Source organism: Buteo buteo, chromosome 6, assembly GCF_964188355.1.
Source record: "Buteo buteo chromosome 6, bButBut1.hap1.1, whole genome shotgun sequence".
NCBI lineage: Eukaryota > Metazoa > Chordata > Aves > Accipitriformes > Accipitridae > Buteo > Buteo buteo.
Window position 1 is genome coordinate 49,622,760 of NC_134176.1, and position 144,179 is coordinate 49,766,938.

At 38.6% G+C, this 144,179-nt stretch overlaps 2 protein-coding genes and 1 long non-coding RNA gene across 5 annotated transcripts; 2 read left to right on the forward strand and 1 right to left on the reverse strand.

Moving 5' to 3' along the window:
• Window positions 1-11,529: 11,529 nt before the first annotated feature.
• On the reverse strand, window positions 11,530-28,266 carry APIP (APAF1 interacting protein). 2 transcript variants are annotated; one of them, XM_075030901.1, is made up of 8 exons: window positions 28,117-28,266; window positions 22,497-22,597; window positions 19,507-19,555; window positions 18,080-18,197; window positions 16,824-16,959; window positions 14,155-14,322; window positions 13,480-13,599; window positions 11,530-12,247 (listed from the first exon to the last, which is right to left on the reverse strand). In XM_075030901.1, exons 1-7 carry the CDS (start codon window positions 28,144-28,146, stop codon window positions 13,500-13,502), a joined length of 702 nt encoding a protein of 233 aa, XP_074887002.1. In that variant the 5' UTR covers window positions 28,147-28,266; the 3' UTR covers window positions 11,530-12,247; window positions 13,480-13,499. The 2 variants fall into 2 exon arrangements, with proteins under 2 accessions (XP_074887002.1, XP_074887003.1); XM_075030902.1 differs by lacking the exon at window positions 28,117-28,266 and adding an exon at window positions 27,521-27,663.
• On the forward strand, window positions 28,197-95,221 carry PDHX (pyruvate dehydrogenase complex component X). 2 transcript variants are annotated; one of them, XM_075030899.1, is made up of 12 exons: window positions 28,197-28,335; window positions 28,597-28,784; window positions 41,716-41,799; window positions 47,185-47,285; window positions 58,018-58,223; window positions 60,337-60,435; window positions 65,567-65,750; window positions 67,343-67,490; window positions 75,076-75,134; window positions 77,614-77,772; window positions 82,531-82,595; window positions 88,380-95,221. In XM_075030899.1, exons 2-12 carry the CDS (start codon window positions 28,643-28,645, stop codon window positions 88,642-88,644), a joined length of 1,512 nt encoding a protein of 503 aa, XP_074887000.1. In that variant the 5' UTR covers window positions 28,197-28,335; window positions 28,597-28,642; the 3' UTR covers window positions 88,645-95,221. The 2 variants fall into 2 exon arrangements, with proteins under 2 accessions (XP_074887000.1, XP_074887001.1); XM_075030900.1 differs by having other exon boundaries at window positions 28,330-28,456; window positions 28,601-28,784.
• A 24,762-nt stretch (window positions 95,222-119,983) lies between these two features.
• LOC142032468 (uncharacterized) lies at window positions 119,984-127,078 on the forward strand. Its single transcript, XR_012650838.1, has 3 exons — window positions 119,984-120,075; window positions 120,334-120,529; window positions 126,978-127,078. It is a non-coding gene; the product is annotated as an uncharacterized LOC142032468 (long non-coding RNA).
• The last annotated feature ends 17,101 nt before the right edge of the window (window positions 127,079-144,179 follow it).

The window sequence follows — 144,179 nt, forward strand, 5'->3', positions numbered from 1 at the left end:
TATAAGGAAGAAATTCTTCAGTATGAGGGTAGTGAGGCACTGGAAGAGGTTGCCCAGAGAGGCTGTGGCTGCCCCATCCCTGGCAGCGTTCAAGGCCAGGTTGGATGGGGCTTGGAGCAACCTGGTCTAGTGGAAGGTGTCCCTGCCCATGGCAGGGGGATTGGAACTGGATGATCTTTATGGTCCCTTCCAACCCAAACCATTCTGATTCTATGATTGTCTTAAAATCACATTTACTCATTTGTACACAGGTCAGCATTTGAATCAGGCCTGTTATCATTTTTCCTGGGTGTCTGGAGGATTGGGATGCAGTGTCTTGAGTGCTAATGTAATACAGGGATCTTGCAGAAATAGTTATCTACTAGAAGTTCACAGAAGCTGTTGTTCTGTCTGTATTTTGTTAAGGTACTTCATTACTAATGGAAATTCTAAGGGTGTTGTTATCCCATATTAAGGCATAACAAGAGATTTCGATCTATTATTGAGTCATAATAGCTACTGGCATGGTGCTTTTTTCAGTAGTAACTGGTTGGCGAACATTTGGACATGTTCCTGCAGCAACACCCACTCTTCTAGGGAAAAGGATTATCAATGCAAATTATAAGGATGTGTTTATTAAAGGTTACTAATTTGAAAATGAAAAATTTGCCGAGATGAATGATTGGTAAAAGCATCTATTGTGCATTTCAGGACGAAAAGAAGATTGTAAGAATCATGGGAATCAAAAGAGGTTTTTGTTAAAATGGAGGCCTGGAAGCTATAATTGCTCATTTCTTTAGATTTGTTCTAAAGTGCCTATTCAAACCTCCATTTCAAGCATCAAGGACTATTCTCAAGCATCTTAAGTATTTCTATTAGAGGTATCTAAACCATAGGTTTTTCCAGTGTCATCTGAATTTCTCCTAGAATTGTGTACAGTCACCAAAAGCCTCAAGTAACCAAGCACCTACATCAAACCTAAACCCTTTCAGGAACCAGAGTCTTAATATATCTTTGGAGGGTGTAAGCACCTCTGGGTCAGGATCTGAATAAAATATTTCTCACAACTAAGTGACACAGAGAAGTAGCTTTTTATATTCCATGTTATATAAATGACACTCATTCAGAAATCTCCAATACACTTTAATTCCTTCTTCTGCTGGAGGGTCTTCATATCTGCATTTCCCATGACAAAAGCTTTGCTGAGTGACAGTACTTTAACTTCCTTCTGCTGACTCAGCTTTGTCTAGTTCAAGCTAAAAAAAAGTGGGACACAGATTCAAGTATCTATCTATAAATTAAACACAGAATTCAAGACTCCCCTTCCCCATGTAAATGATCTATTGGTTGCTTGAGGATTCACAGGTGCCCACTGCTATCTTTTTCTGAGCCAGTGAATAGTTTCACAGCATCTTCAGCAAGAAGGAATGAGAGTACTCCCTCCAAATTTAGAGTAACTGAAGTTTTAGCTCTCTTCATGGAGATGGGAGAAACTTGGTTGCACTTCCTTGTTACGAAAAGGTATGTGATACCAGGTTTTCATCACTCTGAATGAGACCACTAAGTGCCTGGGTACAATTTGAAGGAGCCGGTACTTCCTTCTCCTCAGGAATAAATTAATAATCCCTGGTTACCTTTTTGTCAAAGACAGTGCTTAGGCATCCATCCTTAGGAACGGATACTAGGCTGAGATTTCTCAAATAGGAGGAGGCTGCTCTCTGCTGTGTTCAGTCTAACACCCAGGTATGGCTTAAGATGTTGTTTGCTACTGGTTACTTATTCTACTTCACATACAGCTTGTATTTTAAAAACGTAAATCTTTTATTTGAATGCAAAAGTTTTTACGAGGAAGTCCATTATAAGTATCTGAAACCAACCTCCTTTTTTTGGATAGCACTTTCAAGCTATAAGTGCTTGAAAGATGCATAAGGAAGAACAAAACCTTTATAGAGGTTACATGGATCATAGATGAGTCAAAGACCTGATATTACTTCTCTGAACAGGTATTAATTTTCACCCAACTGCAAAATCCCACCTTTATCCTCCAAGAACTCAAGCATGGAAGTCATAGTTTGGGGGAGGATGTTGTGATTTTATACTGCTGTTGTGCTCACGTGAAGCTGAAGTGACCAAATAGGATATTTTAGATAGTCCCAAGAGACTGTTTGGGTTATAGAAGCTGATTCCCAAGGACATCTACAAATCCTTAGGAAGTGTTATGCCCTCTGCTCCTGAAATCACTGCCTTATGCTCAGCCCAGAGTTCTGTAAGGAAGGCTTCAGTTGCTTACATTATTCTCCACCCTGGTGAAATTACGTCCGGCCTGATCTTAGCCTTTTTGACATTTCAGTCTTTCTACCCCATGTAAAGAGCATAGAAGACAGTGAGAATTTCCTCTGTAGACATTGATAATATTAAAAAGGACAATTTCAGTGCACAGCTGACAAGGTATGAAAAGAGAAGTCATGAAACTATCCTGACTTTAACCTCTCCTGGCTAACAGCATTTCAGTGATCCCTGCTGCAGTTCAGCTGTCCGTCTTTTGTTTATTTCTTCGAAAACAAGTTTCTTCTCTTATTTGCAGAATTTGAGCTCTGTCATTTCCACTGGACTGATACTTCAGGATGAAGTAGGATGAAAACATTCTCTAAAAAAAAAAATACAGAAAAATAAAAACTAATCTTAGTCAACTGTAATTCAAAATAGTAGCTTAAGGATTTTAACAAAATATGCAAATAAGAAATATCCTGAATCAATTATTAGTACCTTTTTTTAAAGGAGAGGATAATTACAACTGTAACTAAGCCGATATTTGTGGGATTTAGTATAAAGTTCTTGATCTCTCTATTAGCTTCTGAGCACATTAAATTTGCATCTACGTCTTGCAGCTTACAGTATGATAAACTTAATCCTGTAATGGGAAATCTTCTTTTGACCTAGCTGACACTTGTAGCACAAGGCTAAGTCTGGCCACTTAGCGGTTTAACTTTGTGAACTTCCTGACACTTCTGAGTTCTTCATGGCTGGTTTTCTCTAACATGTTTTCTCTTTTTTTTCCACAGGCAAGATTATTTTTATGTTACATTCCCTGGTGTGTCACTTTGAATTCCTGGGATTTTAATGCTGTGGTGGTTTAACCCCAGCCAGCAACTAAGCGCCACGCAGCCGCTCACTCACTCCCTCCCATCCAGTGGGGTGGGGGAGAAAATCGGGAACAAGAAGTAAAACTCGTGGGTTGAGATAAGAACGGTTTAATAGAACAGAAAAGAAGAAACTAATAATGATAATGATAACACTAATAAAATGACAGCAGTAATAATAAAAGGATTGGAATGTACAAATGATGCGCAGTGCAATTGCTCACCACCCGCTGATCGACACCCAGCCAGTCCCCGAGCAGCGATTCCCCCCACCCCCACTCCCCCCAGTTTATATACTGGACATGACGTCACCTGGTCTGGAATACCCCGTTGGCCAGTTTGGGTCAGCTGCCCTGGCTGTGTCCCCTCCCAACTTCTTGTGCCCCTCCAGCTTTCTCGCTGGCTGGGCATCAGAAGCTGAAAAATCCTTGACTTTAGACTAAACGTTACTCAGCAACAACTGCAAACATCAGTGTTATCAACATTCTTCTCATACCAAACTCAAAAACATGGCACTGTACCGGCTACTAGGAAGACAGTTAACTCTATCCCAGCTGAAACCAGGACAAACACCCATTCCATATGGTTTTTAGCTTTCTCCTTCCTGTTCATCTGCACCATATTCCTCTGTGCAGGAATCCTGTGCTCATTCTTTGTGCTCATGATGGAAACTTTTTACTGCATGTAAATATTCTCATTCCTTCTTTCATCCTGAAGCAGTTCTCAGGTGTGGACACTTCTTCAATGGAGAAGTCTTTGTAAAACTATTCCCTGTGTTGTTAGGATCAATTTTGAATATGGTATGAGGAAAAGAAATCAAGGACCTGTAAAGATAGGTAAGGCAGATAGGAATGTTGCAGAGACTTACAGAGCTTTGGAGCATTTCTGGAAGTGAAGCTGTGAATGGCGTATCATTAATAATAAAGGAAGTAAGCAAAGTCGTTTTGGGAAATATGGTTTTTTTCCAGAGGTTAAGCCTTCTGATAAATTTCTTCATATAGATTTCTGCATAGATTTCCACATACACAAAAACACAATTAGGGAAAGCTTATGACTTGCGTAATGCTATTATATGGCATAACGCCACAACTTCGGTCTTAGTGTTGCAGCCTGGGAACCTTTATCAAGTTTAGAGTTAAACATAGACTATATATTATGGAGAGACGTTAAACTTATATATAGCTGGGATGACTGTCTCCCATCCTTTGTCTCCCTATGGGAACAGGTTGCAATGTATTGTCATTTCATTATATTTGGTAATTAATTTTGTGCAATGTGAGTTTTGGGTTACGATAAATTATTGAGTATTGTCTACTTGATCAGCCATTGTTCTCTTCTGGACTAATTAGAATTATTTCCTCATATTCAGTATGTAATAGTTTTGTTTTTAACATTTCCAAAATTTAGGAGGAATCTGTGTTGTAGTAACTACTTAAAATACCTAGACCTTCTCTTTCAAATATAGCAGTCTTTCTTACTGAGGACTAGAAGTTTCAAACAGGACAATACATCTTGATGTGGGTTAGTATATGACTTTTTTATTAATATTGGACTAACTATTCAGGCTAATAGGATTGTGCTGGTTTAATCATAGTTAGAGTATAGTAAAACATGGTACTATTTTCCAGTACAGTGAAAGTGTTTCATTAGTGCTTCAATTGCAGTAGACAGTGGTCATCGTCCTATTCATTTAATTGTGCTTATCTACTAATACTGCTACCATTGCTACTAAATGCTTTCTTATTTTGGTGTCTGAGCGCTCAATTATATTCTCTCTTCTTGCCTTTGCTATAGTTAAATTTGGTATCATAATGTTTGCCCTTCCCTCACTTGAAACATTAGTCCCCCTTTATGCTATGGTTTGAGGTTGGATAGACTGAGCTGCCGCTGAGATGCTATTGAATGGGTTCTCCTCCCTCTATTGCTTTTCAGAAACAGCAGCTGCCCTCTTCCTACTCCTACACATCTCTTTGTATCCCCATTTGTTTTAACCATGGCAAGCAAGCATGACAGTAGCCTTGGGTTTTCATTTGGTTTTTCTTTTCTTTTTTTTTCTGGCAACTGGACTTTCAGGTTCAAGTAACATACTCATCCAAGTTGAGTAAAAAATAAATAACCTTTCAGACACCTCTACAGCACCCCAGCCATAAACCTTCAAGCATGTTTACATGGAGGAAGTATCAGGTGACAAGTGTGACAAATTCTTTACTTTGGCAATGGGATTCTCCAAATAAAAATTTAAAGCATGCAACAGGATTTAAAATGGAAGTCAGGGACCTCCAGCCCTGAATAAGTATTAATCTGTTCAGAAACATTTAATTGCCTTGATTTTTAATTGCTAATGTACTTACACTTGAGGCCCTTCTGCTAAACTCCTATGTGGACACTCCTTTATTTATATACAAGTTGAAAAAACTACCTGCATTATGAAATCTCATTGGAGTTGGCTGTGTTTTTCATAGGTGTAGTCCTGAACCCTTGTTTTTGTGGCATATGCAATATTTCAGAAGTTATCATAACCTGAAGGCAAGGGCACTAAATAAAATGATGACCCAAGAAGATGCAGTAGCTTGATTTTGAACGTGACACAAGTCATAAAAGGAATAATTTTTTTATTGTATGAATTAAGTTGCAGGGACTGTTAAGTTAAACTTAAAATAACCCTTTTAAAAGTTGTTGAGGATAATGAATTAGCCAGGAGGAGTTAGAGCCTGCTGCTGCTAACTAAAGTGCTTGGGGACTTGAGATAGAAGTGAACGATAAGAAGCAGCTTTCATGCATTCAAATAAATTACATGTTGGGCTTGACTTAATCCTGGCATCAGAATGATCTGTGGGGTTTTCCCTACATTATCTTAGTCTATGATTATGCAAATATCCTTTTAATGTAGCAACTCCTTAACAGGAAATTAGTCTCATACTTGCTCATATGTTCTTGCAACCAACAGACATTTGCTTGCAAAATCCTAGTGTGTCTGAGGTACAAAAGGCACATTAACCCTTTAAGTACCAAAATTTTGCAAACATGCAAATAACAGGACATGCTCGGATATGTCGGGGATGTAGCAGATGAATCAGGAAATAGATAAGTTTCCTAACACAAAAATATTCCTGGGTTTGAAAGTTCAACCAGAATGCAAAGAGTATTAATTTTACATTTGGTTTCAAAGATAATAAGGATAACAGGGGAGGGAGAAAAATCCTACAGAAAAGCAGGATTAAAACTGAATAAAATATGGAAATGAGACAAAGCAAAAAGACAGAAGAAATGTAATCATTAGTGTTAAATGCACAGCAACCTTCTGAGCCCAGGTAGTCTGCTATCATCATTGATGCATATAGACATACTTAAATGTATTGGAGTGATGTTGTTTTCAGAAACTGCACCAAAATGGGGACTGTGAGTGTAACCTGCTTTGTCTAGAGAACAGGAACTTAAGAATTAGAATCAGGTATTTCATCTGCAAAGACAGACAGCTGGTATATTTTGGGAGGGATGGAACTGAAGTCACAAAAATTGCGTTGTGTTACTTGCGGTAGTATTAAGGTACATCTCTGAGTAAGCAGAAAAGCTCAGTTCTTGATTTCTTGTTTTTGTAAACCTCTGCTAGGTGAAATTATCTTAGGTAACCTCTTTCTTAAACTAAGGGTTTCTAGTATAAGAGGTCATCTTTCTTTTTATGCAAAAAAAATACCAGTTAAGCATTTGACGTCAATCTGGGATACACTAGTGGTAAGTTGGCAGCTAGTACTCGAGGTGCCCCCCTTTTCTTTTTTACCCTCAATTGAAACACAGACAGCTAAATCCTTGGAGTTACAGGAGAGCCTAATGAAATTAAGCACCTCACTTTCCAATGGGATTTAGGGTAGTATCTGATTCATTCAAGCTCTTTTGAAACTCCCATCAAAGTGAACTGTTCAAGGCATGACCTTAAGGTAACACTTGAATCAGCCACAAAATCTAGACTTCCAGCTCTTTCCTTTAAATGTAAGACCTATTCTTTCTTCTATATCCAGTGTATTCTGTTTGTAATTACCAGAAATTACCATTAGAGAAATTGGAGCTAATCTAGGGCTCATTAAGGAGCGAGAATTTATGCCTTACTATTTAAATAAATTCTTGTTGATCTGGTTTCTGGAGATTAAACTCTGTAATTTTATGTGTCACAGATGGGAGAAACTTGCTAGTACAATAGCACAGTATCTTCGAGTAAAAAAACCCAACACATATACGTAAGTACAGAGAGAGTGAATGTTTGCAAATGGTATTCAGGCAATACAAATTTCCATGATTCCCATTAAATCCCATCTAGTCAAACACGCTCAGTCCATTTTTGGTATTGAGCACTAGCCAGTCACTAGTTTTTTCTGACTGCTCTACCAAAATCTAGCAGGTGCTAGATTAAGTCTGAAGACATACAGAAAAAACAAAAAATGTACTATCTGGAATTGATTTTGTTTTCAATAGATTAAAATCCTAACAAATAGCCAACTGTTGTGGTTCCATTAGAGATTTCACCTCCAAAACAATTTTGCAGTGGTGCACTCAATATGCTGAACAACTAGCATTCAAATTTAGCAGAAACGGGTCTCTGTGCTAATGATGTCAACCAAAAAAATAGTGAGATTTTATTTACCATCTGATTTATGTAGTGAACCCTTGGGTAGTACCACGATAAATGCCTGAGAGCTTTTTCAGACTCAGGGACTTAGAAATTCGCTTTTTTAAAAAATCATGTCAGGTAGCATTCTTCTGGAGTAACATTAAGCTTTTAACAATAAGATGACTTAAAATTAAACCAAACACACAGATTCACTGACTTCTGTGGAAGCTTTGATGAGCTGGTAGCAAAACATAGTCACAGGCATCTCTATATTCTCTGTTACAAAATTCTACCTCAGCTCAGAGGATTGTCCTTGGACACAACCTGGGTCTGTAAGGCATAACTTTTATTTCACCTTACACATAGAGAGAGAAAACAAAAACACAGCCTGCAATGGTTCACCTCCTCTTGTAACAAAAAGGAAGAACAAGTCCAAAGTGGCTTCAAAAATGAAGCATTCTCCTAATTTCTTTATTGTTTATGAATCTGTTGAGTACATGACTGATAACTCCCTTCAGTGGGGATACCTTAACTTATGTCAGCTCAGAGGTTTTTTAACAATTTTAAAATTAAGAAGTATTAATATCAAACTATATACCTTCTTCTGTTCCTTGATACAGAAGTAAGGCATTGAAAGTGCGCCAGGGTTTTTTTGCCAGTTTGCCATCTTCTGTAAAATGGCAAAAAATTGTTACAGGCCTATTTGCCAAAAAGTGTGGCAAAAAAAGAATTTAGAGAAAGGCTACTGCTCTATTTCAGTGGGCTTTTTTAGATGTTAATTTTTAAATCACGATTTCAGAGTTGGAGGAAATAGGATGCCAGTAGTTTAGGCATTACAGCATTCACTAGAGGACCCTATATTGGCATCATAGGTGCTTACTGTAAGTTAGAGCTCTATCTCTTAATGTTTCAAGATGCTGTATTCTGCAGGGTTTTTTCCTTCTTGGAAAGCAAGTAGGATGTTTGCTAGGAAATTACTTTTATTGGGAAATACTGGAACTTAATTAGTTTTTTGGATGACCCACTTGAAACAGGAATTATGTCATTTTTACATAAGCCTATCTGGTGATACTAAACCTAGATAATCAGCTTTGATGGAGATCAAGTCTTTGCTGCAAATGTATAAAAAAATCTAGCTGGATTATTAACCTACAATTCACATCAGAAAATGATGGAGACTTAAAAATGATGGGAGTTTAGAAGCTTTAAATCATATGATAAATTTTCATAGTTTTGGTCTACATATTTGGTCCAGAACTGTAAGAGCTTTCTGAACACTTTGGGAAGCAGTAATAATTTCACAAGTTTATGAAGCCACCAAAGCTGTGAAGTCATTGATTTCTTTGTTGAGAGTTCACACACAAACAGATGTGAGAAGAGTGTATTTAGCTCTTTTCCATACCACTGAATGGGACTCTGAGCATCTCAGAATCCTATGTGAAAGAACTTCACTATGATAGAAATTCGATATTTCACACAGATTTTAGAAAGGCTACAGAGTGGCAAATTGTAGCTGGATGAGGACGTGAATATTTGTAATTAACATGACCCCAGAGGAATGTATTTGGCAAAAAATACCTTTCTTTGTGAGCATTCTTTTGTAGTTTGTCATTACACATGCAGAACAAAACACCAAGTGTAAAATCATCTTTATCCTTACAAAACATCAGAATTATGAAATGATACAATCATGTTCTATTCTGACAGCATCATCAGAACACCACTCTTTGCAGAAATCTAGCAGTTTAAATAAAGAATTAAAAATCACAATCAATAGATGACAACTAGATTTCAAGACTAAATAGACTGTCACATCAAGAAGTATTTTCATTTGCATGCCCATAGGAAAGAAAAGCTAAGGGGAATACAATCTGCTTTCCCTTCATGTCAGTTGCACCTCTGAAGTCTTAGAAATACTTAGAGATGTGCTTAAGTGGAGCAAAGGAGTAGGCAGCCTGTCTAAAGTCACTCTCTGATCTAAAAAATAATTTTTCACAAAAGTTCTTATTGCAATCCACATACACTCACAAGATATGGAGTCACTGCAAAATATTTGCCACTGACAGAAAAGTGTCTAATAATGAAAAAATGTATCAATAAAGATATAGTCAAAAACCTGCAGTAACTTAGCGATAACCACTATTTCACAATAATTAAGGTCACCCTCCCCCTAAGGCTTAAAGGTTGCACACTGCAGGTACAGCACTACGTACAGTAGGGAAGGACAAATATGCCTAAGTCACAAGACACCACTCTTAATGAAACCTGCCAGTCTGTCAGCATAGCACCACTACTCTTTACGAATTTTAAGAATCGGGTAGAACAAGCATTTGGGAAGGGAGTTCAGAAATAAAGTCAGTAGCATAAACCACAAAACAGTCAATACTATTCTTGTGTTCTTAAAATGTATACGGAAGTCCAGAAAAGAATTAAATATGGCTATTCCTTTAATGTAAAAATAGAACGGCAAAGATTTTATTCAATTAAATTCACTGTAATCAACGCTTGCAGTTGAGTCTTGCAGTGCAAGCATCAGGGGGGGAAAAAGAGGCCTACCTGAACTATATGGCAATTCATTTAACAACTCTTTAGTTGATATTGGACTGACAGGGACAGGAAAATCTGAGAGCAAAGCTTAGGTATTCCCTGTTGAGAAAATCTGAAGCATCCCAGGGAGGTGAGGGTATGTTATCTTGGTAGATAAGTACTCAGAAAGTTTCTGATGGCAGATCATTCTATAATGAATCATTCCTGTGGAGTGGTAACTTCATCAGTTGATGTCTTGATGTCATCTTTGACAGCTGCTGTTGGTCTGGTAGCAGCAGATGCTGAACATGCTCTCTTGTGCAGCACAGAAAGACAGGCTGGAGCTGCTACAAGGGTGTGGAGATAAGAGGGATCTGGTGACAAACTGGCAGCATAGCAGCAACAACTTTAGAGGCTACACCAGGCTGTCATGGCACAGGTGACATCTTACTGCTTAGAAACAGCTGGTACCCAGCAGGTTGGATCAGGTCAGCGGGCACTTGGCTTATACCATGATGCCACACTGCAAGTGAGTTTTGTCGGAGCCCAGTGACAGACTGTTACGTGGGGACATGAATACCCACCAAGACAAAGCAGGATGGTTTTTGTGCAAGTTCAGCACAACACAATTAACAGTAAATGGAGAGACCAATGGCACATGTTGTGCTATAACCAGTAGTCTGACATTGAAAACTAAAGAAAAGTCAGTGCTCATTAATGGGTGAAAAATATAAGAAGTTTCCTCCCAACTTCCTGGTTTAGCAGAGTACTTTCCACAGATTTCAGTTCTTTCTGAACTCTTCAGAACATCCACAGTGACTGCCTGTCCACAAGTAGCTGAATAAGACTGAATAGTCATCCCTGTGAAATGGGGGAAGTGTTTTCTGCCATCTCTGGCTTCAGCCATCTCATCTTTTGCCCCAGCTCTGGTGCTCTTTGGACCCACCTCTGAGTTGATTCAATGTTATACCAGTGGCTTATCAGGAAACAATATAATAATTTTCTTCCCCCCACTCCCACAGTAGTTTTCTCTTAGGCTGAAGAGTTAATTCTCCTTGTGCAAGCTCAAAAAAGTGCCAGAGATGATGCAAGGGGAAGCAGTGGGAATGCATGGCCCCTAGCAGAAAACAAGGTCAATTGGTGCTTACCCTGTCTCAATTCACCCTTGGGACTAGAGTCTCAATAATCAATCCGAAAATTGGTCAATCAAAGCTTAGACTGATGCCACTGGGGGGCCATCCCAGGAGATTTTGAAAGAAGACACTAAGATACATACATAAATATGTGAGACTATATTTTAATGAGCAGTTTGATTAAATCTACCTTACGCTGGCTAATCATAGGTCATAAAAAGCTGTTTTAAAGCTGTAATAAAATCTTATTGAAAGTGAATGAATTTAAAGAGGTAAAAACCAGACAAGACCCAGAGCAGTCTCTCAGTAACAACTTCCAATTGTACGCTATAAAATTATGAGTTTCCTACTCATTATAGTGACAATTAGGAAAATTTAAAAATACACAGGCTACAGGCTTAATTAAAAAAAAAAAACTATTAACACAGCATGAAAGAATCTAGTTAAGGGGTCATCCTCACTTTTTTTCCCCAAGAATAAAGGCTACTGTAACTTTTGGAAATGGAGATCTAGAACAAATTAATGATGTAGCAGTAGAGCAGGATCAACAAATGCACGTTGTTGAAATATGAATCTTTAAAGCATACAAACAAAATGTCACATTAGTTCTCCATAGCTTTTCTCAAAATCTTTTTTTTGCACTGAATTTTCATTCCTCCTACTGTAGCTTTTGACAGGATTCATAAGTAGCAATGACTGTTCAGCGTTTTATTTGTTTGTTTGTTTTAACTCTCCTTTTCTTCTTAGACGTGTTTAACAGTCAAAACTGACTGCTAACATCTCTCAACCAGCTGAGTATAACAGCACCCCCTTCTGGTTTTAGCAGTTTAAGGTGGAATCCGGAACTCCCATTATCATGTAAAAACCTGTATAGGAGAAACAAGGCAAAAGTGAAAATATTCTAAAACTAGGTATTTAGTCATAAGAAATAGGCAAACGAATATTAATGCCACTACGTTAGCCCAACCTATTCAATTGCAGGGGCTGAGGAATAATTTTAAGAATGGTTCTCGTGGGCCATGAGGTAGCTCTGTGCAGGTGTGGTAGCCAGCACATCTTCATCACTGTATGTGGTGGCAGCACTCCAAAAACCTGTTCACGCAGGGACTCACTTGACAGCGAGCCTCCTGTCCCACTGCTACCTTCTCTAGTGTGGGCATCAAGGCTCGTGATCCAAGTACCTGTCTGTTCTGGGCTCATGCTGCCTGAGCAGCCACTTGTCATCTCTTCTGAGGCAAACATAGTGGGTGGAGAGGGCTATCTCATGGGCCAACTCTGTGCAACAAGTTAGCCTACCCTGTTTAATTAGACCACCACTTTGGCCTAGCAACAACTTTATAATCTCAGTACTGGTATCTTTAAAATTGCTTAGATTTTCAGGCAGAAGTGTCCTTGACTCTGAAACATTATGCTACCACTGTGTTTTGCCACACTGAGCTGTACATTTCTTATGTGAGGATTGTTTCAGGGATCCTTCATGTAAAGTACTGCCTGATCATATTATCTATGTGCTTTTTACTTTAAAATATTTTGTTACGAAAACTTTCAAAACATTGATCATTGCTGCATTAGAAAACAGAAAGTCATGGTAATTTGCTTTATGAGGTAAACAGGTGACACTAATCAATGAAACTTAATCAAATTGTAACCAGCTGTTTCTGCTGAAGGAAAAAAAAAAACCCAACGCACCATATAAGTAATACCACCGAGATGGACTGAAATCAAACCTGATCCTGCAAGCTGAAGAACAAAAGTGGGTGTACAGGCATCTCTGTATAGATTAGCTTACTAGGCTGGGGTCTTTTTTCTCCATTGGCTTTTTCTGCTAATGCTTGATACGATTTAGTTTTAAAAAGCAATTGCACTCCATGCTGTACGTTGGTGCTAAAATATGCACATACTTAACTATTAATACATATCTTTTTGTTGCATTTTGTGGTTAAGGAGCATTATTTCAGGCATAGATACAACTGCAGTGGTAACGGAGTGGGGGAGATGTCCAATACTTAAGTTTCCCAGTGGGAAAGCAGAACTGAAGTGATGGTGTCATCTGTAGTCTCTCCCTCCAAACAGATCATCTCTACAGATAAATTCATACCTGAATATGAATGTTGTCATTTACAAGATCCCGTTTTCTCCTCCTGGATGTTCTGAAGGATCTAGCCCGTGTTGCTTCATCTGCACTGCGATATCGAACAAGTAATCGTAACACTCACACCTAAAATTAAAAAAGTGAAATGTAAAGTAAGGCTCAAGTATTACCTCTCACCATGTTTTATGGAAATTAATAGTTTTCCTCCCTGAGATTTATGTCACCAATGCAATGGTCTGACTGGACATCTCTATTATAATTTATTTCCATTACTGTGGTATGGAAAGTGCCCAGCATTTTTGCTACATGATCCTAATTTCCTGCATTTCCCTCAGCAAATGAAGAAGTAAATTGCAAAAATGGGACTAGGGAAGACTACAGAAACAGTATTGGCAGGTGTCATATAAAAGCAGAGATTGCCTGCAGGTTTCACGTGAGGAGGAACTTGTCCATATGAAAGGAAAACATTGGCAACCTTATCAGCCAGCATTGATATGAAAGGAAAACCAAGCAGTGGGAATTATGGATGAACCCACTCCCGAAAGCTCCCTATACTTTCAGCAAGGCCGGAACTTAATTTTCTGAATCACTGTCCATGGGTTGGAAATACACATGACATTAAGGTCATTATGATTTTGAGGTATAATGGCAAAAGTTACCATATTCCTAAATTGTACTCACATCGTTTTGGCTTTTTCCCATGTTTCTCCCCATACATAAACTCCATGACGTCTGACCAACACAGCACAAGTGTCTGGGTATTTTTCCAGTGCACGTGCCATTCTTTCCTTGAGATCCTTCTCTTCTGGTGTATTCTCAATAATGGGAACCACTAGTGTATCATCATATCTAAAAGAAAAATGAATGTATTTAAAAAACCACTGTGTTTGGATGTATTAAGCTTTTCCCTAAGAAAGAGACTGTGTAAAGTGGTTAACAAATTCTCAACACTAGTGATTTTATGCCCTTCTCTTGTGAGTCACACTATAACATAAGAACTGTCAGAACATCTCTCACTCCCAAACATATGCTATGCTGGCAATATCTGAGCTACACTTGAGGCACAAAAAGAAAATAACACTTTAATGTGTTAGGTGTAGCTGTTTGTTCACGTATCACTTTGTAGTTGGGTCCCTTTACAACTTTTTCAGACTCTCTTCATCCTGTATTGGCATCACCTACAAGCTTTATCTCAGATTAAATTATTTAAAAGAATCACATCATGAAGAAGGAAATGAAGCTGTTTGCTGGAGAGCAGAAAAAAATTAATTTAGGTAGTCCAAAAAGCCCCTGGAAATAAGATTGTCCTGCTAAGGCATATAAATAGAAAGTAGAGTCAACACATGAAAAATAAATTCTCTGTGATGGAGTCATTGGTGGGCTACATGCGATCTTAAGAGAGCCTGAGAACCCCAGTTCCAAAGACAAGATGATGCATGTTACTCAGTGGAACTTGCCTAAGAGTTTCTTCTGAAGGAGGACTGGGATATTTGGCATTGTTTGAACCTTAATTAACACTGGCAGAAACTTGTTTAAATAGTTTTAATAAGTCCCCAGTTCAGGTTCAGATTTATCATTGAGATCACAAAGACATTTCATGACTGGATGCTAGTAGTATTTACTTTTATAAAACACAGACAGAAAGCAATCGTAAAAATAATACAGCTTGTACTTCAAATCAGATATTCAGAAAATTAAAAAAGTCTCACCTCTTACAGTTTTCAATACTGATGCCTTCCCCAGGAAGTCCATAAAAATAGCGAATGAGGAAAATTAAGTGGGTTTTGTAGGTTTACTTTGACTCTTACATGTTCTGATTGTTAAAATTAGATTTGGAGTGTTCACTACTAGTGAGGCCAAATGAGCTAAGGGATTGGTTTCCTAGGTTCTGCTTTCTACTTGCATGTGAGTTTGGAAGCAGGTATAAATACCGTAACTGTTTCCTAATCATAACCATAAGCTTTTTATCAAGAACTAATATCTATAACACCCCAAGAAGACTCTAAATGAATTAAATACTTGATATCTCTTTTGTTTTACTGAAATATAAGCAGCCTACATTTAGCCAAACCTTCATATAAAATATCTTGGGACAGTCTGAGACTTTCAAAGCTATTTACCACAGATGTAGTTCTCTCTTTCCTGGATAGCTTCCAAAAAAGCTTTATGTCATTAGAAACAATATATCGTCAATACCTTTATTGAAAGATCCCATTCTGTACTATCGATTTTCTTTTGAATTCAATGGGGAGCTTTGTGTGAGGCAACACAGTGGAATCAGTCTAGCATGGATGAATATGTACTTAGGAACCATGTAATCTGGAGCTTTGATTTCTTCAGTTTTTCTGGTAAATTAACAGGATGACACGGGACAATTCAGAGATATGGAACCCATGTCTCCTGACTAACATTTAGGAATGTTTGAGAATTCAAAATGCATAACCAAAAAAGAAAATTGTTGTGGATTTTTTTAAACCCAGTGTTGTTAGACAATTCAATATAAGGGGTATCTTTTGCCACATTAAAAATACAAATGCTAATACTGACAAGAAGGTAAAGCTGGCAAGTCAACCAAAATGAATAAAATATGCCCAGGCGTAAAATCACATGCCAGACATATGGCTTGCTCCCTTGCCAAAGGGCAATAGTTAGTTACAAAAATTAACATCAAAAAGTGGAAAGAATTTCACATTTCAATTTTTCATCTAATTGTCACATATTATATAAATGTTGTTTGTGGATCCCAATTCAACACTCCGTGGGTGGAGTCCTCAAAACAAGCCTTCACACATAATTTGGAATAACTCAGCACTTACCTCAGAGCTTATCCTTGAAAAGTAGTAACATTATCTTTAATGAGCTGTTTATTCTGTATTTTCTTTCAAAGTCTTTCAAGTAAAATCTGAAATCCTCTACTCTCTTAACATGCCCTAAACTAGCACAGGCAGTGATATGTGAAGTCCACCCAAATGTAGATTGTATGTTATCAATCCAACCTAATGTTGGTTGGCTCCAGTTTCAGTTTAACATTGTGTAGATGTGTTAACATCTCTGTTCTTGAGATATTTGTCAGGACATAGCTCTTTATTTGGTTTATTTCTGTAGCTCAACAAACCATAGTAGCCTTGACGTTACAAGATTTTATCTCGGATCTCTTCCATAAGCTTGACACTTTCTTACAGAAAGCCAATGACTGATTTATTCCAGATGTCTTTTTACTTCTTATTCCTAATACTTTATATTGCACACTTTAACACACATAACTCAAATAACTTTTCATCTATTTATATTGCTGAAAACAAATGATCAAATAGCATGCCTTTTTTCTTTATATAAATATAGAGAAGTACCGGTAAGAGCCTCCTGAAGTACACTTCTGGATTCCTTTTATCATCTCCTGATGGGTAATGCTGAACTCACTCCCTGGGTAAAGAAGGGTAGCCATAACAGCAGCCTTGGAATGAGTATGGATCACTGCGCCTGCCCCTAAGAACAGAAAGAGTAAAAAAAACACCAGTATTTTCAGAATTAATTTTAAAATGTGTCTATTAAGAAAATTGTATTCACATACTTGATTCATTTCCTTTGGCTAGGCATCTAGGCAAATGGTCATCTACTGTATTAGAGGAAAAAATACGCAGCAACCTAAATAAAGGTATGAGATAATTACTCATCTATGAAGGATAATTATGGATTGTCTTAGGACACTAGTGTTAACTTTTAGTTAGTGACAAATTCCAGGAGAGAAACTACTTGCACAAATTCAAGGAGAAACACTACTTGTACATTGCTTCACATGCTGCAATGACTGAAACAATCTATTAATTTTATCAGAGTTCTGAGATTCTAAAGAATTCCCAGACTTACTTGTGAGATGAAAGTTTAAAGACTTTTACTTTCTTTTTATGCTAGTACTATTCTTCAATTACCCACTGATTCTCTGAAAAAATATTTATCGTTATTGTTTCATGATGGAAAGATAGACAATAATTAGGTAATTATTGGTAGACAATAATTATAATTTACTTATAAAGTTGCAATGTAAACAAAAATATGAAATTAGTTTTCCTCATGTACACATGTAAGTTTCTTGTGCAGGAAGATCAGAAGAGACTCCCTAAATTCTTTCTAAAGTAACAGATGTAAATACTACAAAACAGCAAAAGCTCTCTATTACTGTCCACCTACAAAAGAAAAGTTTCATACTTTTTTCACCTATCCGTAACTTAGAACCTTTGATCAAAGCCAATGGTTGTAAAAGGATCTAAAACATAGTTGCTGAATAGGCAAAACTACTGGCATAAAACTGCTATAAATCCCCCAGCTCCTTCTGCAACCTACTAACATACCGCACTAAAAATTAGTGCCGAGAAGATGATCACAGGTATAGCTACATGAGAAGATTAAAATGTGAATGAGGCTCACAGGATATTACCATGGATTACCACCATTGTATGTATTCCTTTGCAAATCAATTTATTTTATAGTTTCGTATTTATTTCACTGTAACTTCCATGTATAAAGAATATAGTACTGAATATCAATTTTGTGGATGTATATATACAGTGCTTCAGTCATCACTGAGCTAAAAACATTTGCTACGCACCTCTCATAGTGTAGGCATTCATAAAAAGAGGTGTACACTGGCTTTTCTTTAGTTTCTTCTGTGGTGGAGGACCACTGATGTCCTGTTCATTCATGTCACAAACAAACATATCTTCTGGCTGTAAGAAAGAAGAAAGTATTTTGACCTCTGATGATCACAATAGTTTTGTTTTCCTTCTTGGGAGAAATATATACACCATATATTTAATACTGAATGTGATTTTAACTTCATAAAAGTGCTGTAACGTACCATGTTTATTCTAGCTTCTAACACTATTAACTCACATTGTGTAATGTGAATTAATGTTAGGTAGTCTTTTTATTCAGACTGCTGCCAATCAGATATTTGTAAAACTAAAATTTTCTCAGAAAGCAGACAGCCTGCATCTAAATAACAGACAATAGATCACAAAGAAAAGTAGTAACTGATTCAAAAAAAAGAAACGTAGATGTACTTTTCCTTCTCCCCTTAAAGAACCAACAAAGGACATGAATTAAACCTACATATAATATATTTAACTTGTAGAACTATTTTTTAAACATTGCTTTTAGTAGATTTACATGACTGTTACCTTTGCATCAATCAGCTACTCGTAATAGTACAAAGAATTGTTCAGGGCAGCAATAAAACTTTCTTCTTTAATGTTATTTTAAAAATCAGCACAAAATACAGTTGAGATTTCTTTACTCACTGCGCCCAAACCACTGCTACTACTAGCAAAGAACAGACCATCACCATCTTGTCATGTTATGCCTTTGCCTGCCTTACTTGCTAACACCCCCAGCGAGCACTGCTGCAAAACCCCAAGTTTCTATCAGTGAAGAGAATCCTTTCACTCGTCATTGTATTTACCCTCAGATCTATAAGACAACAAATCCTTTCCACATATTCTATTCTGGGGGAGTTCCTGCTGTCATAAAATAGTTCTCATTTACCATTCTCCCCTCCACTTACTTTTTCGGGTTTTTTTTTTTTGGAAAGGAGACAGGCAGACAAGGTCACCTTTTTATGGGGAGAGCCCATCTATTTACTGAGAATATCAAGACAAAGATCTGTAATAAGTAGAGATGAGGTATTAATGCTTAATTACAGATGTGCCAGAGTAACTTGAAACTGTAGCCAAACACCTATAAAGCCATTCAAGCTTGACAAAGGATAAAACTGGACTTGAGTAATGTTTGAATCTCACAGTCTTCTGTGTTAATTTAAAGCAAAGAGATCATCAAGACTAACCTACACTGGCCACTGAAACACATGTTGGCTTGCTGTGCTAGTGGAGTACTGGGTAAAACCCTCAGTTGTTTTAATAAGGCAGTCAGTAAGTATAACAAGTTTCTAACTTTACATAAAGAAAAACGAAACTCTAAGCAAAGGTACTTTCATCCATCTCAAGATGAGCTCTGAGGTAAAAATACAGTTCAACGTACCTGTATTCTTTCCTTTTGGACTCCTGATGGAGCGATGTAGATCTCATTCCTATGAAAAGTTACAGACAAGGAAAATCAATAAACACAGGGTTGTTCAACTGCACGGGCATTAGAGTTCTTGATCCACTGAAAATGCAGTAGCAAATCTAGCCCCTCATAATTTAATAGGTTGACATGTAGATGGTTTTCAAAATAGAACTGAACCATAGCAGGGCATATGAAATCTTTTAACTTGCAGGGGTACAAAACCATGCTTTCAACTTGACAAGAGATCTGAAGCACACGTAGGAAGTGCAGCCTTATTTTTCCTACAAAGAAAAACACACAGCCTCCCCCTGCAATAATTCCAAACTCAAATCCCCAGAATTCAGAATAAAAATGGAACGACAGAAATTGCAAGCAGATACTGATCTATAACAAAACAGGTGACAAAACTATTACTTAAAAATCCACAGACTACCTATAAACAGTATTATCTGAAGTATTCTACAATGCAAATACTTTTGGGTTTTGTTATAACTGTGTAGTTTAGGTTTTTAATACATTTATATATTTATTTGTATCGATAAAAAGATAACACTAATGCAATGCAATTAAATGACTGAAATTCAAGTAGAAGTGCATCACTTCTTGCAAGGTTGACATGAACAATGACTATAAAAAATTTAACATTAAAATTATTTTAAGGTGGTATCTGAAATATTTTCAATAATAGCAAAAAACCCACCAGATTATCTCTCTCAATTGTAATCACGACTCGGTTTCGACAGTAACATACTAAATTCAGGAGCACAGAGACATCTAGTGAATAATTAGTCAAGTTACAGACGCATTTCCTAAGGACCACAAGATATTTTTTATTTCTGGACAAGAGCACTCAGAAGAGCAATGAAGCTGGTGAAGAGTCCAGAGCACAAGTCTTATGAGAAGCGGCTGAGGGAACTGGAGTTGTTTAGTCTGGAGAAAAGGAGACTGAGGGGAGACCTTATCGCTCTCTACAACTACCTGAAAGGAGGTTGTGGTGAGGTGGGTACTGGTCTCTTCTGTCAGGTGGCTGGAGATAGGACGAGAGGAAATGGCCTCAAGTTGCACCAGGGGAGGTTTAGATTGGATATTAGGGAATATTTCTTTACTGAAAGGGTTCTCAGTCATTGGAACAGGTTGCCCAGGGAAGTGGTGGTATCACCATGTACTAGATGATCCTAAGGGTCTTTTCCAACCTAAATGATTCTATGATTCTAATTCTTCCAAAAATACAACTCTTAAGATGACGTACTCTTCATAGTGGTAAAACAGCTGTGAAACACATCAAAATGTGGCTTTATCATATTTGTAATTTTTAACATTCATGAATTAAGACTGCCAACATTGCATTAATTTAGTCTTAACCCCTTTGCATGAGCAAGATTGAGAGCGCGACATATAAAGAAATCGAACGGTAATTCAGTTGCTAATGAAGATGTGCATTTTTTCTTCTTTTTAAAAAATTCATTACAAAGGGAAAATCTGATTATGAAATACAGCCTTTGAAATACAGGACACCTGGCAAAGAATTCTAGATCCATTTTTAATATGCTATCCCACGTCCAAATTGGCATTTCTATTCCGAGTAGTTGATATGAATTGCACAGTGAGTAATACTGATTAGGATTAGCTGGTAAAACCAGTTGTTAGAATTTCAGTCAAATTTCAATTGTTCTTTCACTATTTCCTATGTAACAATTCTATGCTAGTCTCACCTCTGCCTCATAGCTATTCATTTTGAAACATACCTACTGTTATGGTAGGTATGAAACTACAGCCATGTAGATTACTGTTCCTAGACCATGTAAGATATTGGTACCAACTCAAGTTTGTATTTTGGTGCAGTCTGAGCAACCAAGTTATAGAACTGCTGAGGAAAACGGTACTACTATGTTAGTGTATTCTCTGTTGACATGATTTGTCTTGCCACAACCAACATGAATTGCACTGAAATGACAGAGAAAATAGGCTACATTTAGCTACTGATGAGAAATCAGTGCTAGAAAGATCTTTCCATAGATGAAAAACTTTAAAACCAAGAATTAACTCTCTTATCATTCCTCTCATTATTATTACTGCTACTGCTTTGCCTGCAAAATCAAGAAGGGAAGTGGAATGATCTGCACAAAGCCACAAATATTAGCATTTAGAGCCTTTACTTCATATATGTATATATATCTCATATATTTGAATAGCAATGGCTCTTCTTGTCTGCGTGGAAGTGTATTTCAGAAAAATGGGAGGTCAGACACTTTCAAGTTAAGAGTGTCACAACACCCTGTGACTGGGGACAGAATTGCAGGCACTGTGGAAATTATTTTGCAGAATGACTTCTCTTTTTTCAGTGGCCACCGGGAGGAGCTCTGTCTCCATTAAAAGCTTGGAAAGTATGCATCGGGGTAGACGAGCAAATTAAAAAGCAATGTGGTGCTCCTGAGTAGTGGATACACATCAAAAATTGTTTTGCTGTTACCTGTCCTGCTTTAATTATATGTTAAGAATACCTCCTTAGAATTATATCAGTAGAACAGTAATTTCCTTCTTAAAAGGAAATGTATTGCCTGCAAAATGTCTAGGGTGGGATTTATCTCACCTAACCACAGGCATTTGAAAGCTGTGTGCCTGGTATAACCCACTCTAAATTCCATGGTCAATGAAATAAAAAGGGGGAATGCCTTGCTCCTTAAAGACAATTCATCTACCTCAAACAAAGATAGGAAAAGGACAGAAAAAAGTCACTCTGAAGTTGGCTCCCTCCATGGAAGGGACTGCAATGATTAATTCAGACTAGCCAACTCCCTTCTATATAGTTAAATTTGGTGTACTGTTCATTTCTCCCTCTACTTCTTGCTCACTCTTGACTTTCAAAGATTTTTCATAGAACTGAAATGCCCTTACCAACTCCTAAATACAGCCACCCCTTCTCCCTCTAAGCGTCCCATTCTTTCTCTTCCATCTTTACTTACCCATGTTTCAAGCTGATTCCTCCACCAGTTCCTGTTACCCAGCCTAAACCATAAAACAGTCTACAAAGCTCTGGTATAAGATTTCTTGGATGCAACTTCTCCTAAAAATAAATTGAAGAAATAAATTAAAAAACATCCAAAACATCACAAACCTAAGAATTTAAATTCTGAAATTTAAAGTTTAAAGGGGTAGTAATTTCATACTGTAATATGACAGTCTAATTTATGCTTATGAACTGCAGCTGCAAAATGACTGCATGTTTGCACAATGCCCTTTACACTTTGCAGGAGCCATTCACACCTTGAAAAGAACAAACCCCCCCAAATAAAATGCGTGTCTGATTATCCTTCACAGGAAAGGTCTCATGTCAAATTTACTCGAGTGCAGTGGCCCACAGGTATTACATCAGCAAGATTAAGTCCTATGCTATTGCCATAAAAAAAGAAAAGAAAAATAAATGCATCTAACATCCATTTTGAAAAGCTCAACTAATAACTTTTCCCATTGAATCAGTTTTCTGATTTAGGTTTATTTTGTTTGATTTACAAATTTCAGTAGAACAGACTTGATACTATATATTTTATATATATAGTATTTATATTGTATTTCTACGTAGCAGTCAAAAATACCATAGAAAACATAGGCAAATTATTTGATGAATTTCACATTCCTACCTTTTTACAATGTGAGGTTACCTCACATGCAGTTTAGCCAGAAGGCAAACTTTAAGAAGAAAAAAGAGTTCTTAAATTTTTCCATATTCCATTGTTCATTACATCAATAAATATATCTGTATCTGTCTATTAACCAAAAGTATCTGTAGTGTCAGAGATTCATTCATAGGTAACCTAAACCAGAATGGCTTTACAGAACAAGTCAAAACTATTTACTGGCCATCTTAAACATTACTCCACACTGAACATATGAAACTAAGAAAGCTGTACCTAACAGGTAGTGCTCTTTGATAAGTGAGTACTACTACTTTGGAAAACTAAAAATTTTGAATGTTGGAATCATTTACATGAGAAATATAACTGGTGTACACAGAGAAAACTGTGAGATTCAACTTTAATTCATACTGTGTGCTTGAATTTATGCATTTGCATGTTGTCTTGAGTATTTCTTTGAGCTTATCTGAGAGAACAAAAAGCCAAAGTCTTCCCCATTTACCAGTGTAAAAATAAAAACCGTAGGTGCTTTCACAAAGATCCTGATACAACTGAACCAATCAAGGAAGGAATTAAACAGTAGAGAAACAAAGCAGTGATTTTATTTATGGCAATTTATCTCCCTGGGATGGGGTGAGATTTCTACCTACACCACCACAGTAATATAGCTGGTTTTGTTTCTTTATATGGGTGTGTGACAAAAATCAGCAATTAAGCACAACAGACGTGCTCTTTGCATTGTTTTCAACAGAAAAATGTATTCGTTTTAGGAAGGCTAAACCCTTAGGTCACCAAATACAGTCCCCTGCTACTGCATTAAACTCTCATGTAATTCTTTTTATGTATGCATTAAGCCTGATCAGTACTTCAAACTTCAACTTCATTCTAGTGGAGCACCATATCCTTCAATGGCACTTGTTTCTGAAGCAATTCTCTTTAAAGAACTGGGATTCAGTACAGATGCTATTCCTGCCAGCTCTGATTTTGTTTCTATTATTTACAGTCTCTTTTAATAAATTAAAAAATCGCCTGTTTATTCATTTCAAGTGATAGAAACAAGACTCTGACCAGCACTCCTAGAAACTTATGTAAGAAGTTAAGATTTTTAAAGCACCATAAACGTTCATCAGTTCACATTACCTGAAACAAATAGAACAGCATATACAAGAGTACATGAGGAAAAAGACCCCAGGCCAAATAAGCAAACTCCTACATTTACAGTGCAAATAATCTGAAATCTTCCCCATTGACACAGCTGAAAATGAAACCACTCCTTTCCAGCTCTTTGCCACTGAAAATAGTAATATACATCAAGTATACTCTAACTAAACATTCCTCAAACACTAGTGACTCTGAAATGTACTGTGAATCTGAAAATATTAATGCATGTGTCATATGTTTACAAATGCAAAACAAGCGCATAGTATGTGTAAATTATGGGTCTCTGTTTTGTTGTTCTGATTTATTTATACAGAATTAATGGCTGTATATAATTTTTATCTATTCAACTGTCATAAAACTGAGTCCCACAGTATCTTGTTTTGACCCTTATTCAAAATGACATCACTGCCTATTTCTAACCTATGTACTACACTGGTATTTTTCATTTCAAAGAAAAATTATGGCCCTTCTACTTTTGAGGGAATAAGCTTATATTAAACAGGTTTATACGGCTACTATTTATTGAATGTACACAGCCATAAAAACCCCCTAGATTATAACACTCCTACAGTTGTTTCATATTTTCCTTGTTTGATTAATCTAGACATTTACTGAAAAACTCATTCATGGGAGAACATGAGTGCTTTTCACCACTTTAAATCATAAAAAGAATTAAAAATTCAAATTCAGAAGCTACCTTCATCAAGTACATATGAAAATAAATACAATAAAGGAATTTAGACTATTTTTTTTAAGAATTCCAGGATTATAAATCAATCCTCAGAGTTTAACAGTATTTTTCCAGGATCAGTGGATACTGATTATAAGCACAAAATATCTAAACAAAAATATTACTGTATTTCAGGTTTAAAATTACTGATAATAAAAATGACAGTTCTTTCCATAACTAAAAAAGGGTACTTGCTGTAGTAAGCCCGTGAGTGAACATGCGTAAAACCAGTAGGCAACTCAACAGGATTACTCTTTGTCAAATCTCAGTTAGCACTACTTTTAAATTTGATTTTTAAGTTGACGTACAGATGCCATTGGCTATCTCTTCCTTCATATCTCCAACTCAGGACCTGGCCCACTAGTTTTCTGATACAGCTAACATGAACAATTTAGCTTCTTTGCTGCTGTGTTGCTACCAACTTAGCCTGTTTCTATGTGCTGTTAGGTATGAAGGAAAACTCCACAAATTTCCATGAACTAAAAGAAGTGACTAATTTTTCAATGCATTAAATTATTCTTTTGAAAACAAATTTGCTGGTAAATTTCTAAACAGAAACTGACTGAAAGTATTCACCAAAAATTTAGAATATTTCCAGCAATCAAATCTTTTTAAAAAAATTATTATTGTATTCTGCAAGATTGTGGATGCTTAATGAAAATTAGCTTTTTCCTGTTTTATTCAAATTACTGTACCTAATATGATTTAAAAACCAAACCAAAACAAACCCACTCTCCTAACCCCCCCCAAAAAAGAAAACAACGTGGATCTAATATAATGGAAACCAAGGTGGACACAGGCTACTTGTGGAACAAACACATTTGTAAAGGTTTTGCAGATAATTTTCAAAAGGTATAAAACTGAACTACAGTGTGGATATTTTAAGATATTATAGTAAATAAACAGTGTCTGAAATATGTATCTCTTTCACACATTGCTTAGATATCATGTATCTTCCTCAGAAACAAGCACACACTGCATAGATGAAATCACACCATTGATATTTCATACTGACAGGTAGTAAATCATGATGAGGTTTCTCTGAATAGCCATGTAGTGATAAGTTTGATGTGGTAAACCAGATTTGTCCTACACTGTACACATAAAGTGAGAAAGGTACCATTAATAAGCTGGTAGATTTTGGTTTAAAATCTGTCTTTAGCATAGAAATGGATCAAATAAACCAAAATAGCAAAAATAATGTCATGATCCTTTAAAAAAGTTTACTTTCTACACCACCTTCAGCACCATACAAGGATTCTACAATGCAAAAGGGAGTTGTTTTAGGTGAGAAAGGAAGAGATAGGAAAGCAACGCGGTGAGGATTCCTATTCTGCTTAAGAGCCTCAGACTGTCAATTTTTACAGCAAGTACAGACCTCCAACTGAAATTGATCATTTATGGTGTGCCTTTTTTATGTTTTTAATTTTCTTTTATTGCAGCAATTAGAAGCTTTAGTAGTTTTTTAAAAATTACAAGTGATTAGCTGCTTTACTGCTCAGCTTAGTCATTTATGCCCATGAAAGGAAATTTCCAAAAGAAATGTTTGTTCAGCAGCAGGAACCCACATTAGGGGAGGTATTCTGTTAACACCCACAGAATAAAGAGGACAAAAGCAAAAAATAAGTAGCACATACCAAAACTGGTAGGCAGGTAGTTACTTAGTAGCAATACCTTTGCTGAAACATTAAGAAAAAAGTGTTGTTGTCACTGTTCTCATCCCCCACCCCATGACTCTCAAGTTGAGGATCCTCAATGGTCTAAAGTAAGACCATAAGACTTAAGCAAAGGGCAACTGAGCCCCCTAAGATTGTCTCCTGGCCCTTAGAATCACAGCAAGCAAAGGCTTTGTTTAACGCAGCCCCTCTGAACAGAGACCACTTGCATCTTGTTGCAGTTGCTACAGGGGCCTGTCCATCACAGGAAAATGCTTCCAGTTAGTGCTGGACTTGCAGAACCAGGCGTGGGGAGGCAGTGGTGGCAGCATCAGAGAAGCAGGCATGGATGCCAGACAGCGGCAGTGGTTCTGAGGCAGGAGACAGAGAAGGTGAACTGATGGGAGACGGCAGCCTGGGGCAAGACTGACAAGGTTTGGAAGCTCCTACTTTAACCTCATCTTTAAAACCTCTAATGGCAGTGAGTCACAAACTCCTTAGGCAACAGTCCCAAGTTAGAAATATTTTCCTAATTCCTAACCTAACCTTGCCTGCTGAAACTTAAGCTTGCTATCTCCTATCAAACAGTCATGGACATAAAGAAGACGTTCTTCCCTTTCACCTCTGTGACAACATTCTACATACTAAGACAACTCCATTTGCTCTTCTTTTTTTTTTTTGACTAAGCAGATTCTTTCCCTTTTTCCGGACAGGCCACATTATCTGGCCTGCTGATGATTCTCATCTCCCTGTTGTCAATCCACGCTGTTCTCAATGCTCAGGCTGGTCTCTTGACCAGTTCCACATACCAACAGGACAGGTATTCCAAGCCTCATCCAGGTGATACTCCCATACGCTCTAGCACAACGTTTTTGCTTCGTTTGATGAAGTGCAGCAGTGCCGGCTCATGCTGACGTTGTGATGGCTTACAATAATGAAGTTGTCAAACTACACCCCCCCCCCCCCCAAACAATCAAACACAGAAAAAAAACCCAAAAGAAACCTGCCTCCCCGAGTTAACCATAAATAAATAAATAAATTAAAAGCGCCACAAGTCCTGTAAGTGCAGCCAGGCTGTCAGCTGGCAACATTTTGGGAAGCGCAGTGAATTTCCTAACACCTCCATACTCCCTGCTAACTCGTCAGTACGAAGGCTACTAGCTAATTACTCAGGTGTGGAGAATCGCCTCAGAACCCTGCGCTTGCCAACCGCCGTCCTGCAGCACCCGCTGCCCCAAGGGGCCCGCAGCAGCGAACGGGGGAACGGCCCTGCCGGCGTGCCCGGGCCCTGCCGACGGCAGGGCCGTTCCCCCGTTCGCTGTCACATCGCGGGCTTCCTTTAAGGGGACGCTGCCGGGAGGACGGCCCTGCCCCGGGAGCAGGCGCCGCGCAGCCGCTCCGTTACCTGCGCGGCGTCGCGGTCGTTGGCCGCCATTAGCGCCGGGGTCCTTCCTCCCTTCTTCCTTCCTTCCTTCCTTCCCGCCCGCCTCCGCTCCTGGCGGCGGGGCGCCGGCCCGTAGCGGTTGCCCCGGGGCGGGATGGAGAGACCGGCCTCCCCCTCAGGAGCGGGAGCGGCCGGAGAGGAGATGCGGGCGCACCCCGGGGGCGGGCAGGGTTGAGAGAGGTGCGGGTGCCGTCTGTGGTAGGCGTTTGCTCGTACCTGGGGCGATGGAGGCAGGCAGGCCCGAGCAGGCGAGAGGCTGAGCGCCCGCGGCTAGGCTTGCCGCCGTGCCAGGCGCAGGCAGGTGGCCAGCGGCAGGGCGGGGGGGTGGTGGTGAAGCCGTTCTTCCGCGCTGAGGCGGCCTGGGCGCGGGGTGGGGGGGAGCGTCGGGTTTTTTTGGTTTGCTTTGGGGTTTTTTTGGTAATATTTTTTTTTCCTGGTCAGGCAGTGAGAGAGACAGCCCCGGCGCTGGGGAGGGCAGGGAAGCAAGATGGCGGCTTCCCTGTGGCTGAGCTGCGGCGGCAAGGGGGTGGCGAGGCTGCTGCTGCGGGGGCGGCCGGCTCCGGGCGTCGGTGTGTTTTTCCCCGGTGGAGGAGGCTGGAGGTGTCTGCGCGGGACCCCGCAGCTGCTGGGTGAGTGACGGGCGGGATCCTGGGCCCTTCGTTGTTCGTCGGGTGCCCTGTGCCGCTGGCCTGCCGCAGGTGCGTGCGGAGGAGCTGCGACCCGAAGTGAGGGATGAGGGCGGGTGGTGCTGGGGGAGAAATGGAGGCGGTGCGAGGTGGTGGGGAGGTGTGAGCGCCTGGTGGGACCAGGAAGGTGTGTGGGGTGGCAAGGCCGAGCCGGGCGGGTGGTGCACCGAGCAGGAGAAACTCGGCAGCGATGACCGATTGGGAATTGGATGGGTAGCTGTGGAGATGGGTTAGTTTGGCGGGGGGCTGCTTGGTTGGGTCTCTGGAGGGACGTTAGGAAGGGTATGGGCTGATGGGAGTGGATTTGGAGAGAGGCAGGGAAGGTCTAGAAAGTGTGATCACTGAGAAGAAACTGAAGGAATTGCATCTAGAGAGGAGGCTACATTGGTGGGAGATTAGGCCTTCAAATATGTAAATACTCTGTTGTGGATAGAGAAAAAGAAGTGCTTACGATTGGAAATAGTTGAGTGGGTTTTAGGTGTAAGTACAGGTAATTACTGAAAGAGAAAGATTTGGGGTTGGGCTTTTTCCAATGTTTGGAGAGTCCACCACTTTTCTGTCATCTTATGATTCTACAAGTAATGTTTCAAGTAGCTGGAGAAGGGCCTGGAAGCTATATTTTATGTCTTTTTTTTTTTTTTAAATGGAGAAATGGAGTTTGAATTTATTAATTGTGTGTCCAGCATACATTGCCACATAGAAGTAAACCTGTGAGGTTTTGGCAACAGCCTTTCAAGATACTTTTTCTCTTCTCAGGAGTTTGTTGTGACAGAATTACCAGGCAGATCTTCTTCTTACCTTATATGTTTTCTCTGTCTCTAAGAGATGTGGGAAGAGTTTTGGATGCTGTCATGGTTTAACCCCAGCTGGCAACTAAGCACCGTGCAGCAACTTGTTCGCCTCCTTCACAGTGGTATGGGGGAGAGAATCAGAAGGGTAAAAGTGAGAAAACTCGTGGGCTGAGATAAAGACAATTTAATAGGGAAAGCAAAAGCTGCGCACGCAAGCAAAGCAAACCAAGGAATTCATTCCCCACTTCCCATGGGCAGGCAGGTGTTCAGCCATCTCCAGGAAAGCAGGGCTTCATCATGCCTAATGGTTACTTGGGAAGACAAATGCTATCACTCTGAACGCGCCCCCGTTCCTCCTTCTTCCCCAGCTTTACATGCCGAGCATGATGTCCTATGGTCTGGAATATCTGTTTGGTCAGTTGGGGTCATCTGTCCCAGCTGTGTCCCCTCCCAACTTCTTGTGCCCCCCTCCCAGCCTCCTCGCTGTTGGGGTGGTGTGAGACGCAGAAAAGACCTTGGCTCTGTGTAAGCACTGCTCAGCAGTAAGGAAAACATCCCTGTGTTATCAACACTGCTTCCAGCACAAATCCAAAACACAGCCCCATACTAGCTACTGTGAGGAAAATTAACTCTATCCCAGCCCAGACCAGCACAGATGCCCAAATAAAATGTGATCTTTCCTCTCCCTACTTGATCCATTAGTTACAACTTGTGAAACATTTAAACAATAATCAGATGCGTTGTTATTAGGTACTGGTGTGATACTGAGCATAAAATATGTGAACACTTTGGTTTTTAAGTGCACTTATAAAGAAGTGAGCTCTTGTTAACCTTGTATAATAAAACTACGTGCATTTTACAGTAAAACTCAGTAGTAGTTTAGAGACTTGTTAATCATCGTGGTTTAGATTTCAGTATACCCTTCTTTCCAGCACTGGTTGTCTTTGCTGCTTTGCAGTATGAAAATCTTTTCCTTTTGCAAAACCTGCTGTGTATGATGTAGGGAAGGCTATCCCTGTTCTTGAAACAAATGTTACTTATTTTCAGATTTTATTAGAAAAAAATTGTTTCCTTCATCAAATATGTTTGTCTTTTTGTCCAGTGTAGGATTAGCTACTTCTAGATTAGCCTTACTATCTAATTCCTTAAAGACTTTTTGCCTATAGTCCTCCCAGGCAATCTATTGGAGTACTTTATACTTTATGGTGAGAATGTGTAGCTGGAGTTAGATTGCTTAATTTTGGATATGGGTGAAATTTTTTTTTTCTTCCATACAGTAAGCTTTTATGTATTAAGGTGGATATATCACTCCTTTAACTTGTTCAGGCTTTCCTCATTAACTTGTTTGTTTGAACCCTCTTGGTATTCCTTACTGCTCTTCAAGGTGGTGCATATCTCAGTGACACCATTTTTCTTAAATGTTTATTGTAGCCTCTAAAATGAAAACTAAGAAAAAAGTCGTAACTTCTCTGGTAAAATACAGCTCTTCTGGACATAAAACTCGCTCATGGTTCCTAGTATGAGAATTTAAAGTTAAGTCAGTTTTATTTTAGCATTAGTTTTATTTTTCCACTTTTCTGTTTCTGAAAATGCCACCATTTGAAGTATTGGTTCATGTGGATCTAGTTTTGTTGTGTCACTTTAGTTTTTGCTTCTCTGTGTGTTTCTGTCCCTCTCTGTGGTGATGGTAGAGGAGGGAGAAAGTTGTTTTGCATAGTCAACATGATTAATTCAGGATTGAATTCCCAGTTTGTTGCTTACAAGGAAGGAAGGAAGAAAATGAATGAACTTTTATGTTAGAGGTCTGTCAATTTTGCTTTGTTTTTAATGTTTCTTACTCTTATCATTGATGTCAGGTTGGAGTAGGTCTTTCAATTCTCTGGTGACTACAGAGTGTGGCGTAGGAAGTTATGAAGTATCTCTCCGGTGGGGCACATTAAGGCGTTTGTCTTCAGTTCATTGCAGTTTTTTTGGTCTGACAATGCTGTAGCTGTTTCCATAGGGAAGGAGGTGAAAAAGAGGCAATGAACCTGTGTTAATGCTGAGTAAGTTCAAGTACAAAATTCACTGTCAATGGGATTCTCAGTTTGTAGTTAATAGGATATTATAGAGGTCTACGAGTCCGCTCTTCTTGTAAAACCCTGCTCTTCAGTCTGTTTGATACACAGCCTAGATATGCATTGTATGTCTTAATGGAGAAGGAAAGAAGCAGAAGCTTTGTGCCCAGACTCAACTTGATTCTTAAAATGTATCACCAAGAACAAATTCTCTTGGATACGCAGAGGGTTTTCTTTAAAATAGCAGCTACTGTTTATGTGAATTTTTTTTAAGTCTTCCTCCTTTTTTATTCAGATAACTGATAAGTAATAACACAGTTACTGTTGATAGTAAAATTGATGGATGGTGACTGGGCGTTCAGAATTTTCATATGCTCATGGCTCTAAATTCTATTATGCCCATGAGCTCTGCCTTTGAGATTCTGTGTGAATTGCTAGAACTTTTTGCTTACCCATAATGAAAAAGCAACAATATTTACTTCTCAGAGTGCTTATAAGGACTGCCTGTACAGTGCAGCTAACCTACATGAATGCAATGACTCCTTTTATTAGTATATTTTTCTCATTTAATGAGGGATAATATTATTTGGTGAAGGGAACTTTTGAACATGATTGCTTTTTTTTTTCAGAAACATATTTAAGCCTGTCTTTTGGATATCTGTGGTCATTAACTGAGAAGTGACTGAAATAGCTTTGAAAGACCATTGTTGTAGCTAGTGTTCTTGTGTATCTGTTGCTGAACAAGGCCCTTAATTTGCAACGCTACTGAACTTCTCTGAACACAGGCATCTCTATGCATGAGCATTAAATGAATGCACAAGGAATGGATAGGTTGGTGAGCTTGGAGGATGGGAAAAGAGTAGAGAAAATGGAGTTGAAGTGCATAAGCACCTGGATTGTAGTTCCACAGTTGCTTTAACTCAAATTCTATGCAAGTTCCCACTGCCCGTTTTGGGTATTGGTTTTGGTCATACTGCTGTGTGATGAGCCATATCAGGAAGCTAACTTGACTGTATTTGATTTTGTTATCAGCTTAACTTGTAGCAAAATCCATTCCCCAATCTGGGTAACTGGGCAACAGCATGAGTATTAGTACTAGTGGTAGTATGAATAAAGGTGTGAAAGTGAACAGCTGGGGCAGAACTGATCAGCTCCTTTTGGTTGTATCATGGATTGATATTAAGTTGATGTGGAGCAAGAGGCAATTGCATATGGCTTAAAACTTTTTCCTGAATTGGCCCTATTCAAAATGCAATCATTGTGCTGCCTTGAAAAATTCTGTTTGTGATACATTGTAGAGAGAAGAAATGCTTTTCTTGTTTAAAAAGTGCTTTGATTTTGTAGCTGTGAAATTACTTTAAAGCATCCAAGCAATGTTAAAAAATGTGTTCTCTGGGAAGTTCTTCAATGAAGTTGTTGACCACATCCAACCTCCAGGCAACTGAAAGTACTTAGAAATTGAGTTTTTAAAATCAGTGCCACAGCATTGCCAAGTCTGTTGCTGAAATCTTTTCTTGTGCATTACTGTAATGGATGCTGTAAGTATTACCATTTTGTTGTATAATTCTTCATAGTTCAGATCAGGTTGCATATAAGTGAGGAGGAAAAGGAAGTTCCATGCAAAGTAATAGAAGTAAAGCAATTTTTTTGTATATTTTGTGCACTTTTTTTGCTGCCATGGCTGTCCATGTTATCAACATTATTTCTACAGATAAAGTTCTTACCTAGATAGCCCAATTTAAAAGATGACTTGAGATAATTTATAACTTCTTTCAGTGTTGTGTTCTCTGAAGTCTTCTGTCCCCAAAATTTTCTCAAAGTGTCAGGAATATTTTTCTTTCTTTGATATGCCAGCAAAAGCAGCCTAGAAATAAACCTTAAGTTTTGCAGGTGAGTATAGGAGTTGGGAGAGGGGGGAAAAAAACCCCAACAACCCTGCATGCAGTTTTCCAGTGTGGGGACAAAATCTTCTCTGCTCGTTTTCACCTGTGTTTTTTCTGAACAACTTGCTTGCTGCAAGTGACTAGAAGTTTGCAATGATTTGCGAAATAATTCCTGTTAGCTTTATGCTTGGTTGCTATTTAACAATCAACATTCAGCTGTAACTACCAGAAACAATAAAATAGATTTAAAATTCTCCCCATGTGGGAGAATACAGCAGAATTTCAAATGCTAACACTTAGCAACTATAAGTAAACTGATATTTTCTTTTTAGATTAAGAGCTCTGATGTATCTGTTAAATTCTTTTTTTGTTTGAATCCATTTAGGAGACAAAATGTTTCCTTCTGTATGCAAATTATTTTTGTAATTTTAGCAGCATGTTGAACTTCCAGTGAACAGTTTTAAAGGAAAAGATCAATGACATAAGTGGTCATCTTGCAATATGTTTTAAGTCTGCAGGGACAACTCACAGAATTTTACAGTCAGATATTTCTTTTTCTGAATGAAATCACCACATAGAATATATATTTATATGTAATTATGTTTTGAAGTAAAGTGTTAGCAGCATTCCAGGTAGCGGTAAACTTTGTTACCCACAACTTGCAAGGTCTTGTATTTAGCATCTTCAAAGAAAGTGGAGCATAGGGCTAGTTTTCAAACTTTATTTTTCTTACAGCTCCTAAATAGACTTGCAGATTTGTGAGGATAGAATTACACTGATGTGTTTTTGTAGGTCGAGAAGGGGAAGAAGGCTATTTGAGTTATAGTACTCTGTTTACAGCATAAAGCATGGGACTAGAAGTGGAAAGATGGGTGTTTACTTTTGTTTTGCTTTGTGATGCAGAGTGAACTATTCTGCTAGCACTGGGATTTACATCAGTGGTATGCAGATAACGTTATTCGATTAAGAGGGTTTATATTCTCTTGCCTGCTGAAGCTGTTGAGCAGCCCTCAGCTCCCCATGTCTTCTTAGATAGGAGTAGCAGAACACTAGGTTTTCTTCCAAAACAGAATTTTCCTTTGACTGATACGATACATTGGTCTTTCTCAGGTAGCAGAAAAGTTCCTCTATGTAATAATAAAAAGCCTTTATTAGTTGTCTGGGCCTTACAAGTCAAATATTCTGTGTACCTGGTGGAAAGCTGAGAAAGGCTGAAGGAAAGAATTTTTTTTAATTTACTGTTATGAGTACTTGTCTGATCTCCCACTTAATAGAGGTTTTGCAAAGTTTTTATTTAGCATGACTGTTAGTAATAGGTCGTTAAGTGCCTGAGAAGACTGTTGGCCTACTGTATTGGCTGTTAAAGGCATAGTCATATACCTTCTAAGGTCAGTTTGAGTACTGCTTCTCAGTTACAGGTACCATTCTTGCAGTGAGGAACAATAGTATAGAAAATGGCAGTTCTTCATTTTCAGATTTGACATGTGCTTTGATTTTTTTTTTTGATTCTTCCTTCTGCTTTGTACCCTGTTTATTTTATTTAAATATTTTTTGCACAATTCATGTGTACTTGCTGCTGGATCTTCTCTCCCAACTTGATCAAAGGACCAGAATGGACTGTGTATTTTGTGGTATTTGCTCATAACATGAAAGCGAAAATGTTAGTGGCACAAATTTGTTGCTCAATTTTGTATTTATGTCAAAGTATGGAGCATATTCTGGGAAATGGATGAAGTGACTCTCTACTGAAGTGAAACATGTGAAGCACCATGTTTAAAAATTAATTTTTTTCTTATTAGAATTGTGGAATGCTTTGACTTTTTTTCATTGGAATATGTCCACTAGTTCTAGATAGTCCTAGACATTTGTGGGATATAGCTTCAAAATCGTATTTTGATTGTCAAAGTTGACTTGTCAAGTTAGACAAATGAAACAGAGAACACTTCTTTACCCTGTAATGTATTATTTTCTACTCATGTATTTTTTTTTAAGTGAACATATGTAGTATAAAGAAGATTGTGAAGTCATGCTTTAATTTGTAGTATTTGAAAAGTGATCATAGACAAAACATGATTTGGTAAATGAACACAGATAGGCATTCACAGAATAATACACATTCTTAGCATAGTTCATTTTTGTGTGTATTGGTCCAAGATGAGAGGTTACAAGAAGCAGCTTTTTAAAGAAAATACTTGGAGGTAATTCGGATGGGAATTGCCAGTGTTATGAGGAACACTGTATACATTTCTAAGCATTACAGTAATGAGTAATATTAAACTGACAACCATTTAATGTATATTTGCTCATGCAGTCTTCTGGGAACATTAACCATGCATACACTGGGCTCATTTCCACAGTTCAAGTGTTTTGGGGACCACAATCCTGATTGTGTTTCTCTCATAGGGACTTTGGGGAGTAAATAACTAACTCAGTCTCTGCTCTTTGTACATTGTCAAGATCGTTGATGGCTGCTGAGGTTATTAGTGGTTTGCTAAAATCTTTCCATTTCACATTTTAAAAAAAGTCATACAATCATTGAATAGTTTGGGTCAGAAGGGACCTTTAAAGGTCATCTAGTCCAACCCCCCTGCAACAAGCAGGGACATCTTCAACTAGATCAGGTTGCTCAGAGCCCCGTCCAGCCTGATGAATGTTTCCAGGGATGGGGCATCTACCACCTCTCTGGGCAACCTGTGCCAGTGTTTCACCACCCCCATTGTAAAAAATGTTGTCTTATGTCTAGTCTAAATCTGCCCTCTTTCAGTTTAAAACCGTTACCCCTTGTCCTATCACAACAGGCCCTCCAAAAAAGTTTGTCCCTGTTTAGGTACTGAAAGGCTGCAATAAGGTCTCCCCAGAGCCTTTTCTTCTCCAGGCTGAACAACCCCAACTCTCTCAGCCTTTCTTCACAGGAGAGGTGTTCCATCCCTCTGATCATTTTTGTGGCCCTCCTCTGGACCTGCTCGAACAGGTCCATGACCTCCTTATGTTGAGGACCCCAGAGCTGGACACAGTACTGCAGGTGGGGTCTTACCGGAGTAGAGAAGAGGAGCAGAATTACTTCCCTTGACCTGCTGGCCACGATTCTTTTGATGCAGCCCAGGATATGGTTGGCTTTCTGGGCTGTAAGTGCACATTGCCAGGTCATGTCCAGTTTTTCTTCCACCAGTACCTCCAAGTCCTTCTCTGCAGGGCTGCTCTCAGTCCCTTCATCCCCCAGCCTGTATTGATACCAGGGATTGCCCCAACACAGGTGCATGACCTTGTTCTTGGCCTTGTTGAACCTCATGAGATTCACATGGCCCCACCTCTCAAGCTTGTCCAGGTCCCTCTGAATGGAATGGCATCCCATCCCTCAGGCGTGACAGCCACACCACTCAGCTTGGTGTCATCTGCAAATTTGCTAAGGGTGCACTCAATCCCACTGTCTTATGTCATTGATGAAGATATTAAACAGTACTGGTCCCAATATGGACTCCTGAGGGATACCACTTATCAGTGACCTCCATCTGGACACTTGAGCTGTTGACTGCTACCCTGTGGATGTGACCATCCAGGCAATTCCTTATTCACTGAATAGTCCATCTATCCATTTTAGAGAGAAGTATGTTATGTGGGACTGTATGAAAGGCCTTACAGAAGTCCAGATAGATGACATCCATGGCTCTTCCCTTGTCCACTGATGTAATCACTCCATCTGTTTTGGGTTTGTGTGGTGGGGTTTTGGCAGCAGGGGAGGGGCTGCAGGGGTGTGTCCTGTGAGAAGCTGCTAGAAGCTTCCCTGTCTCCAAGTTGGACCCGCTGCTGGCCAAGGCGGAGCTCATCAGCAACGGTGGTAGTGCCTCTGGGGAGGAAACCTGCAGCAGAGGAGGGCAGTGGGATGTGAGAGAAACCCCTGTGCAGATACTGAGGTCAGCGAAGGAGGAGGGGAACGAGGTGTGCCGGAGGAGGGGATGCCCCTGCAGCCCGTGGTAAGACGGCAGGCTGTCCATCCCCCAGCCCGTGGAGATGAGTCGGGGAGCAGATGCCCACCTGCAGCCCATGGAGGAGCCCACGCCAAAGCAGGGGGATGCCCCCAAAGATGGCTGTGACTCCATGGGAAAGCCTGCGCTGGAGCAGTCTGTGCCTGAAGGACGGCAGCCCATGGAGAGGACCCATGCTGAAGTATCTTGTGAAGGACTGCAGCCAGTGGGAAGGACCCACACTGGAGAAGTTCATGAAGGACTGTCTCCCATGCGAGGGACACTATAGTGGAGCAGGGGGAGAATGAGGAGTCCTGCTCCTGAGGAGGAAGGAGTGGCAGAGACAACATGTGGCGAGCTGACCCCAACGCCCATTCCCTGTCCCCCTGTGCTGCTGGGGGGAGGAGGTGGAGAGAACTGGGAGTGGAGTTGAGCTGGGAAGGATGGAGGGGTGGGGGGAAGGTGTTTTAAGGTTTGGTTTTACTTTTCACTATCCTTGTTTTGATTTGATTGGTAACAAATTGATTTTGTTTCTTCCCGAAGTTGAGCCTGTCTTTTGCCCATGACTATAAGTGGGGAGTGATCCCTCCCTGTCCTTGTCTTGATCCATGAGCTTTCCTTTATATTTTCTCCTCCGCATGCCACCCGGGGCCTGGGGATGAGGAGTGAGCGAGCGGCTTTGTGGTTCTTTGTTGCTGACTGGGCTTAAACCACGACATCATCATAGAAGGCCACTAGGTTGGCCAGCCAGGACTTGCCCTTGGTGAAGCCATGCTGGCTGTCTCCAGTCACCTCCCTGTCCTCCATGTGCCTTAGCATAGCTTCTAGGAGGGTCTGTTCCATGATTTTCCATGCACAGAGGTGAGGCTGACAGGTTGGTAGTTCCCAGGGTCCTCCTTTCTACACTTCTTAAAAATGGGTGCAGTGTTTCCCTTTTTCCAGTCACCAGGGACTTCACCTGACTGCCGTGCCTTTTCAAATATCATGGAGAGTGGCTTGGCAACTACATCAGCCAGTTCCCTCAGGACTCTGGGATGTATCTCGTTAGTCCCATAGATTCATATATGTTCAAGTTCCTCAGGTGGTCTCGAACCTGATCTTCTCTTACAGTGGGAGGGACTTTGCTCCCCCCATGGTGCCTTGAGGTCCATCCACTTGAGAGGTGTGGGAAGAGTGATTGAATAATAATGGCAATAGAAATAATGGAAAAACTATGTAATGTCTTTAACTCTACCAAACCTGTGAAATACTTACGGTTGAATACCTGCTTTCTTTTACAAGTGTAATGATTAGTTCTTTCGTAATCCTGTAGCAATGAGAAAGACAATGTCAGATTTATTCAATGTATTAACTTTAATGAATTACATAACATGGGTGGATGCTTTTAATTCCCTTAAATTATTGTGTATTAATTGAAGTTTCACTTCTTTCTTTGTCTTCTCTGACATCTTAACCATGGTAATTCTTAGGACTTGGAAGTAAGGATGAGAAGTAGTCTTACTCTAGTTGACACGTGCTTTTCAGCTCAAAATTCTTCTAGTTTTTTTCCTTGCCCTTTTTCCTCTGGATAATGAGGGGGAGGACATGATTAATTTCCAAGTTTTTAAAACTGTTCCTGCTTACTCTAAGCAATACAGCAACTGGGAGAAATGTGGTGATGTTTCCTATTGAATGATAATAAGCCTTAATGCTGGCTATAGACAAAAGGGAATATGAAGCAGAATTGATTCTTGCCATTGTATACAATGTACTTTCTATGTGTCTATTTCTATTCTCTAACTGAATACAGATTCAGATATAACACTTCAAGAAAGAGCCTCAAAAATCAGTCAGGTGCTAGAAAACTACTCTTACAAAACAGTATCTAAAAAGATATATTTATTTGGCCTCATAACTATCCTTAAAAGTTCAGAAAGATAGTATCTCTTGTATTACAAGCTGTATGTCAGAACACTACTTTGGTATACTGGATCAAATGACAAGAGATGTAGTGTGCTACGAAGCTGAGGAATGTGCTGTATCATGAGCCTTGTCCTCATAAGAATCCCACTTACATGGCATGCTGCTTTCTGCTGTGCAGTGCTACTTCTCTCTGTGTATGGGTTTACTAAGCAGATTCACTCAGTTGGCAGGCTGAAGTGATCTGTTAGCTAGCTGTGTTTAGTACATGGTGTTGTGGGGCCAGAGGGGTGGTGGTGTTGTGTTGCTTAAATACACTGGACTTTTGAGATCTTTTTATTTGGCTTGTCAAAGGAAAGAAAAGGCTAAAAATTTACATGGTCTTTACATATAGACACCCAGGAGAAGCATCTCTGTAATGAGAAATCTTTCAAGCTTTTTAGCAGAGACATGAAATCCAATCACTGAAACTTGAAATTAGGCAATTTCAGTCTGCAAAGTAGATATAGTTTCGTAACAGAAAGGATAAATAAACATTGGAAAAGTTTATCAGTGAAAGGGGTGTATCATCAGTGTCTGGAGTACTAGGATCAGGAGGGCTTTATTAATTTAGAAGACATGCTTTAATCTGTCATCCGGAAAAAGATTCCACAGCTTGTGGCAAAGAGGAAAAAGAGAGGAGAAAGGAGGATGTAGTGTTTGTGGTGGATTTTGCCAAGACCAAGAGAACTTCTGGTCTAGGAATTCAGGACTTTGAATTCCCATTTTTTTTTTTAAGGTTTGAACTTTGGGGAATGGGATTACATGTTTGTGTTGGCCTGGTCTTAGTATTGCAGCTCAGCATTAAGACAGAGGTCATAACCAAAGGCTAGATACTTACATCTTGATTGAGAGATGGAAAGGATTCTAACAATTTGCTAGATATGTTCTGCACATTTACACCCTGCTCTGTCCTCACACTTGCATGCCCATGACTAGAAGCTTGAGGATGGATAAGTACACTGAGACAGAAGAGAAGATGCCTGCCTGGCTGGTTCTCTGGTCATAGATTCATAACCATACTGCTGACATACTGCATAACTAGGAAGAAAAACTATGGTAAATACCACTGAGGAATTTGTGGGTGGAGTTACACTATCCTTTGTAGCACATGATGGTTCATCAACAGGGAGCATATCAATACCTCTCACCCAATTTCTCATGGTTGCAGCAGTTTTGGCCTCTCTTGAGGACTGAGATACGTGTGCGTGCGTCTGTGTGTGTGTACTCTCTTCTGGGCTTGCTTATATCTGACTGAGTCTTAACGTTCAGACTTCTTTTCTTGCCAAGCAAGCAGGAAATGGGAGGACAAGTCTTTGACACTCATCTCATTCACTTGTGTCCTGGAGTAAATGAGAGGGTGTGGCATGGTGTTTTAACCAAGGTTTTATCTCAAAGAGACCCCGACAAAGGCAGAACTAAGCATATGCAGGGCCATGTGTGGAAAGCCCCCCAAAATGGAAATGTGCTTTGGTTTAGTAGATATGTCTCTGAAACACGAAGAGGCAGGTGGTGTTAGCTTGCTCAGTGTTGAAATTTTATGGCATTTCAGGTGTAAGGAGGGGGGGAATAAAAAAAATAATAAATTAAAATCACAGCTTCATGCTAGCTGGTGATTTTTTTTTCTAATGTATGTTTGTATTTTATAACTGCTTTTTCATTCTACATGCAATAGCTTGTGTGTAGTTGGAGCTCTAACCAAGTTGTGGATTTTTTCTGTTTACATTTTTGTTGGACTAAAGTTATATAACTCTGTTTCACTTGCAGCCAGTGTAGGATTGTTCAGTAGGTCAGGCTGATCTGAGGGGTACTTGAAATGCCAGTTTGTATGTTTTTAGTAATGCACTAAGACTTGGTCATGGAGAAAGTTTCCATTAAAAATTAAGAATCAAAGCTGAAGCAGCGTGAGTATCTAAAGTAGTCTTAATCAGATCCCAAGTTTCTATATCATATTTTTACTTAATACAGAGTTTAATTTGCTTAATACATTGCCTTATTTATGACTTCATCCTCAAGTTGGCCCTTGTTCTCTGTAACATATAGGTTCTATACTTAGTGCCTTGTTTTCCTTGGGAGTGCGTGCTTGTATGTAAGCTTAAAAAAAAGAGCATCGTAGTGAATCTTTTGTTCAATTGTCTTTCAGATTCATGCACTTTTAGTTTCATTTGTGTTAAGCAGTTAACTGAGAAAACAATTGTACTGAAAAGGTATTTAGTCTAGATAATCATGTGCTTGTGTTACAGGTACGCCTGGTATTAAAGTTCTCATGCCTGCACTTTCTCCTACAATGGAAGAAGGAAACATTGTGAAATGGTTAAAAAAGGAAGGTAAGATAGCATTCTTCAGCTATATAAATCTCTTCTGTAAGAATAAGATCATTCTTTCTGGTTGTATCTTTAGTATTTTGAAGCAAAATGTTTGGTTTATGGATGCTGTCTTCTTAAACAGTACCTAGTTTGAAATTGCTGGTTCTTGAAACATTTTTCCTTTAGTTGTCTTCCAAAAGGTTGCGTTGATCATGTTTTTGAAAAATTTCCATTAGGCTGTTCCAGGGTGTGAGTGTGTGTGTTGTTTAATTCCTGGTGTTGTCATGCTGATCAGTAACTTTGGAAGTCTGAGAGCCTTTGACTTTGGGGAGGGTCTCTGTTTCATTATTCCGCTGTGTTATGAAATAACATGAAAGATATGGTATTTTTGTAGTTGCTGTTCACGGCTTACTTTTTTTTTTAATATCTAAATTCTAGTCTACTATTAAAGCTGATAGAAAAATTTAAATTACTTTCATAACCCAAATTCCAAATGGGGAAATCTCTTTCAAAAAAAACTAGCCCCTGAACAAAAACCAAACTACTCCTTAAAAAAAGCCATAACAATCTTGGTTATCTTAGGTTCTCTATGCTCTGACAACTGAAAAGTAATATACTGCTGTTAAAATATTGGAGCAGCTATATAAATAGTATGAATGTATGTTTTGTCTTCACATAGGTTGTATGTAAATGAAAAATGATCTGCAGAAGAATTGGCAGTCCCTGTTGTCAGGAGACCTTTCTTCCCTCTCCTCCTACCCTTTCCCTTTTCCAACTTAATATTAAACTGGATTTTGACTGTAGTTTTGGCTTCCAGGTAGCAGTTGTCCGTTGGTATAGGATGCATTGCAGAGTTTTAGATGACTGTAGGAATATATCTTGTTCTCAGGCATTTTTAGATTTGCTAAAGAGATGAACACATTTGGAGAAAAGAAAATCTCTCAAAGTGTATTATCTTTGACAGACACGCTTTGATGAGCTAAATGTGTGTTTTGACTATTCTGCCCAGATAAGCCATTTCCTTTGGTTTGCCCTCTAAGTGTTGATACAGCCTCCATCATTGTGTTACTGGAGTACTTTGCTTTTATATGTTTTGAGAGATGACCAGAAGGCAACTTGTTCTTCTAGTAGTGGACATGAACTTTTGCTTGTAAAACTTCTAGTAATATTTTCTTCAGAATTTACTAGGAACAATATGGCAGTCTATGTCTGTAAAAAGTAATTGCAGCAATGTTCTTGAAACTTGAAGCTTCAGTTTTTCAAGTATCAAGTCCAAGATTATGCAGAGAGAGAGGAACAATCCTAAGTCCTTTTTTCTGTTCATTAGCTGTCAATAACTGTAAGATTGAAAAACAGACTACTGTTGATTTTTAATAAATATAGCATTCAGAATTGCAAGAGAAAGCAAAGAAAAGAGCACGATAGGAGTTGGAGTAGATTCCAGTTTGCTCCACAACGCAAATTAACCTGTTTTCATCGTAAAAAGGTCTTAGGAGGCAAAAGCTGTACAATGGTTTTTCTCAGTCTTTCCACTACACTTCCACCCCAACACAAAAGCAAAAGGAAGTTCCACAGCTATTTTAATGAAATTAAAATAAAATCTTAATTGATGGTTGGACTTTGAGAGAAAACTATTTTAGGATTTTTATTGCTCTACGTTCTATTTAGAAACAAGACCAAAACTGAATGTAGTATATTGTCTTATTTGGCACATCTGTGACCATAGTAAGTTCCTATAGTTATTTTTTCATCTGACAGTCTGGAAAATAAACGTAATGACAACATTAAAAAAAGTGAAGATAAATTTTGAAGAAAAAAGCAAAGTGATTTAATGTTTATACTCCTGTCTGCAAGGGGTGCTCATAACCACATAATCGTCCAGTGAGTTGGCCATCTAAATATAGTGGCACTACTGAATATAAATGTTTTTGATAATCTCTATGCAAGAAAATAAATATTTTAAAGCAATTGACAGAAGAAAGCTCATGATTGCATATGAAATGTTCTTTCCACTGTATAACCAGCAGGGGTCAGTGGAATACTGTTTTGATAATTTTTCTGCTCTTTGTGTAAATATCAAATTTTTCATTTTACAGTTTCACAGGGTGGACAGATGATTTCAGTACTATAGAAGGAAATATGCTGAATTTAATTGACAGCTTTACTATTTCCTTCTCATTGTTAATGCAGTTTTATATTGATTCCTGTGGGTAATAAAGTCGTTCTCATAAAAATAAAACTGTGTTTCTAAAAATTTGTATTTGTTATGTATGAATTTAAAGTTGATGAAAGAGGACAGATTGACAGCCCAGGAGACCAAAAGCCTCTTGTTACTGTGGGCAGGAAACAGAATAGGCAACAGTGCCTGCAGTTTCCTCATGCAGTGTAACTCTGCCGCCTTCTGAGATATCACCTCCAGGGACTTCGGTCTCTATGCTCAGTCAACTTTGATTTGATTGCAAAGAGTACATCAAGGAATGCAGTTTATATCTTGTGATTTGGATACTTGTCTGTCAGTAATTGAACAGAGCACGTAGGCTATTGAATGCCAATTGGATGTGATCTCCTAGAGAGAAACGCAGCTTCAGTAGAAATCCTAATCATTCAGCCTAGCTATAAGAATTTAATCATTAAAAAAAGCCCAAACAAACCCTACCCAAGATTTTTCAAGAGCATTATATATAATCTCAGAGAGCTGCCATTCAGACAACTTCTGTTGCAAATACTGTTCTCTCATTACAAAGTGTAAGAGCAGAGATGCTCTGCAGAAGTGTTCTTTCCAATCCTATCTATTGGGAAAGCTTATTTGTAATGACATCAAAGTGTGCATTAATAAGAAGCTATCACAAATTTTGCAATCTCTAATGAAAATAACTATGATCCTTTCTGTTGTGCTTGGGTACTGAAACACACATGAGATTTTTGAATGCTGTTGTGAAGTATTCTTAAAATTACATTTAATCAATTGCCTTCCAAATTTATGACCACTTCTTGGCTGCAGCAGTGAAAGGAAAACAAAAAAAGTAGTGGAAAACCGGTTTGCCCAGTTGTCTGAAGACTTTTCCTCTTGCCTTCCCTCTGCAAGATAATCCTTAGCTTCCTGTGAACAGTCTCACATACCCAATTTAAGAGATGTGTCATGTGTGACAAACACTTGAATGAAGGTACTTGCTTTGGCTGCCTTGCACTGTTGGAGTTACTGTTGCAGGTTGCTTAGCACAGAGATTTCTTTTTAATGGTGCAGAACCCTTAGAGTCTGATTGCAGGTTGGGAGAAGAGAATAATTAAGGTACAGAGTTAAGCTCCTTTCTGATTGCCTATCTTAGCTCTGTAGGTTACAAAATTTGCCCAACGATTTGATTTCTTAACATCTATGAAGTACTTATCTAATGACCTGATATATGGGCTACTTTAATGATGAAATGGAATTAAAACACTGGTATAGAGCCTGCAGTTTTGGCTTCCCGTTATAAACTGTTTATGCTGTAGTTATTGCAAAGTGCAGCGTGGCAATTAGTACTACTCTGTGTACTGCCCTGCCAAGTTCCGTAATGGGAACACTTATGACTTATAAAATTATGTAAGTGACTGAGCTTTGACTGTTTCCATTGTTTACCACTGCAGAGATCACAAGGATCATACAACACTTCATTTCCCCCTTCTAATTCAGGTAATCTTGAAAAAGGAAATCATTATTTAAAAAAAAAAAAAAGTGTTTATCTCTTACCTAAATACAGGTGGTAACCTGCACTAGGTTTATTCTGATGCTTAAGTACAACAGTGAGTGATATCAGGAAATAAATTAAATGCTTAGACAGATAATACTGTTGCAGCATTTCTGGCACTGGGGAAATACTATAGTTTTACTTCATATAAAAATTGTAGTCATGTGTTAGACTTGTATGTCTTGTCGCTATTTTTCAGTGCTCTGTAAGGAAAAGGTTATCAATATTTTGGAGGCCAAAACATTCAACTACCTCAAAGTTTTTCAATGTAATTTCAATTTTAATGTTGGCCGTCTAGTCAGTATTGATCTGTTGAAAGAATCCAAATCCATAATATCTTTATCATGCGCTAGCGGATACAGATATTCTTCAAAAGCAGAGGAAGAGTATACCTCAAAATTAATCATAGATTTGTGTAATGTAGCAAAAGCAATTTCTAAGACTTGTGCATATTTTTATTTCACGAAGTAAGTATGCCTCTAAAAGACCTTTTTTAACTATTGACAAGAAGCTCAGCATGACCCGGCAATGTACGTTTGCAGCCCTGAAAGCCAACCGTATCCTGGCCTGCATCAAAAGAAGCATGACCAGCAGGTCTGCTCTCATTAGACCCCACCTGCAGTACTGCGTTCAGCTCGGTAGCCTCCAACACAGGGAGGACATGGACCTGTTGGAGCGAGTCCGGAGGAGGGTCACGAAGATGGTCAGAGGGATGGAGCACCTCTCCTGTGAGGACAGGCTGAGAGAGTTGGGCTTACTTAGCCTAGAGAGGAGAAGGCTCCAGGGACACCATATAGCAGCCTTCCAGTACCTAAAAGGGGCCTACAAGAAAGCCAAAGAGGGACTTCTTACAAGGCCATGTAGTGATAAAACAAGGGGTAGTGGTTTTAAACTGAAAGAGGGTAGATTGAGATGATATGTAAGGAAGATGTTCTTCACTGTGAGGGTGGTGAGGCACTGGAAGAGGTTGCCCAGAGAGGCTGTGGCTGCCCCATCCCTGGCAGTGTTCAAGGCCAGGTTGGATGGGGCTTGGAGCAACCTGGTCTAGTGGAAGGTGTCCCTGCCCATGGCAGGGGGGTTGGAACTAGGTGATCTTTAAGGTCCCTTCCAAGCCAAATTGTTCTGTGATTCTGTGACCTGTATAGAAGATTAAGGAAACAAGCTTGCAGACATGCTTTCCAAACAGATTGAAGTTCCTGATGTTTTTATTTGAATATCTTTAATAGTTTAAATATAAACTAGAGAACTATGATACTTAAAATATGTTGTTGCCTGTGACCATTGTCTTGAAAAACTATAGTTTTAAATAGCTTGCTTTGACTTAGGGCTATCAATGAATATGGAAGGCTCGGGATTTTATTCATGGCAGTGTTACTGAGTGATGGTGTTCTGGAAATAAATTTCATTGTGTGTACTTCCTCTTGGAAAACCTGCTGTAAACATCAGTATTTGGAATATGTTAATGTTCTGCTGCAGCAATTTGTGTTTCTGAATCTTAGTGGTTTTATTTGGAAATTAAAGGTACAATATGATAAACAATGATGGGTGTTCAACTAGCTATGGAATATGTTAAAGAATGTAAAATGGTGGTATTACGTGGATAAATATCTATCTTCCATGGTTAAATAGATCTTAAAGGAAATTTAGGATAAGTATTCTTAAGTTCTGTTATATTTTGCAGGTGAAACAGTGAATGCTGGAGATGCATTGTGTGAAATTGAAACAGACAAAGCGGTGATTACCATGGAATCAAGTGATGATGGCATATTGGCTAAAATACTGGTAGGGATTCTGCCTTTCTGAGTAAGATGATATAACTTCAGACTGTTGTTTAGCACATTGCCTCAAAAACTAGTTAGATAGCTAAATTTCCTTCTGCTCAGCTTTCAGAATAATGTACGTACTTCATTCCTACTGAGAAATAATTGCTCTATTTCATACATGTACCAGAGTACTGGTACATGATTCTGTACATGTTTTCATACGGATTTTCAGTTAGCCTGATTGAATTATGTTGGTTTGTATGTTTTGTACCTTATGAATTATGTCCACAAAATATTGCAGTTTATGACATCTCTTACTCTGAGTTATAGAAAAACAAGGTACATTCAGTTAGTTGGAATATGGAATTTTGGATGGTACTTTACCCAGGATGTGTGATCTACGTGCTAGATTATCTTGTGCTGGCCATTGAAGATGGAACATTATATAAGATGGGCTCACCCAGAGGACAATTCTTAGAACTATTAATTTCTTGTATTCTTAAAATTAGATTGATTAGGCTTACTATAAAGAATGAGAACTGGGATGAATGTGAAGTTCTCTGAACCTCATTTTGGGGTATTTGTGTGTATGTGCATATATAACAGAGATAATGCTTAGTTTCTTTGGGTTCCTTGTTTATGTTTGGCTTTAAATCCTGTTATGTACCAAGATGGAAGCATTAACAACTGGACTAGAGGGATCAGGATGAAGGACTTAGTTCTAACCCTGCATTGCTTAAGGTCTGCTTCCAAGTCCTGTGCTATTCTTTACATACTGTATTCTAAAAAGACAAGTAAAAATCTGTATCTTTTTCTTTCTCCTCCTCTTTTCTAACATTTTTGAAAAATGTTTCTTATTTCAAAATGATCTGATGTTAATTCTCTTCAGAATTTAGAAGGGTGAGGCTGTAATTCTGAGGCCTTCTGTTGCTGCTTCTGTGTAAAAGTAAATATTACATTTTCTGAAACCTCATATTTGATGCTTAAAAATTAAGTGAGACTCTATTTTTCTTGTCTATTAAATATGTATAATGGGAAATGTATTTTAGAGTTTCTTATCTTTAGGGAGGGGAATGAAAGTTGTTATTGTGTATAAAGGCAGGGGAAGGATTTTCCCTCCCTTTCAATATTCACCACTTTAGAAAAAGTTTTCCTCAAATGATATCCAAAGCTGCAGAGTTCTCCTTACTGATCCTGTGAAGGCTTAAACTGTCAGCTAGCCTCTAGCACTTCCAATAGAACACTGATACCTTTTCTTTTTCCCTTTTAGAAAGTGGGTAGATAAACATGGATAATCTTAAATATGATTTTGCAGTGAGTTTGTGGTTTGGATGAGATAAAACAACTTGCTCAATTACAATTGTAGAAAATCTAGTTGGGCAGTCATATAGGCAGCTAAATGGGGAAACAAGGTTCTGCAGCATAATATTTCTTAGTTTTAATGCCTATACTGATATATAAAGAGCTTCTTACCACACTAAAACATCCTACCTATGAGCTAGTGTCTCCAAGAAAAGTTATGAAACACTTTGTAATGTTCAAATGACAGGATACTGAAGAAATCTACATGAATCACTGTGCAGCTTCTTAGTTTTTTTTGATGGTAGACATGTTAAAATTAATATTAGCACTGTTACTTTGTCTTGATTCTAAGAGTGTTTGACAGACGCTTTGCCTGTCTTCGTAAGCAGTATGTCAGGTTTGGTTGTTCCAGGACTATTAATTTATCTTGTATTCTTTCTGTCAAAGGATCCTTTGTGTCTTGAAGCATTGCTTAATAACTTGGGTTTCCAGCATTTTAGTGTTTGCCTTTCTCTGGCTCCTTACCCTTGCATACCACTCAGTTGCTTGGCCAAGCAATTGCATCTACAAAGTGCTGTTGAACCTGGTGTGAAATGAACACCGTGCAGCAGCCATGGATATTCACCTTTCCTTAGGCGCAGCCCAGCATGATTTGGTGCAGAGGGGATGCATGACTATGCAGCTGTGTGGTGCCACTCTTTTACCACCTTACAGTGAACATAGAAGGCTTTTGTTGTAGTTGGGCTCTGTATTTAAATACTGTTGTAGCTTCAACTGCAATTTTTATACTTCAGCTTGTACATCAGAGTTTCAACTCCTGCATTCAAGATACAAAGAATGTGCCAATAATGTTCACATGAAAAGTCTGGTTTTAAATGACTTGCCCCTGTCTTGTGTGGGAACTCGGTAACAGAAGGGACTAAATTTCAGTTCTCCAGGACAAGATTCAGTTGTCTTTGTGATACTTCCCTTTTGCATTATTCCTTATGTATCTTTTACATCACACACCCCACCCCCCCCAACCGTAAATGAAAGGCTGCAAAAAATGATGAAGCAGGAATGTCCTACAGAAAAAAACTTCATCTCTTTGTACAATCTTATATAGCTTCATAGATAATGGAAGAAATACAAGCAAGCATGTTATCAAAGACTAAATGATATATATACAGAAATTGTGCTGATTGAATATTTTACTTTCCAGCAGTACAATAACAGTCTTTTGCTGTTCTTGTGTGTGGAAATAATTAATAAAGCTGTAATACACTTTTTGGTGCAAACCACATTTTCCAAATTTTTGTGATGCTTATAGGCTAGTCTATGACTCATTTGAAAGAAAAGAACATATGTAAATTATAGTCTGTATTCCTTACTCTCACAAGACTCCATCCTTGTGGTTTGCTTGGGAGGACTAAAATTTTGTTTCTTCACTTCTTATGCATTTCTCTCCCAAACTCCTCACTTTTTGAAATTTTCAGAATGGTCTCATTTCCATGCCGATGGAGTATTGCAGCTGTTTCTTCCCTCCCTCCACAGTAATTAAACAACAGGGTGAATTGGAAAAACTTGAACAAAATCAATAAAAAATTATGAGAAATTGTTTTGCCATATGTGTAATAGATTATGAAACCCTTTGTCAAAATGTTTAGTTCAAATCGGTATGTTTGGAGAGAAGAGTGCAAAAACTGTAGAGATTGAGAAGTGAAATGTAGCAAGATGAGTGGAATGAACTTGAAAGGGAAGATTCTTGGCTGAACAGTGGTGGTTTTAGAGTGAAGATGCTGCAGTGACAGAATTCTCTACTAGGAGATCCAAGACCCCAGTGAAAAGCTGTATTGAACAAAATCCTTTTTGTGATAGGAAAAAGGGGAGGAAGAAAAAAACCACTAACACCCCACCCCCTCACCCCCTGAAACCAAAACAGAGCACAAAAAGAAACCCCTCTTGCATGAACAGTAAGACCCAACTGAGAGATCCAGGCTTTAATTAGAAACTTTAATTGACAAAAATACATTTTATGGAGCTATGAATAAAATTGAATTTACTGTATAGGTTTTCATTAACTGAATGCTCATTAACGTGAACTAGGGAGACACTTCTTCATTGACTTCTCTTCACTGAAATCCTTTATGTTCTATGGTAGAAAAATTTTTACCTTTTTAAACAGATAATATGAAGGGTAATACTCTTCAAATGGTTATTTCTGTTTTGCATCATCTGTTTAAAGGGTTATTAGCTCATAATCTGTATATCAATTTTGTCTGTGTTTTCAGAACCTGTTAATAACTGGAAAATATTATATCAAAAATAATTGTGAGATTCCTTTTAAACTGTAGAATCTTTCCCCTTCCTAACATACAGGTGTCAAGTATCAAATTAGAAGTATTTTGTAGACTGCAATGTGTCTGAGATGCAGTAAGAAATACTAAGAATTCCACTGTGTTTAGGGTGAAATGAAGTTAAAAGTATTTCTGATTTTAAGATGCAAAGTTGTATAAGCACAAAAGAATGATTTCTTGAAGCTTAAATTAAGATTTCAACTAATCCATACTTCTTCTGGAAAAAAAGTTGTTTATCCATTTTAGCTCCATGTTATCATATCTTTTGATCAATAAATAACTATAAGAAGTCTGAAACTTTTCAAACTCTACTCAGTACTCTAAATTCCTTTGTGGAGATGATACCACTATTTCAGTCATGCTTCTAGGCATAAATACTTAACAACTACAGGACTTTATCTAAAAGATGCGACTGTTTTTGTAGTTCCACACTAAACAAAGTGTATCAGATGCTGCCCTGCCAAATGTTGCTTTATATACATGCACTTGTTAATAATAAGACTATTTAAAGCTTAATGGCATTCAGTCAATTTGAAAAGCATTTACTAGGAGATGCTATCATCTGAAAAATGAAATGGGCATGAAATTTAAATGTCTGTTTCCTTGATGTTTGCTATGTTCCATTGTTTCACTGTGTTTAATACAGATGTTTCACAATCAAGTTTATGTAGAAAGCGGGAAAAAAGAATTAAAAATTGGGGGGGGCTGGCTTTCCACGGAAATCTTATACTGTTTCTGAAGGTTGTAGTTACTAAGTTTTGGTGTGACCACAAGTGTTGCTACTAAAATTTCCCTGGAAGATATTGCAGTTTTTGGTCTTAGCACTTAGTTACATTTGTAGTTCTAAAAAGGGTGGATATTGACTTAATTAGTTAACTGCAAAAACCTGGAAGAGAATACAGAAGATCAGAGTGTGATCAGAATGGATAAAAAGGGGTGAAATTCAGCAGTGTAAGGTGGAGTCAAGGAGCTATAGATAAGTAGGTTAGAGAAGGACAAGTCATTGTTTTCCTGCAGCATCCTGTACTGACAGCAGCTCAGATTTACCTAAACCATTTGCTGACAGACTCTTTACATGCTATGACACCATTCTGTATTTGTATTTAGAAAAAATATTTTCTCAGTCATCAAAAGTAAATCATTGTACAAAAGTAAACTTTCTTATTTTGATGTAGTGGCCACAAATTGCAGCTGATAACTATTCCATTTATCACAATCATTTATGTGCTAGAAGACTCTTAACATATCTCTCCAAGATATTCTCTTCTGCAAGTTTGAAAATGCTTGAGTCCTTCAACTTTAAAAGGATTGTTTTCAAAACTCTCTTTTGTTCTGTTATAATCCTTCTGTTATAGTCTTTAACAATTTGTCTTGGAAGTGCGGTGCTCTAAAATGGATTAAATATTCTATCTAAAACCTCATCAGGACTTTATACAGTAAAATACTTCTCAAGTATTTAAGGGAACACTTCCCAAATGAAGTATGCTATGCCTCTCTCACCCTTCCTTTTTTGCAGCAGTGTCTATATTGACTCATGTTTAGCTAGTAATCCTGTGTAAACTTGGAGCCTTTTCTGCTTAACTAAAACAGTGTTATTCTACTAACAGTCCTACAATTGTTAAGAACTAAGATTGCATTCTCAATGAAATTGCTGTTGAAGGCAAACTTTTATAGAAAATATTACGTAATTTGGTCAGGGAAATCTCATCTAGGGAATGATCTAAGCAAGAGGTGTGGATTGCATAATTATGTATAGGCATTACTGGTATTAGCTGCAGTCTAGCTACTTAGGAAGCAACGGAATGGGCATAGGTACAAACTAATTCCTGGAGCCATCAGTGTGCAAGAGAAAATTCTACCCTATGCATGGTGAGACACATGTTTCTGCTCCTATTACAAGAGTTATTTGGGTTGGTATATTAGGTTGCCTATCTCTGCTACGGTTGCATTTTCTTACAACAGCCTGTATTTGCATAGTTATCCTTTGCAAAAAAAGGGAGAGTGGTTTCCTGTGTGGCAGCATTTAAGAAGTGATGGTCTGTTTAGTATCTTCCGTTTATGCAGAAGCAAAGGGAACGTCCTTTGCAAAAATGAAAGCATCAGAATAGGTGGGGGGCTGAGTGGGGAGGAGACATGATATAAGATGGAGCTCAGCTGCAAGTGAAGTCTATCAGGGCGTACAAGAAATTGTCATTAGTGTTTAATTTCTACAGGATAACTTACATTGATAAATAGTAGTTTTTCCCAGATATTCAGATTTTTTTATAGCACCTTGAAACTTCTGAGTTTTTGTGTTCAACTGTGGAGCAACACATCTAATAAGTTTCAGAGAATCTATTCTGCTATCCCAGGACAAAATCTTACACCAGACATGTTTATAAATGTGTTTTTAGTCTCCATATAGTTATTTTAGTAAATGCTGGATGAGTAATGCTTTCACTATTTTTAATTCTCTCTCCTTCAATTTTGAATGTTTCTGAAAATTATTTGGCATCTAATAGCCTTGACAAAAACTTGTGCAACCTCTTCATTTTATTTTTTTTTAATATGAAATGCCTATTCAGCATTTACAAGTACTGCTTTGTTAGATTATGTGAAGAGGAGATATGGGGATTTTTTCTGTCGAAAGTATTAAAGAATGATTCCCAGAGAGACATTAAGAAAAGAATAGCAGACTCCAATATTGGTTTTTCAAGTTTCTTCAATAGTAATGCATGATGACTACAAGTAGCATTAGTATTTCAGAAGCTGTGTTTTTCCTGTTCCCTGTCTTGTATTCTGAATGCATTCCAGATTTCAAAATTTGTGTGTATTGCTGTTGTGGCGCATTTTTTTGATGGATCAAAATCAGACTCTCCAGCAGCTACATGATATCAGTGTCATGGAGCAGTGACAGTTGGCCTTAGCCAGGATATCCACATCATCCAATAACAAATCATATGCCAACAGCTGAGTCTGAGGAGATGCCAGGAGGTAGAAAATAACTATAATGTCTTTCAGATTAAGGAAAGCTTAATTGGAATAACATGAACAGATTATTATGCAAACCCAATTTTAAATGGATTATTTTAATCTCCCTTTTTGGAATCTAGAGATGGTGGACTTAAGTATTAGAGTACAGAATAGATACGCAAATAGGCTTTTATTCCAGTCTTCTAAAAAGTACAGAAAAAAACTGGTGTTTTGGAAACTGAAATAATAGGGGAGCAATAAGATCAGAAATTTTCTGATTGTTTTTTTCCTAGCTCAAGTATGATCCTTAGTACTCTTTCTGCAGTATCCTGTGGATGTTTCTGCACTATATTGGGTGTTCAGTAGATGTTTGTGTAAGGTTTATAACATTAAGCTGTCTCAGGCTTGTGGATGGGGAGATGATTTCTTATTGAAAAGACTGTCCTTCCAAAGACCACTCGAAAGTTTCAGATGTGACGTTGATGGGAAATTAAGAATGTTTGGTGCATCTGAGTTATCAGCATCTGGATGAAGATTACTCGCTTCCTAAAAGAAATGAGGCAACAGTTTTATGTTCTTTGATGCCAACTACAGTTCTGCACCATCTTGACTGAGTTCAGTACAGAAAACTGACTCAAATAAACACATTGTCTGCCTAACATTTTGTTTTTTACCTTTAAAGATAGAAGGTTCATTAGATTAAATGAACTCAACTTCTGTAACCCTTGGGGTTTTTTGACTGTATAATATAAACATGTATAGTTTAAGAAAGAGCAGCGTAACAGTAAAATAGATATGCATATATTCCTTTTCTGTCTGAATAAGCCTTTTAATGATCATATCTGATTCGGTGTAAAATGCAGTAAAATATTAAATGACTGAATGAAAGTATTAGAAGGGTAATTTCAGAATGGTGATTGTTCTTTTAGTAGAGTTGCTTTTTAAATTAACACTGACTTTTTTTTGCCTAAAATACTTATTAGTTCAGTTTGGACCAAAACCAAAAGATGAATTATTGTTGAAGAATTGGATTTAATATCCATTACCATTTTCTCATTCATGACCTAAATGAGAATTGGATGAACTGAAACTACTTGGTATAAAACTTCCCACTGCAGAGAGAGCCAGCATAAGTTCCATCCACCTTTCTTGCCAGTGTAGGAGATAAACATCTGCTTTGGTATATGTGTGTTAGTGACTAAAGCACTGTGCTGCAGTGGCAACAGCTCCAGGGGAACTTTATTCCTCTGTGCGCTTAATCTCCTCCAGCTTTTTCTCCCTGTCATGGCTTACCTGTGCTTTGTTGGTTTGTCAGCAAAGTTAAGATCTTTTTGATGCTTCTTGGCTGTGCGTACACACAGTAATAGAAATACAGTGAAGCTACTTATTTCACCTCTTTCTACAGCTGAGATTCTGCTGTTCACTGAGATTTATGCAGAGAGGTTTTCTGGTATTGTGAATTATGGAAATGTAGAAGTGACTCAAAAATCCAGGAGATGAAAAGTTAAGCAAAATAATAACAATTTTTCTTTGTCTATTCTAGTTCCAAGCTGCAAAGGCTATGTGTTTAAAAACATGTTTTTTAAAAAAATACATGTGTACACTTTTTTAAACTATCAGCTCTGCATCTGGACTGGAAACTTTTATTGGAAAATAAGGAATGCTGGGGTTCTCACTTAACTGTCTTGGAGCGGTGAATATGAGAAAAAAACACAATTGGCTTGCTCTGAAGAGTGAGAGTTGACAGCATTGATGGCTTTGAATACTCATACATTGCGGGGTTATAAACAAAGCCTAACTAGTGTAAGTGTTGTATTATGTTTCTGAAGGCTCAACCATCCCTCTTGGATTTCTACATGTGTTATCATAGCACCATTAAAGCCCTCTGACACCGAACTGTGGTAAGGACTTGACACCCACAAGCATGTCACAGCACTTCTTGGTCTATTCATTTACAATAGGTAGACTGCTTATAAAAATAAGTGTTCTCTGTTGTATGTGCAAGCCTTTGTAAAGGAAAGAGAAGACATGCCAAAAAATTTGGTTTGTTCTTATTTTGGAAAAAAAATGTTAGCTGCTGCATATTAATAAGTTATGAGGAGTATTTTGAACTTGGGGGACATACCTGTATTGCATCATCATTCGTGTGGATCAAATATCTGAGTATTATGCTGATAAACATAGTTTTTCTAAATACCTTGTTCAGTGCTAAGTATGATAAAGCTGTAAAATTATTAGTGTGAATAACCAGTACTTTGTCGGTTTATAGCTTTGTTTTCCCCAGTTTTTGTGTTTCAGTGACTAGGTTAGGTAGCTTATGTTTATACTGGTTTTAAGTGTCCGTTTTATTTTATTATGAGTGGTAGTAACATTGCAATTATACATAGTTTTACGAATCTGTTTTTCAGTGGGCCTTTCTGTGATAGGATCTTTAAGCCTTAGACGAATCAGTTCAGGACTTTTGGTTGGCGTTCTGTCATCCCCAAGTACTCGATAGTCTGAGATTACTCAATAAAAATAAAATACGAAGTCTTGATGGACTCATCAGACTTACTTCTCTCAAATGAAGCTTTTCAGAATATTAATGGAGAAGAATGCATCAAGAGATCAGAACAAGAAATATTGAACTAAGTCTTAAATAATTTTTTCCATGTAATAACTACTCTTAAAGAAGTAGTATTATACTAGAATTTACCTAGTGCTCATGGCGGAAAAAGAAGTGAACTGACAAAACTGTACTTGTGAGATGTTTTATCAGAACACACTGAGAACAAATTGCCTTTGCTGTTCCTTCTTGGATCTAGTGTTGGTCCTTCCAGGGAGGGAGCTGGGTAATCCTGTGAGATCTGATACATCCTGTCAGTGGAGTTAACTGTGCAGACAACCACCTTATCTGAGCAATAATGTTCTAGTATTTGCATCTGCCTAGTACAGTCTTCATAGCATTTGGTTTTATTTATTAGTGTTTTAAGTGCCTAGAAAACCCAATTAAGGTGGTAAGAACAGTGTGAAACCTGATACTATGTATATTTTTTGTGTGTCTCTCTTTTGGGCTTTTCAAATGATAGTGATTTGCATTTTCTTGGGTAAAATGTCAGGATTGCAGATATATACCGGCTTCATTTGAGGCAAATGTACGTGCAATATGGCTTTATGGTGGAAATAAAATGCCCATTTCCTTTGTTAGGAAATCAACTCTATTCTAAGTTGTAATTGACTACCTGTGATCCTAAAGGTCTATCTTTACATTTGGCCTGATGCCCTGGAAATGTTACTGCTTTTGAGAACCTGAAGAGTTGTGCTTCTGCAACCATTTCAGAGAATGTAGGAGGAGCCCTTCATTAGGTTGTTAAGTTAACACGACTGCCATGCCTTTATCTGCCAAAGTATTGAAGAGATATTTTGACTGAGATACAGGTATCTCTTTGTTTAAAAAGGAACCTCTAGAATAGATTGGCTTTATGCAATCTAATTAGATTATATTAGACTAGATTATATTTATCTTTCTGTAAGACTTCTGTTCAGATGGTCTTTGAAACAGTGATTTACGTACCACAACAGTGCTGTCGCTTTCTTGGTGGACAGACTTGTTATTTGGCACCGGTTATTTTAAAACAGACAAACTCAGAGGTGGAAGTTAGTGGAAAGTGAACATTATCTTTTCCAAAAAGAAATAATGGGGCACTGTTGTTGCAGAGTTTTGGTCTCTCAGTTTCCTTAGCTTCTGAATTTACAAGCTTGTCTTTTAGAAAGTAACACTGCTGGATACAGGGTAGATACCTCAAAGTACATCTGCGCAATGTGTCCAGCAAAACTTTCAGGCTCTGTTTGCAAGATTAGGCATCCACATTTGTTTTCAGTAACTAATGTGACTTTATTCTTGGAGGTACTCAGTAGTCTGTAACTTGCTTACTTTGATTTCTGAATGCTAACTTTAGATGTGTGGGATTTTGATGCATAAGTTAATATTTCTCACCTTATAATAGCAACTGTAATTAATTTCAGTCATGAGTCATCTTATTAATAGTAGGAATAAAATGGGATATATTTTCTTGATGAAGTGTCATTAATATGCCTGAAATTTTCACATTTACCATTTTTAGTCATATTAGTCTAGACAGCACAATATGTAACTTATTGTTCTCATTGCCTTAAATTTAGGTGGCAGAAGGAAGCAAAAATGTACGCTTGGGTGCGCTAATCTGTCTGCTGGTAGAGGAAGGACAGGACTGGAAGCAAGTTGAAATACCAGCTGATGGTAGTGAACCATCTCCTCTGGCTCCACCAGCACCTGCGCTTACTTCAACTCCTGCAGGTCCTTCAGTTTCAGCCCCTCCTAAACTGGAACATCAACCTGGAAAATTGCAGTAAGGTTCTATGTTTGTTATGAAATGGAACTCTTAGATCAGTAGAGCTGAACCAAGAATAATCTTTTGTCCCTTTTTACCTAGTATTAAGCTGTTAGTTAAAGAGAGTGTTTTGGTATGTGTGAGGTAATAAAGCTTGCCTGCTCAAAATATTTCTTTGCTTGTAAGCCCAATAAGTCAACTGGAACAACATAGTTTTATTAGAATGCTTTCTATGGATGTGGTTTTATTCTGACTTTGTTCTGCTTTACGAAGGATTCTAAGCTTAGGAAGAAGTTGTGTTTATATATGATGGACACTAATGCTTATGCATCAGGTGCTCAGTTTACCTATAGCTTGTTTTCTATTTCTTTTTTAGGAGAAAAAAATAAACAAATGGCACGCTCCAAAACCCTTCCAAGCTCTTGCACTTTTGATAATAGAAAAAATTTCTTCTTACTTTATAACAGTGGAATGTGAAAACCTCAAAACTGTGGGTTTATGTCCTTTTTAGTAGTTTTGTTTTGGTCTCTTAGGGTACTCTAAGCATTGCAAACATCTTAGAGGGGGAGTAAATTAAGCCTGAAGTGTTAGGTAATAATAATCTATAAATCACTGGTTTGTGTTGCAGGATGTACCTTATTGGGAGGTATTGCTCCTTATTTGGAGTGTATTGTAATAACACAAAAGCTGTAAAATTACAGCCTATTAAAGAAAAGAATAGGAGACTAATTTTGGTAGCATTTGCTATGCAGACTGTTTGGTTTTGGTTGGTTTGGGTTTTTTTTGCGGGGGGGCAGGGTGTTCGGGTGTGGGGTGTTTTTTGTTTGTTTGGTTTCTTGTTTTGGTTTGTTGTTTTTTTTTTCCCCAAACTTATTACCTTTTCTATCTGGTTTGCTATGTTTACATTTGCCGTCATCATTTAGGCTCTTGTCATGAAAGTGGAAGACAACTAATTGAGATCATTTCCCAAATGTTACCTGTAGTAGGAGGATGATCCAAGGAAAGGATCCTTGAAAGGATTAAGATTTGCATTTTAGTACCAAAGAACATCAGAAGTGTGTCTGTTTCACTGCAACTGTTAATTAGAGATGTATCAGCATCTTTGGAATCAAGTGATCATTTATGACGTGGTTTTTTTGGCAGGGGCTTATGAACAGTTCTTAAAACTCAATATGGTGTAAATACAGTCTCCTTTAGGAAATAATGAATTGGAGATTTTGTGGAAAGACTTGAAACCAAGTATTTATTCTTTTATGAAAATGTTGCTGCTTTTGTATCTAAGAATTCTGAAATCTCTTCTCTACATGTTGGGATTTTTTTCCTCATTTCAGAAAGCAAATCATACTAAGGTGCACTGGATGCTCTGTAGCTATGTACTGTGCTTTGTAGCTGATCACTGTTTCTGTTTCCAGGCAGAAATGTTACTATTGAGCGTACCCCATCTAGGTCAAGATGGCAGATACAAGTTTACTAGTATTATACTACATCTTAGGTATATGCTGATTAAAATGTGTGAGTGTGGGAGGGCTTAATATTTAGTCTTCTGAAGCAGATACTGAATTATGCAACTACATCTGTATGGCTTTTGGTTTCTGAAAAAGTAGCCATTTCATTAAATCAATCCTGTAAAATAAAATCAAAGATAGGGCAAAGGTAATGTTATAATTAGAATTAAGCTGCATTAGTGATGCAATTACAGCTAGCCAAACAAATAATAGACATGAGCAACCCTCTTGTCTGAGCTCCTAAAACTCATTTTTTAATGTTGCTATAACAAGCTGGTCTTAAAAAAACATATTTGGCTCTTCACTGATGACCCTTTTTCAGAACAATCCACAAGTATACTGCATTGCGGCTGTAAGAGGAGTTTGGGGAGGAGTTTTCCATTCTTCATTTTTATCCCTTTAAGGTCATTATCATGTTTTTAAATTCAGCCTTGCATTAAAGTTTGGTGAAGGGGCACAGTCTGACTTCAGTGTTAGGACCACAGCCTTTGTACAGAACTCTGTTTTCTTCCCCAGCTGTTGCTTCTGAAATAGAGCATATATTGTATAGTTTCTCTTCATATACATTAAATGAAATAAATTAATCTTATTGTTTAAATAGTTTATTTTTCTCCTCATTTCTTTAGAGTTCGCTTAAGTCCTGCTGCTCGCAACATTCTGGAGACACATGGACTAGATCCAAGCAATATTACACCTTCTGGGCCTCGAGGAATCTTCACTAAAGAGTATGTAGATACTTCAGTAAAGCTACAACCTCATATTCCCTTATTTTTTCCTTTGAACCCACAGCAATCTCCATGAACTTGAAAAGTGCATTTATTTAAAAAGCCAGCTTTTCGTTCCAGTTTTTTCTGCGTGGGAATGGCTTAGTTAAATTTGAAAAACCTGTTGAGAAGATATGGAGAATAGGTTAGGAAATACTGTAAGAAGCCTTTCATTTAAAAAATAAAAATCTTTTTGTTTTTATGTACCATCTGCAGTGCATGATACTGCTGTCACATTTGCTGCAGCTCAGCTATCAACTCCTAGGCACCACTGTTAGCTGCCATTGTTGATCTCAAGAATTTTGCTTCTCAGAAGTGTATTCAGAGCTAAAATAAAATACTAGGGGCCTGTTTTCCTCAACTTGTCTTTGGGGAGTTCAGATCTCTTGCTTCTTTCACTGAAGTTCAGTTATGAAGTCTGTCAGGATTTAATTTGTTCTATTTTTTTATTAGGCTGGGGAGAGCAGTGAAGTGTAATGGAAAGAAATCCAGAGTTCTGTTTTTCTCCCATCTTTGTTTTTCTTCCCCATCTTTGATGTAAAGAATGTTTGTTTACAAGCCTGTGGTTTGTTATGATCAGGCTTCTAGTAGTTTACTATACTTTTTGAGTATTCTGATGTAATGATTGGCACTCAAGCCTTGGAGTGAGGAACTTGTCTATAAAAATGTGTTGTGGTAGATTCAGAGCCCTTAGCCTTGAAATGGTGCATTATCTTCACATTAGCGTGTATGTTATTGGAGATGAGGATTTTGGCAAGAATACTTATTTTTGTTCTCAATAAAATTATTCCTTTTGACAAATGCCATCATTCACCTACACAGACCTTGTTAGCTGCTGTAATTTTAGTTCCATTCAAAGACAACCAGGTCAGTGTAACTTGGAATTGAACACAGAGAAGGAGACAGTGGAAGTCTGGTGTTTTTTCAAAACTCTTTTTCTTATGGTCTTTGGCTGAGTTGAGTTAAAATAAGGAGTTGAATAGATGTAATATCCTGTGTAATAGCAAATTATCAGAGATACTTTTTTTCTTAATTATGTAAGTGAAATGGTAATTTATGATGTGTTACTAGGCTATGGCAGGTGGAAACCCTCTAGGACTTTGAGCTGCCTAATTAACATTCTCTAGTTGTCATGGAGATGTCGCAAAGATTTTCTGTAGCTATGAGAATTATCTAACAAAATCTTTATTCAAAACTGCTTTCTTCCATACAAATGATTTGACTTTGAAATGTCATTATAAGATGCAGACTGACTGTTTGGGGTTTTTTTAACCATTTTTCTGAAATGGTGTTAATCTTTCAGTTGCCTACATGCTCTACAATTATGTTCAGTTTGAATTGAAATGTTTGCAGATTTTTGTAGAGAGCTGCTACAGATATTCAGGGAAATATTTATTTTGCTAACTTTTGATTACTTTTAAGATACATGCCATGCTTTATAGCTGAGTGACTCATAGTCTCTTTTCCAAGTAGACTAGCAATTGATTCTTTGAGGGAGTGTTGCATATTCACTTTTCACTTTTAAACCTTGAGTTTCCTTATTGAACAAGGCTCATGTTCACCAGATTACAGGAAACAAAGACAGTAAGTTATGTAAGCAAGCAAGATTCTTTCCCCTCAACGTTCTATCCTTGAATTCAGTTAACTGTGAAACTTTTAACAGCAATAGGAGCTTTCACTTAATGGCTTTCTCTGTCATCATCTACTCCTTTAGTAAGCTGATACTTCATTTCTCTTATGCATCTGTGCAAGGCTGAATTACTTTTGTCATCTTCCTGCTTGGTTTTGGCTTATGGAGTGGCAGGTTTTTTTATTTTTAAGCAATATCCTCTGCTTTCTTTAGAAATATACTAGAAAATTGGTGTGTCTGTACAAAGTAACTTATAACTTCCGTCAAAGATTGTACTATGTTCCTAGTCATCAGCTCAAACACTGTGTTTGGGAGAGCTATGTTAAAATTGTTGATTGTTTCAGACTACTTCTGTCCTTTCTCACCTTATTTAATAGTGATCTAGGGATTTATAAATGCAACCATAAAAGGGCAGGGCGGGGGGCTAGTTATCAATAACAACTGTGTTTTTCTGAGGCCATGTTCCTCCCATCTGTACCTTCCTACCAGCTGTCACTAAGTGTGATTTGGGATCTTGGAGCTGCTCAGGTATTTGCATTTTCAGCTTGCAAATAAGGCACAGCGCACACATGTAGTGCTGGTTTTCCAGAGAGTCATTTCATGTGCATGTATTAAGTGCAGAATTAGAGTGGGGTCTACGCTGTGTGTAATTTTTCAGCTGCCATTATGGAGGAATTAGTTCCTTCTATAATGTTGATAGCGCAGTAAGTCTGATACCTGGAAGTTTCTGATGTGTAACATTCTCTGCTCACCTTTTTCCTTCTTCCAGGAAATCTTCTATGAATTGAGTAATCGCATGTTCAGATGAAAGGGGATTGGGACAATTTAGTAACAATAACTGCTAGTGTCAATCTGTGCATCTCCTGTTGCACCACTGGATCCTTAGTGATTTCTAGGTGTGCGTCCATTTCAAACAAAGTATATTTTGAGCACAAAATACTCAGTTTACTTTCATCATTCTTTGGATTTTGGCTAACATCAAGTGGAAAGACTACACACTTCTGTAGTGGTGGCGAACTGAAGTGTAACAGAGTTGCCAGAGTCTACATACTTCTAATAATAACAGGCATGTTTTTGTTTAATAAAAGTTTACCAAGCTCTGGTATCTTTTCTGGGGACCAGACTGCTCTCTTTCATGTTTGTTACTTTTCTCTTTCATCTTTGTCCATTACTATCTGGTGTTGATAGAGATTTATGGAGTAGTTGGAAAGATGTGTCCAACACTTCCAGTTCTAATAAAATATCTATTTGCCTGACTTGTGCTGAAATCTGTTTCATTTGGTTTGCTTTGGTGGCTCCTCCAACTCTACTTATATGCAAGCTTCCAATCTTGCACTGATGACAGTCATAACATTGCTGTACCTATTTTTCTTAATCAGTTAAATCATGTGGAATTGGTGTGGGGGAATTATTTTTATATGTACATATAACAAATATTTATATATTATGTAAAAATATAAATATATATGAATTATGATTTTAATATGTATATTTATATATCTTTATACCTCATACTCATGCATGAGTTTCAAAAGCTCCTGAGTGAATCATTTAATCTAAAAATAAGCTCAGTTTTGGCAATACTTTTTTCAGTTACTCTAAAAGCCACGAAAATTGCTAAAGCATTTTCACATGGCTATGATAGGTAGGACCATCTGGTTTTTGTCATTTGCATAATATATGGAAGTAATTTTAAAGCATTTCCTTAGCTTTAAAATATATAAGAAGCTATAAAAGCTTTATTTTATGTGTTATGGAACGTAATGAGCAGATGGTCTGTCTTATGACTGCCAAGTTAAAACCCCTAAGTAATTTTTAGTAGCTTCTAATGTGTTAACTAGGAAAGCTGCATTATGTCATGTACTTACTTTTTTTTTAATGTTCAATTGTAATGCTAGGGAATGATTTTCATTCAATGAAATCTAACTTTTTTGCCGATATAGTGATTATGTTAAATACTAAACACTTATTTTTAAAGCAAATTTTAGCTAACATGTTAAGTTGTGAAAACAACACATTTAATAATGACAAATTTACATCCTGAGCTCAGTCATTTGTTTTATTTTTAGTATCATTTGCTGAAGTATGTATTGAAGTGAAAAATAAATTGAAGCCAGTCAGCAGTCAGTAAAAGGCACTATACAGAACATGTAGAGCTTTTCAGTTTTCAGTTCTTGGTTCTGGAGTGCTACCTTGTTTGGAAGAACTGAGAAGGCATAATGTTGTTCTGAGATTTTGTCCTTTCTACAGAAGTTTAATAACACATAAACTATTGACTCTCAAGCAGAAATCTAATGAAATTAGATAGCTTTGTTGTTTAGTATTTATGGCTTGTGTTTCGAAGCCATGGTATGGTTGTAAGCGGTCGTATTTTTACATTTATTTTTAATTTCCTCTGCCAGTTTATGTAATAAAACTTGATGTACATGAACCTTTGTGTACATGCTGTGGTGATGTCTTCATGAGGTGATAGAGATTTATCTAGGGTGTATGATACGGACTTTCGTTATCAGATCTGGAGCATAAAGAGAGGAGATCTATGACTGATGCAGCTCTTCAAAGAAGTTGCTAGCATAGGTGCAATTACAATTGCAAAACATAAATTTTACTATAGCTTATTTCCCTCACAATTGGCAGTGGTGGTGTAAATGCAGTCTTTTCTGTTTAGCCTCATAGATGCTAATCTTTAGCATGTTGCTTTATAAATACAACGCACCTAGGGTAGGTAGATGTAGTATTATAGCTTAAAGATGGGAGTTTACTTATGTCTGTCATACTATGCCCACAAAAGGGAAGTTTTGTGGTGATAGCTATATCAGTATAAAGACTCTGCAAGAATGGTTATAGAGTAGATGAGGTTCGACCACACCTGGGACTGTTAAATGTTACCCAGTCTTTGTCTTTGGTTCTTTAGTGTGGCACTATCTTTTAAATTGCATATGAAGTATGGACTTGTATACTATCTACACCTCTTTGTGCGTATTTATGTCATAAAGGTACAGAGAAATGAATGATAAATGTACTACTCGATTTTCTGTAAGCACTAATTAATTACATTGAATTCAAATGATTACAAATATATGAAACAGCTTTTGAGACTATAGCCTGAGTAAGTGTATTCTGATACCTTATTTAGAAAAATTGTTAGTGCAATTCACAAATTAGCTTATACGCTCACAGTTAGTGATGATGAATGTTACGCTTCTCTAACACAAATATTTTCTGTTACCGCATATTCAAGCCCTTTTATTCACAGAAGTTAATGAGAATTTACTAAAAAGATATCACAAAAGAGACACAAAATTCATATCAGTTAATAATAACCACCTTAATATTTGGTTTGACAGCAGAAATTTAAATGCACAGAAGTGGCTAGTTAAAATAAGTGACGGAATAGTAATACTTTAGGAATTTTTGAATTAGTTTCTTAGTTGTCAGTATTTCACTGTGTTTAATCACCAGGGATGCTCTCAAACTTCTGCAAGAGAAGCAGAAGGGCAAACCCAGTGAATTGAAACCTGTGGTTTCTCCAGCTCCTCCCCAGCCTACTGCAGTGCCTTCTGCTTCGCAAGCAACAGCTGTGACTTCTGCTTCTCCAAGGCCAGCAGTTCCACCAGTTTCCACACCAGGACAACCTGCTGCACTGGTAACACTTTTGTTGTCCTCAATATTGCTACAGCTAAATATTGCCATGGCTGCGTAAGTAGCTGTATGAGATTTCCAGAACTGGAGAAACAAAGGAAACTAAGGCCACCCGGATGCCAAGCCCAGTCATGTTCAGTTTTTAGTATGTTTGAGTGATTCTAAAGCAGTGTAACTCAAACTGCTAAGCTCCTGAAATTATGGTCTGCACACTACTTCGTGTAACTTGCAAACTGAAGCCATGAAAAAATTTATGTTGCAGGCCTTGGAAAGAGGAAAATCAGAGAGGCAGCAATTTTATTTCAGTCCCCAAACAAGAAGATGCTACTAGTTTGGAAATCAACAATACATTCTTCCCTTCAATCCCTGCAGGATCAGTATGTCAGTGTGTATTTCCAAAGTCTGAGAAACTTGAATCCTGATTTATTTTTACAGTAATTCACTTGTTTGCTTTCCTGCAATATAAGTATATGTAAATGTCCATTGATGGGTTGTCAAGAAGCAAGAAAGGAAAGGGCTTAGTGGTTGCTTTAAAGAGTAATTTTGCGAACTCTAGCACCTAAATACAGTTTCTATGTTAATTTCAAATGTTAGAAATACCACAAATTATTTTTTTAAAGAATACGTGCATTTCAGCATGAGCATTTTAATAGAAATTGAAAAACTTTTGTGAAAAATGGGGGGAAAACCCTTTCTGGCTCTAGAACTAAATTTGAAGTATCTTTACAGGCTGAAGTTTACAATGTAGCTACAATTCATAATATTCAGAAATTGCTGCTTTTTGTGCACTGTACAAAGAACCAAAGAAAGCACAGAAAGCTCAAACTTAGATATTTTTCCATTACAGAAAAAATGTTTCTATGATTGCACTAGAACATACATATTGCAATTTTTTGTGTGTTGAGTACTACTCAGTATGTAGTACATGTGCTATAGATTAGGTATACAAAATAATGTTTTACAGAATCACTTATTTTCTTGCTTTCTGTAGTGACTGTTATTTCAAAAGATTCCTTGAAATTTGCCTTGCTTCTGTGATGAAGTTGGGAAAACTTCTGCATTGAAACATTACTGAATATATGTGGAAGGAGAGAGAAGAACAACAAAAAAGACATGCAGTAAAGCCCATCTTAAGGAACCACTCAGGAAACTGAAAAATCAGTAGCTTACTGAGGAAATATTCTATTATAATTTAAATGGAACAAGTCATATCCTGAGCAATATGCCAGGTCTGACAGATGGAACAGTGCTTATAAACTTTGGCTGAGAATTAATGCCTGAATATTTGGAATTTTTTTTTTTAAGCAGTCTGCTAGAATAGTAGGGTTAATTCTACACCGTAAAGTTAAGTTAAACTATCTTTATTCTATAAAACCCATTGTGTTGATCCAAGTTAAGTGGAGTAGACTAAAACACTCAATGGTCTTAATCAGATTAATTTCAGTAGTTGACATGTATCACTTTTTGATATCTAGGGGATATTGAAGTGAGCAGGAATCACTGATGATAATGCATCAATGCTGGAGTCCTGTTTCAGCAAAGAGGAAGTACGTTTGCTCTCTTGATTTTTAATATGCAGCATATGATTTCTTTCAGGGCACATTCACAGAAATCCCAGCTAGCAACATCCGAAGAGTTATTGCTAAGAGATTAACAGAATCTAAAACTACTATACCTCATGCATATGCTGCTGCTGACTGTGACATTGATGCTATTTTGAAATTAAGAAGAGAATTGGCCAAAGGTTAGTGATTAAACTGATTTGCTATAACATGTGGTACTAATGCATAGTTTGTCTTGTTTACATGATCTTGCCCAGGAGGTGTAGATTTTTCTATAGGCAGAACATTATGCATTCAAATAATCTTATTTGGTATTCTCTATGTTGGACTCAAGCTGTAGTTCCCTGCGATTATTGAATTGGATGACTTATCAAGATACAGGAAGACAGTGGCGTTACTTTGCCAACTAACACAACGCTCTGTAGACAACTGCAATTTAACACAGGACTACGCATTGTCCAGTAGGTTTTTGTTTCCTTCCATCCAGTTGCAGCAATATTTAGCTTCTTGATGGTTAAACTCTCAAATTATTTGTGTGAAAGGTAATAGGGAAGGCTTCAAATTAAAATACACTCATGCTCTGTCCTTCTAGGTACAATGTTAAAATTTAGTTTTGCTGGCCTCTTTGATGCATTTACTGGGAAAGGAAAGCTAATGCAGCCTCTCAAGTCCTGGGTGAGAATGGCTTTATCCATGGTGAGGAAAGAAAGTGAGTTTTTAGTACGTGCCAGCCAGTTGTGGTGAGTTGACCCTGACTGGAAGCTGTTTTATCACTCCCCCTTCTCAGCTGGACAGGGGAGAGAAAATATAACAAAGGGCTTGTGGGTTGAGATAAGGACCGGCGAGATAACTCACCAATTACTGTCACAGGCAAAACAGACTCAACTTGGGGAAAATTAACTCAGTTTATTACCAACCAACCAGAGTAGGGTAACGAGAAATAAAACCAAATCTCAAAACACCTTCCCTCCACCCCTTCCTTCTTCCCGGGCACAACTTCAGTCCTGGATTCTCTACCTACCCCCCACCAGCGGTGCAGGGGGACGGGGAATGGGGTTTACGGTCAGTTCATCACACGTTCTCTCTGCTGCTTCATCCTCCTCAGGGGGAGGACTCATCACACTCTTCCCCTGCTCCAGCGTGGGGTCCCTCCCACAGGAGACAGTCTTCCATGAACTTCTCCAACGTGGGTCCTTCCCACGGGCTGCAGTTCTTCACAAACTGCTCCAGCGTGGGTCCCTTCCACGGCATGCAGTCCTTCAGGAGCACACTGCTCCAGCGTGGGTCCCCCACGGGGTCACAAGTCCTGCCAGAAAACCTGCTCCGTGGGCTCCTCTCTCCACAGATCTGCAGGTCCTGCCAGGAGCTGGCTCCAGCATGGGCTTCCCATGGGGTCACAGCCTCCTTAGGGCATCTGCCGGCTCCGGCGTGGGGTCCTCCCTGGGCTGCAGGTGTATCTCTGCTCCACCGTGGACCTCCATGGGCTGCAGGAGGACAGCCTGCTTCACCATGGTCTTCCCCACCAGCTGCAGGGGAATCTCTGCTCCGGTGCCTGGAGCATCTCTTCCCCCTCCTTCTTCACTGACCTGGGGGTCTGCAGGGTTGTTTCTCTTACATGTTCTCACTCCTCTCTCTGGCTGACGTTTCTGTCTGTCCCAGCAACTTTTTTTTCCTTCTTAAATATGTTATCACAGAGGTGCTGCCTTGGCCGGTGGCAGGTCCGTCTTAGAGCTGGCTGGTATTGGCTCTGTCGGACACAGGGGAAGCTTCCAGCAGCTTCTTACAGAAGCCACCCCTATAACACCCCACCACCACCCCCCCCACCAGCACCCCCACCCCCCCGCTACCAAAACCTTGCCACACAAACCCAATACACCAGTGCATGGTAAATTCCTCTTGAAAGCAAAGTAATGGTATTAATGTGAAGGAGGCAGGGTTATGTCTTTCACTGAAACTCACATATATGAGCTTAAAGCTATTGGAATAGAACGCTTTAAGCTGTTGGAATAGAAATCTGTCCCACATAAAACTGGATGGTTTTAAAATATACATTGACAATTGGATTAAAAGCTATAAATCTCAATATATATATATAAGTGTAAATCCCATTTTTCATAATGTGTCCATTGTGTCTTATTTATACAGAAATGTTTAGGTATAAGATTAAGAAATTAAATTTTCCCTCTTTTGTCTCAACTTGTATTCACTGAAGTGACTTATTTAGAAAAAGTTCTTGAAGTTTAAGGTCATAATCAAAGATCGGGCGTTTTTTTTGCTAAGACTGTTTTTGATTTTGCTAAAATCAGCTGAGTGTACTGTGCAATAGGTTGTTTTAATAGTTTCAAAATTAACTATGCAGACTAGAATCTTCTTCCCAAATCTCAGCTCAAGAAAGTATGTATGACATTGTCCTGGGTTTAGCTGGGATAGAGTTAATTTTCACAAGAAGCTAGGAGGGGGGACAGCCAGGACAGCTGACCCGAACTACCCAAGGGGATATTCGATACCATATGATGTCATGCTCAGTATATACCTGGGGAGCTGGATGTATTTTTAAAAAAGGGGATTTTTCAATAGAACACTCTTCAGGCAGGTACTTCATTTTCATGCAAAATATCACAAAAGAGCTGTTTGCTTAGTGTCTTTTTGTTTAAGGACTTATGTAAAAAAACCTTTATGAAAGTTTTAATTACTTTAACATCATTGTCTTCTTAATTTAAATAAATTTTATATTTAGAAATATTTGATCAAGATACTGATTTTAATGTTGTCTACAGGAAGTGGCTCCAATTTCCTAGTTCGTGAAGGTATTAAACCAAAACTTGTTGTGGAAACTCTTCAGGAAAGCATTGTTTTATATTAGGTCAGTTCTTGCAATTACCTGCAGTTACTAGCATTTTTCTGCCCCCCCCCCCCCCCCCCCCCCGGTAGCTGGTTTAATATTCTGTAAAGAGGATGCCAACGCAATGCAATCTATTTATAAATATCAGTGTCAGAAATATGGAAACAAATGTTTTCATAAAACTTCGACATCTATAATTTGATCAAGCCAGATTTACAGTTGAGTAGGTTAGAGTTGCATTAATCTAGAGCATCTTGCTCTTCAGTAACTCATGTTAAGCTAGAGGATTTTCTGAAAATTATATCTTTTGACTGAGATAGTTAAGCCTGAGGAAAAATTTATTTTGTAATATAGTGTTTCTTTTTTCCATCACATTTAAGGCTATTTTCAAGTAAATACACTTCTTTAACCAGAATTTAAAGGACTGTAATGAAATCAGATCAGAGAGAGAATTGTTGAGCATTTGCACTTATAAGACTGTATTTTTTTCAGCAAGGTCATATCTACATCATATCTCTGTCACCAGTCTGGTTAGCTGTGGAAAAAATTAATGAATGAATTCGCTCTCCTTTTTCAGTCACATCTTCCATCTCATCTCCTAAGCTATTTGCAGAGGTTATAGATTTTTGGAGATATTTTTCTTCACAGAAAAGCTGGATTAAACACTTGAAAACCTGTGCTGTTATGTTTCTGCCTCTGTAGTACCTTCATTCACTTTGATGCCAAAACTTGATTTATTTTAAGCTGTCCCAATCCACTGATACATTTTGGCATCAGACCTGTACAACAATTATACAAGCACGATTGAGGTGATGTTGCAAAGTAGGAAGCAGGAGCTGAGGGGAAGGGAGACAGGCCTGGGTGGGGGCAATGCCTGCCTTCAATTTCCTGCTTGTCCATGGAGCTCTAACTAATTCTGATACATTCAGAAATGAGGTTTGGCTGCAGCTGTCCAGGAGGAGTAGCCTTCTCAGGAAATCTATCTGGTTTTAAGGCAGAACTTGATAAAGTAGTCAAGATCAGGTAGTATGATTGACCGCAATATCTGTAAGTGATTCTTCTGGTCTTAAGTTTCTATAAAATGTGGAATATTCTTCGTAAAGAATAATATTTACTTCTAGTGTCTGAGGTTAGCAATACTGTTTATTGAATTGACAATATCTTATCTCTGTCTAAAATGACATGACATCTGTTGTGTTTATCTGCTGGAAATCAGTTGAGATCAGCTGATGTCTACTTTATCAGTTGCAGCCAAACTAATTAGGCATAGCTTTTCAAATTAATTTTCATTCTTTTAGAGGAGAAATCCCTTTTCAAATCAAATTGGGAAGATATTGATTACTTTTTCTTTTGATAGGTTTAGCTAATTATACTGGTGAAAGAATCATTTATTTGTTTACAAAACTTGACTCTTCAATACTTACAAAGTTTGGATACTGTTCCAGGCACACAGGTTAATCTCTGCCACTTCATAAATTTAATTTTCATTCATCATTCATTCAATTTTATGAAGTCTCATTTTCCACACTGTTCAGGCTGCATAAGCAAGAGGTGAAGTTCTGTTTGCTGAAGGAGACATGCACACGTACATCTCATAGCCTGGTACTAAGTCTGTTACTTGGGTAAAAAATTATGAAGGCCCATTATTTTATAATGAGAGAAACAGTTGGTTTGGATTTGGGTTTGGGTTTTTTTTCCTACTACTATACTTTTTTTTTCCAAAAGACCAAAGTTTGTTACTAAAGACATTCATGGAAGAATACAGCTGTCTACACAAGAGGAAGGTGCATAAACAATGTCATATGGATTCGTTTTGGTGTTGTTCAGTTAGTCTTTTTTTTCTGGTACCATTTAAATCATTTGTTCTCAATAGTTCAGCTTTTAGATGTGTATCCTTATTATTACACCAAGTAGTAGAAATAGGATTAATAGTTTATGCTGTCTTACACATTACCACAGTAATGAAAAGTGAGTGTTTATTATAGGTCTAACTCAGTGACATGTGACACTTCAAGTTTTGTTCTAAAGCTTTTTCATTGCTATCATGGTTTGAAAGCTCATAGGTTCAGGTTCAAATGATAGTTTTCCGAAGCCATGTGAACTCTGCATTCAGCATAGCATAGCAGGATAGTTTTAATTTAAATTTTTATTGCTATACTGATTGAGAAACCAAGTGCTTTGTTCTTCTTTATTGAAGCATTTAGAGAAGAGCATGAAAGCTGGGGCCACCTATTGCTGACATTGCTGTGTCTTTATTTAACCTGCACAAATTAGGTCCAGTTCTGAGAAATGCTGCATTTTCTAAGGTTTAACTGAAGTCTGTGAAATCTAGAGACTTTTACTCACAGAATCAGGCCACAAATGTCTTCACACTTGTACGAGCCTATTAGAGGGGTCTGAACACCAGCCGAGAAAATTGACCCCAAATCACAAGGATCATTAAGCTGTAAAAAGAGAAACACAGTTAATCATCAATTATTGCACATTCATTCAACTTGAGTCATAACTTTTTACTGATCAATTTTTTCAGAGGCTGCATGTGATAGTAATACTAAGGAAAAAATCTACCATTTAGGATCCTAAATTACCTTCAGTGTTTATGTCAGCTTTGAGACATTAATTATCATCAGTCAGTTATTGCTTTCAAAGGAAAATACAGTAATGACTTTGAAGAGTCATGAAAGAGTAACAGGACCTTTTCAAGTCCAAGTTCTCTAGGTAGTAAGTAGGGCTATGTGTAACAAAACTTTTGAAAGGATGAAGAACCTAATCCAAGCTGACAAGGAAGAGAGCTTGAAAGATTGATGGGAGGAAATACATGTGTTGTTACAATGTATTGCTGTACACCTGAAGGCTGCATTTCTTGAAAATAAGAATGAAGAGGGAATAAGACTAAAGGAAGAAAATATGTCAGCTTAGAGGGCTTTCAGTGTAAGTAATTCTGGAGTTGGGAGAGTGAATTTGATGGGTCCTACAATCAGCTTTTGAGGTCTGTTCCAGAGGGTGGTCCCCCTGAGGTGTGGTTCTGTTAAATTGCAGTAGCTAAGCAATGTCTTAGAGAAACATTAAATGATAGCCTGGAAAAAGTGTGTATCATGTATACTTTTTTTTTTTAAAACATTAAGTTTATTCCTTTATACATAATTGGAAACACAGTATTTTAGTCAATATGATTTGTAAAAATAAAGCTTGTTTTTCATTTGAAGCTTTACTGGTAATTGAAATGAATTAAAGTGGATCTGAAAGAAAACATGTTGGTTTCACAGAAATGATGAGTCCCAGTAGTGTTTCAGGTGATCTTTTGGGGTATCTGCAACTTGAAATGTATTTGAGCATCCTAGAGGTAGAAGGTTCAGTTTGGACCAATGTCAAATAAGAGAAGAAAAGGAGAGGGTGGGGGTTTTTTCTATCTAGCAATGAGCAGTAATAAAGCAGTTTGTGGTTTTGTGAATAGATATCCTGATGTCACATCCCTTTTCAGTTCTTGAAAGAAAAGAATGGGCTACCGAACTTTGGAAAATGGATGGGTCTAAATCTTCCATTGATAAGGCACTTGTACAAATGTGCAGGGAGGTAAGAGTTGTCATTTCTTGGTATCCCAGGGAGATACACACTTTTGTGTGCCCATTTATTCTTAGGTGCAAAGTACTCATTGCACAATGTGCATTAAATAACTTCTCTGTAATAAATGATTTGGTAGAGAGCAAAATATGGTTTTCTATCACTCAGGAGACAACTGTCAGTTTTAAGTCAATGAAATATAGACTACAAAGTCACATGAATACTTCCGACCAGTGATGCATTGTGAATTGGTAATCTTAAAGTAATATTTTTATTACTGTAACTTTGGGTGATGATCCACAATTAGTTGTTCTTCAAGCAAGTTATGACAAAAACTTTCAGTGATTTGACCAAAACATTCTTGATGCTGTTTACCTGCCTTTACTACTACTTATGAGTTTGGGTTTTTTGTTTGTTGGGGTTTTTCTAGCTTGATTAAGGAGAACAGCAATAGAACAAGAGCTGAAAGATGTCTTTAGCCTTTGTGGTTTGGGGGGGGGAGGGATGGTTTGTTTGTTTTCCAAAAAAAATGGTATTGTAGTTGCCCCAAGACAGAGTGCCTAGGTCTTCAGAAGTTTTCTAGGTCCCATCTGTAAATGTTTCATATGGCAAGACCAACATCATTCAAACGAGTAATTTTCTTGTCTTCAGGCAGGCACATTAGCAATCCAGTATTCAATGTATATTATTCCAGATATAGCTGTAGGTAGGTGGCTTTTTTCTGTTGTTGGCCCCCACGCCCTGACCTCGGAATGATACTATAGCTTTTATACGTGGCATCTATTCCAGCTGAAATCTTTAATGGGGTTCCCCCACTGGGGTCATCTAGATGCTAGTGCTCAACAGTAGAAGGATTTTTGATTTACTGAAAGCTGTGCCTGTGGGGCAAGGTTGAAAAAACAGGTTTGTTGTTACAGTGCAACATCAAAGAGTATCTTCAAGGTCCAAGTTAAATTTCTTTACATGAATGGGTTATTGCATGGATGTGTAGAAAAGGGTTTTCAAGGTTAACCTAATGAAGTTAGCCTTGAAAGGTTCTGTATACAGAGGCACCAGCTAGGTTTTAGACAGAGGTAAGTGTTCATATGGTGATATGCCTGTCTGACAAAAAAGTTTGCAGCTTTTTTGACCTTCTGGTAACAGCTGGCAAGAATATCTGCTCAGAAGACTTTTCTTTGATTATGCTCCTTTTGTCCCAAGGGGGAGAAAAGTTTTCTTGCTCTTATGATTTTAGTTTGAAGTTGAGTTACTTTCTGGCAATGTTTCAAGGAAGCAGATCTGTTGAATCACTGGAATCTTGTCATCACACATAAACAAATCTTATGAGCAATGATTGTTGTCTTTTTTTTTTTTTCTCTTTGCAGATGACATTAAAGTATCTGTAAATGATTTTATTATCAAGGCAACTGCAGTTACACTGAAGGTAAGTGAATAATTGACTTCCAAAAAAAAACCCCAAAAACTTTTGCAGTAAACTGCCAAGGAGACAAGAGAAGTATTTTGTGAGCCTATATGGAGATACGAATGCGATCACAGCAAAGCTTGTAATTCTTCATCACTTATTGTCAGGTTTTTTTAAGCTTTCCAGGTAGAATTCTCTATACTGTCTATGCTGTGGACTGTAAAAATGAGAAATTCTTAGTAAAGATCCATTTAACACAGTTATCATCTGCAGATAATGGTAGGTGCTTTGTCAGCAGACTAAAGCAATTGGCAAGATAAGTCTTCTTTGCTGTTGTATTTATTTTCTCTTACAGTTATAAACAAATATTTATCCAAGTCTTATATCAGTCTTGTGTGTTACCTCAGATGTATTCTGATGGCCTATTTAGTGACCTCTGCTTTGAATTAAAAATTCCTCAGGAAACAAATCTTTGTTCATTGCTAAGAATTGTCATTATTCTCTTTGTCACTGTAAAAGTTAAAGGATTGCAATGCATCCTGAAGTTAAGATCTTAAATTTCACTGGGGTCTACTTACTCCATGCCAAACTACAGAGGCTTTACAGTCTCCATAAGCTCTTTGCGCGCTCTCTGGTAGAACTGGTTACATTGCCTTCCAATTTGTGTCGATTGCTCTGCTTGAAAAACACTCCCAGTGCCACTCAATTTTTCTGAAACTGAAAGGTTTGAGAGATCCTTCTTTAGGAGAACTGTGCTTTGGAACTGTCTCCTCTTAGTCCAGAGTGTCTCAGATATAATCACTTGGAAAACATAATGTGAAATTAATCTTACTTCCAAACTTGTGAAAAGAAAGAACCATGATGGTTTCACTTAGATGTGGAGTGGTTTTGCTTTAAATTCAGTTTGCACTTTATTTTTGAAGTAAGTCATGGGTGGGAGCTCTGACCAGCCTGAAGGCAGTATTTTTAAGGTTCAGTAGGCAATAGTGTCTTTTAGTGATCACTAACAACTGGAAAAGATCTCTGTCATGTAGGAAGATAATTAAGGGGGACACAGCTTTGTGAATGTGCCAGTGGGCTCACCAGATGATAGCCCATTAGAACAATTCTGGCTTTCTGGAACAAGGAGGGAGGAGTAAGGCTGGAGGAAGGAATGAAAGCTTCCAAGCTGATATCCACAAGTGGTTGTGCTTAGTAACAACAGCTGCTAAAGCAGTCCTTTAAGAATAAAGAGTCTTCCATTGCTGAAGTGATGGGAGAAATAATACTGACTGGTCTACACAAAAATTAAGACTATTCTAATGATATTGAAGTTGGTAGGAGAAACTCCTTGTCCCTACCATCTGTTTTAGATACCTTTTATAGAAAGTCACACTTGCACAACACCCGCTTGAAGGCATCTTTCAACTGCATATGCTGTGCTGTGGGACTTTCCTGAAGTTTATTTAACTTGCAAAGTGGAGTACTACCATTTTTTTTAAATTTTTTTTTTTTTTTAAATATACGTTCTAGTGTTGAAGAACAGGAACTGAGCATACTGTTGCACCACTTCTTCTAGGAGTGGAGTTAGTTTAGATAGAGGTAATGTGTCCCTCCCAGACTTTTTTCTGGAATATCTTCTCCACTATGAAGTCAACTTCCTAATTCCTAATTTCATTAAGGTCACTAAATGCTAATCTTGGAAATGATACATTCACAGTATCTATGATCAGTTACCTGAGACTTCACCTATATGTTGGGGTTTTTTTTTTCCTCCAAGCTGTTTCAGCTTTATATGGTAAACTCAAAAACCTCATTGAAATTATCAGTAAACATTATCTCAATTTTAATTGAGTCCACACAAAAAAAAAATCTGATGAATTTTAGGAGAACCTCATCTGAATAACAGTGAGTGCACCTGCAGCATATTCTATTTGTACCTTTCTTTGTTGAGAGTCATGCTTGAGAGACGAGTGGAAAACAACACATAGGTATAGTAAAGCTGTCCATTTCCATGTTTTTTAAGTCAACATCCTGTGACTTATTTGGGGCGGAGAAATTACACTGATTTGTAGCTTTGCATGCTGGGCATTCGTAAGGTGGTATCAGTGACTCCTGAAGGAATTTGTAGGCTTTTGTTAATTTTTTTCCGGCAGCACCAAAAACCTTCTGGCTGCCCTGCCATTTTCATTTCCTGGAGCATACATTCATGCTATTTGACAAAGTAAGTTTAAATAAAAGAAAATAAATGCAAGCCGATCATGTACATCTACTCTTAGACTCTCACAGTGATTTTTTTTTTTTTGTCTTGCTCTTGGCAGTCCTGATGACAGATGTGACCTATTCTTTTGCCTTCATTTACAGACAGCAGTTTGTATTGCACTAATTAATTTGGTGAATGCCTGTATGTGTCTTATGTAATGTAAGCTATGTGTCTTAAAGGATTTTCCTTTTTCTTGATAATTGATTGCACCGTTGTTCTTTTAACAGCTGTCTCTTTTTTATTCTCTCTCTCTTCTAGCAAATGCCAGATGTGAATGTAACCTGGGATGGAGAAGTCTGCAGGCAGCTGCAGTCCATTGACATTTCTATTGCTGTGGCAACAGACCGAGGTCTCATTACACCAATCATAAAAGATGTTACTGCCAAGGGAATAAAGGAAATTGCTGCCTCTGCAAAGGTAGGTCTTAAATGCACAGTAGGCTGAGGAGTATAGTACCTATATAGTTTTTTTGTAGCAGAAAATGTAGCATGACCCAGGTACACATCAGTGATAACAAAGGCAGTTTTAAAATGGATCTAAAGCAGTTTCAGCATTCCTTAGACTTCAAAATTATTATTAATTTTGCAACTCTGTTCATTTTTAATTAACAGTAACTTAGTCATCATGTTATTTAGTTGAATGTTGGCTAGACTGAACAATAAACATGTACAGACTTCTGGAATTTAATATAATTGTATTTCTTTAATCCTCCTGAGAAAGCTAGATAATGTTAATTTCTTTAGTATTTCCGATCTTTGGGTTTGAGATTCTGTTTGTTTGGGAGGTTTCCCCCCTCTCCTTTCCCAGAAATTTTCTTGTAGCTGCTTGTGTTACTCTGTGCAGTTACATTATGGCACTTACTTCTGTCTGCATTTTTTCAATACGCAGTTCAGTTGAGAATGTCACCCAAAAGGTAACATTAAACTCCTCAGACTGATGAGCAGTATTTTGCATAGACAAGGTGCCAGTTAGTGACTTGAATCTGTGGCAGTTGTTGCCAGCCACAGAAATATTTCTTGGCAGGCAAAAATTGAATGAGTGATGAAATGCCCTAACACAAGCCTTTTTTTGTCATTTAATGAGTGTTAATCAAAGGCCTGCAGTATCTGAGGAATGCAGTGGAAGTAGCTGCTAGGGCATAAAACTGTCCCAAAACTAGACACAAGCTACACTTTGTAAATTTTTGTATTTTACCGAAAACTACAGAAATAGTAATAGTCTGTGTTGGCAGAGGGGAACAACCAACAAAGTTGTAGCAGAAAAAAGCATAAGTGTTATGCCACAGAACATTCATAATTTAATGTTTTTAAGATTTTTCCAGTCCATATTGTTTACTTCATGTTGAATGTGTTGTGAAAGCAAATCCTTTCACTAATATAATAGCCAGCCAAAGAGAATGGTCAGCTGAGACTGTTACTTCATTCTGTGATTAGTGATAGAATGACAAGAAGAAAAGCATTATGAGAAGTGCAGTATAGGTTGTGCTTTTATTATCATCCCCAATACCTGTGATACTGTGATGCAGTATTACAAACCTCTCTTACCATAAATTATGGTGTCCTGCAGTTCCCATGATGGGAATGTATGTTTGCATTATGTTTAATAGGGCTATGATAAAGTAAGCATTCCCCTTTCATTTCAAATGGAATGTGTGTAACATAGGTCACACTGCTCAATATGAAAGTCATTGGGTCACATAGATTGCAGGCGTAGACACTAACATAATTTTCCTTTTAAACTTCTTCACTGAATTACTGAAATATATATGTACCTGACATGCACACATGGGAGGCACAAACTGAAACTGCAGCTGCTCCTATGCTGGTCTCCCTGTAGTTTGGCATGCACTTTCTTTGTGTAGATGGCTTGTATATCCCCTTCTGCTGCATGTTAATTTTAACTTCTTTCCAGGTCATGTGCATCCTAGCACCATATTTCCATCATTCAAATAATGCAATTGCATATATGCATTATGCTCATATTGACCCTATTGTGTGAACGCGGTTCCCGTGGGTATTGTCTTCTGGTTCACAAACTATTCAGAGACTAATAAAAGCCTAAAATAAAATTCAGCATATCCTTTTGTTGCGAAAAGAGTGGTTTGGACCACTTAAAGAATCACCATCAAAGGTATTAGCAAAAGTGATTTAATAGGAATTTATAAAAGTGCCACTTCACTGAAGTTTGATAGCAAGCTTGACTCTATTACTTAATATGTGGATGAAACGTACAAAGGAAAATCAAGTTAGAATCAAACTAGAATTATTTATACAGAGACTGAAGATGCAAAAGGGCAATAAAGAAACATACAAAGGAAAACCAAGTTTGAATTGATTTTTCATGATTTGCCCGGAGATCGGAGGTATAAAAAAGTTAGGGGAGACCCTCCCGATGAGTCACAAGGTTCAGAGAAGACCCCCTTGTTTTCTAAACTCCTTTTCTAAACTCCACACTTTTTAGGTGCAGCTGGATCCATTCCTAGTCCCAGGCTTGGGCAATGGTTTATGTCTAAAGGAATTATGTGTGTAACTGCAGTCTGAGGCTCATTCACAGTTTGAATAGAATTTACTATAGTCACAACAGTGACTTGTATATAGGTTTTGAATATTTGTACTATACTTGCTATAGGATATCCGAGTTAGTTCACACATGCATGCACGCAGATGCTAAGAACTCTCTCTCCTCCCTGCCCCCCACCCCCACTGTTGAAAATTCCCCTCGAGTTCAGTGAAATATTCACGTCAAGTGTCTCACCACTTTCTCAACGAGTGAAGGGTATCAGCCCAGGTCCCATCAAGAGCTTTCAGCAGTGGTCCTCCGATTTTCACTGACTGGAAAGTTTGCAAGCGCTGAGAGGTATCCCACTCAGAGGGAGATGCTGGATGCAGCCCGCTGTGGTCCAGGAGAGCTCGAAGGGCCTCACTTAGGACCACTGTTTATAGGTTTATGAGATGATTGGCTTTAGTCATCAGCAAATTACTGGAATTCCAGTAGCACTGGTACCATTTCACACAAGCTATGATTCAGATAAGGGGTGCTCCAAGGCTATCAGGGAACAACTTAAACAAGAGAAGGGATGCCCCAAGGCTGTGAGGAGATGACTAATTATTCCTGCTCCCATTCCCTTCCTCCACCAGGCAGCAGGAATGCTTGGTATGGTCAGTGCTACTCCTTGCCTTAGCTGTTCAAGAGTTCCTGGTACAGTCAAGGGACGCTTAACTGTCCCAACTGATTACACATGCTAAGGCCTAATGGGAGTCCCTGAGATCATAGAGCAGCCCAGGAGGGGGCGTGAATGCACCACCACACCTTTTAACTTCTAAATTCATAATAAGGATGTCAAAGTTTTGTAAACTTGGTGTAAGCCTGAATTTAGTGGGTGATTCATTAGGATGAGATTCTCTTAAACTTCTTGGGTTTTATTTCTAAGCTGAAGTCATTGCAGTCGTTAAACTACTGTGGTCTTTCAGAACCCTTGCCTGAAAGATGTTTAGAAATGTATACAGGGAAGACACTTGTTTACCATGACCAACAGAGTTATATTACAACATGAAAGGGGATTAATCCACATCACAACTATAACTACTAACCAATTCATTATCTGTGCGGAAGTTTATCTTGTAATGAATCTACCTCCACCCACATGCAAACAAAAAGTAGTCAATTCAATCACAGTTTCCACTTACTGACTCTTGTCCTTAAAGGCAGGGATAATGTTTCATAGAAATTACCTCTTCATAAATTGAATTGAGTCCTTGACAGGGTATTCATAGAACACATGTAGAAAATACCTGGAAAGTAGAACGGGCAGTTCCTGGAAAGCAATCTAGAAATTTACCAAAAAAAAGGGGGGGAGGGGGGAGTCAATTCCTAGGAAGTATAATCTCCAAGAAAGTTTCACAAATGTGATCTATCACTTTTTTCATGTTGTGATGAAGTAGATTTGGGGGGGGGGGGGGGTTTATTCACTTACACTGAAATTTCCCTAACATAATTAAATTATTGGAAACTATCATTAGTTCTATTCTTTTTACCAGAAGAAGGAAAATATAAACAGACTGTGTTCCTTTTATCAGTCTTCCCAGAAGCAGATCTGAGTCTATTTCCCTGACTGTGCTTTTGGCAACAGTTATTTTTGTCTTAAAATGTCATAATGCTGCAATTGTCACAATGTGACATTTTCCATGAGCTTTTCCGCCTGTGGAATAAATAAGATACAAGCCAAAAACACTACATGTATTCTTTATGAATAGGATAGATATCTGTCCTGCATATATTCCCACTTCAGTCTCTGCTGTCAGTTGAAGAGCTCCTGATTTTGAGAAGGTTGCTACTAATGGAGAAGTTGTCTGACACCTTTCCAGTCACCACCTTTTCCATTGGGTACTGGCAAGGTGTTAGGAATGGGTTGGTGACTGAATAACTGGCTCTTGACCCACCAATGAGTGCCATTTCTCTTGAGGTCCACACAGTCTTTTCTTCCTTATTTGACAACTACTGTAACAATTATTTATCCTGATTCTCACTGCTTCCATCTAAGGAGACCGCTGAGCTAGAAAAATCCTAAGGGAGGGACAAGGATCTTTTTCTCCGTGGTCTTATCTTAGAACGTAGTATGAACTTCTTGGGCTGTATTTTGAACAAAACGTTTGTGGATAGTTCCTTCTGTTATGTTTAGAAGTAGAAGAGTCTCACAAATGAAATGGAGGTCACAGGAAGGGTGGTCTTTAAGGTAGTTGAATGCTTAGCTGGAAGAAATACATTCAATCTGCTAGGAAGTTCTGAAGTGGTACATGGCAGTTTCTTTAAACAAATACATTAAGAATACTGTGAATTTGTCTCATCGGTATTTTGCTAGATATTTTTATCATCTAAAAACACCAGGGAGAATGGTGGTTCTATTGCAAAAACTGGAGCAAGGTTTGTAAGGTGAGAGAACAGCTTTTACTGAACAGCCAGTGTCGTTGGGAAAATGAAGTTTTGTGTCCTAGTCTCTTTGCCAAATCATTGCAGCTACAACAACAATGTTGCTGAGGTGCTTCCCTAAATCCAGAAGTAGATGACTTTTTAATGGCTGTATGGTACTTACAGTATCTTACTAAAGTTAAAAGAATTAAGCTATTACAATGCTTTAATTTCTTTCTTCTCTTCTTTTTCTTCTTTCATTTTCCTTAGGCTCTAGCAAAGAAAGCAAGAGATGGAAAACTGTTACCAGAAGAGTACCAGGGAGGATCTTTTAGGTAAAACTCCCTAGCAGCATTTAATACGTGCAGTGTGGGTTCAGAACTGTTTTATCCTCAGCTATTCCACTGTGTGTTAATGCATTGCCTTTTAAAATCTTGCTCCATTTAGGATGAAACTCCATGTGATGATTCTGAGTGTCAAACCTAGGCTGAGTGTCCTGTATCAGGGAGAAACAATTATCTTGGTACAGGTTTATTTAATCTGAGGCTGGTGTGAAATTCATGTTTTTCATACTGAGACTGATCTGACTTTTATTTTTGTACCTAATTTTTCCCCATTGCAGAAGAATGTTGGGGTTTTGGTTTTGGTGTGGTTTTTTTTTAAATTGTATTCTGTAGTTAGGAAGACCCACTGATAATAGTTTTAAAATAAATATTTTAAAAGGAGTTGTTTGGCAGAGGTACCGCAGCAGACAGTGATGTCCAGTTTGTCTTCAATTCACTCTTCAGAGGAATGTCTCTAGAGGGGCAAAAAAAAGTTACAGGAAAGTTGTGGCATTAACTCTTATAGTTTACTTTAACTGAAACATTAAAAACTGAGTAGAAAATTTTACATAGTAGCATATATTTAGTAAATATTTTATTTCTATAAAATGTACTCCGCAAAAAGAGCTAGTGAACTCAGTGATGAGAAATAACTGGCATGTGTAAAACACTAGCATAAATATAGTGACACAGTTGCACAATTAATTTCTCGTCTGACTTTATGTGCTCCCCAAGTTTCTGAAACTTTTATCGTATTGTGTTTTATGACACATTGTCATCAGGCAGCATTTTTTATTAAATAAACTCTAGCTTAGCTCACTTCTTGTCAATTTTTTAAAAGCTAATTCTGAATGCTTATGTTAATCCTATTCTAGAATAGATAATCTGTGATGAGAGTAATACTACAGACTTCTGCAGAAACATTGCTGTAATGTATATTAATGTGCCTGAGTTCCAGCTGTCTGGAGTATATGGCGCTCATGCTGCAGGAGTGGTCAAAAAAGCATTTCAGCAGAAAAAACATAAGGAAATGCAACAGTGGAAGCTTGGATGTCTTCATCAACACAAATGGCCCCTAGGTGTGAATAACTGGGTGTGTCACTGGTAACAGATGGCACTTGTGAGAACAGCTCTGTGAGGTGTGACCAGGTGGGTGATCTGCTCAGCCTGGTGGCAGACCTACGAGAGGAAGTAGAAAGGCTAAGGAGCATCAGGGAGTCTGAGGAGATATACTGGTGGAACCATGCTCTGCCCTCCCTGAGACAGAAACGGGAACAGCCAGCAGAAAAATACCAAGATCAGAGGGATCCTGTGTCCTTCTCCTGCCAGGCTGAAGACAGTAGCTTAAAGGAAGGGAGTGAATGGAGGAAAGTCCAAGCTCAGGGTGGCAGGTGAACGCCCTCCTTGCCTTCCCAGGTGCCTCTGGACAACAGGTATGAGGCACTGGATGTGGAAGGCCAGTCAACAGATGATATGGATGACAGTCCATCTACAACAGAGGTGTTGCCAAGGTTCAGGAAGGGCTTCACACCCCCCCTGCCCTGTGTCATGACCAGCTCCATGAGGAAGAAAAGATGGGTTATAGTTGTAGGTGACTCCCTTCTGAGGGGAACAGAGGGTCCAATATGCCAGACAGACCCTCCTCGTAGGGAAGCCTGCTGCCTCCTTGGGGCCCGGGTTAGGGACATCACTAGGAAGCTTCAAGCTTGGTACAGCCCTCGGACTATTACCCGTTACTGCACTTCCATGCGGGTGGCGATGAAGCTGCGATGCATAGTCCAGGGGCGATCAAAAGAGACTTCAGGGCCTTGGGGTGGTTGGTAAAGGAATCTGGAGCATGGGTTATTTTTTCCTCTCTCCTTCCAGTTGCGGGCAGCAACGTTGGAAGAAACAGATGGACCCAGTCTATTAATACGTGGCTCCGCGGCTGCTGTCCCCACCACAATTTGGGTTTTTTCGATAATGGGATGGCCTACGCAGCCCCAGGCCTGCTGGCTTCAGATGGGATTTGCCTTTCTCAAAGGGGGAAGAGGGTCTTTGCTCATGAGCTAGAGGGGCTCATTGGCAGAGCTTTAAACTAGACCTGAAGGGGGAGGGGGATGACGCCAGGCTTGCCCGTGACAAGCTGTGGGATGACATGCCAAGGTTAGAGGGACAGCGTGCTAGCGAGGGCCCTCAGCCTGTTGCTTTGAGATCTGCTGGCTACACTGAAGCACACTTGGAAGTCTTACAGAGATGAGCCAGGGGCTCTTGAGGTACTGGGAGCCAGCAGTGAAACACCAGTGAAATACCTCAAAGGAATTAAGGGGTGTTCCCCTAAGAAGGTGACATGGCTGACAGCCCAGCTGAAGTGCCTCTACACCAATGCATGCAGCATGGACAACAAACAGGAGGAGCTGGAAAACACCATGCTGCTCGAAAGCTACGACCTAGTTGCCATTACTGAAACTAGGTGGGATGAATCCCATGACTGAAGTGCAGCTATCAATGGCTTCAGGCTGTTCAGAAGGGACAGGTAAGGAAGGAGGGATGGAGGGGTTGCCCTCTACATTAAGAAATGGATAGACTGTGAAGAGCTGTCTCTGAAGAATAGCCACGAGGAGGTTAAAAGCTTATGGGTAAGAATTAGAGACCGAGGCAACAAAGGGAACCTTGTGGTTGGTGTCTACTGCAGGCCAACCTGATCAAGGGGAGCCTATTGACAAAGCCTTCTTAGTCCAGCTACACGAGGCATCGTGCTCGCAGGCTTTTGTCCTGCTGGGGGACTTCAGCCACCCCAACATGTGCTGGAAAAGTAGCATGGCAAGCAGTAGGCAATCCAGAAGGCTCCTGGAATGCTTTGAGGATAACTTCTTAAGCCAGGTAATAAACAACCCTGCTGGACCTGTTGGTCACCAACACAAGTGAGCTAATCGGTGATGTCAAGACTGGAGGCGGCCCGGGCTGCAGCAGTCATGCACTGGTGGAGTTGGCAGTCCTGAGGGGTATGGGTCAGGCAAAGAGTAAAGTCAGGAGCCTGAATTTTAGGAAAGAACACTTCCAGCTGTTCAAGGAGTTAGTCAGTAGGACCCCCCTGGGAAACTGCTCTCAGGGACAAGGGAGCAGAACAGAGCTGGCAGATCTTTAAGGATGCTTTCCATAGAGTGCAAGAGCTCTCGATCCCCAGGTGTTAGAAATGGGGAAAGGAAGGCAAGAGACCAGGATGGATGAGTCAAGACCTGCTGGTCAAACTAAAGGACAAGAAGGAAGCACACAGGCAGTGAACGCAGGGACGGGTATCTTGGGAAGAGAATAGGGACACTGCCCGGTTGTGTAGGGATGGGGTGAGGAAGGCCAAGGTGTGGCTGGAGCAGAACTTGGCAAGGGATGCAAAGAATAATAAGAAGGGCTTCTGAGTATGTCAGCCAGAAAAAGAAGGTCAAAGAAAGCATGCCCCCCCGATGAGCAAGACTGGCGAACTGGTAACAATGGACAAGCAGAAGGCTGAGGTACTCAGCAGTTTTTTTGCCTCGGTCTTCACTGGCAACCTCTCTTCCCACACCTCTTGAGTGGATGGACCTCAAGGCAAGGACTGGGGGAGCAAGGTCCCTCCCACTGTAAGAAGATACAGGGTTTGAGACCGCCTGAGAACCTGATGAGTGTCTATGGGACCTGATGAGAAAGGCATCCTAGGGTCCTGAGGGAACTGCCTGATGCAGTTGCCAAGCCACTCTCCATGATATTTGAAAAGTCATGGCAGTCAGGTGAAGTCCCTAGTGACTGGAAAAAGGGAAACACTGCACCTATTTTTAAAAAGGGTAGAAAGGAGAACCCTGGGAACTACTGACGCATCAGCCTCACCTCTGTGCCTGGGAAGGTCATGGAACGGGTCCTCCTAGAAGCTATGCTAAGGCACGTGGAGGACAGGGAGGTAGTTTGAGACAGCCGGCATGGCTTCACCAAGGGCAAGTCCTGGCTGGCCAACCTAGTGGCCTTCTATGATGGAGCAACTACATCAGTGGACAAGGAAAGAGCCATGGATGTCATCTATCTGGACTTCTGTAAGGCTTTTGACATGGTCCCCCACAACATCCTTCTCTCTAAAATGGAGAGTTATGGATTTGATGGGTGACCTGTTTGGTGGATGAGGAATTGGCTGGATGGTTGCATGCAGAGGGTAGTGGTCAACGACTCAGTGTCCTGATGGAGGTCAGTGATGAGTGGTGTCCCTCAGGAGTCCGTATTGGGACCAGTACTGCTTAATATCTTCATCAATGATACAGACAGTGGGATTGAGTGCACCCTCAGCAAGTTTGCGGGTGACACCAAGCTGAGTGGTGTGGCTGACATGGCTGAGGGATGGGATGCCATCTAGAGGGACCTGGACAAGCTTGAGAGGTGGGCCCATGTGAACCTCATGAGGTTCAGCAAGGCCAAGTGCAAGGTCCTGCACCTGGGTTGGGGCAATCCCTGCTATCAATAGAGGCTGGGGGATGAAGGGACTGAGAGCAGCCCTGCAGAGAAGGACTTGGGGGTACTGGTGGATAAAAACTGGACATGAGGTGGCAACGTGAGCTAGCAATGTGCGCTGACAGCGCAGAAAGCCAACCGTATCCTGGGCTGCATCAAAAGAATCGTGGCCAGCAGGTCAAGGGAAGTAATTCTGCTCCTCTTCTCTTCTCTGCTCTGGTGAGACCCCACCTGCAGTACTGTGTCCAGCTCTGGGGTCCCCAGCATAAGAAGGTCATGGACCTGTTGGAGCGGGTCCAGAGGAGGGCCACAAAAATGATCAGAGGGCTGAAGCACCTCTCCTATGAAGACAGGCTGAGAGAGTTGGGGTTGTTCAGCCTGGAGAAGAGAAGGCTCTGGGGAGACCTTATTGCGGCCTTCCACTACGTAAAGGGAGCCTACAAGAAAGATGGGGACAAACTTTTTAGCAGGGCCTGTTGCAGTAGGACAAAGGGTAACTGAAAGGGTTTTAAACTGAAAGAGAGTAGATTTAAACTAGCTATAAGGAAGAAATATTTTACAATGGGGGTGGTGAAACACTGGAAGAGGTTGCCCAGAGAGGTGGTAGATGTCCCATCCCTGGAAACATTCAAGGTCTGGTTGGATGGGTCCCTGAGCAACCTGATCTAGTTGAAGATGTCCCTGCTTATTGCAGGGGGGGTGGACTAGATGACCTTTAAAGATCCCTTCTAACCCAGACTCTTCTGTGGTTCTATATGGATTATTCTTTTTTCCACTCTTTGCAGTAACTATAACAAAACAGTAACTATAACAAAAAGGAGATGGGCTATCTTTCTCTATAGGCAATCTGTCACAAGAATCTAAGCCTTTCGTAGTATACCGCTTCCCAGTTGATGACACAGACAAAAATGTTGACGGGGGAAAGGCACGATGAGGCTTTCTTGTGCCTGAGTGATATCTAGATGCCCAAATTGTATCATTGGTTAGCAGCAGCCATTGTAACTTAAAGTTGTGAGGTTTAATCCAAAAGACATTTGGCTTGGATCAGGGACAGGCAAAGTTTATTTGAAGATACCACTTTGCTGTCCTACTTTCCGCCTTTAGTGCGTGCAATGCAAGGATATATTACTGTAATTAAATGGGGCTTTTAAAAAGGTGCATTAGTTGTAATTGCAAAAATCCCAAACCCATGAGAGTCTGAATGTGCCCAACTGAAATCCAGTTCAGATCTATTTTAAAGTTAATGGGTTTGGCCTTGGGTGAGAATTAGGTCAATATAGATTAGATTATTTTTTCGCAGACATATATAAATTCTGACATTACTGGTAACTTTTCTCTTTCATTTAGTATCTCCAATCTAGGCATGTTTGGCATCAATGACTTCACTGCAGTCATAAACCCTCCACAGGCCTGCATCCTAGCTGTGGGCCGAGCAAGACCAGAGCTGAAGATTGTGGAAGATGAAGAAGGGAATGAGAAACTTATGCAGCATCAACTCATGACAGTGACTCTTTCAAGTGATGGTCGGGTGGTAGATGATGAACTGGCTTCAAAGTTTCTGAAGACCTTGAAAGCGAACATAGAGAATCCAATGAGACTTGCCCTGTGTTAAACTTCGTGAAGATTGTTTCTTGTTTTGATAACATAGATAACTGTTATGTACTTGGGGTTGTTTTTCTGTATAGAGGAGTAAATAGTTACTGTGAGATGGAGAGTTAAAATATTTAATTTATTGAATTAACATGAAAAACTACTAATTTTCATGCTTTTAGTCTTTTGCAATGACCAGGTTTTATACTGTAAAGCTAAAAGACTAAAGTTAACATACTACGTTTCTTTGAACACTTACTGCTAATAGCACATAATGTTTGTGTAGAAAAGTCAATCTCCTCTGAAAAGGAAAATTCAAGAAAACTATGAAATTTAGAAGGGAATCATAGAATAGTTTGGGTTGGAAGGGACCTTTAAAGGTCATCTAGTCCAACCCCTCTGCAGTGAGCAGGGATATCTTCAACTAAATCAGGTTGCTCAGAGCCCCATCCAACCAGACCTTGAATGTTTCCAGGGATGGGGCATCTACCACCTCTCTGGGCAATCTCTTCCAGTGCCTCACCACCTTCACAGTGAAGAACTTCCTTACATATAATCTAAATCTAACCTCTGTCAGTTTAAAGCCATTGCCCCTTGTCCTGTCACTACATGTCCTTGTAAAAAGTCCCTCTCCATCTTTCTTGTAGGCTCCCTTTACATACTGGAAGGCTGCTATGAGGTCTCCCTGGAGCCTTCTCTTCTCCAGGCTGAACAACCCCAACTCTCTCAGCCTTTCTTCACAGGAGACGTGTTCCATCCCTCTGATCATTTTTATGGCCCTCCTCTGGACCCACTCCAAAAGGTCCATGTCTTTCCTGGGCTGAGTACTCCAGAGGTGGATGCAGTACTCCAGGTGGGGTCTTTCCTGGGCTGAGATGGGATGCTTTATTTAAGGACTAAATATCTAGCTCTTAGAGTGAGGAAAACAAGAATCATAAATGAGCAAAGTGCTGCTGTGCATTCTGGTTAATACTGAGATAACTGAGTACATAAATGATATTGCTGCTGTAGAAATTTTTTCACTTTTCAGAAGACTTTTCTGGCATGTTGTGACATCCAGATTAGATTGAAGTAAGGTTTATAAGATTTTGACAGATATTTCAATGGCTTCCTACATAAAACCAGCAACATTACATACCAAAAAAGTTTTGGTTTAATTTCATTTTCATCACAAATTTAACTGTTCTTCACTTTCTCCATTACTATAAGCTACATTGAAGAAACCAAGATGACTGTGGAGATGACTGTGGAAAAGAAATTACAGGAAATTCTGAGAGAGACTAAATTAGATCATTGATAAAAAGTAATTTCTCAAAATATTAAGTAACATGGTGTAATCTACAGCTTCATTCATATAATTAGAACACATTAAAAAACATTTAAACTGTAGGTGCATCTATTTTTTTTCCAGTATTTTAAGATAACTGCATAATCTAATTCCTGGTAGAGGGGTAGAGAGGAGAATAACGTTGTCTGAATTAATGCATTCTCCATAAAGGATGGAATCTCAGCTTCGTTGATTTCTAGTTTTTGGTGGAACCAACTTTTAGTGAAAACCACATTTTGTGTAAAAAAAAAACCCTAATAATAGGTTTTCTTTTACTTAATTTGGGGACAATTACATTTTTTAAATTGAGGAGTTGCCCCAACTCACATACCTTCTTCAGTACCACAAAATATAAAGAAATATCTTTTTCAGGTGCTCTGTGATGTTTTTTTGGTTAACTTAAAACCCAAGTTAATTGTGCTAGCAGTATTGAGATGAAAAACTAGTTGTGATCTCCTAATCTCATAGAGGTTCCAGTGTGAAAAGTGGAATTTTGCATACTGAATAGTTGCTGGTTAATGCTGTCCTTTCCATGGATAGAAAAAAAGATGTAAGTTGAAAGTGTTTCATCATCAGTATATATTGAGTTGTAACTCGGAGGCTTAAGTGTAGTGGCCTGAAGTTCAAATTAACATAAGTAGATTGGTTTTTTTTCTTATATATAAATATGGAACCACATATTGTATGTGTTTGTAATGAAATAACTGCATTTACAGGACCTGGTGAGAATATAAATTGTCAGTAGAATTCTGGGACTTTGTCTTATTCTAGATTATGCAAGTCCTGTTTTAAAGATTTGGAGGACTTGTTTGTTGAGCTGCTGCCATAATTAAAAAGCTAATTGCAAGACAAAACCTTTAGTTAATACTGAGTTGAGAGTTTTTGCTAAATGAGTTTGCTTCTTTGGCTTGTTCTGATATAATAAATTTCATAAACTATTAATCTAACAATAGGGAGAGATTTTTATTACCAAATCTAGTTTACTGCGCAATAATAGACATACCCATTCTGTACTTCTAGGAGTTTCTCACTGATAAATTATATTCAAGATTGGGTGCTGAAGATTAATTTGCAATTTTAAGTGGTTAACCGTGAATTTTTCCAAAGTTGTTTATCAATCCCATATTACTTTCAAGGGAAAAAGCCTACCAATTTATATATTGTCCTTGATAATATACAAGAAGTTCTCATTGTTTGCATAGCTAAATCTCTTCTGCCCAGGAGAATTTGCAGACTAATTTAAAAACTGATCTACTGTTCTTTGTTTTTGCACTTGGTGCTCTAGTGGTGTTGTGTGCTCCTCAGCATTTGTATATTTTACTTTTTAGCTGGTCACAGTTAAGGGCTGCATGACTGGTGCATACAACTATAGTTTTGTGTGTGTTCATGTAGTGCGAGTTGGAGCTTTTGGAGCCAGTGGAAGGTGCTATTGTATGTAAGTATAGAATGTTTGTCATGTCTCATTCATGTGGGTACTAATACACCCATTATAATTTCCCTGTTCAGCACAAACAGGTGAAGACAATGCAACTTTTTCTCCAGGTTAAATAAACCTTTACAACTTTTGAACTAGGCGAATCTCAGAAAGGCTAATACAAGCTTTAATTCCAATTTCCTGAAACCTGCCTGCTTGCCAGCATTGTCATTTAGTATAAAGATGGATGTATGTGATTTGTCAGTCATCAGCCTGTGAAGGAAATCTCTGAAATTTAGACATGTGATAGCAGTCAGATCTCCTTAATTCAGAGTAGTTGTACCATTTGGCAACGTCTACCACTGTAGCAGAAGTGAAACAAATAGTTGCCCATACAGATTAAAATAAAACATTTAATATCTTCCTGAAGAATTTAGGGATTTGGGAATGGGGGCAATGGATAAAATGGCCCAGAAAGTGAACCGTGTGAAATGGTTATGCTTACATTTGAAGCAAATTTGCCTTGAAGTAAAAGATGTACAGATGAAAAATATAACTTGTCGTGTTTTATTCTTCAAAATGTCTTCTGTCAACATCTTTTTTACATACCTAAGCAAGAAATACCATGGAAGATACCTATGTTCTTGAAAAATTAAAAAACCTGAAATAAAAATTTAAGGCTATGCTTGGGGAAAATTATTTCCTTCATATAATTTTCCTTTGCAAGAGGCATAGTTAGAAAAAAAAAAAAAGGTAGCTATTTTAGACTTTGTGATTGTTGGCAAGTATTGCACTGTGTCACACTTTAATCCCTAATTGCACTGTCAGAGTATTTGACTTTTTGGGATCTTTTTTTCTGCAGTGTATTCCTTATGAAATAGAATTTCTGTAATTAATCTTCCCACATGTAATCCCTGAAAGAACCTCACTCCTGCAAAGTGAATGCTCAGTGCTATTTTCACCTAATCCTTTTGTCCACGTGCTCATCTCCATCCATACAAAATATGTTAGACGCTCTTATTTCAACTAATGATTAGTCCCATTGGATACAATAGAATTTAAAAGTTGAGTACAAAGACATAAATATGACGAATGTTCAGACTTTGTTTCTTGGATTATGTGCTTTTATGTGCTGTGTTATACAGAAAGCTGCATATTGATCGCATTAAAGTATATCCAGTTGCAGAGTGAGTTAGGGGGAAACTAATTCAGAATTGTTGGAACTATGTGTCATGCTTGATGTGTTTTTCATATGCAATAATTTGTGCCATAAGGTGACAGAAAATAAAGAAAAAGATGCCATTAGGATTGATCATATAATAGTCTTATGGTGGTGACCTGTAGGTTTGAAACTGATGTGGGTTTGGGTTGTTTTGTTTTTCCACTGAGTTTTTGTCCTGGATTACATCAGACCATAACAAATACTTTTTCTTCCCTAAAATCCACTGCCAACTGGTCAGATGGGTTGGTCTCTTTCTGTCAAAAGTACTGATTGCAAGCCCCTTTCAGTACCACTCAGTTTATGCTGGTATTTTCAGATATGGTTTAATTGGAGTAAGGTTAATCTACTTCTATGTTAACCAAAAACGGGTAAGACCAGGAGAAGCCCATGGGAAGCTTAATTTCTAAAATTTGTGCTGTAGGCTTTTATGGAGAAGAGTTTTGCTCTCACAGGTGGACAATTCAGTATCTTTCACAACTACTCCGCTTCAAGGATATGACAAGCTGTAGCATAGAATTAAAAACTTTGCATAGGAAAAGACACAGTGAGATGTGGCAAACATGACAGCATACACATTTAAAAGCTTTGGTGACTGAAGAGCTGGAAAGTATCCCATGTTGCCCTTCTTTTGGCAGAAGGAAGCCATGTTACAAGGAGTCCTCTTGCCAAGCAGGCAGTTTTCTGTAAGCAAGCAGGTTACATGGCACTAAAAGATATATAGGTTACTGAACTGGAAGCTCATACTATGATTTGTTTTTTAATTCAACCGTTTCTATCTTTGTTTTAACTAGGTGTCTTAGGTCTTCATTGTTGGTGATGATTTTTTTTCCTTCTTTCCTAAAATGTAAAAGTATTGTCTTAAGAATTCACAAGAATGCCCGTCATTGAATTGCTTATCAAGGAATGTAATGTCTGTGTGTTCAAAATCCTCTTTGATCTGTTTCCAGAGCCCATGCAGTCCATACAGCTCCATAAGCTAGAAAAGAATGCCGGAGATGGATTGTCATGAGAGACGGGCTCTCTTCTGGTATTCAGCCAAGCTGCCCCTTTCTGTAACCCACAAAACTGTTTGTTCTGGTAGTGTTAGATCAAAAGCAAGCATTCTTTGAAATACATAGTAGTGTTGGTGGTGTCATTTGCAGATTAATGCGTGCAATAGCCCTCTCTCACCGTTGGATGATCCTATATAACTTGGATGCAGGATTGTAAACTGACATTGAATATTACTGCCAGTTAGGTACTCTTTTTTTTAGAAGAATACTTAGGACTCAGACCACGGCAGGAATTTGAATGGAACTGATGTGACTGTACAAGAGTAATTTCCAAGAGCATTGCATATCAAGAGACCATACTTCATAGGATTAGGACACCTGTTGTTGCCTATCTGGACTTCTGTAAGGCCTTTGACATGGTCCCCCACATCATCCTTCTCTCTAAAATGGAGAGTTATGGATTTGATGGGTGGCCTGTTTGGTGGATGAGGAATTGGCTGGATGGTTGCATGCAGAGGTTAGTGGTCAACGACTCAGTGTCCTGATGGAGGTCAGTGATGAGTGGTGTCCCTCAGGAGTCCGTATTGGGACCAGTACTGTTTAATATCTTCATCAATGACATAGTGGGATTGAGTGCACCCTCAGCAAGTTTGCAGGTGACACCAAGCTGAGTGGTGTGGCTGACATGGCTGAGGGATGGGATGCCATCCAGAGGGACCTGGACAAGCTTGAGAGGTGGGCCCATGTGAACCTCATGAGGTTCAGCAAGGTCAAGTGCAAGGTCCTGCACCTGGGTTGGGGCAATCCCTGCTATCAATAGAGGCTGGGGGATGAAGGGACTGAGAGCAGCCCTGCACAGAAGGATTTGCAAAGGACTACTACTCTTGAGCTATTTGTTCAATTCAAGCTTATGCTGATGATTGTTTTTTTCTGCTGCAAGGTTAGTAAATCATTTATTAGATCATTGTACCAATTATTCTAGTTATGAGAGTAACTTCTGCCTTTCATGTAGGTAATATTTCAACTTACATTCTGTACCACTTTCATGTTGTGGAAGGGCTGTTTTTCAGCCTCTTGCTCATGGCTGATTTGCCTTAACTGCTCTGATTCATGCTATTTTGTTCTTGAAATTAGAGAATGATTTTTAATTTTTTTCAAGGCTTTGAAATAAACTATCCTTCCACTTCTTATGAAGTACTGCAGCACAACTAATAAAATTTAACTAGCCATCTACCCACTCTTAATATTTTCCTGAGTTCTCCAGATCAGGAGAGATTCTCATTTAGTACTGTAGTGCACCATGAATCAGAAATAGCTATTATTTCCTTTACCCTGAAGGCTGCTAATAAGCAATCAAGCATTGTCATTTAAGAAGTGTACTAGTACCTACAGTTTTTTGTTCCCCAATAGCTGTTTGTAGACTGCTGTTTGCATTTCCTTTCTTTTTGTTTAAAGATGTATTGAATTACATGTGAATAGTCACATAGTGTTTTGTAAGTAAATGGAAAAATATGGTTGTTCAGTTTATGTTCTGTGTATGCTTATGATGATGATGGTTTTCCATTTTCCTTAAAGGGTCCAAGTATTAGCTAAATGATACTCCAATAAAGTGAGATTAATGTTTTGATAATGCTTCCTAAATAACTTAAATGTTCTGATCCTTCCCTTTTAGTTTTTATATACTAGGTTAAGTTTTAGAAACTTCTAGCTTACGAATATTTCCTTTTTTAATTCAGCCAAATGACAGAGTTGTGTAGATTTCTCTTCTGGTTTTAAGAGGCAAGGCCAAACCCTTTGAGAATGTGTCATTTACATTAAAGTCCTAGCAATCATTTAGAAATGTATTGTTCTTGCAAAAGAAGTGTATCTAAAATGAGCCTGACATTGATCTCAAGATGCAAGGAAGATGAGCATTGCTGCAGCAGCTTTAAAGGATGTTAGCACAATAAAGAAGTATCTTCAGCGTGTCTCCTATCAGTTTTCTTTCTGACTATAGTAATGTAGCATGAAAAATGAAACGTTGTTCTGGAGGAAAGTGCATGAAGTGTGCTTTTTTCTTTTGCTGTATTTTGTAAATTACCAGAAATATATGCATATTTATCCAAAACTTTTTTCCAAGAAAGTGTATTAATCAGCCTTTAATCTCTGCACATAGAGTTGTTCACTGAATCATTCTTCAGAAACGAGAATCCAGGTACTGATGTGCTTCTCACCAGTGGCCTTGTTTGGTATAAGCCTTGATGGTGCCACTGTTTTCGATCAGAAAGCTGAAATACAGAAAGGCCTGCAGAGGGCAGACTGAGAAGCCTGGGTTTCTGACTTTCTGAATCTCTAAGTGTAAATATAGTCACTGAACTGTTTCGGTGTGTAAATATTCTTTAATTTAAACTATAACATGATGGTTTGGTGTTTGGCTTTGAAGTGTTTCAGAAAGCACCTGACGTGAATAAAGAAGGAATGGTAAACACTAACTTGCCTTGATCTGTTGGAATTAGGATCAGACGGAATCCTTGGTCATTGTGTGGCTCTCCTGCAGAACTGGATCATAGAATCGTAGAATATCTCAAGTTGGAAGGAAGCCACAAGGATCATCGAGTCCAACTCCCTGCTCCTCACAGAACTACCTGAAACTAAACCATATGACTAAGAGTTTCGTCCAGATGCTCTTTGAACTCTTGACAAGTTTGGTGCTTCCCTGGGGATCCTGTTCCAGGGACCAACCACCCTCTCAGTGAAGAACCTTTTCCTAATGTCCAATCTGAATCTCCCCTGATGAAGCTTCGTTCCATTTTGTCATGTCCTGTTGCTGGTCGCCAGAGAGAGGAGATCAGCACCTCCCCCTTCGCTGCCCACTTTGAGGAAGTTATAGACTGCGATGAGGTCACCCCTCAGCCTTCTCTTCTCCAAACGGAACAAACCACGGGACCTCAGCTGCTCCTCGTAAGTCTTGCCCTTGAGGCCTTTTGCCATCTTGGTTGCCTTCCTCTGGATACACTCTAATAGTTTGGTGTCCCTCTTATATTGAGGCACCCCAAACTGCACACAGTACTTGAGGTGGGGCCGCACCAGTGCACTGTAGAGTGGGACGGTCGCCTCCCTCAGCAGGCTCGCTATGCTGTGTTTGATGCACCTCAGGACACAGTTGGTCCTTTTGGCTGCCAGGGCACACTGCTGACGTCAATGATGTTTTATTCCATTTGTCCCCAAAATGTTGAAGGCACAGAGATCAGATTCCTTTAAGTCAGTATGGCAATTACATCCATAATAGATTAAACAGAAAACACTGATCTACAAAAAACAGTTGAAAGTACCTTTCAGTATGTTCTTAGATAAGCATAAATTTTAATCTTATAACCTCTTGTGTTTTCATTCTTTGTAATCGTGCTTGAGTAAAGCAGGAGGATGTTCATGGTAGCCTACTGGAGATTTGTAGAAACATGCTAACCAGTAAATTTTCTAAGAAACACAGAAACTTAGGATTTGGGTGAAGACCCATCTGTTCATTAAACTGGGGTGCCAATCATTTACTGGAAGCTTGACTGGCTACTTTGCGTGGTTACTTTACAAAATCTGCCTAATCTGGATCAGTGAAAAGCCATCACTGTTTACTTGAATTCAGTTTGCACTCCTTCCCTTTGACGTCAGTTTTGCTTTGACTTGCAGGTATCACAGTGGATAACTATTCATATACAATAACCATATTGTTCTTCCCTCTCTCCACAATAATTGTCCTACCTGGCAAGTTAAACATTTGTGTCATTATGAGAAATAACTAGCTGGAAAATGACAGATTTTTCTGTTTGTTCATTACCTGTACTAAGGAAAATGATTCATGCTATGTTAGTGAATACTGCTGTTTGTCTCCTTCAAGATTAGAGATCAAGAGAAGATTCTCTTTTATACCTTAAAAGTTCCTCTCGTGTGGCCTAGATCTAGATAGGAACAAAGGGCAGCTGTGAACATTTTTATTTCTGCTCACTGTTGTAGGAAGAATATACTGAATTGTTAGTGCAGCAGATCTCTCTCCTACAGTTTCATGATTTTTACATTGTCTATGTAACGTTTATTACAGCATGCTGTTCACTTCACTTTGCAGGCATCCAAGCAATTGAACCTTGCAGGATACTCTCTGTTGACCTAGTCATTAACCAATTCCTGTTTCAGCTGCCTATCTTAAGAAAATATGTGTAATTATGTTTCATTTCGCAACCTAGGTGCACTTTTAATTTCTTCCCTGCCAAATAAATTATAAGCTTGAATATCCATGGAGGCTGTTTGCTTGTCCAGATGCTTATACTTGCTGTGTCACGTCCCAGTCTCCATTAGCAATGTGTACTGAACTTCTCTAGGTTTCAGCAGACAGCATCATGCTGTTACCTCTTCCTTGCATGGAAAATAGGAACTATATCAGATCCCTTGGTTCATCACTCTTCTTGTCCTGGTTTCAGCTGGGATAGAGTTAACTGTCTTCCTAGTAGCTGGTACAGTGCTATGTTTTGAGTTCAGTATGAGAAGAATGTTGATAACACTGATGTTTGCAGTTGTTGCTAAGTAGTGTTTAGTGTAACATCAAGGATTTTTCAGTTTCTGATGCCCAGCCAGCGAGAAAGCTGGAGGGGCACAAGAAGTTGGGAGGGGACACAGCCAGGGCAGCTGACCCAAACTGGCCAACGGTGTATTCCATACCATGCGATGTCCCATCTAGTATAGGAACTGGGAAGTTGGCGCGGGGGATCTCCGCTCGGGGACTAGCTGGGTGTCAGTCGGCGGGTGGTGAGCAGTTGCCCTGCGCATCATTTGTACATTCCAATCCTTTCATTATTGCTGTTGTCATTTTATTAGTGTTATCATTATTAGTTTCTTCTTTTCTGTTCTATTAACCTGTTCTTATCTCAACCCACGGGTTTTGCTGCTTTTCCCAGTTTTCTCCCCCATCCCACTGGGGGGCCGGGGGAGAGGGAGCAGTGAGTGAGGGGCTGCGCGGTGCTTAGTTGCTGGCTGGGGTTAAACCACGACACTTCTGAAGTGTGAGACTCCTGGCTTATATTCAACCAAATATTCTGAGTGTATTACATTGCTTAGTCACTTGCTCATTTTGGCGAGGATTGTAGATCACTTTACTACTCATTTTATAGTACAAGCAATACACAGATTCAAATGAAAATAATATTCACACTTTTTTTTTTTCCCCCTCCAAGAGTATTTAGAGAGACAAGTTACATACAGAATTATTTTGGAGTCAATTCACAAATGAATTGGTTGTGCCCAAAGAAATTTATCAGACGTTATAACATCTTGCATTTCTCTGTTGACAAGTATAGAAGAGTTACAGCTTTTTCAGGCAGATTAGGAGTCCTTCCTCTGTCCGTTCCTATTTTGAGCCTAATCATAGTCTTCAAAGCAGGTGATGTCTTCTTACTCAAGCTCATAACAAGGGCCAGTGATTCTGAGTGACTCCCAGCTGGAGCAGAAGAGACATTTGGGGATGTGCTAAATCATCTTAAGCAATGCACCTCCTTGTCTGCTTTTCCTATTTATTTGTATGCTATCTGACAGGCTTTGACCACTCTTGACAGCTCCAGAGGAAGGCCACAGAGGGTCTAGGGCCTCTTATTGAATTGGATAATACTAATAAAGGAGAAGTAATGTGATTATTGGCTCCTTTTCACAAGATTTTTGTTAATAGTTCCATTCCAATACCTTTAGCCACAATGCAGCTAGTTTCATTGATTGTAAGTCGAAGGAAAGGGTTGCAGTTTTACCACAACAAAACTACTGCTCTGTTAATACTTTTGTTTTCAGACAAGACAGCTTTTCCCTACTGTGTATTGACATAATGACACTGTTAATCATTGGTATGTGACACCCTTAGCTGTATTAGGAGGGAAGAACATTGCTTATGAAGGTCAATACTCACTGTTTACCTGGAGATTAGCAATTGCATTTTTACCAATAGCACCGATACCGCTACAAACTATGAAACTAAATTGACCTATCAGAAGTGTCTTAAATATTATTCACATGGCTTAAATATTAAGTGAGATCTGAGCCAAGAGAGAGAGGTGTTTTGGCCAAAGACTACATTTCAGCAGTTGCAAGAAGATATCTTTATTTTGGAAGACAATCCTTATTGTGCAGGGTAGAAAAGATGAAAGAAAGTCAAAAGAAAGTAGTCTTTTTCACCTGTGCTTGAACATCTTTCTCTTTATAGCATTATATTTATTTTATTGATTATCAAGAAATGCGTGGATTTTTTTTAAGCCATAAAGTATAAGCAGATGATCTCTGTCCATGCAATTATCTTGAGCAAACTCTGAGGGCAATAATACTTCAAAACTTTAAGAAAGAGAATTCTACTTCTCAGACCTCCTTCTAAAGCATGTGTGCATACTTCACATGTGTGCCTGTGCGTAGGTATATACCTCTGTATGTGCTGAGATGGACTGGTAAAGAGGGGAAGCTGCTATTTCAACCACATTTATTAAAGCCTTTCAGATTTGGGCTACAGGGATGAACAGAGACAGGCTTCTGAATTCCCCTGCTGAGACTTTAACATTTCTGCTTTAATATATGTGTGTGAATGTATATGTGTATAGATACGAGGTTGGGGGAGGCCTGAGAGAAACCTGCCCTGATTACATTTGAAGAAAGTAATTGCAACATTGCATCTGTTGCTCAAACACAAGTGATGAGACAGTTGAAATTATAGCTAGGAGCAAATACTCTTGCCTAAGGGAGATACCCTGAACAATCTATGAAGAAATCTTCGTGTGAGAAGGCAGCTTTCCCTTATACATACCTCATCACAGGATTTTGGGGGGGATGTGGTGGTGGAAGCAGTTGTCTTGTGTGAGAATAATGTGTCTAGTGCTCTTGGAAAGGTTTTGAACATTTATCTTTGGTTAAAAGACAATCAGCTAACCAAGCAAAATCTGCAACTGTTGCAGAGTACTTCATTAAGTTTGCTGATAAATCTATGAATCCAGAAAGGGATATTCTAGAAATCACATGTTAGTAGAACTGATTTAGGCATAGGCTAAGCCACTGTTTTCTCTGCACTTTTCTAAACCTGACTCCTATTTAATTTTTAAGCTGTTTAATGTGGTGATTGTCTGCTTGTGGATGTGCACTGTATCTGACTCAGTGGTGTGTGTGTGTGTATACCATTCATATCAAAGTAACCAGTCGTGGATGGTAATTACCAATTTACTTTTAATTTCAGAATTGACTGGATAGGCAGCAATGCCACAGGAAATGCCATCTTTAAAAAAAAACAAACAAAAAACAACTACTCAATAGCCGTATTAGTGGGTGGTGCTTACTGCACTGAGATAGCAGTTTCCCTAACTAGTGACAGAAAGCAAGAGAGGTTGGGACAGGAAAACAGTAACTGTGGAGAACTCAGTGGCAAAAGAACTCTGGATTCTTGCATACCTAAAGACTGGGGCAGAGAGGTGTGGGAGGGGTATTTTTTCCCGTTTTCAGATGAATTATACACAGAAAATTTTAGCTTTGTCTTGTTAAGTGACAATTCTTTGCCATATCAACCACAAGTTCTAATTACAAACTCTAGAATGTTTTTCTGACTCTGGAAGTTTTAGGGGTTTCTTCTGAAGTTTTTGTGATAATAAAAATAAATGTTTTCATGTGGTTTTCTATTATTCTTGTGGTTATTTAGTAAGCTTGACTAGAGTTTCATATGTGAACAGCAGATTAAACAATTATAGATTGCAATTTTTTTTGCTTAAGGTATTCAACTGCTAGGTAAGTTTTCTGGAGTAGATCCCCATGTCACCGATGGTAGGAAATGTAAACCCAGCCTTTTTCTAGGCTCTGAACCAGGTGAGAATAACATTTAATTTTCTTATGCTCATTTTTTTTTTTCCATTTAAAATTAGTTTCAATGTACTGAAAGAATTAGTGGCCTAGTTTACCAAAAACATTTATCAAAATGCCGATATTTTCACAAAACTATGGATGTATATCTGTAGTTAAAAATGTTTTCATTAGAATTGCTATGAACATTTCAAAGATGTTCATTTGCAGAAGTTTTGATTTAGATGTAGATTTATGTAAGTAATAAAATGTATGCACAAAGTTTACTTTGGTACTGACCACCACATTTTAAAATAAGAGGTCATTTATGTGTCATTTGTTTAAATCATTTGAATAATTTCTTATCTGGCAGTGCTTCATCAGTTTTTCCAGCAATCCCAGAAAGCCTTGGCTCACCTCACCATGAATTGCTAACAACTTACATTATCTCTGAAATCCTTATACAAAAAGACCTTTTTAAGGATCCTAAAAGTTTGAATAGAATAAGTTAAAAAATATTTTTGATTACAATGAAAGCATATTTGGACTTGAAAGGAAGCTTCAGCATCTGAAGTCTGTGAGGACTAAACGCTATCAAAAAGAGTTAAAATTTTTAAGAGTTTCTGACTATCCTTTCCTTAGCAACTGTTTTCTTGCTTATATGTAAATGGAATCCAGGGTTGTGAAATGAAAATACTACTGGGACTGTCAACAGAGGTGCCGAGAGACTGAAAAGATTAGGATAGCAGCTCCAACTACATCTTAAAAAGCTGCCTTCAGCTTCCAGTGATACTGTGAAATATCAGTGAGGAAACGTAGCCCTTTGTGTTCATGTGTCTCAGGTCTCCTGGCACTCGGTCTCATCTCTTTCAAGCAATCAAATTGAGAAGACAAAGAAAACAACTGACCATACAGCAGTAAGCTGAAGCATCTTTCAATCATTTATCAGCAGTCCTGGCTAACTGGGGAGGTCCCAGTTGAGTGGAGATAAGCAAATGTGATGCCCATCTACAAGAAGGGCCAGAAGGAGGGTTCAGGGAACTACAGGCCTGTCAGTCTGACCTTGTTGCTGGGGAAGGTTATGGAGCAGATCATCTTGAGAGCCATCGCATGGCATGTGCAGGAGAACCAGGGGATCAGGCCCACTTGTCATGGGTTTATGAAAGGCAGGTCCCGCTTGACTAACCTGATCTCCTTCTATGACCAGGTGACCCCCTTAGTGGATGAGGGAAAGGCTGTGGATGTTGTCTACCTGGACTTTAGTAAAACCTTTGACACCATTTCCCACAGCATTCTCCTGGAGAAACTGGCTGCTTATGGCTTGGATGGGTGTACTCTTTGCTAGGTAAAAAACTGGCTGGATGGCCAGGCCCAAAGAGTGGTGGTGAATGGAGTTAAATCCAGTTGGCATCCAGTCACAAGTGGTGTTCCCCAGGGCTCAGTACTGGGGACAGTTCTGTTTAATATCTTTATCAATGGTCTGGATGAGGGGATTGAGCGCATCCTCAGTGGGTTTGAAGATGACACCAAGTTGGGAGGCAGGGTTGATCTGCTGGAGGGTAGGGAGGCTCTTACAGAGGGATCTGGACAGGCTGGATCGATGGGCCAAGGCCAACTGTATGACGTTCAACAAGGCCAAGTGCCGGGTCCTGCACTTGGGTCACAACAACCCCATGGAGCGCTACAGGCCTGGGGAAGAGGGGCTGGAGGCTGCCTGGTGGAAAAGGACCTGGGGGTGTTGGTCAACAGCCGGCTGAATATAAGCCAGCAGTGTGCCCAGGTGGCCAAGGAGGCCAACGGCATCCTGGTCTGTATCAGAAATGGTGTGGCCAGCAGGAGCAGGGGGGTGATCGTCCCCCTGTACTGGGCACTGGTGAGGCCGCACCTCAAGTCCTGTGTTCGGTTTTGGGCCCCTCACTGCAGGAAAGACATGGAGGGGCTGGAGCGTGTCCAGAGAAGGACAACCAAGTTGGTGAAGGGTCTGGAGCACAAGTCTTGTGAGGAGCGGCTGAGGGAACTGGGGTTGTTTAGTCTGGAGAAGAGGAGGCTGAGGGGAGACCTGATCGCTCTCTACAACTACCTGAAAGGAGGGTGTAGCGAGGTGGGTGCTGGTCTCTTCTGTCAAGTAACAAGAGACAGGATGAGAGGAAACGGCCTCAAGTTGCACCAGGGGAGGTTTAGATTGGATATTAGGAAAAATTTCTTTGCCGAAAGAGTTGTCAAGCATTGGAACAGGCTGCCCAGGGAAGTGGTGGAGTCACCATCCCTGGAGGTATTTAAAAGACATGTACATGTGGCACTTGGGGACATGGTTTAGTGGTGGTCTTGGCAGTGTTAGGTTTATGGTTGGACTCAATGATCTTAAGGGTCTTTTCCAACCTAAATTATTCTATGATTCTATGATCTAGTTTAGCTACCTGGAGACATTATAAAGATTCCAGAGATTAAAGGTGAGAGAAATTTTACCAGACAATTAGATCTATGTTTTTGTGATGATTTCAACAGTGTCCCTGTACGTTTAAGGTAACACTTTCTCTACCACCATAAATGTGAAGGCTGGGTATTCCTGGTGTGGAGCTTATTCTGACTGTGGTAGAGATGATCTAGAGGCACTTTGTTCTTGTTTGTTAGAAGTAAGTCTCAAAATCTCAGCCAGTTTGTGAATCATATGCTTAAGGCAAAGAAACCACAGCCTTGCTACCTCTTTTTCTGTAAGCTTGGGTTGCAATCCTTTCTCAGTCGTTAGCTCATCTTCCCACTGGCTTTGAATAATCCCTGCTAGTGCTGCTTCTCCCTGAAGCTGTCTTCTATGCTTACCAGCCCCATGTCAGGAACTGGTTGATACCTATCTTCACAGATTCCACAAAAGGATAAAAGCAGAGGCTTTAAGTAAAAATTTGTGACTATTAGATATAGATATGTGAATGTTGTATTCATTTGCCTCTCCAGAAAACTCTTGGAATGGTTTCATTTGAGCTAACTACTGAAAGCCTGTGAAGCAAGAGAAGTATTTAATTAAGATTACTTTATTTCCTCCTTTGTAAACTGTTCACTACCCACTGTAATCCAGCAGGATTTGTCACCCCTTCAAAAGAATTCCTTTGGCCATCTGTAAACTGTTTTGATTCTTCAAGATTCACTAAAGCAGGACTCATTAATGTAAAGCACATACTGTGTTTTTCAGTTTAGAGCGGGGTACCTGTAACTGTTGCCAAATCACTTTGTTAGAAGCTGTTTGCTGAGAGGTATATAAAATACACCAATGTTGAAGCTAGCATGGTTTATAATTTGCTTTTATTGTTTTAATCCCCCCCCCCCAGACCCCTCGCCAAGTTGCATGTTGGGATTGTGTTGGCCCTTTACATCTGGTTTAAAAAAAAAAAAAAAAAAAGAAAAAGAAAGAGCTAAAACAATAGGGAACAATAGCTGCCTTTCAGGAGTGGCAGCTAGAGACTAGGTGGGATATCCAAAGGTGTCTAAAATAACACTGAGGCTTGCATGTAAACAATGAACTCTCATCACTGAGTTACATCACTGAGTAAGCATGGAGAGAAACCGCTGTTAGGTTTTGACTTGCTGTTACTTGTTTCCCTAGAGAATGAACTTGAATGATTTTTTTTCAATTGAAACTTTGTTTTTTGATAGGACCTTTTGTACTTTCACTGCAATGTATGATATAAAAAGAATCAGTATTTCCTTAGACTTGGAGACATGTTTCTAACATCGGTAGCTGTGTATGTCCTGAAAATAAAGATACTTATGCTATGTACAACTTCTGCATTCCTGAGCTGCCTCATACATGGGTAAGAAATCAGCTTGCAAGCTACTCTCAAAATGAGAAACAAAGGACTTACTGGATAATAGCTTTCTGATAGATTTCAGATCGTTTATAGAAGTGAACTGAAGTTCAATGAAATAGAAACAGGAGGAAAGACACACTTTAATCTTCACTTTTGATTAAATCTGATCCAATCTTCAGCATCAACTACTGCTATCTGTAATCTGGAGATTTGGATCATGAATCAAAGAGGAGGAAAGTTCTGTCTAGTAACTCCTGGCACAAAGCTAAATGTTTACAGATGACTGTTGAGTTTTAAGGTAGGTGCCCCGGAAACTCCAAACTGCAAACATAATCTCCCCCCAGATTACCAAGGACTGCCTGCTTACCAGGTGCTTACCAAGTGATTTACTGAGGCATATGAAAGAAAGTACAGAAAATTTTTAAAATCAGGAACTGAAAGACATATAACTGCTACTAAAACTAGGTAAGATGTGTGCAAACAATAAATTAGAAGTGTGCTCTGATTTCATATTGAACACATCCAGCCAAGAAGACAACTGGACTCCTTTATTAAGTATTTAGAGTGGAAATAAAAATTAAATAGTGCTCTGCAGGATAACTGCATTACATAGTAAATTAATATGAAATATGGTTACTTCCTCTGTATGCATTCTTTGATTATTTTTTTTTTAAATGAAAAAGCCCTCAACCTAGATATAAACAAAGAAGAAAATCCTACTATAAGGATATGGACTTTTTCCAGCATACATGACTTTCCAAAACCTAAGAATAATTAGGTAGGCAACTTCTAAACACCTTGCACGTACACAATAAAACATTTCTTTAGTGAATAGTAGGCTGACACTACAGCAGGAAAACAGTAGGGAAAAAAGCAAGAGATGCCAGTACATGTTGATGCTGATTACAACACACTAGGTTTGTTGTCTTAAACCAAGAGTATGACATCATCAAACTAATGTCTTTGATCTCAAACACCAAGGCAAATGAATTGCTATAAAAGGCCATACACTGGATTTTTCCCAGTACTGTTCCAACTGATTATTTGGAATAAGAATTAACAATTAATTAACATGATTGTAATTCATACAAAAAGTCATGTAATTAAGTCCATAATTAGGCCTGATTTTTAGAACAGAGGAGCATTCAATTCCTATCATGTTCCAAGGAAGATAAATTGTCTGGAGGGAGAGTACATGCTGGCAGGTAAGATAGAAAGTTACAGGAGGAGACCATGCTGAAGAGGGTTGTGGAGTTTCCAAGAAGAGGAACATATGCCAGAGGCGGGTATCGAAAAGGAGATGCAGGTCAACTGGCTGGCACTGTAGGAAGCAGAACGAATCTGGTGAGTGGAGGAAGAAGTGAGTTGCCCAGTGACTCACAGCCAGCCTTGTCTCTCTGTTTCAGGAACTGTTCAGTGAGCTCCTTCCATGCCTCTTCTGCATTGTGGGGTTTTATCTACAGTAAAAGTGAACGTTTGTACAGCTGCCTTCGCTCCAGCCATTGTAAGTATATAGTGCAACAAGTCTTTGAGATTTCTTATGTGGACTCTATTGAGCGCATATGTGATCAGCAGGATAGAGATGGAGTTATTCAGTGGCTTGTCTGGCCTAGTTCAAGGCTCTAGCAAGGAAAATTTGTGCCTGGGATGCCAGCCAGGTGCTTTTTCAGTTTGTGTTGGCAGAAAACAATGCCTCCTTGACTACAATGTACTTAATAAAAATAAAACCATTTCAGTTCCGAAGAAAATAGCTCTGATTCTGCAACTCTTTTCTGCTCCGTAAAGCGGTGTTGCTGTGTTAGTGTTGTAGCCCTCTGTTGGCCCATTGTAGAGCATTATGAGAGGTTACTTTGATGTGACTCAGAGGGAAGTGGCAAGTTATTAACCACAGATACCCAATTTAGACTGAATGGTTTGTTATTTTGCAGTTTGTCTTTTTTGGCTGCTGATATACTTCAGCTCTTTTGGTGCCTTCTGTGTAATGCATTAGGTGTAAATATTGTTTGGGGTAAAAGGTAACTTCCTCCAGGAATTGGTGGAGAACGTCCTGAGATGCCTTGTCCTCTGAAAGCTGCCATGAACATATGGTATTCATTGGAGATGGTATAGGCCTGTTTCTGTGGGGAACTGAACAGGAAAATATTTCCAAAGCATTTTAATTATAATCCCAGAAGAATCAGGCCACATCTTTTTGTATCATTCGGATGAAATGTTTTAGAAAGATATGAGGGGTCTATTAAGCCTTTGTACATGTGTGATATGGTGAGCAAGGATACAAGAAGCTTCTCAGTTTCTCTGAGTCCAAGGGAGTACGGTTTTTGTCTTTCACACCACTCTGAGATGTCTACAGTATGGGACATCACCCCACCACATGTAGAATACAAACCTGCAAAGGCAGATACACTGATTTCTCTAATGCACAATTGTGCATGGTTTAAGAAACAAAGATTCTCCCAAGTGAGCACCTCCTGCAATCCTTTTTAACAAGCTATTGACAACAAAACCATGGTTTCTTTTTATCATTCCCTTTCCATTTTTAACAGCTACTGAACCTAAATGAGTTTCTGGTCACAGTATCACATGTTGATGCCAATGCTAAATGCTAGCAAACCATCTAACCTGACTTTCCTTTAACAGAAATCTGCCCCAGTGGTCTTGATCAAAAGTTGTTTGCTATAGTGTTTGCTGTGCATTTGTGCATTCACCATGAGGACACTGTACTTCAGTGATTCTCTGCCTTTACCTTCTCCAGAGATTTTATTCAATTCTGACATTTCAGAGAGTCAAGTCTATTATCCAGATATCAATCCCCTGTATGGCAAATTTTTTATAAAATTGCTATTGCTCTTTAGCTGGAGGAAAAAAGTCTGGATTTTACACAGAAGACAGTCTTTTCAGGATTATTAGTAGTAGGGTGGGTACTTGAGAAGGAAAGATTTTTCTCTATAATAACTAAATACATGTTATTGTACGTCATCCCTAAGGTAGCATGATTAAACTCCAGTGAGGTATCAGTCATTCTTTTTGGAGCTTTAGAACAGTTGTAACTTTCCAGGCTGCATTTCCACAGTGTATTGTTTATCATGAATCTGCCAGAATTTTAAGCAGGCGTACCCTCGCATTCTGATGTTAAAATATTCTATAGCACCTACTTCACTAAGCAAGTTCAGTTCAATTTACTGTAAAGTAAGCTCTATTTTGTAGAATGCATCAAAGGGTGTGGAAAACTGTCTAAGTTTGCCTGCACTAGGGACAGAAGGCAGAATGATGTAGGAGGAAGAGAACTGCTCATACCAAAGACTGATTAAAAAAATCCACATATTAACTTACTGTGTTACCTTATAACAGCTGGAGGGATACAGAAAAGGATGGTTGGAAAATGAGAGCCATTTGCAACTAAGTATGGGCATAGTTATTAGACATGTCACTCCTGAATTTCCAAGTTCCAGTATGGGGAGAAGGGAACAGGAATCAAAACCTGTAATACAACTGACCACTAGTTTTGGAAGAAACTTGCTTCTTCTTGTGACTTGGATTTTCCACAGGCCTTTTTTTTTATCTCCAGCACATAATAGAATAAAACATTTACTATCTTTAAACTTTAAGAAAGTCAGGGTTTCCATCCTTGACATTTAGAACCACTGCCAAATCACAAAAGTAACTGTTAGCTTTAAAGCAGCATGTTCATTTCTATGGCAGTGAATAAGCTAAAGAAAAAGTAGCAGTGTATTAGTGAGAGGGTAAACTGCTATTTCTTCTTGAGAAAAGTTCCATTGTGCTTCATAAATAATAGGCCTCATCCCTACTGTTTACTACAGTGTTACTGCATCTCACTGAATCATTAATTACAGTTTGTTTTTAAGAAAGGAAAGCACTGTCATTGCTCTTGTCTCAGCAGCAGAATTATTACAATATGGCAATGTGTTTGGTGGCACGCTAGCAATTTCCAATTTCTAAGAACACAAATGCACTATGACCTACAAACACCAGGCTCTTCTCTGATCTTTTCATAGACTCCAAAAAGAACAGAAGCTTGCTTTGCTGTGCCTGCAGGGTAAACATACGGTGATCAACCGCAGGGTTGTGACTGTTGACTACAACTAAAACAAGGCAAGAGCTATCAACTCAATCTTCTACTCAGGGGTCATTGAGTTTAGGGGTAGAAAGCCATAACAAGGGGCACATTTCTGCTGAAAGCAACCAGAGAATTATTCTTTGGTGGTTCATTTTTTATTTGTATGGAACTAGGCATAAGGCCTCTGTTTGCAGATTGCTTCACAGAATCTACCTGTCATACCTGGTGCTGGCCTTTCCAGTTCCAGCAAGCCTTGTGTACCCAATGTTTTATTTTTATTTTCCAGACTGCATGATCTTCTTTTCTCATATCTCTTTCCTGCTATTGCAGTAGTTTCACTTTTCCCTTACCCTGTTCCCTTGAGGCAGTTTTCTTCTTTTCCTCTGCTCTGGCATCTATAAGCATTTTGCTGGCTGGATCTTATGCTTATGTGATGACACAGTACCTCCAAAGGAGCCATAGTAAATCATAAATGCAGTATTGCTGAAGCCCTTAATGGACACTATCAGAAGATATTATCCTTATAAATTTGTCCAGAAAAGAATGCTTAAGGAAAACCACCCTTTTCAGAGTGCTTAAATGAGTCTTCTGAGGGTGTAGGCTTCCTCGGAACAGCCTCTGGTTGACCAAGAAGTCAGTACAGAGAGAAGATGCAGAAAGTAATCCTGTTGGGCATGTTACTTGGAGCAAAGTCCTTACCTGGAGAAATAGCTCCAGAATTGTGGATATTAAATGACATATTCCTCATTAAGCTTCTCAGACTGCAGAAAGCCATTTGTTAAGAAAAGTGAATTACAGATACAGACCTTGGCTGTAGGCAGCTTGTCTCCTGGAACAGGCCCTTTGGATGTACATTATAGCCTTGTTTCTGGCCCTATCTTCTGCTCCTGACTGGACTCCCTGGATGGACTCTGTACCTGGTTCATCATTTGCCTTGTTTGGGAGTGTCAATACAACCTTATTAGCAGCATTTGGCTCTGTCCACCATTTTCAGTCCCTCTGGGACTGCTCTGGCCCTTACTGCTCCCAAGAATGAGTCACTTTTTGCACTATGCTTAGTGCTTAGTGCACAATGCACTATGGCTTCCACGTGCAACCTCCCTTGCTGCAGCTTTACCAAGGTGAAAATGTGTTCTCAATTCCAGATCAGCCTCTTTTAGTTCCAGTCTTTTCTTAATCTCAGTTTTTATCTTTGTTTATTCAAGTTTATCTCAACTTTTATTGAAGATTAATCTTTGTATTTTTGTAAATATATTTTCCTAGCAGAATGTCAGCCTTCCAGCTCATCTTTTACAGAGACTTTTTTTGCCTTTCAAAATTACTGTTGTATTAATTTCTTATATGCTGCTTTAATAGATGGGAAATGTAGTCTCGGAGATCCATTTATAGTGTACCCATCTTTTCACTTAACAAATAAGTTTTCATTTTTACCCTAATTGCCTGTGTATACTTAGTGTATGAGAACCAGTTTAATTTTATCTCAACATTAGACCTCCGTTCTAAAAGCCAGAGGTATAGCAAACTCAGGATGCTGTTACTTTCTGCCTTGCTAGTTTTTAGATTCACAAAGCTCATATGAGAAATATTAGGCCACACAGAACTGGCCTAAGTAAGAAGAAATACACTGAGTTGCCAAGTGCACTATGCCTGGAAAAAGGCAAAATAAATCCAAATTCATTTTTAGGGCATTATAGTAGGAGTTCATCCTTTTCTTGGACAGCTATTACTTCTTCAAGAACATGGACACATGTGTGGGATGGGTTATGATGCAACAGGTTGTATCCATAACTGCAAGTATCAGTCTTTAATGTTGCCATTGTAAGCTGTTTTAGCAGCTACATAATGAATGAGAACACAAGAGTGCTCTCAAAAATTTGTAGCCCTCACTCTCAGTAGCCTGGTGATGATGGTGATCCTGGAAAGCTTTATGGGTTGAATCAAAAGAATACCTTTGGAGCAAAATGAAATGTTACAGACCTTCACTGTGTTTATATGTTTTGACATGATTAGGGCACCCTGTGGAAATTTAACTTTGAAAAGCTTTTTATTTCACAAAGCCATCACTAAATAGGTATAGATTTAGAGTGACAGCCAGTGCTGAAGTGAGGGTAACCCTTGAGAGAGGGTGCACTATGTAGCCATGTATATTCACACATTGTATACAGTATTTACTCTCCAGTCAACAATGTACAGTATATAAAGTATTTACAGTAATTTAACTGGTAGACTGCACAGCTTCACTGTTATAGAGATTAATGTGGTTTATGGCGACAGAAGTTTTACAATGACAGATCCACTTGGTAGTCAGCCAGCTAACTAAGCAAGCTGGGGAAAAAAATATGTAGAGGATTTAGTAGAAGTTTTTGCAGTTTTAGTAGAACATGTAAAGCTATTAGCATTCACAAAACTTGCAGGTCACCCATCAGGAAGACCAGAGTCTTCCAGGTGATGTTTACTTTGTTGTATGCAATCCCAATGCCTTATCCTGTGCTTTCCTTTCCCCATGGCCTTACTTTCATCTCTTGATCTCTTTTCTTTTTTTCTTCCTCTTATTCTTTTCCTTAGTGTGTCTCATTTACCTTTTTTCTTTCTCTGTTCTCCAGTTTTGTCTCCCAGCACACTCACTTCCACTGGTTCTTCCATCACTCTGTTTTGTGTGCCTCTCAATTTTCCTTTTTCATTTTCTTCTGTTTTCATTCTTAAGTCTCTTTTCCCACTCTTATTTTAGGCCTCAGCTTTACCATTAGTCAAGTGCTGCCTCTTCAAATTTATATTCTGTATGAAATATGAGAGGATTTGAATGGAAGCAAGTGATCTTTCACTCATGTCAACAGTAAGTATAGTTGTCCTTGGCTGTTCTGCCATTTTAATAATAGTATTTTTTTCTCCAGTTGTTTCCATGGGTTATTAGGTCTTTAATACTTGAATGTTAATTTTAAATCTCTTCCAGGTTGAACATCTGACCAAGATTTCAACTACACTGTCCCATCTGAAAGGAGAGGAAAAGTTCCCTCTCTGCACAGTGCAAATGGTAGCACTGAAGAATTTCCAAGCCTGTAGAATATACTACAGCGACTGGCTTTTAAGACTGTGCTAGAAAGTTAGCAAAGATAGTCACAACAGAATAGTGGAATAAGCAGAGGACTGGGAAGGGGCTGTATAGTGAACTGTACTGTGGGAAATGTCCCAGGTTGAGTAATTCCCTCCAACCTCCCTAGAAAGCTCCTTGTACAGCTTCAATCTGGATTGTTTCAGACTTACTGTGCCGTGTTACTGCATGCTGGTGAGCAGCTGTTGAGATCCATCTTGGATGCTGCTGCACTTAAAAAACCAAACAAAAGCAACCTTCCCCCTTCTCCCCCAAACAGGTATTTGCTTGCATGCTATTTATTAGCATGAAAATATAGTTTTGGAGATTTCTTGGTAAAGCAGTGGGTGTAGACTGCAACATAGAAACTATGCATTTTGAAAACAACCACTACTATAACAACCAGATAGTAGTATCCAGCCACTGCCGTGATCTCATTATATAGGAAGGATATTATGATCTCTTTTTTACATTCATTATTTTTACTTTTTTTTTTTTTTAGACTTGTTCAAGTAAATAATACAGTTTGTCTACACTAAGTTAAGAGGCACTCCTTGAGCTGTTGTGTATAACTCCCCTTTTACAGTCTGACAAAGGGTTGGTTCTCCACTAGACTCAGCCTGCGCAGCTCCATTGACTTCATCTGGGAGCTTTCGACCTAAATTTTTGTTCTAATTACATATCCAGCAATATGCAGTAAAAAGACTCTGTTGAACAATCAATTTAAGCACCGTTCTTATTAGCTAGCAGGTTCATGGAGGTTTTGCCCAAGCCATGTTTTCTAGAATGCTCTAAGTAAAAAAAGATTTAGCTCATTATGACATACAAAAATAGTATTGTAAAAAGGGAAATCTTTTTAGCTATTTTGCATTTTTTTTATACATCAGCTGATCCATCACAAGTCTGTCTGGTCTGTCACCCCTAGATACAGTTTCTAGCTACATTATTTCTTTTCATAATATTCTTTGGGATTTGTGGTTAATTTTTGAAAGGAAGTAATATGTTATGTACTTGATGTCTTTGAATCGTTGAAGTTCAAGGTTCTCCCTTAAGGGTTCTCCCTAACCACTTTTGCTTGATCACTCAATGGCAGCTGCTGTTAGAAAAAGTACTGTGTTTCCCCAGGCAGGACGTTCCCTTATTGGAGTCCTCTGTACTGCTTGAAAGTCTGAGCTGTTTCATGAAGAACCATCAGTGTCTGAATTGACTTCCCTACAGCTTGCAAAATCTGTTAATCCTGGGGATGTGCTATAGACGCTGGTATAGAGAGGCATAAAGAACATGCTTATTGCAATATAAATCAATTATATCTGTATTGTTTACCAGAAATTTAGTGTAATATTGATTTAAATAATAGAAACAAGGCCATTGTGTCAAAGTGCTTACTTTTGCCATGTAAGTTTTCTTAGAAAGTAAATTAAATCAGTAATCAAATCGGATAAAAATAAAGGGAGAGTATCTTTATCTCTGAGTTTCTCAGCTATCAAGCTATACAATTTCTCACCTGTTTTTGGTTTTTTTTCTTCTCTCTTTCAACCAAAACACTTTTTCAAAGTTATTAATGCTGAGAGAAGATTTTTTCAGTTAAAGACAGGTGAGAATTGCTCATGTTGTTCTTTTCTCCCTTTGTAACGACTGATGCCACGGTTGACATTTTTTCAGAAATCTGCTGGTAGTGTTCTAATACCACAGGTGTGCTTTGTAAAAAAATATTACTAGTAGTGCATCTACTTTACAGTCCTTATTCATTTTTTTGCCATATTTATTTGTCAGGATGGATTTAGTCTAGAGTAAGATGTCTTTTTTTTTTTATGCATTATTATCCAACACTATACAACAAGTTAGAGCAAGGTTTTTTCCTTCATTGATTTTTCTGTTGTTAGGGCATATTTTTATAAAGTCAAATGTTTCAAGGTTTCTTTTTAATTATGGATTTTAAAATATAAATGTGATAATGGCAAAGTCTCAAAGTTCGGGCCTACGTTCTCTTTCGCTTGAGCCCATTAGCAGGTGCAAGACGAACAAGTTTTTTCAGCTTGCTGTGGATGCAGTTGCCTTGAAGTTAGCCACAGGAACCCTACAGCATCTTCAGGTGTTTCCCTATCTAGTTGGTTATGCAAGTCTGTGGTTATTGTTTTATGCTCTCTCCACTACCTTCTTTTCTGACACCCATCTTTTGTTCCTGACGACTGGCTCTCTTTCCAGAACTGCAAAGATGTTCTCATTCAAAGCATTGTTTTCCTAATTCTGATCCACAGGAAATGGTTAGCAGCCTTCCACTGTGTTACAGCTCACCCATGGTCTCAGTGAAAAGCCCGCTGCCATGATCTGCTTGCTGGTCTGCTGGCAGGTCAGCAGACTGACCAAAACCTGTGGGTGACCTTCACCTACATGACACTAGACCGGTATTTTGTCTGGTTTCTTCTGTAGCTCCCAGCCTCTGAGCATAAAGTTAAATTAAGTTATCTCTGCAGAGTCTTTTCAGGGTACAAAGATATTCCAGAACAGAGAGCTTAAGTTCACTGGGACAGGAGCTCCAGTCTCTTCTTTACAGTCTAATGATTTAACCTGGGAGGTAACAATTCACCTCTGCATCCTGTTTTCTGTAGCGTTGTATGATAGATGAGCTAAAGTGAAACAGGAATAAGACACATGAGGAATTTATTCAAAGTTAGACACAGAGGTGGGGAGAGGGTGGGAATTTTCCAGTGATTACACCCTGGCCCATGAGACTTAATTATCCAAAACAGTCTGCTAACTAATGAAATTTGTTTGCATAGCTAACTCCCCTGATTAATTCTGGGGAGGTGTGTGGCTTTCCTTCCACTTCAGGGAGTTTCTTGTATAATTTTCTTCTAAAGGTGAATAACGTCATATTTCCGTCAATGCAGCTGGCTTTGAGAATCAAACTCTGTATTCAGCAACTGAATTTTCAATCTCGAATGGTTTGTCGGTTGCATCCACTACAGGAGTTTCTTTCTCCTGTTCATTATGTACCTTGTACAAGTTGCTAGCTCACATTTCAGCCTATGCCATAGTACATATAAAGTACACCTTTTTCAGAGTAAACCCAGTCAGATGTGACACCTCATTCCATAATTTATCTATGTAAAGCTCTGGCAGTGTACAAGAAAAGACAGAATTATCACAACCACTAGTTTAAATGGCAAAAACTCTTTTGAACACCGGTGTGTCCTTTTTGTCCAGAAATTATTTGGATTTTCCTCTAAATTTGTTTTTGTTTTTTAACGGTTCAGCAAATTGTAGTGTTCATGCATGGTGATCTAGCCTACAAGTTGTTCTGTACATGGAATAGGTCATCAGCTGACAACACCAAACTCTACAGGTCAGTTAGTGTGAGATCTCTTTGGTAAAGTAATTTTCAGGACCTTCTTTTTTGGTGTTTGTTTTGATCATCTGGACACATTTCTAAAGACTTAATGGAAGAATTTTTTTTTTTTTTTTTTTTAAGAGCAAAGTCCTCACCCTGGCATGGCATGAAAGTTAGGTAGGAAGGGAAGCTGAGTGAAGCCAATAAGTTTTGCTATAAGCAAAAAAAGTAGAACATTAATAGTTCCTTTTTATGCATGTCACGTCTCCTTTGGAAGTAACTGCTTGAAGTGCTGACTGCAGCTCAGTATTAACATGGGCATGGAAATAGAGATGAGTTAATACTTCCACTGGCTTAACATCATGCTGGACTAGCTGCGTTTAAACAAACAGAACTCTTACATTTCCAGGATGAGATATGCTGTCTCATTTCACCTACTATTTAGCCGTGGACAGTAATGCAACATTTGCTGATGGCTGTCTGCGTGTATATTGTGCTTTCTGCTGCCATAATAGATCTATCAGGTCACAATCAGGAGATCATGCTCTAGTGATGTTATCTGATTTTGTACCTGAAGCTGCTGGTAAATGTGGATATGAACCCAAGAGGGAAATAGAATATTGCATAGGAGCTGACAAAGCTCAGAAACTGTTTTTTTTTTCCTTCTCAAAGACATACAGAGGAAGAACCCAGTCCTCGTGAGGAGTACAGAATGTGAGGCTTCCCTGACTCTGTGATCAGAGCTGCATACAATTCCAATGATTCCAATGAAATCTTGTGGAGTAAATGTTAGCTACACATGATGGAAGAATACAGGTTTTCATCACATTCTTATTATGATTGTAATGGTCTTGCCCAGTGAACTTTGAATTCAGCAGTAATTTTTCTTGGCAGCCAGCATCTGAACATTATGAAGGGGTAAATGAGACATCTCTTGACTTGAAACATTCTGCCTTACAGATTTTGAGAGAATATGTGATTCCAAATAGGACAATCCAATTCACTGTTTAGTGCGAGAGATTTTCCCACATACCTTTTGCACACAGCTGTCCCAGTACTAGCATTTATATTCCTGATTCATTCCCTGGGATTTCTGAGTCTTTTAGGCTGTCAAAGTTACTGAAAAGCTTGGAAGCTAATGACAGAAGTCTCAGATGAAAAAAAGGAACCTGTGGATTTTAAGCATCTTGCAATGCATGGAGAATTGGGCTAGAAGCCAGCCTGGTTGTTCAAGGCAGACTGATAGAGGCCAGTGGAGAAGTAATTCTTAAATCTGGCCTTTTCCCTGGGCTTGGAATTCTACTTTAGTCATGACTTGAGGTATATGAAGACCTGAAATTCCCAGTAAGAAAACCCCTTCTAGAGTTCAGAGGCTAGTTTGTCCTTTCAGTCAGGATGCTGGCTCAGTGTTGGTGGGGTTTTTAGCATGCATTCCTCTGAGAGGAAGTCTGATGCTTAGACTTGCTTAGAAAGTAGAAGACCCCGGTTCAGTGCTTTTTACTTCCGGGAAAAAAAGCCATAGATAGACCAGAGGGTAAACTGACACGAGGTTATCTTTACGTATATCATGAGAGTGAGCCACTATGTAGCCTAGTACACAACATTCAAAAGTAAAGATAGCCAGCCAGAGAGGCTAATGTGGAAGGATGTCCTGGAGTTGTGGTTCTCAGGAGTTAGTCGATGGCTTATTAATTATTACTTCCCACAACTAAAGATTAGCTTTCCCGTTCAGTGTTAGGTGAACAGTAATCAGTATTTCCTATCAATGATAAGAAATCTGATCACACTTTTTGGCTCTTGTGATCTTGGAGATTTTTGCATTTGAGCTTTCTGAGCACATTCAGTAGCAGAAATCAAAATCATTTTACTGACACAAACCACAGGTCTACATGGAATCAAAATGTTGACGTAAGATTGTTGATGATCACAGCCTTGAGCTGAGACCCCCTGAATCCTTCCTGGTTTGTCCTTGAGGTATGTATGAGTCTATGTTTTGGTCTGGTGCTTTGTAGGCATCCATTTCTTGGTTTTGCTGTCTCAAAATGAATCAGTGCCCTGCCTTTTCAAGTCTCAGAGAAAGGAAGGGCCACACATTTACCAGTGAAAGTAGACAAAGCCCTCCTGCCCGCAGCATGTTTTGCAAGAGGGAAGTGATGTCTCCTGCAAATGACAGGTGTAAATATTTTTTTTTTCTTCCTTTCAGGCATAACACTTGGTGGGAGAAGGTAAAAGTACTGTGTTCTAAATGATTGATGCCCCTTTCTGCAGGTGTTCCCTTTTTAAGTGTAGCATTAGAGAAGTCAGTATTTGAAAGTACCAAGGGAATTCCAGTACACTGTGGCTTCACTATCTGTCTTTCTGGGTGCAATAGTCATGGCCAGAGATGCAATATGTGCCAGTGGAGGAATGAATTTTTCATATACTGTGTGTGATAGTTCCCAGCAAGTGAAACCAAGGGATATCTTGAATTGTGTAAAGCTAGGCTGAGATAATAGCAAAGCCTGTATGGATGAGTTAAACGAGCATGATTAGCCCCTTGTCACAGTTTTCCGTGGTTATACTGCATAGCTACAATGCATGCAAATGTTGTTCTGCTATAGCAACATGACTCATTTGTTCTTTTAAAGACATTTCTGTTACATCAAGGGGATCATTTTTGGAAAACTGATCATTTTCACTGAGTCAGTTAACTGTCTTGCCTTTTCCAAATGTGCCTGGTTATCTTCTGAGTAAGCTTGGAGAATGTGAGGCTGAATGACTACTGGTCAGGTCTCTCTGACTACAGGCAGAAAATACCCTGAATGAATACATGGCTTGTATGTCATGCCAGTATTATTCATACACATACTATCTAAGAAAGCAAGCAATTTAGCAAACCAGTAAATGTTTTTTTCTGGTAGTGAATTGAAGAATGCACACTAAGGAGCAGATAATGCCTCTTTCTCAGAGGATTTTCCCAGTTGTTTGGGCTTGTAAAAATAATTCTTAAATTGGTACAGAATAACTCCATGAACAAAGCCCAAAATCTTCTTTGTGTTATACAAACTACACTTTATGAAAAAGCAGCTTTGTATCACAATTAATAAATTATAAGTAGTAAGATTTTAGAGGACTTTAAATGTTGATATAATAAAAATATGAGGTTGTCTATTGTCATGTTGTTTATTTCAAAATTATTTTTGTTTAGAATATACGATCCAATGTATTTTCACTGAATTTGGAAAAGTTTATAATAGAAAGGTGTGTCTGTGTGAGAGAACATATTGATGTATGTGCTACTTAATAGAAGAGACAGAATTTCTTGTTTATAAAACTTTAAGTCTGCAGTAGTCATTTGATATAAACCAGAAGGAAAAAAAACCCCACTGGGTAACCTGAAAAAAATGCTGCCTGCATACAGCCCATATGATTTGTGTGTAAATGGACAATGATATACCCTTGTCGCTTGAAAATATGAAAATTAAAGTAAGGCAGAGGTATGTTTATAAAAAATTAAAGCTTTTCTTAAAATGGCTGTAAGGAGAACATAGGCATTAGTTTTTAAATACTGTTGTGGCTTTGTTGTTTCACTGACATAACTGTTCTGCCAAAAAAAAAAAAAAAAGCTGTCTGTTTACTATAGTCATGGTGTGCTCAAGAGTTATACAGGCACTGCTTGTTCTAGCTCGCAATTTCAGATAAAACCCAGCCTAAGTACTTGTGAAACGGCTCTTGACTCTCCTGGAACTAGTGAGAGTTACTGAATGGAAACTGAACAGCAGGGATTTCCCAGGTTTGGTCCTTGTTAACTTAGAAGCACTGAATTCCTTCATTTAAATTGCTCAAAAATGTCTCCCCCATCTCTGGAAAACCGAGTTACGCAAGCTTGAAGGCTAGCAGACCGCTGCTGTCTTTAGGTGTAGTCTGCTCTGCTGCCAGTCCTGTAAAAATTCCTGTGACATGAGTGGAGAGTTACAAGGTAGGAGGTATGCTCAGCGTCACAGCAGGCAGAGGCAGCCGAATTAATGACTTCTCGGTTATTAATTCTACTCTTAGGGATCACCATAACCAACACGTAAGAAAGAACAAGCCCCAGCTCGCTGGGTTGCCTTTAGTTTTACTTTTCTGCTTGCAAAGGCAGCTCTTGCTGCAGCCAACAGGAGCATTCTGGGCTTTGGGTTAATCATACAGTACTCATATATTTTGTAATGAAATTATTCAGGAGACATTGACATAGAGACTTTCAGTTTTTAAAGTTCTTACTGTATTCTAGGACACTTTCATATTTTTATTAACACCATTCTCTGTTTGCTTTTAGGCAAAATGAGACGAACCAAAAGCCTGTGCAAACTAGAACAACAATTGCAACAGCACACAGTTACATGATATATACCTGGCATTACATTGCAGGTATGTCAAGATTAAAAGTACTAACATAGAGGTCCTAATTAACACATGCACACTGTTTTCACAACCAGCAGCTTTTGAAATATGAATTCACTGGATCAAACTCTCTCAAATCTTGTTTCTTCTGTACTCCAACTGTATGTGGAAGACACATCTGCAATTTGTTTTCTACAATTATTCACTTTGTTTTAATATGTAGTATGCCTATTCTCTCCAGAGAAGTTTGCATGCAGATCATCATCTAAGATTCTATTTTTCTAGGCACTGATTGATTACTTTTGGCTGGTGTTTGGACAAAGAGCAATTGAAAGGGAAGAACAAGAGTTACATCACCGTGGGTTTTGTTCCGAGGAGGGTACCACATGCTTTAAGCTTGGTGATGCAAACCAAAAAACAATGCACAAGCATACAAGAGGACACAGAAACAGCCTGAACAAAAATAGCATAGGGACTGCAGGTACCAAAATGTTTGTGCATGTATCTGGGGGCTGGTTTTGTATTTCTGCAAAGCAAACTTTATTTTAAAATATTCTGCAGCGGAAGAAGACCAGTTAGGATCTTTAGCACTTGAGAAAATAATCACTTGCTTCCTACTTACTTGCTCATTTTTTCCCCTCCAAAGCATCATAAACTTGTTTTGGAAAATTTTTTTAGCTGGAAAATTATTACAGGAACAGCCAGAAACAAGCAATAATTATAGTAATGCATTACAAAATAAGGTACTGTTGGAACCAGAAAAGCAGCAAAGCAACCTGCTTGTGGCTTATTTCCTGGGTGAGAGAAAGAGCTCAGGGTGTGACTGGGAAGAGGAGGTTTATGCCATGGAAATGTAGTAATCACCACCCATGAATAAGGAGGTGTTGACTAATGGGAAGTAAAGTTTTGGGGTGCAGATGGCTAACAGGGGACCTAGTTTCATTCTCTGCGTCCTGCCTATGACTCTGAGGAGGGCTCTCTGTCTTTTTTACCCTATCTGGCTGTGCATTTGGCGTTAGTCAGGATTAAATCAACTGCATGTACAGTGCTGATGACTACCTTGCTGTAACTATGCCTATGAACGTTCCTTTGCATTTAAGAACAAGACCCAGGATTCTGGTCAGATTCCAAGTGACTGTGTTGTTCCTCCTTAAATTCTCACGTATATTTATCTGACATAAACAACTGTCAAAAAAAATATGCTTTCAATCAATTGCTGTATTGTAGTGACAGACAAATTTTTCCTTAAATGTAGCCTGCAGTGAGAGTCAATTGATGATGATGGACTGCTAAATAAATAGCAGTTGTTGCCCATTATAAGTACCCATAGAATAAACATTGACTAGATATTGCTGTGTAAAATTGGTGGATGGAGAAGGTGAAATTGATGTGTTTTGTAATTTACTTGGTAGTTTTAAAGTTGAGATGTAAATTGTACAGTATATCTGATACAAAAGCCAAACATTTGTTTCATGCCACTCAAAAGATAACAGCAAAATCATGTGAATCATTAGCTATCAGATATGACGGGTACTGAAATAAAGTTTGTGTCTCTTAAAGAGGCAAAACTGGTGGTGCTTAGAACATAGTGATCAGGAAATAAAAAATAAAATGTTGCTAGAATGGAAAGTAAACCTAACAGAAAAGTGAACTTCACTATTAGAAGCTACTGTGTTAATTAAGTTTCTGTTGAATAATGCTGGACTGGTAGCTTGGAATATGAAGGCCTTTTTAATTAAGAAAAAAAAAATCACACTCACTTGAAAAGTACTTTAGAAATGGCATTAGATGAGTTGTCTTGTATTCTTTAAGTAGAACAGATAAATAGTTTGATTCCTGGTATTTGAAAGAGTACATGTTGCCACGTTTTCCTCTCTTCCTTGTTAGAGTGTCATATCTTGCTCACTCAAGAACAAGATATTACACTGGATGGTCCTCTAGCCTGATTCCTTAAAAACTGCCAATTTTTATATCCCCTTCAGATTTTTTTTTGAAAGCCCACGTATGTTTGAATCATAGGTATCTTTACTAGTTCATGTTTTGGGTGGGTTGTTACCAATATGTAACACGATTGCTCTGCCTTTAGTGGATGCTAATTAAGGGGAAAAACATTTAAAACACATGCAGAAGCTAAGATTTTCCCAGTTTGGTGTAATTTCCCATTCTCAGTTTAAGAGAATGCTGGTTACAATCTGATGTGGTGTAGTAACTATTGGCTGGATCTGCATTCAGATGAAATTGTTACTAACAGTCTACAGAGCCTTCCTTAGTTTCTCTCTCTCTCTTACCCCATGTGATCTGCTGTTTCAGTCTCTTTGTGACTCCCTGAGATTAAGCTTCTCACTAATTATATCAGGGCATTCCCCAGTTGATATGGGAGGCTGGAACTGGGAAATGTCCTCTGTGGGACAGGAGTGGAAAATCTCCCACAGTGAGCTCCAGGAGTTTCAAAGCATAGGTTTTTTTCTTTGGCAAGGATTTCCTCATACTGAGGAGTACAGGAGGAATATTTTTACTGGATTTACATTTTAAAGAGCTCAGAAATTGTCTAAAAATTATCTGTAGCTGAGATATTAAAGTAGCGTTTGAATTTGAAAGGGTCTCTGCTGCTCTGCCCAGCAGTGGTGCCTCAGAGTGAAATTGGTGTTTGGAGGAGAAAATCACAGCAGAATTTTCTAAGCTTGACATGGAGATGGTTGGGTGCAGGCAGAGCAGATTTAGCCCTTTAACAAGAGGCTGTACTATACTCAAGCAGGAGGGAGAGAAGAGGTTTGTTGGTGAGAGATGCTCCAAAGGATGAAAGTGGTGTCCGTTCAATTCTGTCTTGCCAGCACTGAGGTTCTAGAGGATGCAGCCAGTTTGGCTGGTGTAGGTTGTTTTGCTCAAATGTGACCTTGGTAAATAATCAGGAAATTCCAGGGGAAATGGTGGGGCGCTTGGGGTGGTGGTTTTTTTTCTCTCTCCTTGCCCTAGGTCATCTGCGAAAATGCTCATCTCAATAGCTTAACACACAGTGCTCGCTCTCCCTGTTGCTTTTTTGCTGGCTTCCCCAGAGCCACTGTCTTTCACCTGGCACTAGATATCCCTAGGTTCCCCACTAAGTATTATAAGAAACAGTTAGATAAAACCATTTGAAATTAACTAGGAAAGGAAATAAACTGATAATTACATAGACATACAGTTTGAAGAGAACAGTATGACAGTCCCAAAATCAAACATCCAAAAAGTAGGAAATGGCAGAAGCAGGTTTGTCTGCGCTTCCATAATTTTAGCTGCTTTATACATCTGATTACAATGCATTCTCCAGTGCATGATCACATGCTTCCTCCTCTCCTCACCCTCCCAGGACCCTGGACTCACTTAGTGCATGACATAGACATTGCTTACTTAACGAGCATCTTTTCAGTGTTCTGTTTATGCCTCATTATTCTATGTTTGGCGGTTTGGGACTGTGTCTGATGACCAGAAAGCCATGTGCTTTGAGATGACTCATTCTTTTCTATAGTGCCTGAATGCTTCAAAAGCAGTAGTTTGTCTTTACAAAGGCTCCTGAGACAAGCAAATCTTATCGCCTCCAGGAGGTTTTACTACTAAAAGAAACAATTAGCTTCATTTGAGACAGTACAGTTCTATTTGTTAACACCATGTGCAGTTCTGACAAAACTGAGACAAGCAGGAGATCATGTTTTAGAATATGTAGGAGTAAACTGAACTTCATACCTTCAAAGTGTTGTGCTCTCTAACTTTACTTACAGCTGTGAACCAGTGAGAGTTCTTTTACTGCACCTGAAGCTTCAGTTCAGACACCCAGCAGTTAACATGCAGCCTTCACTTGTTTAAATAAAATAAAATATTAGTTCAAGTAACTTCTCCAGTTTCAGGTAGAAAATACATGGCAGAGAGAGGAATTCAGTTTAGCCTTCCACTGCAACCCTGACCGCATCTTTTTCTCCTGCAGCCCCTTATTCCAACACCTCCCAGTCTCTATGAGGATTATGGGTGCTACCAACATTAATCACTTTTACTTCAGAGCTTTCCTGCCTTCTCAAAGTGTTTTGTAGCATGCATGCTGAATAAGGTATTGCAAAGGAGGAAAATATATGATAATGAAATTGTGAAATACAACAGGACTGAATTATGGTTATACACTGATGAATTTCCTCATTTTGGAACCTTAACCTTGCAACCAAAAAAAGGAGATGTTCTATGGAACCTGCTTGGTTTTCAAAAAGTGTAATGAAAAAAAGCCTCCAGAAGTGCTGCCTTGTAGAGAACTATCTTGAGCTGTTATCACAGTCTTTGCATCAGTTAACAGTGATGTTTATCTGTGGTAGGCTGATGCTTACAACCAGACCATCAGTAGAGGAAAAATGAGGGTGAGTTAGATGACAGTGAGGGCCTAGCACAGAGTGACCATATTTCTGGAATACATTTGCTGTACGCCCAGTGGGACAATGCTTCTGGCAGGAGAAGAGGATATGTCTTGAGAGAAACAGTATGAGTGTGGACATGGCTGCCATTTTTATTTCTTTCAACACATAGCTGAGCTTTTCTATTGCTTCTATTCTATGCTGCAATTTCCCTCTTGCTTTCTGTCCTGTTTCCTTACTGAGTCAGCCCAGGTCTGCTTCTCTCCCTGCCAGGTCTTTCAACAGGCTTCATTTTGCAGTCCACTTGTATATGGGTCAACTCTTGTCCTCTCCTCGACTCTGACAGCTTCATTTTTCTGGGGTTTGTGTGGTTACATGGAATTTGGCAGTTTCAGGGATAGTTGTGCTGAGCCCCACGCTTGGGCATGCCGTGTGGAGGTGGAATATTTGATAACCATAGCTGCAAAGAGCCACTGGGTGTATATGAGATGCAGTTACTCTTAGAATTTTCACAGCACTCATAGGATTGGAATATGGCATGCTCCTGATGCAATAACCACTCCCATGTAAAACTGTAAAGTATGTGGGTGTTAGAAGAATTAAAAGAAAAAAGTGTCAGAAGTATGGATATTTGAATAAAACAATACATTCTTAATTTCATGTTTTGAAAAGACCAAACTATTCTGGTTGAAATTTTCCAAAACCTAAATTTACCTTAATAAAGCAGACACCCCGAAAAATTTTGTTTCAAAATTTAGCAGACCCTTCAAACATGATTTTTTAAACAGATATTGTTACATGGCTTTAGTAGGTGGAGCAACCAATAGTAGCTACTAAGTGACCAGCGCATGGAAATATGTTTCAATCTACATAAGTATGACCTGGAACCCAAGCAACAGTCTAAAATTATAGGACTGTGTGTTTTATTTCTAATTTTAGAGCCTTAAAACTTATTTATTTAAGGATTTTTTTTCCCTCACCAGAAGGCATTTCCCTGCATAGCCAGTATCTCCTTCCTTTCTTCCCCTTTGCCTGCATATAATAAAATGTTTTTCTTGATCTACAATATTGAAATGAAATCGAGCCCTATCTGGCATCCTTTCAAAAAGACAGACATGTAGGGAGGATATTTGAGCTATTAGCTAAACCTTGTATATAAAATTTTCCATTCTCTTTTAATAATGCTTTGGCATTTTCTTATGCTTTTTATTCTTCGTAAAAACATGACCTAAAAATACTTCATGAAAAACTGAGCTAGATCCTCAAATGGAGGAAGAAAAAGGAAAGGTTCTTGCAGGGCTCTGGAACATACAGGCAGAGGAAATGAGCCAGATTTCACCCTCCTTCCGTAGATTTTGTTTTAAAATGGATGGCAAAGATGAAAAAAACTTCTGCAGATTTCTTAGGATTTCTGTGAGCAGCCAACGTTTCCTCTGAATTGCCTGAGGTAATTTCAAGGGGGAGCTGTACACTTACAACAAAAAAAGTGAAATACACAGTAGTGCTCGTAGTGCTAGTGCTCTGGTATCTGTTGCACAGTTATTTGTATATATGTGTTCTCCAGTCTTGGGACTCACTGGAAAGATATTATATTCTGCTCTTTCTCCCCTTCATTTTTCTTTCCCTTCTCTTCTTCTCATACATTTCTCCTTTTTTATTTTCTCTCTCTCTTCCACAACTCTTTGCTTCCTCTCTACAACTCATTTTTATTATTCACATTGAACCATAGATTAGGTTGCAGAGTTTATATGCCATTACTTGCAAGCCAAAAGACTGCCTCTTTGTTAAAAAGAAAAAAAAAGAAAAAAAAGAGAGACACACACCCCCAACTCTCCGTCATGTAAAGATTCCATGTAGAGCTCTTGAAGGATTTATATTCTCTTCCATCACATTCACAGAGAGGCACATGCCAAATCTGTTTTCACATCCATGAAGGAAAAGTTGAACTTGTTTCGAAGAAAAAAAAATTAACAATGCTACATTTGTATTTTCACAGCTGACGACCACACACTTCACGGTGAGTATGTTAGGATCTGCCTTTCCAGGTATGGGTGCACAGTGATAAAACTTCAAGGAAATTCATAACATCAAATGCTGTGTGAGAAAAGGACAAAGAGACTCTTTCTAATACTCTCCCTCTTCCAATGTCTCTGCAAAGGAAAATCAATTGCAATCTGTAGTCTGCTTTCTGAGACTAAGAAACTTGGAATATTTCCTCTGTAAATCAACACTGCAATTGGAGGTTAATGAAGCCCATAGGCCCTCTTTTTCTAAGCCCAATGGTCTTGGTCAAATGCTGCTGAAGGCAATTTTCTCACAACAGTTGTGACTGACTTTTCATTCAGATACCTAGTATTTGCATGAATGCTTGAACATTCATGATGATAATTATTCAGAACTTCATGATAAGAACAAGTTTAGGGTCAAAATTCTTTGCTTCTGAATGCACATTTATGCAATCATACTAAATTTGAGATTTGAAGGGCAAATTTAGAAACCTTGGATAACTGCAGAGTAACAAACTGTTCAAGATTCATTGTACTTTCTTGATTTCTGCAGATACCAAATCACTGCTGCTACCTTTTTCCATGTCAAGGAGTTGAGAAGAAAAAACCAAACAAACCCAAGAACAAAAACCAGTATTTGGTGTTCTACATTCATACAAGGTATTGTGCTGTTATCACTAAATGTTCTTTTGTGGTTAACACTTGTGATCAACCTCATGTAGCAAGTCATCAGTTTATGATGTGCTGCACAAACATTGTAGGAAAAGATGTTTCCTCATCCCCAAAAGGTGTACTACACAATAAGAGACAAAGCATTACTAAAGCCAGGAGAAAAAATCAAATAGTGGTTAAGTTAGTTGTCAGCATGAAGAGTATTACAATTCTATGACTTCATTCAGTAATGAGGTTGTAAATCATAGATACGACAGTGGAAAAAATTTCAGTGTTATTTTTAGATAATGCATGTTCAGTAAGGCAGGATGAGTACTCTGTGTAAGCTGAGGGCTCACATAAAAAGCTGTTGATAAACTGCAGAAATTCTAGAGCAAGGCATGGCAGCAAAATGATTATGGTCTGGAAAGACTGACTTGGGAGGAAAATGTGAAATGATAACTCAGAGGGAATTGTGATAACAGTCTGCAAAAGCTGAAGCATGTGAATGCCAAAGAAGGAGAGGAATTTACCGTAGTGCAAAGGAAGTACTACCAGAATTACTAAGCTGAAAAATTTGGAGGAAGTATAGCTATGAGACTGCAAAATGCTTTAAAGTAGACTTAAAAAATAAGACTGGACAAATGTCAAAAAATATAGTGCAGGAACCATCCTGAACGTTGCAACTGGGTAATCTACTGTTATATCCCAGCCTTATAGACTTCCTTCTGCCACAATGTTTTTCTGCCAGTAACCTCAACATTCGTGTGAAGCCAGTATGCTGCATTTCTGACTGTCATATTAACTGATTATGAAGAGTGCTATGATAGGCTGTGTAAAAAAGGTAAAGGCCTAATGGGTGACCTACTTCAAATCATCTACCCAATTACCTGGAGAAATCTCTGCAATGATAATGAGACATACGAATTTGAAACCAAAGAACAAGGGAAGAAGGTAGGGAGAGACTTCAAGGCTTAATATTTGCTCACCAAGAGCATAAATCAGATAAATAAAGTATACAACAAAACACAAAGGAATATGATCAGTGGACAGAAAGACAGCAAAGGGAATCATGTAGATGAAAACAGGGAACAGTATAGGTACTGAAGGAACTACACCTCATCTCAGAGACTGGGTGTGGTCAGTGGGAAACCAAATATTTATATACTAATGCTGTGGCCTGGTAACACAACAGAGGAAGTTGAGATGGTAGGGGAAACGAAAGCAGACGGGGTGGGCATAAGAGGAACATGGCAGAATAAGAATCATGACAGGACTGTAGGTACTGAGAGATATGCCATATACAAACCCACTGTTTATACATTTAGCTGGTGTTAAGGCAGATGGATAATGCAACACACTCAGGATATGATCAGACATAAACAAAAACCAAACAAAGAAGAGGTAGCGTGGCTTAAGGAGAATAGGTTTGCATCAAAAGGAAATCTAGTTAAGAATAGTAAAATAAGTTATCATAGGACAGTACTGAAACCTGTATAGATGTTTTCAGATTTCTAATGGTGTTAGGAAATACTTTTGGAATTGTGTGACTGTGAGATTTTTAGCTTTCTTGATAAGAGTTAGAAAAGAAAAGCCACTTACAGTGATGAACCTTAGACATTCCTAGATTTGAGAGTTAATATATTTCTTCATGGATTGTTCCCTGAATTAGGAAGAGTTGATGTTATTTAGCTTGGTTTGGGTGCGTAATAAAACATGCTACTAAGATGATACAGAGGAGTTGGCCACAGAAAGTACTTGTGACTTGAATGATGGTGGCTTGATCCGCTATAAATTAAGGGAAGGATAACCAAAAGCAGATCTGTGAATAAGGCCTTCAGCTTCAAGAGAGAAAAGCAAATAATTTTCTTGTATAAAGGATGGGGATTAATTAGTCAAGTTACTTGAGCAGGAAAGCTGAGAAGCTTGCATGTAGGCAGTGCTGACGCTTAATTAGAATGTTATGGAACTATCAAGAATTCCTATCTCACGCAAAGAAAAATTTATTCAAGGCACTCTGTGCCTAAATAGATAATAGGTACCTCCAGAGCGGTATTACCATAAGTAGAGAGCTGGGAATGGGTGGAAAAATGGTCTGCTTACCAAAAATACCCCATGATTTGGACGTGAAGTATATGACTACAGCAAGAATGAACAAAAACCTAGTTCAGACAGACCTTGTTAAAAACATAAAAAATAGATTTTGAGAGGCCCTTTAGCCATATAAACTGAAAAGTTTATAAGGAAAAATGTTCAATGAAGTGAGGATGTGATCAGGAGTAAAAATGTTTGTCTACTATGATTCAAAACCTAAATCCATGTCAACCTCTTTCCCAGGTTTCCAAGTTAGCTAGCATGCAAAAATTTGTGGGGCCTAGTTGCATCTATTTATTATACAATAATCAGATTAACATTGAAGAAAAGCAAATGTTTCATTAATACTTACAGAGGAAGGGATATATCTGCATATCTGTAGGTACATTAGTTCAACCTGAAAGAGAAGGAAGACTTCAGAGCAAATTTGAAGGACAGGATTACTCAACCATTGAAACAAGGCTGCATTCAAACAATGATTTTGCAAACAGAAGGTTGTGCCACTCAAATCTTTTATGTCTCTCTCTAGAAAATGAGGGAATTATTTGGCAGTGGGGAAAATCTTATTTATTTGAATTAAATGCATCTTATATAGGGCCACATTAGAAATTATCAGTTAAGAAGGGAATGAGTGCAAGAATCGTAAAGTGGAGAAGGAGTTGGTAAAGAAGAGAGGTAAAGAAGCACTTAGGGAGTGGAGGGTTTGACTGATGATGACAAAGATGATGATCCATTGTCATGACATGGTAGAACTGGATCATCACACAGGCAGGTTTGAATGCATTGAGGACTGGAGTAATAGAAATGAGATTAAATTCAGGAGTACAGTAGAGAAAAGCACTTAATGGAGAGACTAATCACAAAATTGTTCTGAATTGTGACTACAACTACTAAGCAGCTTAGAAAGGAGGTGGGTTTGGGTGAGAGAATGGACATCAGTTGCCAACACCCATGGGAAAAGGCTAATGTCCTGAGAGCTATCAGTCAAAGTATTTCTAGTAGAGGTGGTAGGTATGTGAACAACTGATTGAAGCTGGAAGAGGTGCAAAGAAGGGCAAGTAGGATGCTTAAGGCAATGGAGACACTCAAGAGAAATTTGCATTTTTTGGCTTAGAAAGGCAACTAGAAAAAGTGATATTGCTCTCTGCACGTGAACAAGGAGGATAACCACTACCAAGAGATGACATCTTAAACCAAAGAATACAAGATCAAACAGATAGAGGTGCTGTGACTGTATGGAGTCTGAAAATGAGAGCAAGAAGGCTCTGGAGGAGCTCTCCATTAGAAATAGTCCATAGTATTCAGGGGACTTTTAAGATAGAGATCAGAATAACATGAAAAGTCACTTTTGTGACTAGGTGACTGTTTGAACAGGGAATTGCTTTAGGTAAGCTTGGAAAATCTTTCCAAACTTACATTCTAAATGTGTGTTCAGTCATTGTGAACAGTTAGTCCCTGGTTCCTCTCTCTAGCTCCCTTAGTCTGCAGTGCAGGAACTATTTAGCTCTTCCATATAAACACACTTTTCGGTAAATGTTTCCCAAGACTCATCCTTCTGAACACAGCAGTGAATTTAATCACAAGTTGAGTGGGTTAAGTAGCATTTCCAGTAGTAGCCAAGGATAAAAACCTATTGTTTTTTCACATCCATCACTTCTATGGAAAAGCCTGCAGGTAAAAAACCCTTTCATTTTAATTTATTTAGGAGGTAAGATTAAAAGGTTAAAATGGCCTGTCATCATTTCAGATGGAATAAACCACCAATATACTGGCTCCTCGGAGAACTGCTGGCCTGCTGTATCTGAGGAACTGCACAGGTGAAAGTTTGAGAAAGGGGAGGTGACCTGAAAATGTCATCCTGCTGAGCTTATTTAAATTACAAGCAAAAAATGTCCATTCTCAGACATTAACTAGGTATTTAATTTTATAGTACTCCACTGTTGCTCACCTCCCTCTCCCCCCATCTTCCAACTGGAAATACTGTTTCATTCCTACAAGAAGTCACCATGTGGCACCCAAGCATAAACTGCACAGTTGATGAAATGGCTGACTTTTCTACACCAACATAGCTGTTCTGAGTGGCTGAACTATGCAGAAATCCTACCCTAAACACTTCCCTCCACAGACCAAGCTCTCTATCACCTCTTTGATGTACTTATATTGCCTAGTGTAGGTATGTACATTATTACATGGAGACAGTTTGCCAGTCTTAGCATCTGAGTTAATGGCCTATCTGAAGTGGCTAAGTCTGCCTGGAACTTTGATGCATAAATAGCATATACAGAGACGCATCATATAGAAAATACTAAAATATATATGCTGTTGCTCTAAGAAAATAACTTCTGTTCATTATTGCCCTGTAGTTCACTTAAGAAAAAAACTTGCAGGAGATTCCAGATTTATCAGTGCATGACATTGTCAGAAAGGGGACATGCATTATTAGCCACAGTTGAGTTTCACTGTGGGGAATTCTGACTAAGGGAAAGAGGTTCTTGAGGAAGTGATAGAATTGCATGATGCTATCTAATCCCTTCAATGTAGGAAAATATAATCAAAGGGAAACAATCTAGGATGGTTGTGAGGAGGCTTGAAATTAGCAGGATAGATAAACAGGAGGGAGTACAGAACACTGTACTAAGGTTCACCTGCTCTGATATTTCACTTAATGTATCCTGGTACAGGAAGAGATTGTCCCAATTCACTACTGATGTCTTCAGCTCACTGTTCGAACTCCAGGTTAGTTAAAAAAAAAAAAAAAAAAGGAAGTAGCTTCATTGTCACAGGGCATTGTACTTCTGCAAAAGTAATAACAGAATACATCTTGCAAGAAGTTTTGCAGTTTCACTTTTTGATCATTTCATAAAGATTATGAATTGCCACAAAGCTTGCTTTTTCTCTGTGAAAGTGAAAACCCTAAGATTCTTCAGATTTCAGTGTAATAAATTTCATACAGGAGGAGTAATTACATTTATATGTTTGAAAAGAGAAAAGCTGTGTTGAGGATTCAATAATTTTTCATGTAGCTACTGAAAATTTTCTGGAAAATGCTGGAGACCATTCAGAAAATGTGACCATTTTAGAGGTTTTGAATGATAAATCTAAGCCATCAACTTTCTGCCCATTGGAAACTTTCCTATAAAAAGTGTGCATAGTATCAGCTAAAATGATATAATTCTTGTCTGGAAGGAATATATCTAGGTCAACATGTAAAGTCCAGAAAGTACTTTTTTTCACATGTATCTTTGCTTTGGTAGATACAAAGTCCTATGCGAGGGTATTCCTAGGGGACTGGTGATGAATAAACTTGAGTGGAAGAAGTTCAAGCAGCAACAAAAAACAGTGTTTCCATTTTTTTTTCTCCAATTACCATTCTAGTAAGTAGTCTAGTGGTAGGACCAGATGGTGATTCTGTAGAGGTGTGGTGTGGTAACAACTTGAGGAATGTAAAATGAAGTGCTTGCAGATGTATGCATGTGATTCTCAGATTTTTCTAATTGGAGGAGATTTGATGCAGTAAGAAAAATTTCCAGTCTGTTCATTTTATATTACTCTTCCTTAAAAATTTCTGTTCCTTTTCTGGAAAACCTCCTCAGCTCAGTTGCTTTTAATATTTAATGCAAGTTGGTTTCACTGAGAGCAAGCAGTTGGACTGTCTTGAGTGAGAGGGACACAAAAAAATAAGTTAAGTGTTCTTCTTGTGAGCATACAAGTTGCTACAATGTGAATTTCAGTGGTTTTATATTTATAAATAGTGCCTAAATTCTTTACGTGAATCTGCACAGCAGGAGGATTTGATCATACTTAAAGCTGCTGTACTCTGACAAGAAAATGTTTGTTGTTTTTGTTTTAAAAGTGATTGCTTTAGTTCTCTGTAGTACAAGTAAAAAGCTGTGTTTTAAAATTGACCTTCAGTCACTTTCCTAGGTGCAAGAGAAGAGCTGATAGAATTTTTTATTATATATTTTTTGATAGAATTTACCCATATCCTTCCTGGCCTATTTATGGCACATGAAGCTGTTTCTAAATTCAGGTTTAAAGTTGCCTTGGTTAAATGCTATCTGATCACTGATTATGTCTGTGTACCTTTGGACTGCTCCATGGACAGTGCCTGTTTTCCAGGTCATTCGACCTAGGACAATCAGGCATAAGCCACATTTGGGCTCGTCTCTGACTTGTTATCCTACAAGCCTTTGCACTTTCAGTCCTTTCAGAAACCTGGTTGATGTTGGAAGAGACCTCTTGAGATCATCTAGTCCAACCCTCTTGCTCAAGCAGGGTCAGCTAGAGCACATTGTCCAGTTGGGTTTTGAAGACCTCTCTCTCCGACCTACTGTTGAGCCTGAGGCATTTTAACATTTTTAAAGATACTTCAAGTAACCGTTAATATTTCTTTACAAGAAACCAAAGATTACTATAGGGCTACTTTGTTGCCTACCTTATCTTTGCTCTCCTAACATGTCCCTGATGGTGTGTATTTGCATACAGAGAGATATGGCATGAAGAGCTAGGCACAAGGTTTGATGTAGTAACAGCTGAGAAGGGAGCCAGTGAGGGGGAGCAAGGCATGTCTTGATCTTAACTCTTACTGCCTATTGGAACAGAACTGTCTGTTGGGCAGAAACCTAATTGTTCTACTTGTGCTTCATCACTTCTGGGATGTTTTTCAAAGTGCAGTGTGGAAACAAAGGCAACAGAATCCTTGAAAGAAACTGGCAGTGTAGATATCCCCAAAATACTGCAGAAGAGACTAAAATGTAAAAGCTAGTGCCACCTCCTGCTGCTTACCAGCCTGGAATAACTGAAAAGATTCAGCAATGCATTTGAGCAAGAAGTGAGAGTGGTTTCTAGTTTCCAGACTATGTTCCTGCATAGCTGTTAAAGGAGAGCTTTCAGACATTGATCTGTACCCAATTTTTAATATCATTTATTTGAAGGAGTTTTGCAGACAAACCTTGCTTTTTGGTAGTTGCAATCGTTTGTAAAAGAACATTTGGGGATACTATTGAATACTATTTGGAATACTATTAATTGGAATCCAAAGCATATCTGAATTTTGGACATTTCTCCCCTAGTCTAACAAATTTGGTAAACAATTATTACATGCTAACAATTCAGCACTTAACTCTCTGCTATTTCTGGGTGGGTTTTTGGACAGAGGGGAAAATTTTGTGGCTTTAATGCAACTATGGCAAAGAACTTCTGATCTGTTGCCAGAACATTACAGTGTGTTCTTCTTTGGTATAGTCATTCTTTAGGTTATATAGTTTATAATATTTTTGGATAAACAATTTGTAGTTGCAGAAGTGCACAAGCGTAGCCATTAAAATCTGGCTAATATAGGGCAATTTAAGTGAGAGCTTTAAACATCTTGTGGTTACAGAAGATAACATAGATTGTACTGTACAAATGAAAGTGCAGCATAAAGCTTTATTTTTCCTTTGTCAGCTTCTTAGTAATCTAATCCCATTTAATCAGACCTGTTAGAGACAGTAACACTTTTCACTAGTTATTTCTAACTAGGAACAACTTCTGCAGTATTTCTCTGTTCCTGAACTAAACAGGAAAATACAGGTTGAAGATTTAGTGTTTTCTAGGTAGTACATGGGAGGCAAGAGATGTGGTGAAGGGGAGAGTTAACATAAGTATTATGGTCCCAAACCACTGAAGGTCAAAAATATATATTACTTTCTTCCTTGGCACAGCACCTGATGCAATGAACAGCTCTTTTATGCATTTGCAGAGTGAAAACAGAAAGACTACTAAGAGAATGCTGAAGCATTCTCTGTCTTCATTTGGATCGTTGTCTGCCATCATTTAAATCTCAGCTGCACCTTTGTACCCCCACTAGTGCTCCATGGAAAAGGGACTTGTTAGTTCTCAGGATGGGAAAGACGGCAGTGATATAGTTCTGACCACTACATATCTACTGCATTTGAATCAAATAGAAACATGAATTATACAGCTTCTTTGGTGTAGAGGCATGAGAGGGGTGACAGGAAGTAAACCCCAAATTTTCAAGAATCAGAGATTATTGACCTTTTCATCTGTTAGTTCTAAAAAGCCTTTGGTTGCTATGGCAAGGTAGATTCTTCAGAGGAAACCTCATGGGTTTTTTTCCTCCCTAGCTTGGCTTTCTTTACAGTGGAAGCAAATGGCCTTTACGTAATTTAACTTCCTTTTGCTTCCTTTTACAAACCACAGAAGTCAGAACAAATGGGAAGTCCAGAATCTGAGAGGTCTTTGTTCAAGATAAGAGAGTTCTTTGTGAGATCATATTAAACATAAATACACAGTGTAAAACAAACCATCTGAATTATCTCCTCAAACGCATAACATATTATGTTTGACATTTCTTGCAAGAAACTTTTAGTTGATTGAACAATTGAAGAGAACAAATAAGAAAAGGGGAAGGAAAGGGAGGGGAACCGAAACATAAAAATCAGTCAAAGAGGAAAAGTTTTAGTTAAATAATCTCTGTTGCAGTTGAATAGATGAATTATATGAATGAAGTGGCTTGCTTTAATAGCTGGCGGGAAAAAGCTGATCTGCATTGCTTTCCCATAAACAGTATCTAAGGACAGTTTAACTGAGAAATTGCTGAAGGCCTGGAAGCATAAAAAAAGTCCAAAACAGTTTGAAAATGCTTTTAATCTAGAATGTTGTGATGTTTTAATAAAATGCCAGTGTTGATTTTCAAACTGATTTCTCAATCCCTTTGATAAAATTTGAATACAATCTTTTCTAACCTTTTTCAACTGGCTTTTAGATTGAAAGAATCTGCTATGTCTTCCATGGATATGTGCTGAATTCTCTGGGAGAGAGCTAGTAATGAGTTTTGACTATAGCAGGAACAGCATAAAAGCATATAGAGTTGAGAATCTGTAGGAATCACTTCAGCAAAAGCTGGGAACACAGAGGAGAAAAGTAACAGAATAGATTTCACACTTAGATGCAGCACATGCGTGTTTATTGTATACGTGGGTATTCTAACTGAATTCATACATGTTCAGTCAATGTTACACCAGAAAATAATACAAAATCTGACTAACTGAGCGGTCAGAAAAAAATAACTGTAAAAAGGGAACCATTAATACATGGAAAAGTTTCTCGAGGAGTCTCTGTTTTCTTGACTCACTTGTTATTTAATATCATGCTCTTTAATGAGTAGGAGAATATAAAGTCACTTCCAATAAAGTTTATGTAAAACATGGTGCAGTAAAAAAAGGTCAGACAGATCAGTTATACACAGCAGTCTAGTTCACATGGTTGGCCTGTACTTTATATTTTAGTACAGCTGCGTGTAATATTTCACAACTGTGAGCAGAGAAGTTTACTAAGCAAGAAACTGAATCCCACAAAGAACAAACAGCAATGTGCATTTATTTTTTTTATGATTGATAACTGGAAATGAGATTCCAGTACATACATTATATTATTTATGTCTTAGACCACATCTATGTCTGAACTATTCTTCTCTCTTCTGTTTTTTGTTCCTATTGATTTGATAGTTAGATCTTCTAAACCAAAAATTTACACAGTGACATTGGTGTTTTGTTTCTTCCTTCGAAATGTAAATATTTTCATTTTTTCCCATCCTGTTTCAACCAGTACATTGTTCCAGACTGATTCAGCTGTTTCATTTTGCTCAATGTCTTGCTCAATTAAGTATTATCTTTGCTTCCAAGGCAAAATCAGTACTTTTTTAGAAGTGACTACATAACTTTTCATTATTAGGGCTGAACCATTAAAATTGTTTTTCCCTGATGGCTTGCATAGAAGTAAGACCAAAATCTTGGTAGCTTCTAAAGACGATGTACTACTAATTGTTGTAGATGATTGATGCACTGTTTGACAGTCAGGGTGGGTTTCAGCTGACCTTTATACCATGTAATATTTTCTCTGGTAATTACAACAGAAAAGAAAAACTTAAAATACCAAGTGGACTAGGTCAATGAGAGGATCCCTCTATGCTAACTACAAAATAGTAAAAATGTTATTATTTTCAAAAACATATTCAGGGCTAAATTCAAGAGTCCTGCCAAACTGCTTGGAATCTCCATTTTTAAGTTACTTTGTCTATTAGAAGGCATTGTCAAGCTTACACTCACCAGCTGCTGCACTTTATATTATAACTACAGCAGTGAAATATGATCTAGCTGAGCACATCAGATACTGAGTTACATATTCTGAACCTCCAGTGTAGGGAGTCTACGTCTCTTCATTGCTGCAATGTTACCAGCTGTTTTCTTCCAAAAGTTGTGCAATAAATATCCAGTGCGATGGAATAGCCCATGATTATGCTATTATAAAAATAATGGCTAAAAAGGCTGTGTAGGTGCTCCAAAGTTAGATATAAAATATTTATATGCTGGGGGCCACCCAGCTGGAAAGCAGCTTGGCAGAAAAGGACCTGGGGGGCCTGGTGGACACAAAGTTGAACGTGAGCCAGCAAGGTGACCTTGCTGCAAAGAAGGCTAATGGTATCCTGGGCTGCACTAGGCAAAGTATTGCCAGCAGGTCGAGGGGGGCGATCCTTCCCCTCTGCTCAGTGCTGGTGAGGCCACACCTGGAGTGCTGGGTCCAGTTCTGGGCTCCCCAGTATGAGAGACATGGACAGACTGAAGAGAGTACGATGAAGGGCCACTAAGATGATGAAGGGACTGGAGCATCTCTCCTATGAGGAAAGGCTGAGAGAGCTGGGACTGTTTAGCCTGGAGAAGAGAAGGCTCAGTGGGGCTCTTAAATAACTGAAGGGAGGGAGTAACAAAGGCAGAGCCAAGCTCCTTTCAGTAGTGCCCAGTAACAGGACCAGAGGCAATGGGCACAAACTGGAACACAGAGGTTCCTTCTGAACATCAAGAAACACTTTTTCTGTGAGCATGACCAAGCACTGCCACAGGTTGCCCAGGGAAGTTGTGGAGTCTCCATCCTCGGGAATATTTAAAAGCTGTCTGACGTGATCCTGCACAACCGGCTTTAGGTCGCCCTGCTTGAGCTGGGGGTTTGGAGCAGATAGCTCCAGAGGTCCCTTCTAACCTCAGCCATTCTGCAATTCTGTGATTTAATTTGGGGGCTGATGGGAGTTCAGTCATGCCAGTATAGGTTGAAAGAAATGGCTACAAAAACTTACCTGAACCTTTACCCAGCCTCCTGGCATTACTGCCATGGCCAAGCTATTTCAATAGGCATAGGACTATTGAACCCTGGGGCTCGTGTACATACATCCTAATAAGGCTCATCTAGGTGGACCTCTCACAATGCATCATTATTTCATTATTTGCTTTCTCTGTTTTCTTCTTCAGGTCAAGTGGCCTTCAACAAACTCTTCTTTTCACCACTTTCCATTTCCCACTTTATTCACAGAAGCTGGTTAAACAGAGGCCTCAATATGAGTTTATTTCCTCATGTAACTTGCTGAGAGTAACTAATAGTGTTGACATGTGCTTTTTTCATCCTGTGCTCCCAGAACCAAGGGATTGATATCGTGTTTGTCAAGTGACTGATCTTGCAGTAAGGCTCGGTAATATACAATAATCTCCCAGCACTGCTTATTTTCAATGGCTTTCCTCCTCAGGCTCATCTGAGAGGCCATGATGCCTGGCTTGCTTCTGCTTTTTCTGGTGGTATCATCAATGTGAATTTCGATTAAGTTCATAGTGTCACACTCAGTGTGTGCGTAAAATATGTATCACTTTATTAACAGAGCCTGTGACCAAAAATACAAGATTTCTGTCCATTTTGTATGTATAATGAAGAATCTGTAACTCTATGATAGATAACAATTTCCAAGTATTGGGCATCAGAAGGTTTTCCGGGAGAAAAAAAAACACCATTGCTTTTCACAGTTGCTTCTGCTTATTTGCTTTTTGCATTTTACTTAGTGAAGAATGAAAATACCCTGGATTCATTTTTGCATTTACTGTATTAAAGCCAATTTCATTTTTAGTCAGTTCTACAATGTTTCCTTTGTAAACATCAGAAGAGGCTGTTTAATTGTGTTTACAAAAGAGTTTTCTTGTCATGTGAAAAGACAATTAGAGCAGCTGCTGTTAACAGTCTTGGTTTTATGAAAAATTATTCCCTTGCCCCAATATTTAATTCAGTGGCAATTAAAGCTGAAAAATTTCGAAAGCTAACATGTTTTCCCAGACCAACAGATATAATTAATGATGGAAAGAAAAATCAGCATCTATATATCAAGACCAAGGAGCAATACATTATGCATCCAGTTTGCAGCAAGTGATGTGAAAATAAACAAGGTAGCATAAATCAGTCTGAAGAAGAAATATAGTAACCCCAAAATCAAGCATGTAAGTAGAGATTATTTTCATCCATAATAAGTTCAAATAGATAGTTCCTAATACTCCTTTGAGATCTGCTGCTAGAATGACTAAAGAAAACCTTATGAATTATCTCTTGTTTTATTATTGCTAATATGTTCTTTATAATTACTTCAGTTCACCTTACTGAAAGCAAAGATGATGCAATTACTGCAATTGATTAAACTGGTAACTTTAATAATTTTCTGGGAAATGTGTCAGTATCATGCACAAGTATTATTTAGCCAAACAAAAGAATGCTAAACAAACATAACAGAAAAGCAAAAATATAACCATATACACTATGAGAGCTACTTTGAGGCAGTAATTACGCTGCTCCTGCCCTTCTGGGTGACTTCAGTACCTTGGGACTAGCACCATACGAAGCTTTGATTCTGGGATTCAAGAGCCCAGATGGATGTGTGTATTAAAAAGGAGTTGGTCTGGATGGCAATCACTTTACTTGTGAGATCACAAAGTGTGAAGGGATTGGTGCAAGTGTCAGATTTCCCTGTGAAACCTGCTTATTCTGGACTTAAGCAAGTTTTTGTGAAACTTTGTTGTTCTTCATGAAATGAATATAAGAAAGGTTATCAAGGGCATCAGTGGACAACATACTGAATTTTTGAATCATTACTGACTATTGTTATTTAGAAAAAATACCAGCTAACTCCAAGGACATCTTACTGTGGAAGTAGCAGGTTTGTTTCTGAGACTTTTTTCTAAATAATGTCCACATTCTTGGTCACTGAAATAATTTAGGGCTTTACTTAATATAGGCTGGCAGGAAAAGTGCATGAAGATTGTCAAAGTGGTCCTGCATTAGTATTTATGTAGATAGTATTGTCTGTTTATAAACCCCTGATCTTCTTTGTCCCTGTACAAATATTTTTCTTTATTATGCACAAACCATGCAAAATTCCTACGAGCACTCCAGTGCATCTTGAAATCCTCTCAGCGAAGTACCATATCTATTTCAGCTCATTTTTTAATTGTACACATATGCATATGTCCAAAGCAATCTGCTTTAAACATACAAATTAGTCTGTTGGTCCTGGCAAAGAATATTTTCAGTATTCTGTGTTACCCGCTGCTTTGCTGGTCTCTATTATTATTGTCATTCCCTTTGGGAGTGATCGTATAGGAAAACAAGCCTCATTGTTAGAAATATTTTCTCACATGCTGTAAAATTCTGATCACTATGTGTACTCCCTTTCAAGCCAATGGGACCACATACATCAGTATAGAGCACAAAATCATTTATTTGCTGCTTTTTAAAAGTGCTGTTGTAACAGAGAACTGTGAAGGATTTTTGCAACACTGACCTATCTAGTTATTTCTAACTGCAGTAGAATATAAATTACTTTCTCTGGCCAACATAGTAAAGGAGAACCACTGAATAAATATTTTAACTTCATCTCTTCAAATGAGAAAATCCATTTTGGAGGAATTGTTTTGTTTGCATTGCACAGATGAATATCCAGTCTGACCCTTTGAAGGAAAAATTATTAGGCTCAACACAAAAATTTCTGCGCTGATTAGCACTGCTTCACTTTCTTGCTTAATCTAATAATTTCTTCCATAAAGATCTGAATATGCATAAATGAGAACATAAACGTAAACACATATTCTTATAAACATGCAGTCAATTCAATTTCTAAGTCAGAACTGTGAAGTTCTTTAAAATACAGAGTTCTAACATGAGAGCTGGGAGTGATGATAAGCACTTTGATTGAAGTCCTGAGGGAAATAGATAGTTGATGCTCAGGTTTTGTATTTTAGGCCAGAATGATTGGGGAAGAAATCAAATAAAAAGAAAGGAAAGAACATCATATGCAATGGAAGAGGAAATTCTTTAATTCTAGTTGTGATCTCATTGGTGGTGGAAAAACTGACAGTCATTGCTGCTCCAGGAGCACTTGTCTTACAGTCTGCTAAGTGTGTGTGTAAAAAAATGTCACCAGCACAAGTCACTCCCTCTCTGCCCATGTATTCTACACAAATACAGTAAAAGTGTATGCTCTGAAGTGCAGTGAGAAAGTACAGTGGCAAAAAAAATTGTCTTTCTAAAAAATTATTTTGAACATGGTGATAAAGTAGGGATCCAATCTCGTATTATACTATGCAATGATATTTCCAGGAATCAGGAGCCATAAAGATATACTCATGAATATCTTTAAAGAAAAGTGAGGGCATGTAAGAAAAATCTTTGGTTTAATTTTTATTTAATCAAGAAGATAAAAGGGCAATGGACTGCGCAGATGGTTTCTCTGAACTAACATGTTAATTCAACTTCTTTTTTGTTCTCTTTTAACATAATTGCCATTAGTCCAATGAGTAAAACAGAATAAAAAGAAATTGTTCCTTTGTTGAATGAGTGGAAGTACAGGTGAACACTTCTTGTACTAGGTGATAATATGAAAGATAGCAAGGAGTTGTGTTTCAGAGATTCTTTAGCAGGTAAACAATTTTCTTTCCCTTTGAGAATTTCTTTTTGTCTTGAGCACTTTTGTTTGAACAAAATGTGCAGTCATCACTAGTTTCTGAGCAGCAGTTAGGATTAATTAAAGCTGCCTGGAGTATGAAATAGGCACTTGATGAGCCAGCATCATGAGCCATTGATGACTGTACAGTGACACAGGAACTTGCATTCAAGAGGGAATGTGATAGAACATGTCTCTGTATCCAGTACCTTCAGCCATGGGCTATCAGTCATTACAGATATCCTGGGAATTGCCACATGCTGAAGCTAGGCTGCTTACTGTGTGGAAACACGAGAGAATATGGGTAGCTCACTGTCAAACACACCATCTATTTAAAATTTTAAAGAGTCTTTCAAAGAGAACTTACGTGGACTCATTTTTTTACCTAACAACCTGCCAGAGAAAAATTGGTTTAACAAGAACTTTGTAAAACCTAACTAAAGACCAAAAAAATGTGAAACACCTACTTCTTAAATTTAGGTAAGAATGTTGGGTACTTTTTGTGATGGAAGAGGTGAGATTACTTGTAGCAGGGGGGAAACAGGGCCTTTGGGGGACTGTAGAAAGGGGAAGTTCAAATATTAAAATAATGAGATGTCAGAAGTTTCTTCAGTGAGTTGTTGAGAGGAGACACTGCACAAGGGTGCAGGTCTTAGATCTTGCATAAAAGGAAGGAAAAAACCCAAACACATGCTTCTGTTGTAGTTAGTATCATTACTGTGGCATTACAGATTCTTGTGAGACAGAGACAAGACTGTGAGATACCTGAATCCCTTTCACAAATTCAACTCTCTTACTTCCTGGTAGGCTGGCAGGTAAATCTATCTTTTGAAATGTTCCCCTGAAATCTAATTTTAGATTGACTTTCCTTATTTACAATTTCTTTTCATGTTTCCTTCATCTGCCAGTTTACTTTGCTCTCTCCCAGCTCAGCTCCCCATCTCTTCATTGCTACAGTCTATCTGATATTTCCTAAGCAAAACAGGGTGTTCTCCATGTCTCCCACAATGCTGAACACTCAGTTTCTGACTGCAGGAAAATGCAGTAATGTGACGTTATAAAGGAAAACTTATTTTACTGTATTCTGAGTAATTGGCAGAAATACAGACTTTATTGTTATAATTACTTGACTATACTTTTGAGCTATACAGATCCGAAATGAGCTGAAAGCATGAACTTTTCATTCCATTTATGAGATGTCAGGAATCAAAGAATATTTTAATGATTTGGTCAAATAACTCTACATTTCAAAACGTACTGCAGGTCCCCTAAGGATAATTTAGGATTATATAAAGCAATTGCAATACACATTAAATATGATAAAAGCTTTCCTTTTTTTCATGGTTTAAACCTGTAGGATTGATGTTTCTTTGCTTGGTGTTCCGTGTAATAAAGAATCATGTCCTTCCTAGATTTTTTGGAAAAAAATGGAAGATCATCCCACAAAACATCAAAGAAATCTTGTTTTAATTCATAATTTCCTATCTTACATATGAGTCTTCCATATCTTATTAGTTGAAAGTGTGATTTGCCTGGGCAGAATTTAGATTACAGAGTTCAGGAAAAAACACAGAAAACTTGTTTTGCCATTGCCTCACATCCTAAGTAGCCAGTTTGGGGGATTTAAATCAGTGTACTGTGATAAGCAAATACAATGGCAGCAGTTCGGATTAATTTTGCCCAGTTGTAAGTAACAGAAACAGAAGAAAGTTGGTGTATAATAGTGTCTTTGTGGTAATCAGTGATCAGCTAGTAACACGAGCTCTCTCATTCAGCAAAACTCATAAATGTAAGCCCAAGAATAGTCCCGCTAAAACCAGTCAGAATCACTGACATCATTTCCCAGGAATGTACTTTTTTAGATTAGATCCAGTAAAGCACTTGAATACCTAGTAATTAGGTGTGTCAGCCCTATGGCTTCCCAAATAGAAGCCAGAACCTCACACAGAGTTCCCTATAGAGTGGACAAGCCAATGGGATCTAAAGGGACATTTCCTATAGCTATGGCAGGAGATGTTGAGAGGAATAGGGCTATTTCTAAAATCTCACATTCCTCTGAGGTTTAGGTAGATTTCTCAGTTTTCTAAGGAAATATTTCCATTCACACAGCATCACAGCTCCGAACAGCTGCTTGAATGTAGGTATCTAGCATCAAAAGTATATGGGTAGCTACCTATGTAAAGCAGTATCTGAAAGAATAAATTCCTA

Coding starts and splice junctions, on each gene's coding strand:
- APIP (XM_075030901.1), bottom strand. CDS start 28,146: ATGGCGGCCAACGACCGCGACGCCGCGCAG. Junction 22,598..28,116: donor ACGACCGCGACGCCGCGCAG/GTAACGGAGCGG, acceptor ATTTATTTTTAG/GAGAAGTTGCATCCAAGAAA. Junction 13,600..14,154: donor TGGGAAAAAGCCAAAACGAT/GTGAGTACAATT, acceptor TTTTAATTTTAG/GTGTGAGTGTTACGATTACT.
- PDHX (XM_075030899.1), top strand. CDS start 28,643: ATGGCGGCTTCCCTGTGGCTGAGCTGCGGCGGCAAGGGGGTGGCGAGG. Junction 28,785..41,715: donor CGGGACCCCGCAGCTGCTGG/GTGAGTGACGGG, acceptor CTTGTGTTACAG/GTACGCCTGGTATTAAAGTT. Junction 60,436..65,566: donor CGAGGAATCTTCACTAAAGA/GTATGTAGATAC, acceptor TTTAATCACCAG/GGATGCTCTCAAACTTCTGC.